Genomic DNA, 144,179 nt, shown 5'->3' with positions numbered 1-144,179 from the left:
CTTACACATGGCCGTGTAAGTATTTATGTGTATTTGAGTAATCCACCACTGCATGTAATCAATCAAGACTTCTAACAACTTTTAAAAAGTGATTTTACATGCTTTTCTAATCCCTTGCTCCCCCATTGCCTGTTTGTTTTCACGTCTCTTTAAGGGCTCTGGATTAACCCCTTTATTTGGGGTGGAAGCAGAAGGGATTCTGTTGCTGGCTCAGAGAATTAGTGAGCCACAGTTGGTTTGACGGCTCTATTGTAAGCCTATCAGTGTTTGATAACTCAAGGTAAGCGCCTGGTCTTTTTCACACTATATACCAATATCCCACATATGGAGGGCATCAAAGCTATTCAAGAACACTATTATAATTTTTCAGAACATGATGGTGGTCCCCCAACAGAGTTGATACTTCTTCTAATAGAAGTTATTCTATATAAGAACTTTTTCAGGTTCGAGAGAGGATTCTATCTGCAAATGATGGGGACAGCCATGGGCTCTAACATGGCACTCTCCAATGTCAACCTCTTTATGGACAGTTATGAACAGGTGCATCTACTAACTGATGCTCCATTTGTGGAACATATCCTTCATTACACACGTTACATGGACGATATGTTCCTGATTTGGGGAGGATAAGAGGAAGAGCTCTTACAGTATATCTCATACCTTAACCTCATTCCGTCTACAATACGGTTTACGGCAAATTACAGCATAACTAGTATCACATTTCTCGACATGTTGATCTATAAGAACTACGGGAAAATTGCAACAAGAATTTTCCAAAAAACAACAGACAAGAACACTCTACTGTACGCAACAATCCATCACCCTGTCTCACTAAAACATGGTCTCCCGTACTCGCAGGTGCTAAGAGTTAAAAGAATTACCAGTAACCCAATGGAAGTGGAGGACTCGCTACGAACAATGGCCCAACGGTTCTATGACAGGGGATAAAAAAAAAAAAAAGAAATGACTGATGGCCTGGCCAAAGCTCGCGCAGTGGACAGAAAAACTCTACTTACACCACGTGAGATCAATACTGCGGACAAACGGGTCAACATAATCAGTACCTATACTACATCATCCATGTTCATTAAACGCAGCATTCACAAGAACTGGAATATCTTATCCAACGATGTGAGAATTGGGGATCTTTGCAAAACCCCACCTCGGCTATGCTATCGTCGAGGCCGCAATCTGGGGGACATCCTTACACAGTCAGACCCGGTTAGGAAATATGAACCAACTACCACATGGCTTAAAAAAAACACGTGGCTTTTAAGTGCTATGGCTGCATCAACTGCCAGTTCATGCAGACTGGCCAGTCATTTGCCCATCCCCATAATGGGAATCAGATTCAAATCAAAAACTATCTTAACTGTGAAACACGGTTCGTTGTATATTTTATTAGGTGTCCTTGCGGTCTATACTATATAGGCAAAACCAGCAAGATGCTAAAGGAGAGAATGGCTATTCACAGGTCCACTATCAGAACGCCCTTCAGGACTAGAGTGTAGGGAAGTGGGGAGCACGTCCCTTGGGGCGTGCTCCCTCCTTACCTGCTCGTGGTACCGCAGCTGCTGCTTCCTCCGCTGCCCCCGCTATCCATATGCGCAACCCCGCTCTCCTTACAGAGCGCGCGCGTGCACGCTCCACAGAGCTCAAATCTGCCACCCCGGCGCGTCACGCATTCTGCAAGCGCAGCCCTCACACATGACATCGCGCCACGATCACGAGCCGCGCGGCAAGTACTAATGACCTTCTTGTCTCCTGCTCCTTTTTCCGGTCCTCGCAGGGACCTCGCCTCCATTCCGCCACCTCTCCTATTGGTTCCTGGTCCCTAAAATATCCGTTCCAACTCACAGCCAGTGCTCAGCATAATTCCTCGTAGCCTAATGCTGTCCAGTGTCTTGTGCCTTGCTCTTGTCTTTCAGTTTCTACCTTGTTATTGACCCAGCCTGCCTGCGAACCACCTTTGGAATTGGACTTTGGCATACCCTCGACCTTGTGTACCTGTCTAACCCTGAACTCGGCTCCACAGATACGGACTACGCTACTCTCTCTAACCCTGAACTCGGCTCCACAGATATAGACTACGCTGCTCTCTCTAACCCCAGACCTTGGCTTACGGACTTCAATGATTCTGCTATTTCCTTCCCAGGACCAGGCAAGTATACCAAATAACCCTCTATCTACAGCCCTGACCCGGCAATGCTAACTACCACCCTTCGGGCACGCCTCCACTGCTGTGGGTGTGTGGTATTCTTCCTTCACACCTCAGTACCGGAGTCTTGTCTGGTTTGTGGGCAGCACGAGCGTTACAGTATGCTGAGCTCAACAAACCCAGACCCCCTTGAGGTGGGCCAAGCCCTGTCTTCTATCTCTGAGCACTTTCAATTTCTGGATAATCAAATTGCTTCCCTGGTTCAAAAGGTCACTACACTTTCTCTCCAACAACCCCAATCTAGAATTATCAGGCCTGCTACTATGTCTTCTGCCACCTCAGAGGGTACAGCACCACTGGAACCACGCTTCCCTAAACCAAACCGATATGCAGGTGATCCACATGGTTGTAGGGGTTTTCTAAATCGTTGCGTCATACTGTTCGAGCTAACACCCACCCGTTTCACGTCTGACAGAGCTAAGGTATCTTATATTATTGCATAGCATTCCCATCTGGGAATTAAGAGTTCAGGACGATTGCTGCGGAGACACGATGAGTCCTTATCCGCCGCCTTCTGCCAAGGACTCTCTGAATCCTTGAAGAATGAGTTAACCTCCCAAGAGAGGCCTTCCGCCCTTGAAGATCTTATAGCATTAAGTATTAAAATAGAGCAACCTATCCAGGAAAGACGAGTCGAACGCCAACAATCTCATCCTCTCACCTCTTTGTCTCTTGCTCACAGAGATCCTCCTACTTCACTACCCGGCCTTAGAGGCCCCAGAACCCATGCAGTTGGGGAGTCATTAACTCTCTTCCTTTGAGAGACTACGCCAGAGAAACAAGGGCCTATGTTTCTACTGCGGGTCCTATGGACATCACTTGCATCGCTGTCCTTCGAAACCGGGAAACTCCAGCGCCCAATGAGGTATGAGGGGTTCTCATTGGGTACTATTTCTTCTCTCTCCTCTACTAAAGAAAACCAGCCAAAAAGGGTTATGCTCCCAATCTACTTTGAAGGTCCCAACTTCCGCATTCCTGCCTCTGCATTCGTCGACTCCGGGTCTGGGGGACACTTTGTGGATCAGGATTTTGCTACCAAACATAACATCCCCCTGGTAGAGAAGTCGGTACCTGTTGGTCTCGAGGCCATAGATGGACGTCCCCTCCAACCAGCCTTCATCTCTTTGGAGACACCACTCTTGCTCCTCTCCATTAAGGATGGACACTCGGAGGAAATTTCCCTGGATGTAATAAATTCTCCTTCAGTGCAGGTAATCCTGGGGTTACCTTGGTTACAGCGTAATAATCCCCTTATAGATTGGACGGCTAAGGAAACCATACAATGGGATTTCTCTCTTAAAGAGACTACGGTCACCCCAGTAAAGATTCTAGCTGGTCTAGATACCACCAAACCTGGTAAACCTTCTCTCCGAGGTTTATTCCAAATTTTTGGATGTTTTCGACAAAGTCCGTTCAGAAACTCTTCCCCCCCATCGTCCTTTCGATTGCCCCATAGTTCTTTTGCCCGGTGCCATCCTTCCCAAGGCAAGGTCCTACCCTTTGTCCCTTCCTGAAACTAAAGCCATGTCCGAATATATTCAGGAGAACCTCAAGAAAGGCTTTATTAGAAATTCTACCTCCCCTGCGGGAGCTGGTTTCTTTTTCTTAAAGAAGAAGGATTGTTCACTTCGCCCATGCATAGGTCTTAACAAGATTACACTGAAAAAATGCTATCCTTTGTCGCTCATCTCGGAACTCTTTGACCGCCCCCAGGGTGCCACCATCTTTTCTAAACTCGATCTCCACGGAGCCTACAACCTTATTCGCATACGTGGAGGAGATGAGTGGAAGACGGCCCTTAATACACGCGACGGCCTTTACGAATATCTGGTGATGCCTTTTGGGTTATGTAATGCAGCGGCGGTTTTCCAGGAATTCGTGAACAAAATTTTCCGTGATGTCCTCAATATCTTTGTTATCGTGTATCTGGATGAAATTCTCATTTTTTCAAAGTCTCTAGACCAGCACATCCAACACACCAAGCTTGTTCTCTCTCGCCTGCACAAGAATCAACTCTACGCTAAGATGAAAAAATGTACACTGGCGACACATTTAATTGCACTGCGGCCAGATCCGCAAGCCGGTAGATTTCCCGGCTTGCTAGTGGCCGCCCCTCGGCGTGCCGCGCGTCATAGACGCGCGGTCACGCGTCTTCGGGAGCGTGCGCCCCCTGCACGCACGTCCAGGGGCTCCCCGAGGGAGCCCTGGTGTCCCGCGATCGCGGGACAGCGGCAGGGGGTTCCGGGGGACCCGGCGGACCCGGCAGCGGGAGGGAGAGCGCCCCGATCGGAGGGCGCTCTTCCGCTGCTTCGGCGCGCGCCCGTCACACTCGGGCGCGCGCCAGGCTACTGCTGCGGCACAGAACGGGCAAATGCTCGAATAAACTGTGCCGCAGCAGTATGTTTCACCAGTCCTCCACCTCTTTTTTAGGTTAAGAACAAATTGTACGCAAAAGTGCTCCACAGATTACCATAAAATAATATTTAATACAATACAACAATTACATATAAATCACTGCATACAGAAAAAGAATCAATTAATAAAAAAGGATTACAAAATAATAATAATAAAAATAAAGATAAAAAGTCCCATACTACTGGGAACCAACCCCCGTGAGTGGAAAAAACCCCCAGAGAGTTCTATATAAGAACCATACTATATAGGGTAAACAGATACCAAAAAAGTGCGTCAGACAATAGTGGCAAGCACCCTGGTATAAAAACCACGCCAAGGGGAAGGGGTACTAACAGTGAGAGGCAGCGGATGGCAGGCACGACCACCAACGGTCTGGACACTGTGATCACTCCGTAGAAAATCCCTTCCGCTCGCACTCACAGACAGTCTCCCTCCAGCTGGCGTGCACATGCGCAGAACAGCCTCCCGTGACCTCTACGCGTTTCGCACCACGTGCTTATTCAGGAGGTCATGTCGGAGGCTGTCCATGCGCATAATAACAGAACATACAGCCAATAGGGCTGCTCTCACACTAGCAGGCGTCAAAAGGCACACAGATATAGGCCAGGAGACAAGGTTTGGTTATCTTCAAGGAACATAAGGTTGAAGACTCCCACTCTGAAGTTGGCCCCAAGAACCTTTCACGATTATCGAACAGGTAAATCCTGTGGCTTACCGCCTTCAATTACCTCCTTCAATGAGAATCCCAGCGGTCTTTCATGTATCGCTATTAAAGCCGTTCATCCGGAGTTCTCAATTCCCTGACCATTCTCAAAGACCACCTCGTCACGGTTCAGGGTCAACAAGAATTTGAGAAACAGTCTATCATCGACTCCAGATTCTCCAGAGGTAAGGTTCAATTCTTAGTCCACTGGAGAGGTTTCGGGCCAGAGGAGCGTTCTTGGGTTCCACAGCATCAGATCCACACTTCAACCCTACTCGGACGTTTCACCAGAAATCTCCACTCACTTTATCCTCACAATTCCCTTAGACCCGTGGCTGTTCCTCCTGAACAGACCAACACCGGGTCTGGGCAAAACAGGCAATAAACTAGTTGCACATTTTGCAACAGCAATGCGGTGCGAGATCGCAGCATTATGGAAACAACCAGAAATTCCATCAATTCCCAAGATCAGGAACAGAATTTGGTTTGTGTGCCAGATGGAAAAATTAACGAGTGTAGTTAATAACACTGGCAAATTTTTTCTAAAAACCAGGACGCCATGGCTGGCCCAGACGGACATCCCGGGGGTTGTGAGGGATACCATATGGCTTTGATAGTAATAGATGTGTTCTCCTTTGATGGAAGCCTAAGGCGGGCACCGGAGGCTGTACCTAAGACGTTGGGAAGTCCTTGAGAGTAGACAGTGTCGGAGACCGGATCATTCACCCCGAAGGGATGAGTAAACAATGCCAGCTCCTTTGAGCTGGTAGGAGTTAGAGCTTATAGACAAAATCGGACCCGGGTCGGGGGTCAGACCCGCACCGCACCACCTCTCCCCCACCCCCTCCCTCCTGTCTTTCCCTTCCCCCCATTTCCCTTGGATTTTATGAGATATGTGTGTAATATTGGTACAATATTATGGTATACAATTTACCAGATGCTTTTCCTGTTTCTGTGATACCTCAAAAACCAATAAAATCAAAGTTATTTAAAAAAAAAAAAAGATACCAATGATTTTATTAATAAGTTGGATACCATCTCTATCGATACAACGGATAAACTTCTGGTGACCATGGATGTCTCGAGCCTATATACCAATTCATTTGAGCCTGAGGAAGCCGATCCGTCGGCGAAACGCGTTGCTCTAAATCATCTGCTGAAACTGACCCACCGAGGCTTCCGTAGTCAGATCACTGTGCAGCATTTCCAGCCGAGCAGGAGAGTCTCCCTTCCTGATCCCGGACGCGGGACCGGCTGTGACAGCTGTTCACAACACCTGATCCTGGACCACGTAAGGAGGCCAGGGGTCTACCTGTAATCTATGTGAGTCCCGTTGTAACTATTAATAAATTTATTTTATTCATATATACAAGTGAACCGTGCCTCACTCGTTTTCCCCTCCCATATAACTTATACATTACAACACCGGGGGGGAGAGCCCACCTGACAACAAGAGAGTACTGTACCAATTTGGAACCTGAAGACAGCTCTTATTGTGCTGACCACCAGATACGGACGGGTTAATGCTAACCTAAAAAGATACCAAATCCCTGCAATTGCTCACACTGGGCCGTGTGAGTACAGTGTTGTACACTTTTTTATACCCATTCACCATACAAATTATCTATCACTGCTGGAAGAAGAGAGATTTTGCCCTATGAAAGTTACCATACATTGTGTTTGCTTACACATGGCCGTGTAAGTATTTATGTGTATTTGAGTAATCCACCACTGCATGTAATCAATCAAGACTTCTAACAACTTTTAAAAAGTGATTTTACATGCTTTTCTAATCCCTTGCTCCCCCATTGCCTGTTTGTTTTCACGTCTCTTTAAGGGCTCTGGATTAACCCCTTTTTTTGGGGTGGAAGCAGAAGGGATTCTGTTGCTGGCTCAGAGAATTAGTGAGCCACAGTTGGTTTGACGGCTCTATTGTAAGCCTATCAGTGTTTGATAACTCAAGGTAAGCGCCTGGTCTTTTTCACACTATATACCAATATCCCACATATGGAGGGCATCAAAGCTATTCAAGAACACTATTATAATTTTTCAGAACATGATGGTGGTCCCCCAACAGAGTTGATACTTCTTCTAATAGAAGTTATTCTATATAAGAACTTTTTCAGGTTCGAGAGAGGATTCTATCTGCAAATGATGGGGACAGCCATGGGCTCTAACATGGCACTCTCCAATGTCAACCTCTTTATGGACAGTTATGAACAGGTGCATCTACTAACTGATGCTCCATTTGTGGAACATATCCTTCATTACACACGTTACATGGACGATATGTTCCTGATTTGGGGAGGATAAGAGGAAGAGCTCTTACAGTATATCTCATACCTTAACCTCATTCCGTCTACAATACGGTTTACGGCAAATTACAGCATAACTAGTATCACATTTCTCGACATGTTGATCTATAAGAACTACGGGAAACTTGCAACAAGAATTTTCCAAAAAACAACAGACAAGAACACTCTACTGTACGCAACAATCCATCACCCTGTCTCACTAAAACATGGTCTCCCGTACTCGCAGGTGCTAAGAGTTAAAAGAATTACCAGTAACCCAATGGAAGTGGAGGACTCGCTACGAACAATGGCCCAACGGTTCTATGACAGGGGATAAAAAAAAAAAAAAAGAAATGACTGATGGCCTGGCCAAAGCTCGCGCAGTGGACAGAAAAACTCTACTTACACCACGTGAGATCAATACTGCGGACAAACGGGTCAACATAATCAGTACCTATACTACATCATCCATGTTCATTAAACGCAGCATTCACAAGAACTGGAATATCTTATCCAACGATGTGAGAATTGGGGATCTTTGCAAAACCCCACCTCGGCTATGCTATCGTCGAGGCCGCAATCTGGGGGACATCCTTACACAGTCAGACCCGGTTAGGAAATATGAACCAACTACCACATGGCTTAAAAAAAACACGTGGCTTTTAAGTGCTATGGCTGCATCAACTGCCAGTTCATGCAGACTGGCCAGTCATTTGCCCATCCCCATAATGGGAATCAGATTCAAATCAAAAACTATCTTAACTGTGAAACACGGTTCGTTGTATATTTTATTAGGTGTCCTTGCGGTCTATACTATATAGGCAAAACCAGCAAGATGCTAAAGGAGAGAATGGCTATTCACAGGTCCACTATCAGAACGCCCTTCAGGACTAGAGTGTAGGGAAGTGGGGAGCACGTCCCTTGGGGCGTGCTCCCTCCTTACCTGCTCGTGGTACCGCAGCTGCTGCTTCCTCCGCTGCCCCCGCTATCCATATGCGCAACCCCACTCTCCTTACAGAGCGCGCGCGTGCACGCTCCACAGAGCTCAAATCCGCCACCCCGGCGCGTCACGCATTCTGCAAGCGCAGCCCTCACACATGACATCGCGCCACGATCACGAGCCGCGCGGCAAGTACTAATGACCTTCTTGTCTCCTGCTCCTTTTTCCGGTCCTCGCAGGGACCTCGCCTCCATTCCCCCACCTCTCCTATTGGTTCCTGGTCCCTAAAATATCCGTTCCAACTCACAGCCAGTGCTCAGCATAATTCCTCGTAGCCTAATGCTGTCCAGTGTCTTGTGCCTTGCTCTTGTCTTTCAGTTTCTACCTTGTTATTGACCCAGCCTGCCTGCGAACCACCTTTGGAATTGGACTTTGGCATACCCTCGACCTTGTGTACCTGTCTAACCCTGAACTCGGCTCCACAGATACGGACTACGCTACTCTCTCTAACCCTGAACTCGGCTCCACAGATATAGACTACGCTGCTCTCTCTAACCCCAGACCTTGGCTTCCGGACTTCAATGATTCTGCTATTTCCTTCCCAGGACCAGGCAAGTATACCAAATAACCCTCTATCTACAGCCCTGACCCGGCAATGCTAACTACCACCCTTCGGGCACGCCTCCACTGCTGTGGGTGTGTGGTATTCTTCCTTCACACCTCAGTACCGGAGTCTTGTCTGGTTTGTGGGCAGCACGAGCGTTACAGTATGCTGAGCTCAACAAACCCAGACCCCCTTGAGGTGGGCCAAGCCCTGTCTTCTATCTCTGAGCACTTTCAATTTCTGGATAATCAAATTGCTTCCCTGGTTCAAAAGGTCACTACACTTTCTCTCCAACAACCCCAATCTAGAATTATCAGGCCTGCTACTATGTCTTCTGCCACCTCAGAGGGTACAGCACCACTGGAACCACGCTTCCCTAAACCAAACCGATATGCAGGTGATCCACATGGTTGTAGGGGTTTTCTAAATCGTTGCGTCATACTGTTCGAGCTAACACCCACCCGTTTCACGTCTGACAGAGCTAAGGTATCTTATATTATTGCATAGCATTCCCATCTGGGAATTAAGAGTTCAGGACGATTGCTGCGGAGACACGATGAGTCCTTATCCGCCGCCTTCTGCCAAGGACTCTCTGAATCCTTGAAGAATGAGTTAACCGCCCAAGAGAGGCCTTCCGCCCTTGAAGATCTTATAGCATTAAGTATTAAAATAGAGCAACCTATCCAGGAAAGACGAGTCGAACGCCAACAATCTCATCCTCTCACCTCTTTGTCTCTTGCTCACAGAGATCCTCCTACTTCACTACCCGGCCTTAGAGGCCCCAGAACCCATGCAGTTGGGGAGTCATTAACTCTCTTCCTTTGAGAGACTACGCCAGAGAAACAAGGGCCTATGTTTCTACTGCGGGTCCTGTGGACATCACTTGCATCGCTGTCCTTCGAAACCGGGAAACTCCAGCGCCCAATGAGGTATGAGGGGTTCTCATTGGGTACTATTTTTTCTCTCTCCTCTACTAAAGAAAACCAGCCAAAAAGGGTTATGCTCCCAATCTACTTTGAAGGTCCCAACTTCCGCATTCCTGCCTCTGCATTCGTCGACTCCGGGTCTGGGGGACACTTTGTGGATCAGGATTTTGCTACCAAACATAACATCCCCCTGGTAGAGAAGTCGGTACCTGTTGGTCTCGAGGCCATAGATGGACGTCCCCTCCAACCAGCCTTCATCTCTTTGGAGACACCACTCTTGCTCCTCTCCATTAAGGATGGACACTCGGAGGAAATTTCCCTGGATGTAATAAATTCTCCTTCAGTGCAGGTAATCCTGGGGTTACCTTGGTTACAGCGTAATAATCCCCTTATAGATTGGACGGCTAAGGAAACCATACAATGGGATTTCTCTCTTAAAGAGACTACGATCACCCCAGTAAAGATTCTAGCTGGTCTAGATACCACCAAACCTGGTAAACCTTCTCTCCGAGGTTTATTCCAAATTTTTGGATGTTTTCGACAAAGTCCGTTCAGAAACTCTTCCCCCCCATCGTCCTTTCGATTGCCCCATAGTTCTTTTGCCCGGTGCCATCCTTCCCAAGGCCAGGTCCTACCCTTTGTCCCTTCCTGAAACTAAAGCCATGTCCGAATATATTCAGGAGAACCTCAAGAAAGGCTTTATTAGAAATTCTACCTCCCCTGCGGGAGCTGGTTTCTTTTTCTTAAAGAAGAAGGATTGTTCACTTCGCCCATGCATAGGTCTTAACAAGATTACACTGAAAAAATGCTATCCTTTGTCGCTCATCTCGGAACTCTTTGACCGCCCCCAGGGTGCCACCATCTTTTCTAAACTCGATCTCCATGGAGCCTACAACCTTATTCGCATACGTGGAGGAGATGAGTGGAAGACGGCCCTTAATACACGCGACGGCCTTTACGAATATCTGGTGATGCCTTTTGGGTTATGTAATGCAGCGGCGGTTTTCCAGGAATTCGTGAACAAAATTTTCCGTGATGTCCTCAATATCTTTGTTATCGTGTATCTGGATGAAATTCTCATTTTTTCAAAGTCTCTAGACCAGCACATCCAACACACCAAGCTTGTTCTCTCTCGCCTGCACAAGAATCAACTCTACGCTAAGATGAAAAAATGTATGTTTCACCAGTCCTCCACCTCTTTTTTAGGTTAAGAACAAATTGTACGCAAAAGCGCTCCACAGATTACCATAAAATAATATTTAATACAATACAACAATTACATATAAATCACTGCATACAGAAAAAGAATCAATTAATAAAAAAGGATAACAAAATAATAATAATAAAAATAAAGATAAAAAGTCCCATACTACTGGGAACCAACCCCCGTGAGTGGAAAAACCCCCCAGAGAGTTCTATATAAGAACCATACTATATAGGGTAAACAGATACCAAAAAAGTGTGTCAGACAATAGTGGCAAGCACCCTGGTATAAAAACCACGCCAAGGGGAAGGGGTACTAACAGTGAGAGGCAGCGGATGGCAGGCACGACCACCAACGGTCTGGACACTGTGATCACTCCGCAGAAAATCCCTTCCGCTCGCACTCACAGACAGTCTCCCTCCAGCTGGCGTGCACATGCGCAGAACAGCCTCCCGTGACCTCTACGCGTTTCGCACCACGTGCTTATTCAGGAGGTCATGTCGGAGGCTGTCCATGCGCATAATAACAGAACATACAGCCAATAGGGCTGCTCTCACAGTAGCAGGCGTCAAAAGGCACACAGATATAGGCCAGGAGACAAGGTTTGGTTATCTTCAAGGAACATAAGGTTGAAGACTCCCACTCTGAAGTTGGCCCCAAGAACCTTTCACGATTATCGAACAGGTAAATCCTGTGGCTTACCGCTTTCAATTACCTCCTTCAATGAGAATCCCAGCGGTCTTTCATGTATCGCTATTAAAGCCGTTCATCCGGAGTTCTCAATTCCCTGACCATTCTCAAAGACCACCTCGTCACGGTTCAGGGTCAACAAGAATTTGAGAAACAGTCTATCATCGACTCCAGATTCTCCAGAGGTAAGGTTCAATTCTTAGTCCACTGGAGAGGTTTCGGGCCAGAGGAGCGTTCTTGGGTTCCACAGCATCAGATCCACACTTCAACCCTACTCGGACGTTTCACCAGAAATCTCCACTCACGCCTTAGGAAGTTCGTCCAAAGTCCGATCCTCAAGGGGGGGGGGTACTGTAAGGAATCGGGGAGCACGTCCCTTGGGGCTCGTGGTACCACAGCTGCTGCTGCCTCCGCTGCCCATACGCGCAACCCCGCTCTCCTTAGAGCGCACGCGTACCCGCTCCTCTTGTGCACGCTCAACAGAGCTCAACTGGACCCCCGCCGGCGCGTCACGCATTCTGCGAGCGCGGCCCGCACGTGTTATGTCGCGCCATGATCACGAGCCGTGCGGCAAGTACTAATGACCTCCTTGTCTCCTGCGCCTCTGTTCCGCCCCCTCTCCTATTGGTTCCTGGTCCCTTAAATATCCGGTTACAACTCACAGTCAGTGCTCAGCATAATTCCTCGTAGCCTAGTGCTGTCCAGTGTCTTGTGCCTTGCTCTTGTCTTTCAGGTTCTACCTTGTTATTGACCCGGCCTGCCTACGAACCCTCTTTGGAATTGGACTTTGGCATACCCTCGACCTCGTGTACCTCTCTAACCCTGAACTCAGCTCCACGGATATGGACTACGCTGTTCTCTCTAACCCCAGACCTTGGCTTACAGACTTCAACAATTCTGCTATCTCCTGCCCAGGACTGTAACGCCTGTATGCCCGCAGACCTGGCCAGTCCTCAGAACTGAGGTGGGAGGGTTTTACCATGCACCCACAGCAGTAAGGGCGTGCCCGGAGTGTGGTATGGCATTGCCGGGCCTGTAGGAAGATGGTTGTTATACTTGCAACGCCTTTGGGGTTCAGAGTAAGAGTAGTGATGTCCATGTGCCAGAGTCCAGGGATATAGAGAGCAGGATCGTAATGTTCGTAAGCCAGAGTCCAGGGATCACAGAAGTCAGCAAAGTCGTGTCCGTAAGCAGGGTTCAGGGGCTGTAGAGAGCAGGGTAATCCAGTACAAGCAGAGGTCAAGCCAGGGAAATCCAGGGGTAAGCAGGAGCAGGAACAGAAGCTGGAAAACACAGGAGAGCCAAGCATAGGATTGCACACACAGAGGTTACAAAGAACTATGCAGAGTAATGAGAGAGAGGACAGACAGGGGTTACAAAGGAGGGAATACCAATGGGAGAGAGAGGAGGAGCAGAGGGTGAAGTGGGAGACAGCAGGGATAGGTGACGAGGAGGAGACAGGTGAGCCAGTGAGGGAGATAGCCTGTAGAGCATGAGAGGAGGAGCCAGGGGTCTGGGAAAGCCTACAAGAGGAGCGTGTGCACGCGCCCTCTGTAAGGTTAGAGTGCACGCGCACAGGCTGCGTCACGAGGCGCGGGGGCACCTGCCGAGGGTGGAGGAAGGACAGAAGGAGAGACTGCAGGAGGTAAGGGGACCGGAACTGGAGCCGAGGGGGGGCGTGAGCGGGGAGCACCGCAACGGGGAGCGGGAGACCGAGAAGGCACGCGTGTCTTGCAGGGAGCGCGCGCAGAAGCCGGGAGAGCGTCAGTGGCTGCCGCAGAGGGACAGATGCGGGAGGAGGAAGGGGGAATAGCAGGGGGAGGCAAGGAAGGGACAGGAGAGGTAGGAAGGAGCGGAGTGCCAGGGACACATGGAGGGGAAGGAATCTCCTGAACCGTCACAAGGACCCAGCGAGTATACCAACGAACCCTCTATCTACAGCCCAGATCCGGCAACGCTAACTACCACCCTCTGGGCATGCCTCCGCTGCTGTGGGTGTGTGGTATTCTTCCTTCCCACCTCAGTATTGTTGTCTTGTCTGGTTTGAGGGCAGCACGAGCATTACAGAGCACAGATGAGGATCTCAACTACCTGACAGTAGCCAGACACTTCAGAAAATATAGGCACAGTCTGGCAGCAATTAAGTGTATGCCAATTCTTCAAGCAAATACTCCTACGCGGGGTGAAGATAGAAATAAACTGCTTCTACAGTTGGAGGTCAGGATGATTTTCGAATTGAAGACAATGGCTCCTCATGGCTTAAATGAGGATTTCAAGTTGGGTTGTTTCATATAAATTATACCAGCCCCTCTGAGACTCATGTTCTCTCAGGGATGGTCTATGAGGCGTTACATCAGATATTAATGTGATGGATCGGTGCTTACCATGGGACATGATAGAGATCACAAGGATTTATATATGACATCCCATGTTGTTTTGATCCCAAGGATATAAAGCGTGCTTCCACTTCAAAGACCAGTAATCAGCAGCAAGGATTTATATTTATATCCCTTCAAAGACAAGGATTAATGTGACTGTGACTTTTGTCATTAGATGTCTTTTCATAGCTTACACAATTCTAACCCTCCCTCCCCTCCCCCTCACTTGCACTTTACTTTCGTTTTTCCCTTTGTGTTAAAGCAATATAACCCCTGCAGCTGCTTTATAGGCTGTGAGACAAGCGCTAAGCATGCACACTCGGTTGGTGATCACCATGGCTTCCGCAGACGCTAGGGCAGCCGGTGAGCCAGGGATCAAATGTGTCTCTCTCACAAAACTCCTGCATTGACGTGATGTCATTAACAATTAAGGCTGTTATTCTAGCAGCTACACAGGCTTCATCATCATGGCTACCAGAGACGCTTCAGCTACTGCAAGCAGGAGATCAGCTGCTGTCCCCTCACCACCAACTCCTGCAACAGGTGATGCCACTTGCAATCAAGCCCTCATTAATGAGCCACAACAGCTGCACCGTTTTGCGGGCTTTATCCATAATTGATGTGTTTTACTTGGGATTATGGGTATATAGGTGTGTCTTTGTCACTTTATCTGAGCACTCCCTTGAGAAAGATCATGTTTGTAGGACCGAAACGTCGGTGTGTGTGCCATTTACCTGCAATACATCTTGAAATTGGATTAAATTGTGTGCTGTCTCTTTCTTTCTGGAAAGTCTACTGAGAAGGATCTGCCCAGAAAGGATACTTTATTTATCTTATAATTACGGGACAAGCAACAACAAAACTATGATACAAGTGAGTGCCATCTGTCAACATTGACATATATATATATATATATATATATATATATATATATATACCGTATATATATATATATATACAGTATACGGTATATATATAATATATATATAATATATATATATATAATATATATATATATAATATATATATATATATAATATATATATATATATATATATATATATATATATATATATACATATATATATATATATATATATATATATATACATATATATACATACACACACATATATATACCCAGTGAAACTCATACACGGTACAGTGCCTAAATATATATGTATAAATATCTATTAAATAAAATGGTCTTTTAGTTTAACATTTTTGGCCAAAATTGTTGTAAGCCCCTGAGCCACTGCACGGCAGACCACATTTCCAGGGGTCCCTAACACTAATATAAATTCTTAATAACCTGTGCAATACCAGGAATAATGATTTATAATAAATCTGTCAATATTAGTTGCAAAGTTCTAAGTCTGATTGAAGCTTTTAATAACCTGTACATTACCAGGAAAAGCACTCTGTATTAGATTTGTCACAACCATACTGCAAGCAAGCAAGTTCCCCTGAGTGGGAGATGCTATGGAGTTATGTTCTGTCTCTGGTTTTAAATATATATATATATATATTGCCATGCTCAGTAGCACTCCTCTGTGACACTCATATGCTTATATATATGTTGTAGTTATTTTGGGGGTTCAATAGGAGCTTGTTAGGTGTCCAGTATGTTATACATATATATACATACATATATGTGTGTGTGTGTGTGTGTGTGTGTGTGTGTGTGTGTGTGTGTGTGTGTGCATATATATACACAGTGGTTGACAAATCACTGGATACAGTCCAGTGTACAGCCCTGTCGATGTCAAAGATGCCCTTGACCGTGTGATCCTAACAGACAACGTAGATCGTGCAAACATCAATTTGGGAGAGCAAACTAACAAAACAAGATTCAATGTTATTAGCACATTCAGCACTGCATCCCCATGCACACAACGCAGCATTAGAGATAATTGTTAAAACATGCCAAACGATGACAAGATAGGCAAACACTTTCGTGAACCCCCCTTGTTTTGTTTCCGCCGTGGTCCGTCCATTGGGGATATGATCACGCAAGCAGATCCAACTGACAAATATAGCAAGGACAAAACATGGCTAGTTCAAAAACCTGGGGCTTACAGGTGTAAGGGGTGCACAAACTGCCAGTACATGCAGGTGGGGCCTTTCTATTGCCATCCACATAGTGGGACTAAAATCAAAATTCACCAACATCTGAATTGTGAATCAAAATTTGTCATATATTTGATTAAATGTCCATGTGGTTTACTCTATATTGGGAAAACAGTGCGGATGCTCAAAGAGTGCATAGCCATTCATCGATCTACAATTCGAAAAGCATTGTCTACAGACGCCAAGGATTTGGAGTTTAAATGTCTCCCTGTTGCCAAACATTTCAGGGACTTCAAACATTCTTTGGCAACGTTTAGGTGCATGCCCATTATGCAGATTCAAGCGCCCGCAAGAGGGGGCGATAGAAACAGACTTTTACTGCAAAGTGAAGCGAGGCATATCTTTCAGCTAAAGACAGTGGCACCTTTTGGCCTAAACGAAGATTTTTCGTTGGGTTGTTTCTTGTAATGGAATCTTGATCTTGACATTTTGAGTTTGATGAAAAACTGTTTTCTGTATAGTTGTTTTGAGTTTTTTTCTTTTCTCCTTTATGTGTTATATCTTTATGTGCCCTTGTTATGTTATCCTCACAAAGTCACTCCCGGGTTATGGTGTGTGCATCGAGCTCGTTTATATTGTCCCACTTCGAGAATTCTGATACATCATGATGCATTTGATATTGTAAAATGTCTAATATGTTGTTTCAGCATGTTAGTGATATGCTGTTCCAGGACAGAGATAGTTAGTGGAGTGCGACGTTTATCATTGCTCCAGTTGGACGTACTCTTGTCTTTTTGATTATGTCATGTTAGACCATATGCCTAATGGTCCCTCTATTTAGGAATGGATTGGTTTGACCATACATGGTATCATTTTTGTCGATTTTAGACTGTATTGGTCAATGTAATTATAGTATTTATTATAGTGGTTCAGTTAAAACATTACACCATATTGTGATGCACATATTTTTATACATGTTAGTTTTTTATTTATTAATTTTTTCTTGTGGGCTATGTAGTCATGTGTTGGAGCATGTCCTCTTGGATATGATGCTAACTTTTGAAATGCCATTAGTACATCGCATAATAGGGTTTTATATCTTATTTGCAGTTATGGAATGTAGCCCATTCTGTGGCTGCACCAAATATCCCCAGTCCTACTCATTGTGCCAGCGTCACGCTGACCATTAGAAGTGTAGGTCACAGCGTTGCGCATGTACACTTATGCTTGAAATAGGAACGCAGTCAGACATACATGGAGACACAGGCATTATGCATTAGTACATCATGGGACACTGTGGGACTCGCGCATGCGCGAACCGCTATTACAAGGACACAGTGATCTCTAGGTTGCAGGCCAGTACAGCATTAGCGAGACACGGTGGAACTCGCGCATGCGCGGAGTGTGTCTAGGTTTGCTGTGTGTGTTATATGTGCTACACCAGCCACCGTAGTTGATTTCGGACAGTCTGTTTAGCATATCCAAGATGGCGATGCGTTCCAACACATCCCTGCGGGTCACAGCAGCGCGGTTTTGCGGGTAAGTTTGTCTTTACACGGGTGATTTCACTTTATTGTTTAATTAGCATGGGTACATAAGGGGGATCTGTAGCATTCACTTATTGCACGTCCCTGAGGAAGGTCACGCTTGGGTGATCGAAACGTTGGAGGTGGTGCCATGTTACTCTGAATACAGCTTCATTGGAACTACTGGACTGTGTGCTGTCTCGTTTTTTCCGGACTCCAATCTGGTAAAATCTATTTTTTACATGTGCATATGGGACAAGCATCAGCATTTTTCATTTGTTTACAGTGTGCCAACTGAGTGTGATTTTTTTCATATATATATATATATATATATATATATACACACACTGTCGCGGCTGAGTTTATTCTAACACTTACCCGGTCTCGGCCGCGACAGATACCGGGCGCGCGCCGAGGTGTCCCGTGCGCGCGCCGGAGCCTCGGAGGATCGGTCCTTCGATCGGGGCTTCCCCCTCCCCTCTCCGGGTCCGTCGGAGTCCCCCACCGTCATCCCCCACATTACAGCAACCCAGGGCTCCTGATAAAGCGTGACCGCGCGACGCCGAGGGAAAAAACCGAGCAAGCCGGGAAACCTCCTGGCTTGCGGCTCGAGCCGAGTTAGAATAAAGTGTGCCGCCTCTGTATATATACGTACATACATATATACATAGATACATATATATATACACACATACATACAGTCATGTGAAAAAGAAAGTACACCCTCTTGGAATTCTATGGTTTTACATATCAGGACATAATAACAATCATCTGTTCCTTAGCAGGTCTAAAAATTAGGCAAATACAACCTCAGATGAACAACAACACATGACATATTACACTTTGTCATGATTTATTTAACAATAATAAAGCCAAAACCGAGAAGCATGTGTGCAAAACTAAGTACACCCTTAGTGCTTCCATAGGAATTAAGATGCTAAGTAGCAGACAGGTACTGCTAATCAAATGCCCTTGATTAATTGATCATGAGCAAGTGTGACCACCTCCTATAAAAGCTGAAGTTTTAGCAGTTTGCTGGTCTGGAGCATTCAGGTGTGTGTTAACACAATGCCAAGGAGGAAAGACATCAGCAATGATCTTAGAGAACCAATTGTTGCTGCCTATCAATCTGGGAAGGGTTATAAGGCCATTTCCAAACAATTTAAAGTCCATCATTCTACAGTGAGAAAGATTATTCAATCTGCGATGGGAACCAAAGCATATGTATACCGTGGAAATCACACAGCAGGACACGTGAAATTTGCTGCGAGATCCATAGGAATGTATATTTGGTAGAGTCTGGTTTGCAGCTCAGCACGCAGCCCACTTAACCATACATGTTTCGTTTCAAAAGAAACTTCATCAGGGGTATTGGTGGCAAATGGTGAACTCTGGGGTGTATCGTATTTACAAAAAAACAACAAAAAATGCCTTTAGATTACGAAAACAAACATCAAAGGAATGTGTGGTTTTGTGGATCACCTTTTGGTGTTCCCTTTTCATAATTTCCCCTGATGAACTTTCTTCAGAAACAAGAGAAAAAGAGCACCGATACCCTAGTGCATTAACATAACACACAGTTTAATTGGGGGGAGAGGGAGACAAAAGCCCACTTACAAAAAGTTAGATTAAAAGAAGCATTGAAATATATCCCAATACCGGCAACCGGCTAGATCATCTGCTATCAGCTGGAGTGAAAAGTGCTCAATGGGAAAAGCAGGAGTCCTATGAACCTGTATCCCTATATACCAACTCCACAAACGGAATAGTCAAGTCCTCCAGCTGATTCTGGATGTCCTCGTGCACGGCTACACGTCGCGATCAAGGCTGCGTGATGACGCAGAGAACCCTGACCATCAGGGGATTGGGGTTTGAGCTTGTTGGGATTGTGTGTTTATTAATTTTAATTTTCAACTGGTATAAGTTGTTTAGAGGTTAGTGGCCCCTTCTCCCAGGGTTTATATAAGGCCTGTCCCATCTCATTTGATCCCAAGAAACCATCGGAGCAACATCTCCAGGCCGCTTTGGATTACAAAGAAGAGAAGAAAGAAAAGACGACTTTACCGGACACGTCTCTTCAATCAAGAGAAAATCATGGATTTCTGTGCATCATGGGCATGAGGAGCATTGCATCTTGGGTCAAGAGTTGGTGCCGCAGTAAGATAATAAGGGTGAATCTCGGCAAAGGTAAGAAATAGATTGATTGTATTTTATTTTAGGTTGCCCATTGACTGGCAATATGCTTATCTATGTCCCTTTCTGGGTACAGATAAGCACAGTGACAAGTAAGGCCTGGGACCCGCTGCGCTCGTTGGCGCGGGCGGCAATGTAGCGAGTTCCCCACCAGCAGGGGAATCCTCGCGAGCCGGTCCCGGTCCCCCCTGGCGGCACAGCTGACTACACGCTGTGGCGCGTCAGCCGCTAGGAGACACAAGAGAATGGTGTTTCCTAGCTTCGACGCGTTACGTGGTGTGGCTGTGAGCCAATGGGGAGGGGAGGCTGCGGGAGGAGGAGAGGCTTCGGGGAGCGGGGAGGAGTGTGGAGTGAAAGCAGCGTGAGTGCCTGTCTGTGTGTGTGTCTGAGTGCGTGCGTGCCTGCCTCTGTCTGTGTGTGTGTGTATGAGTGCGTGAGTGCCTGCCTGCCTGTGTGTGTGTGTATGTGTGTGCCTGAGTGCGTGCGTGCCTGTCTCTGTCTGTGTGTGTGTGTGTGTGTGTGTGTATGTGTGTGTATGAGTGCGTGAGTGCCTGTCTGTGTGTGTGTGTGTGTATGTATGTATGAGTGCCTGCGTGTGTGTGTTTTTTTTACTTACCTGCAGCCCGTGGCAGCTCGTGGAGGGAGGGGGGGGAAGAGTAGCGGGTCCCTCCGCTCAAGCCACGCCCCCCCTCCCTGTCAATCCTCCCACTCCCGCCCACCTCCCGCTCCGGCCCCCCACGTCATGGCCACGCCCCCTCACGTCATGGCCGCGCCCCCTCACGTCATGGCCGCACCCCCCCCGACCCGTTTGGCCACGCCCCCCCGCTACTACTGAAGTTTCCTGTAGACCGCAGATCGCGGTACAGCGAGTTGCACGCGCCGCCGGCAAGCAAGCCAGCCGTGCGGACGCGTGCAACGGGACCCTTAGCCTACTGCATTTTTTGGCAAATGTCTGTTTTTATTTAATTGTAATGTATTTTATTTTTTATTATATATATTTTTTAAGTTGACCATTTATTGCCATTGTGGCAATTCATGCCCATATTGTGGGCATGGTTTACCACTTTGACAATCAATAGGTAAAGGGGGTGGGGTAATTTCCCTGGAGAGGGTGGTTAGGCCTCCCAGGTGGGTAGCAGGGGAGGAGGATTAATCCATTAATTACCATAGTGGTTAGTGGTAGGAAGTTCGTATTTTCAATTTAATGTTGCTGCCCACAGAAGCCGCAGAGGATGCAGTGGAAAAGGAGGATGGCCTTCATTCTGGCAGGGTAAGTAGACCTTTAATTTACTTTATGCTGACTGGCTAATGTTTTATTTTTAATAGGCAAATGAGCTATTATTCAGATCTGGATAATAGGAATTTTGCCCATTATTGTACTGCATTTATTTGGTGGTGGTGACGGGTCGAGGGGGTGGGCAGTAGGGTTGTGTATTTTAATTTCTATTGGAGGTAGAGGTGGTGGGTGAAGGGGGTAGTTGGCTCAGGGTGGGTGGTTAGGCCTACCATAATGAAGGGGTTAACTTGTCCCGCAACCTTCCTGGTAGGCCTATCCAAGAACCACCTTCACCCACCCACTCTACCCCAATAAACAAGGTACTCTGGCTTAACCCCTTCATTGCCTTAGCCGCTAAGGAAATTAAGCTGTTTTAAGGTTTTAAATATTTAATACTGCGATTTAAGTCCAGCAGAATTGAAGAGCTGCACGGAGAGAGCTGCATCTCCCGGCACAGCTCTTACAGACGATCGCGCAATTGTAATGTTAATTTTAATAACAGAGTATTGAAGCATTTATTTCAGCCTCGGGGCCCCCCTGCTTCCTAAGTTACAGGCCCCGGTATAGGGTGCCGGTATCTCCTGTGCTTTTAAAGGTCCTGGTCATGTGACATGGTACAATTTAAACATGGTGGGCTCCCAATAGGAGGGCCTGTAACTCGGGAAGCAGGAGGTCCCAGAGGCTGAAATTAATGCTGTTAAGCTCAGGAGACCAGTGAGTGAGACAGGTGAAAATAATGCTATCAAAAAAGGCGCAAAATAAACCAAGTGAAAATGTCTTAAATAAGAAAATCAGTGAAGTGAATCATTCAATTAGTGTAATATATAAGCCAATGGCTTCGTGATTTAGATGAAAAAAATAAAATAAAAAATAAACGTAATCGTAAATAGCAGCTCAAACCCTTGTAGCGATTGCTTTTTTAAATCCAGTAGTCATTGTAACAAGTCATGAGGAGCGCAAATACACACACACATATATATATATATATATATATATATATATATATATATATATAAAAAAGATAGAAAACATAAAAATAGTGCAATTTGTCCATCAAATGTGTAAATCAAATTCTGAGAATCGTATAGAGTGTGTACTCACATACTCCTAGTTCTTTTAAGCATATCCAATACAGTGGCAAAGTAGTATCTCTAGATGTCTTGGTGTGTGGAAACCTTCATAGGAAAATTAAAACCACATAGCATAGACTGATAAAAAACTTTTATCTATAGACTAGCTGATATACCCGGCGTTGCCCGGGTTTTAATTTTCCTGCTCCCCCTCTGTCTCTGCTCCCCTCCCCTGTGCACAGCTCCATTCCCCCCCCCCAGTTCACAGCTGCGCCCCCTCCGTTCACATCTCCGATTCCCCCCCCCCATTCACAGATCCGTTCACCCCCCCATTCACAGCTCCATTCCCCCACCCCCCCTTCACAGCTCCGTTCCCCCCCATTCACAGCTGCGGTCCCCCGCCGATCACATCTCCGTTCCCCCTCTTCAGAGCTCCCCCCCCGTTAAGCTCCGTTCAACCTCCTTCACAGCTCTGCACATCTCTCCCCCCTGCACCTCAAATCACTCAATCCCCTGCACATCACATCATCGTCCCTGCACCTCAAACACGCCCCCTCCCTTAGTAGCCACGCCCCCGCCTCTGCTGTAACATTATTGCTGGACAGCAGAGGGAAACTTAGAATGTCCATAATTTGGTAGGTGAATCACATTGGAATCTCAAAATAGTTGCGTTGACCTACAAATCCGCAGCAGAATGTACAGTGAAAGTTTCGTGTTGCTACGAGGTGCCGTTTCTGAGATTTCGATGCTTCTGACATAAAAACAGACAGAATCCAACTTAGAATTATAGTATAGATAAGTAAAAGTATTGCACTCACATGATGCTTGTTAATAACAAGCATAGAACAGATACAAGAATAAGGCTGGCATTACCTGGCTTGTTTGGTGTGCACACCGCTCCACGCCACAGCTACACTGTGTCTCCTCTAATAACTAAATATGGGATATGGTCAAACTGAGTGTAACTGATATAGATTGAAGGGCCAAAGTCAAATGTTAGAAATAACATGCTCAAATCAAATTAACACTAAGTGTATGGTAAACAGAAACACGAGAACAACTCTTATGGAAATGCACTGAAATATATGTCTATATTTAGACCGGATGGAATCAAGGAACCCAATTGGTGAATCCAAAAGGTTTTCCTTTTTATTAACTTTGTGTTTCTGTTTCCCCCCTCCAGTGCGGCAAGACAATCTCAATACCCGTATAGGTTAACCCCTTAGAGTCTGCATCAAGAACCAAGGAAAAGTGTTTTGAGACGCTATGTGTCATAAGTCTCCTCTTAATGTTTCCTATGTGTTCTAGGATTCGTGTTCTCTATGGGCGTATGGTCTTACCCACTCCATGAGTTATACCATGAATTTAGTCCAGCAATTAATGTGTTTATCAATTTTGAAACATTTGCCTGTTATATTTAACATAAAACGATCTATTACTTTGGAGCTGAAGCTGCAAGCTCTACAATTCTTGCAGCTATAGAAACCTTTAGGAAGGTCTAGCCAGGCTTTATTAGTTGGAACTTTGTTCCTTAAAGCACTTGGTGCTAATCTATTTTTAATGTTTTTCTGAGCAGAACATGAGGTCTTTCAGGAATATGACCCCCCCCAACACGGGATCATTTTTCAGAACATGCCAGTATTGGTTTAGTATTCTTTTCATTTTACTGGCTTCTCTATTGTACCGAGTGACAAAAAGGACCTCACACTTGTTTGTATTGTCTGAAGTTTTGATAGAACTTCTTTATAAAGAGCATTTTTTATATTAGATCTTTTACAGTTCCCTTCCAGGAATTTTTCAGTTAGGATCCCTGATTCTTGAAGAAATATATTATCGTCTGCACAATTCCTTTTTAACCTTCTATATTAGCCAAAAGGAATGTTCTCAATCCAGTTTTTGTGGTGCTAGCTTGACTGAAGGATAAAATTATTACGGTCCTCCTTCTTGAAATACGTTTTAGTTTTTATATCATTATTTTCGATATACATTGTTAAATCTAGAAAATTAATTTCAGACTCACCAACTGTAGATGTAAATTTGAGGTTAACTCTGTTTTCATCCAGATACCCCCAAAAACATCCAAACCCTATTTGGTACCTTTCTAGATGAAAATAATATCATCTATGTATCTTTTACATGTGACCAGGTTTGCGCCAAGTCCCGTACAAGTCCAAATATAATCCTCTTCCCACATAAACATGAAGAGATTTGCGAAACTTGTTGCGAACATGATGCCCATGGCTGTACCTCGTTGTTGAAGATAAAACACCCCATCGAACCAAAATAAATTTTGAAATTTTAAATAAATTTTTGGTCAGTATAAACTCAATACATTCTAGCAGAAAAGTAATTTGTGCCCTGAGGCATATCGCTATCTTTTTCTAAGATTCTCTTAACAGCTCCACATCCATCTCCATGGTTGATTGATGTATCTGAAGGATCAATATAGTGTAGCTGTCATGCACACATGTATATTGATCATTATACATGACCCTCTCTGAGTGTTAAGGACATGAGTAGCAGTTACTTTGCAGCAGTTGCCAACAATTATTCAATTGGCAAAGGGTATAAATATATAGCTAGTTGTTGTATCCCGTCATCCACCTGCCCCTGACGAAGCTCCGCCTGGAGAGAAACGCGTAGGGCGTGGGCGTAGTGACGCGGTGATGTCACGTCACGTGGTGCCTCTGATTCCAAGACAGCCGATGCCAATGCAGTAGAACACGATCTGTACTTTATACCGAGACTGGAGCTGTGCAAAAGCTACAAACTAGCTAAGTATAATGCTGCCATTGCACAGTGTATGTTGTTGCTAGTGATTAGCAAGTTTGTATCGATATCGCTTTCATTAGAGACAGGGACTCCCGAGTAAAACTTGACAGCGATGTTGGAGCTGTGCTGTTATTTAGCAAACAGTGTTCATATGCGAGTTTAGCTGCTTAGGGATTTCCCTGTGCTATCTGTGCAACCACACCTCTGTGTGAATTCCTATTGCACACAATTATTATTGCTTCCAAAGATCATGGTTACACCAGATGTTGTGATATTATTCTGTGCCATATAAATTGTGTACGTTGGCTATACGACTAGCATTGGCATTTAGACGTATTCTGTTGGTTATAAGACTTCATGACTATAAACTGTGGGCTTAACTGAATCAATATGTGTAATTAAGCAGGAGGATATATTATCAATAGTCACAATTTGCATATATCCTACAGTTTCTGTAGTAACAATAACCATTGTTATCATCCAAGGTAGTAGGAATCAGATAAGACAGCACCACGTGTTAGTTTTAATTAGATTTAATTATATTTTATTTTTTCACTTTTTTCACCAAGGTCTTCCACTGTATATATTCACAAAAAATTAAACCTTGTTAGTGTGGTGTGCACCACAAATGTACCTTCTGTGAATGACTTTGTGACTATGTCACAACTTTCATTCAATTGTTAAAAATATTTTATTAAATGGTTGTGTTAATTATGTGTATTTTTGGACCTCTGTATGTTTATACTTAGGATTAGTTTATTGTGCATATATTGTTGCGTTAGTATGGTAACAGATGTTACCATTTATTAATCAGGCACTTTCCCGAGTATTCCCCTACATTGGCCAATCACAGCGGTCAATGAGGGTATTTATAGACATCTTAAAAATCTGGACGTCACTTCTGAGGAAACCAGGGGGGGGGGGTGTGGTGAAACGCGTTAAGTGACTTCTGATGCTGTTTTGGAGGACGCTGACTGCGGTGCTGCTGAGTTTTCTGCTGAACCAGTGAATTATCCGGGTACTCCAAACCAGGAAGTGCAGGAGCCAGCCACAGAGGGGAGACAGGAGACACAGTGTAGCTGTGGAGAGGAGCAGGGAGCACCTCAAAAAACCCAGCCTGTTTCTTGTAATATGTCCTATGCTTGTTTTTTTACTAGCATCATGTGAGTACAATACTTTTACTTATCTACTGTATAGATACAACTATTTTATCAGTCTATGCTATGTGGTTTGAATTTTCCTATGAAGGTTTCCACACACCAAGACATCTAGAGATACTACTTTGCCACTCTATTGGATATGCTTAAAAGAACTAGGAGTATATGAGTACACACTCTATAGGATACTCAGAATCTTATTTACACATTTGAAAAACATATTGGACTTTTTGTGTTTTCTATTTTTTTTAATGTATATATATTTGCACTCCCCATGACTTGGACTACAGGTCAGGAGACCCCCTACTTCAATACTCTGTTATTAAAATTAACATTAAAATTACGTGATAGCCTTCAAGAGCTGTGCAGGGAGATGCAGCTCTCTCCATGTAGGTATTCCAGATTGCTGGAGTGAAATCGCAGTTTAAGCAAACACAAAGTAGTGCGATAAAATATTGGGGAAAAAAATAAACATACAAAGTAGTGTGATGTTGCATTTTTTACCGCACTATAAAAAACTTGCGATTTTTCTTAGTGAATTCCATTTTGACACATTTCTTATAGTGCAGTAAGAACATGCAAACACGCCCAGTAATGCACTGAAATGATCGAAGTTTAGTGAATAGGCCCCTTAATGTAAAAACATCTATTCAAGTGAATAAGACGATATGTAAAGAAAGCATGTCTTCAAGATTATGTATGGACAAGATAGGCATTACTTACATCTATTACATTATATAATACAGAAATACAGTATTCGATGGGTTCATGTTTGAGAAATAATAGTGACAAAACATTAAGATTTAGCTCTGTTGCATATTTTTCAAAATTAAATATATTATATATTTAATTTAACTATATTACACTGGCGACACACTTTATTCGAGCTCGGCTAGTCCCACGAATTCGGGTATACTCGGGTGTATTTAGGTTTGTGACTGTTTTCTGCCCGAGTGCATTGCGTTATTTTCCAGGCAGGGATTGAAGCATTTTATTCCCGCTGGCTGCAATACTGCACAGTATATATATATATATATACTGCATTACAATTCATGAATTTATGCCATCTGGTAGACACGCGAAGCATTGCAGCCTATTAAATCCTAATCGTTATCATTTAACAGATCAGCCGCCCGTCAGCCAGGCATGAACCATGGCTGGGAAGGCAAACGCAACGGGGCTTGTCTGAGGTGAGGAGCGGCGCATTCCAGGTATCTGCCAGGTACATACTGGGTATTTGCTCGAATAAAGTGTGTCGCAGCAGTTATGTTTAATAATGACTACTTTCTACATTACCAACTCCAAGCGCTATGTACATTAATGGCGCTATATAAATAAAGACATACAATAAGGCTATCAAATACTTCTATCTGCAAAACTAGGCCAAAAAAAACTGCACCCGATTTATTAAGTCAAATCATTCCCATTGAAACCAATGGGATTTTCTTGATTGATATACAGTATTGTATCTAGCAGTTTTTATGCACCAGTTTACCCTTGGTTTTGTACCTGAGAGACTTTGAATTTTTTTTATTAAATTGATTAAATTCACTGAACAAGACCACAGAAATGACAACAAGCACATATTTTATAAGAGATACAGATACAGATGCTAATCTTTATTTGTATTAACTTGTGTAAGTAAACTGTGTTTCATTTAAAGCAGTAGTCTATATTGCTTCTGTTTTTCTTACGTGAATTTGGGAGTCCCCCTGAGTATGAAACCCTCAATTTTATATACCCAAATTTACCAGCTAACACACCATGCTCCTGTCATTAAATACCCTCAATGTTAATCTATAGCCTAATTTGCTTCTTGTCCAACCCCCAGCTCAATTCAGGCACTGAAACCACAGTGGCACAAAGGAGAGAACAGACGAATGCAGGTGGTCCAGATGCCACGAAGAAGCTTGGCAATGGGCTCGAGCAACAATCCAGTGTGCCACTGGTGATGATAAACACTGGGTGAAACACCCATCATTGTCATAAGCTTGTAGACAGATCAATTTTGTGAATGCATAATATCTAGATGTTACTATTCCTGCATATATAAACTACACTATATAGTCTCTTCTGTCTGCACTTTTTTTCTACTGTTAGTCCTATCTCGCCTATAAATATATATATAGTGGCCACTATATATAAAGGCAAGATAAGATTACCCAACCTAGAATAAACAATAAACATACATAGTATTAACAACGTAGGACACACTACTATATGAACCCCTTAGTAGCCCAAGTGGCCATCTAGTCATTGTGAACCCATAACTAGCTGGCACTTTGGCTACTATGGTGTTCCTATTTGCATATAATATAATGCTTTTTTTTTTTTTTTTTTTTTTTTTTTTGTAGGGTGTTTAAGATATGTGTTAACCACTTTGTGTCTGAAATTATTCCTTTTCAATGCAATGCATTGGTGACCTCAGGCATTAAAAGGGGATAAATAATTTTCTACCATAGGGTTCTGTAATACATCCTATTACCAAACTTTTATATCATAGGGTATCATCATTGCTTGCACCGTTTAATGCAGATTTAAATTCGTTATTTAGCGCAGTTAATGCATTTTTCATACATGCAAATGAGCTAAATATGGCAACCCATTAATAAATAAATAATTCTTACTGAATATGGCGGTAATTAAAAAAAATATCATTGGGATTCAATTTTTTAATAACACCAAATTTTAACACTGCTATATTGATCTTTAGTGAATCTAGTCCTTTATTCTTACAACAAATCAGCTCTCAATAATCTGTTTCTAATCTTGTTCCACATCTCTACTCCATCTCCATGCTTACTCCAGATAGACCAAGAAGGAGGAGTAAGGCTATCTGGTGTGCTCATTCTTCTAACTTCAAAACTGCCAAAAGGATTAGAAACAAAATGTGAGAGCCGAGAACTGACCTGCTGCAGCACTGCAAAACTCCTCCAAGCTCCTGGACCTATATAAAAGCCTTAGGCCTCGTTCAGGGTGCTGGCTTCAGAGGGAGGGCGTGCTGCCGTGAGAAACAAAGTATTCAATTTGAATACTGGTTGTCAGGGTAGCAACCGCCCTGTCTCCGAGGCCAGGAGTTGAAGCTGACTACAGTTTCAATAAACGAAAATTTCATTTTTTGGAGCTGCAGCAGCGTCACTGGGACCTAGGCAGCCAATGAAATCATTCTTCAGAATGATTTCATGACTGCAACCTCGATACTTACCCTGCTGTGTGTAACCCCACCCCCTCCCCAACGCTGAAAAGTCTGCTGGGGGATAAACACAGATCGCCCAGCAAACTGCCGCACTGCCTCCCTCCCGCCCTCCCTCCGAGTCCTGCAGCTGGCACCCTGAACGAGGCCTTACTTTACCAAGGGGCCAAGATATTCCTACTGAATCCCTGTGAGTTCTGATCATCACAAATAACAATAAACACATAGGAAATCCACATTGGAACAGAGGAAAATACATTAGAAATTGCAAAAATAAAAGTCTTAACAGTGTTGATCAAAAAAGAGATTTGATCAGAAAGGTAACCCTCTATACGCAGCACTCTAAACCTATATAGTATTTCATTATGGACATAAAGGGTTGTCCAGCAAATAGTGCTGTCGGAATCACCGTAGAAGTCAAAAACAATAACATTTTATTACGTCTTAATTGACTTTAAAAACACAGATGCAGTATTAAAAATCCCCATTTAAGCGTGGCTATAGTAGATATTGATACCAAATAAGTGTTGGAAATCAAGCTATAATTTTATAAATATCAAGTCATCCAGACCTATAGGTATATAGTATGAAAACTGCTGAGAGGGCTTATGTTTGTATAAAAGACAAATGCTCCTATATACGTGATAAATTCACAAACAATGTTGTAACAGGTGTTGTCTAGGATCCCTTTTAACAAGGGTGTAGCTAGCCTTTAATTGGCCCCTGTTTTGTTTTAAAGAGAGATCCAGCAATGGGGCCTATGCAGAGAGCAGCGAATTTTCGAAATTCGCCATTTTTTGGAGAAAATCGCGCAGAAAACAGCAGAAAATGGCGAGTTCCGAAAAACGCGCCAATTTTTCTTTTCTATTTGTAAAACTCGCCTCGCGGCTGGCGAGAACCTCAATCTCGCCAGTTTTAAAAATATCCTAATGCAGAGAGCCGCGAACGGCATCTAGCGGCTGTTCGCGCCAATAAAACCCTTTTTGCCTCGCCATAAAAAATTGGCAAGAAGATGCCGCTCGCGGCCATTGCAATGGGAAAAAAAAGGCGCGAATTTGTTTTTACACGTTTCTGAAGCGCGCATCTCGCCAATTTAAACTCGCCACACGCATCCATGTTAAACATAGCAGAATTCGCACTTTTCTGCATATGGAGAATAAAACTCTCCAAAAAAGGTACTTTTTACTAAATTCGCCATTTTTAAAATTCGCTGCTCTCTGCATAGGCCCCAATGTGTCTTTATATAGGTATTTGGAACATTGTATATATTCAGAATGTTAGGTGATACAAATGTCTGCCCGTATAGTCATACACATGTAGCAGTGAAGTGGTTTTTATGTATCATAGAGCCCAAAAATCTTAATTGCTGGCTGTATATATTAACCACTAGCAGTATCTATTTCAACTGCTATTGCAAAAGACACCGCCGTGATATATTTGCTACGGAGATGAAATTCTCTATTCAGAACATCACATAGATAGTACTGTGTAGCAATACACGGATAATGTCATAAACCAACATAATAATACACTGATGTACCCAGGGTCTGCAGCAAACAGTTTGGAGTGCTGCAGATAATAGGTCGTATCTGGTGTGTATCATACACTAGTAATATATGTTCCTACTGTTATTGCAAAAAATGTATATAGCTGTGATATGCACACTATACCCCATTAACTTATTATATCATATTGATTATGCAGTTTTGTAATAACCAGGTAATGACATGAGCCACACAACATAAGCCACAGATATACTCAGAGTCTGCAACGGTAGGTATGAGGTTGCAGATAGTAGAAAAAGCCGCTGCACAATACAAGCCTGCTCATCTGCTAGTGTCCGGATGCTGCCACTGAATGTGACGTCACCGCCGTCATTACCTGGTTATTACAAAACTGCATAATCAATATGATATAATAAGTTAATGGGGGGGGCGGTTAAAGAGAGGGAAGGGTCAAGAAGAGGGGAGGGGGAATATAGAGAGGGGATAGAGGTAGAGGAAAAGGTAGGGCCCTCCCAGGTGACAATAGGTAGGCAGTAGGGAGAGAGCAGGAGGTTAGAGTTGAGAGGGCTTGTAAAAGCAGAACAATTTAGGAGTTTTAGGGGAGCAGGGGTAGAGGAGAGGTGTAGGTGAAGAGCTAGTATAGGGAGAATTAGGTTAAGGTTCTAGGGTATAGTCGGGAGTATAGTTTTCTAGGTCGCAATAGAGACCCCACGAAAAGGAAGAGGGAGGGGTCGTGGTTAATACGTGGTTATTTGTTGCAAGTTTGTTTGAAGGGGGAGGGGGGTTGGGTCCATTCCTACTTTTGGTATGGGTCTCCGGGCACCAGAGGGCCCACGCCTCGGTGGCTCATGCAAGTCCTCACTGGACCAGCGGACGGTGTTGTCAGCAGTTGGAAGAAGAGCATCCAGGACTGCAACCAAGCTGGACGTCCAGGAGGGTCAAATAAAGTGGCAGTTTAGCCCCTGGTCTGTCACTGGTTGTTCTTTATCTGTGTTTACTCGTTTTTTGTTTGTGTTTAAATGTTTCCCTCTTGTGTGCCCCATTGTTTCTTTCCCAGGCAGCCAGAGAGCACAGATTTGGTGTGGATCAGCTTGGATAAAGGGTCTTCTCACAGGGTCGTTCCACAGGAACACGTAGCCCAAAGAAAAGCACAATTCTTAATCTTCACAAATGGGTAAGGACTTTGTAATATTATCCCACAATGTGAAGGGTTTTAATAGTCCCCAGAAGAGGCGGGTGGCCCTGACAGACTATCAGAGATATGACCCAGACATTATTCTTGTACAAGAGACGCATTTCTCCAAATCCAGTTCCCAAAAGTACATAGACAGTAGATACAAAAATTGGTTCTCAGCCTCAGCAAGTAAAAAAAAAGAGAGGAGTGGCAATCCTTGTCCATAACCGAGTACCGCTGAATATTAATCTAATAAAGAAAGATAAAAATGGTCGGTTCTTAATTGTGGTAGGGGACATCAGGGGTCAAAGCATTACTCTGGCAAATGTCTATCCTCCAAGCGAGCAAGCGAGCAAGCGAGCAAGCGAAAGCATTTCTTGTCAAATTCTTCTCAACTTTAGACAAGCTGGCTCAGGGCTGTGTGATTGTGGGAGGAGATTTCAACCAGACATTAGACCCGACGTTTGACAGGTGTACACCAGGGGTTAATCTCCGTCCGAAAGCTCGGTTAGCATGGTCCAGAGGGCTGCAGGCCAGCAATCTAGTAGACATTTGGCGGCAACAACACCAAGGGGAGAGAGGGTACACCTTTTACTCACATCCACACGACAGGTACAGCAGGATAGACTACCTCTTTGTCTCTAATAGAATGGTTTCTCAGATCTCCCACACGGGAATCCATATTTCATGGTCGGATCACGCACCTATTGAGCTGCGGTGCTCTGATTTCAGGCTGGACAGACCTGGAGCGAATTGGAAACTCAATGAGTTATTGATAAAAGATTGAACAAAAGTGGGGGATAAAATCAGGGAGTACTTCCAGGAGAACGTAGGCAGTGTGACCTCACAGTCCACCCTATGGGAGGCCCATAAGGCGACACTGAGAGGAGAGTTCATAGGGATGGCGAGCAGACGTAAAAGGGAGAGGGACACCAAGATTAAAAAGCTTCAATAAGAGTTGGCCGCCCTATCTGCCCTTCATAAAAAAAAACAAGCAAGCATCGACTCTGAAGGTGTTGCTTGATACTAAAACAAAACTAAATTTACTACTGGCATCCCGGGCTGAGAAGAAGCTCTCATGGTTCAAGCGGAAATTTTTCGAAAAAGCGAATAAGCCAGATACCCTACTTGCCAATAAACTAAAGGAAAAAACACAAAAGGGCTTATGCAGAGAGGAACGTTAAAAAAGTGTAAAATGACTATAAAATAGCCACAGATTTGCCGTTAGTGAAGGTGTTATGCAGAGAACGTCGTTACCTCTGCTTACACATTTCGCCGAAAAACTGCTACTTGCCAACTTTTCCTGGAGACTTGAAACTCGCCATACTAATGCACATATTGGCGCGTTTGCGCGCTTCGGATCTTCTGGAATAGCACGATATATTAGCATGGCGAGTTTCAGGTTCTCGCCAGGTGTTTGGCGACTTTTACTATTCTGAAAACTTTTATGGCGCTTTTTAAAAATCGCGCCATTTTCTCACGAGTTACAGGTTTTTTTGAGTTTTTTTCGCCAGAAGATGGCGCAATTTCACTATCTATCCTCTCTGCATAAGCCCCAAAATGTTCATATTCAGGCAATTCGGACAAGGAAAGGTGACCTCACTTCTGATCCCAAACAGATTGTTGAGGAATTCAAAGCCTATTACGAGACCCTTTATGACGGGGCGAAGGTCTCTCAGAGCGAGACCACTCGTAAAGAACTAAAAACATTCTTAAAGGGGGCAAGTTTGCCCAAATTAAGCAAAGAGGAAAGGGATGCGCTACAGGAAGACTTCACACTAGAGGAGTTGCTGGAGGTAATGAAGTCACTGAAGCCATCTAAAGCCCCTGGCCCATATGGCTTCTCCAATCTGTATTATAAAACATTTCGGAAAATATTAGCTCCTCATTTACTACTATTCAATTCCTTCTTAGCGGGTGCCCCCATCCCGGGCCCAATGCTCCAGGTGTCTATCTCAGTGATACATAAACAAGGGAAGGACCCAGAGGACTACAAAAAAGTTATAGACCTATCATTAATTAATTCAGACACCAACATTTTCTCCAAATTATTGGCCAACCGTCTTAACCAGGTGATGCCAAAGTTGGTCCACCCTGATCAAGTGGGGTTCATATGCGGAAGGCAGGTGGCAGACAATACCAGACGGATAATAGATTTAATCGATTTGGCCAAGAGGAAAAGTATTCCGTCAATGGCATTAAGTCTGGACGCCAAGAAAGCGTTTGATCGGATTGATTGGCCCTACCTGAGAGAGACGCTGGGGGAGTTTGGTCTGGGAGGGAGAATGTTGGGAGCAATTCTGGCTCTATATCGGGGTCCGACGGCGAAGGTTAGGCACCAGGGCTTCCCGTCGGAAGAATTCCAGATAAAGAGCGGCACCAGACGGGGATGTCGCCTGTCCCCTCTACTCTTTGCATTATGTATTGAACCCTTGGCGGCACACATCCACCTTAGCCCAGACATAACAGGGATACAAATTCAGGAGCAGTCACATAAGGTGGCCCTGTATGCCGATGATGTTATTTTAACATTATCAAAGCCCCTTACCTCTCTGCCGAATGTTTTTAGCCTGTTGGGGGAATTTAATAAGATCTCTGGTTTCAAAATTAATCAGTCAAAGTCAGAAGCCCTAAATATAAACCTGCCAAAGGTCACAGAAAAACTAATTGATGTAAATTTCAATTTCAAATGTCAAGCCTCCTACATTAAATACCTAGGGGTTAACATAACCAAGGATTATAGCACCCAATACAAAGCAAATTACCCTAGACTAATAAGGACTCTGATGAGGATCTCAGAAGATGGTCAGGTTATGGTATTTCCTGGATCGGCACGATCCAGAGCATAAAAATGAATCTTCTCCCCAGAATTTTGTATTTATTCCAGACCCTTCCGGTACAAGTTGCCAGAGAGGACATCCTCCGGCTGCAGTCCTCTATGGTGAAATTTGTCTCGGGTAACAAAAGCCACGCATTAAAACCTAGCACGCTAATTAGACCAACTATAAGAGGAGGGCTAGCGGTACCTTGCTTGTTGTCGTATTTCAGAGTGGCCCAATTATCTCAAATTATCCAGTGGCACTTGCACCCAAGCCTTAGACGTTGGGTCGAGCTGGAAAAAGAGTGCTGTACTCCCGTAGAGTTACAGGACCTAATTTGGCTTCCAAAACAGGTATTTAAGTCCGCCGGTGAACCGCTCACCGCGATGGGCAGCTCCTTGGCAGTTTGGGAGAGTACAAAGTATAAGTGTGCCCTCACGAGGAGGCACTCCTTAATGACCCCGTTTGTGGGCAACCCTCCACTCTGGGCCTGCTTAGTCACGACCATCTGGAGGCTAGGAAATCAATAAAATCCTTTGAACAAATTAAATCCGAAAGAGATGCCAAACTCTGAAATTTTTAGATTCCTACAGATAAGCGCGTTCTACACTAAAATCCCAAAATGCCCAGGGCGAACGAATTTTGAGCAGCTATGTTCAAGAGGGACAGACACCAAGGGACTTACTTCTAGGATATATAGAGAGGTGGTCTGTCCTGCAAAGGACGGCAACAGTAAATTTAGTTATAGGAGTAAATGGGAAGCGGACTTTGGGGAGACTTTAGAGGACTTTAGAGGACAATTTGTGAAATTGTCCACATTGAGGCTTGGGACCTAGCCACTTGATGTGAGTAGGTTTTCAATTTTTACCCACGGCGGAGGAGGGTTTGACACCAGTCACCAAGATTATTACCCATCGTTGTCATTTGCTGTGAACACGTTGCATGTGCTCACGTGTATTTTTACTCATTTTAATATTACCATTAAATCCTTTGCCTTTGTATACCTTGCTTATCAGTTTATATCCCAGGATAATACACTATAGTAGCGTGTATGTTATTTTTGTCTCCTTCTCCTGAGGTACGTCATTTCAAAGATCCAAGCTTTTCACCATCATATCCCCATCGTGCCTGTCTATTTCTCAGCGCCAGAGAGGTCTGTTTATGTTTTGCATTCTATACTGGACATCAGACACCCAGTGGACTTTTTAGGCTGCTTTTGGACAAGTATCACAGGACTATACCATTGGACTTTATTCACTTTTGTTTTATATTTTTCAATTATTCATTTATTATTCTTAGTATATAATTTGGTGGTAGTAACGCTCTTTGTACACTAATTATTCTATTTAATGTGGGGAACAGGCAGACTTGCTGCATATGCTGTGGAGTTGCGCCAAAGTGGCCCTGATCTGGGAGTCCATCAGGAATTGGCTACAGAGAATTCTCGGTCTCGCGGTCCCTTTGGACCCCTGGTTGTTCCCGCTAGGCAGGCGCACCCAGGGGCTGAATAGATCTGAGCACAAATTAGTTGCACATTTTGCAACAGCCCTGAGGTGCGAAATAGCAGCATTGTGGAAGCAACCCTAGTTACCCATGATCCCAAAAATTAGGAATAGTATTTGGTACGTCTGCCGGATGGAGCAGTTGACGAGTCTGGTTAACGACACTGGCGCAAACTTTCTAAAAGTCTGGTCGCCGTGGCTGGCCCAGTCGGATATCCCAGGGGTGGAGGCCACCAATATATTGCTCTGATAGATGGTAATGCATTCTCCTCTGATGGGATGGTACAGACTATAGGCAGTTGGGGGACAGGTAGGGTCGACCGGATCCAGCAGCTACATGACAAAGGATCAAGGGCCATTCGCAGGGGGCTCTACCGTGAGGACAAAGACCATTGAGAGGATAGAGAGTTTGGTGCTCCCTAGGCTGTATCTCTCCCAACCCCCCCCCCCTTCCCTTTTTGTTTTGTGTTACTGTCTATGGTCTTGTTAGACGGTTGGTCTCCCCAGTGAGTCTGGTTAGTCTATTCTGGTGTAACAGGAGGTGCAGTGTTTAGAGATTTGTAAGACAATGTGTTGTTAGATTCTTATATGCCTGTACCATTCACCCAATAAAAACCTTTGTTGAAAAAAGAAATACTGAATACAATACTTGATACCTGTGTAACGGTTATTCCCTGTGAATACAGACGCTACTACTGCTGTGTATACCTGTGTGGCTCTCAGGAGCCTAAGCCTCCGCTCGGGGAGCCTGAGGTACATACATATAACAATCTCGTGGTGCAACGCCTCCACCTGGGAGGGATCCCAACGGAGTGGGAGGAGGCCCTCACAGGAAACAATCACGGTAACCACACAGTTGTAAAACAGGACAGGCTTTACTGCATATATGCGCATAACTTATACTCTACTATACATAACATTCAACGTTGCATTTGGGTAAGGTATAACATACACCCCGCTCCCACCACCGTGTATCCCCACACCGTGTCCAATCGCACTATACAAGGCCCTTGGCCACTCTCCACTCAAGTGTCCCCAAATGATACCCCCACCCTTAGGTGTGCTTCTTGCGTTGCTGTATAGTGTTGGTACACTTGAAGAACGATACCTGCCCGGGGCTCCCACCCCGGGGTCCACAGACGTTTGACAGGGATTCCGCCTGATCCGACGTCGTCCTCTGCACCGCGTTGGGTGATTTCCGGCGTGGATAATATCACCTTAGTCTCAGTGTCTTTGGTGGCGTTCTGAGCCCAGAACCCACCTCGCAGGGCTGCACGGCTTCAGCGCTGTGTCCCTGACTATGCCAATAGTTAATGGGGCAGTGTCCCTATCTAGGGCCTGTCCCTATAGCTCCACAAGCTGGGGGTTCAGGACCTATCTGGGGCCTAGGGGATTGCTGGCTTAATGCAGTGGGTCACTGACTCCTGCACTCACCTCCTTCCCCTAGCTCTTCCTGGTCCAGACTAACGTGATGCTCAAAACCCCGTGAAATGTATCTAAAATCACTTCGGTAGGGAGATGCTACAGCCCTATTGGCTTCCTGGCGTCACGTGGGGTCCCCTAAGGCTCATGGGACTTGTAGTCCTTATCTATTGGTGGTGTCCCGCGCACTCTCATTGCGCATGCGCAAGCTAACAGGGGCCTCCCGTCGCACTATCCTCACTGCGCATGCGCGAGGCAGAGAAACATGGCGGCGCCCTGCAACGGGAGCGCCGGGAGTCCTCCCAACGCGACCTTAGCAACCGGCCGCGGCGTCCCCGGCAGCCCCCACACAGACTCCTATGCGCCCTCACTCCTGCGACCTGCTGACGGGTCCGCCACTGTGCTCGGCGGCACCCGCGATCACCCGCAAGGTGAGGGGGCGACAGGCAGGGGGGACCTGGCTACACCTGGATATAAGGGATGGTATACAAAGACATGCCACAAATAGTTAAGGAATCAATAGCATTGCCCTTTACAGGCATCAAATTTTTTTCCCCTTTATATATATGAATATATATCAAATATGACCATTTACTTGTAAATGGGGGGGGGGGGTGTTGTCAATCACGTGATTTTGTAAGCTTTAACCCTCTTTGTCCTTATCAGAGAGGATAAGGGGAGGGGGAGATTGGGGGACACTGGCTGTGCAAACTCTTGTTACTGTAAATATGCAGTGACATCAGACATAGCCAGAAGAAATAAAACCCACTCCAAAGTTTAAGTTCACCATCTGTACAAACTAACTTTAAAAAAGAATGGTCAATTAAAGAAAAATACTAAAATGCACCATTGTCACGGTAGACCAGACTTTAAATAGAGAACGCAAACACCAGGCAGAATGAGATGATTAAATAAACAAAGGTTTATTCTGAGACAGAGCCAACCGGGAGCAACACAGTACAAATCATGGCAAACTCCCTACAAACTCTGAGTACAGGGGACTCCTAGCTCACTAGGTGTAAGGTGTTGCCGAAGCTAGCTTATCCATGATGCTGCCTTGATCCGTCCGTCAATTGCAGCAAAAAAGGATGCTCGCCTCTGGTTCACAGTTCACTCTACATTTGGTCTCTTGACACAGAGATTAACCAAGAATAACTGAGGAGCCCTGATCAGCATTGGCTTGTGTAGGACCTCGGCATCCATTTGAAATCATGGAGGGCAGCGTGCTGGCCAATCACCAGAAACCTTTCATTCACTGAGCCTATCAGGAGCCGGGGGCTCGACCAGACGGACCAATCAGGATGTGATGAAAGTGCCACAGGACAGCCACTAGGGGCGGGACTTTTAGAGCATGGGAAATTAGAATTTACCAATGGGAATCAAGCCGACGGGGCTATGACACAGGCCTCGGTTCCCAATTACAGCTCCATATTTCCCGCATGGGCAGACGCCTGGCTGCTGGAGAGAGAACAATGCTTTTCTTTTGGAGCGTGTTCCTTCCCAGAAGGAGAGACTGCCCTTCCCACCTCACTATTATCCAGAGAAACTGCACCTGGCCCAACACAAAGGCTAGTCCCTGACTCATTGTATGCCAGCCAGTCAACCTTTGATAGTGGCCCAAACATACAGAGTCACACAAAAACACATAGAAACATAATGTCATTAGAACCTGATAACCTTACAACCCAGCTACAGATCCCTAACCTCAGGTTACATATTATAGCAGGGCTGGCAACCATTTTGTAGCCTAGAGATGGCCATTCTGACCCTGTACCTGAGTCACCATCTTGACTGGTAAGCGCACAGGGCAGGCTTGGCCTTTAATATACTGTGCGCCGCTGTCCCTACTGTCACAATCATATTTTTTTAAAAAGACATCACAACAACTTAAAAACTTCAACACGTCACTGCCATAAGTATACTTTGGTCCTAGGAAGCATTGCCCCTTTCAGATCGAGTTGGAATTAAAGTGTTTTAAAAAGTAAAACAGATACTGAAATAAAAAAAATATATTTCATCTGATTCTTAAAAAAATCAAGCGAATATTATCTCATATTTCTCCACTTATAGCTGTTTTTCAATATCCCATTGTGACGGTGAGGGGGTACCCAGGCCATTAATAAAGGTATTTGGCCCGGCTGGATGCCCCTGAGCCATATTGGGGAATTGTGAGTTTCAGCTATTCAACCCAATCATGGCATGTAACTGCATTTGTAACAAAGATGTATGTGTATTTTTACTGTTCCAGGAGTGCCAACCAGCGGAGATGTGCAGGGCGTGAGTGTCAGGGGTGATTTTACGGTAAAATGTTGTCAGGGTGTGTTTGGGTAGAAGGAGGCCAGTGTTGCAGGTTACCCCGAAACATGTACTCAGGAATCCCCCCAGATTCCAGAACACAGACCCCCGGATAAAATCCTCCCTAGAAACCAGTTTGCAGCTCACTGACAAATCTCCCTGCTTCAGCGCAGACCAGAATAATAATACCGGGCAGGGGAATGAATCACATTCACAGTACCCCCGTATATTCCCACAAACCCCAGAACTCAGGTTGGGGTTCAGTGTGTCTCCCACCAGGTATAAGGTGGTGATAATAATATCATGGTTTAAATGTACGAGTTATTGTACCCATGTTTTCCTGTAACCCACTCAAAGGAAAAATAGTTTTAAAAAGCAGCAGCTTACAGCACAGCACATAGCGTTTAGCTAACTTTGGCTAGGAAGGTCCTAGAGCGCTGAGTTTGGCTGTAAGTGCTGCTGGAGTAAAATCAGTAAAAAGGTTATGCCGCAATTTTTATAAACTTATATGAAAATTGACGAATGAAAGTCCCCCTATTAATTGTGCCAACATTATAGGAGTGAGGAGATTTTCATTCAGGCAGCCAGGACAGCAGAAACACTTAATTATAAGTACCATACTGTAGAAATGTATAGCAGGACATTCCTGTGAGTGAGACATGCTTAATTTAGCCCTGGACTTGTAAGACATCCTGCTGCCATGGTTCCAGGATGTCTGGAAAAGTCTGGAGTTAAAAAGGTTCAGACATCTTAAGATGTTAAGCGGGGAGGGGTAAATACAAGTACCCTCATCCCAGCAGATGTCCGCGCGAAGTAGACAATAGTTCGCCAGGAAAGGGGGCTTGGTTTGGTATGCTAAGCGGCAAAGGTGCAAGGTTCGCGCATGCCCTTAGCATACTAAGAAGCCCTCTGCCCGGTGCTGTGAGGTACTGGCAACCTGGGGATAGGTGGGATATTTAGTTCCCATGCAGCAATTGGCTGCAGAGTTTAAAGATAGGGATTTTGAATGTTTAAAAATCCCTGCAGCCGATCGGGAGATAGATTCATCATGTGGTAACAGAGATTCAACTGAACTGGATTCAAAACTTTATACCAACGTAACCCAAGTCAAGAGTTTGTAAGAACTAAGGAATCCCGAACCAATTCTACAGCGGTAGAACGAAGCAAGCAGTCTCGGCGGAGAAAAAGTGGTTGCGAGCGGCGCCACTAGCCAAAGACTGTTTTGCGGCTCTGCTTATGCACAACTCCGGCTCCTGGGAAATTGTGCTTAGAGACTATTTCTAAAGATTTCGTTCTGGAAGTAAAGGATTTCGTTTTGCCCCATCCCAGTAAGTGTATTTTCGTAATATTTTGTAAACTAAGCTGTGTGTGTTCATTGTGTAAATAAATTACAATTTATTTTAGCTCTTGCTTTGATCAATCAAATGATCCGGGTATTAAGGTGTTAAAAGTGCTGGTCTCCCATGACACACATCACCAAAGGTGAATCCTATTTGCTATAAAAATACACTGCATTCTGAGAATTGTGTTCCAGTACATCCAAGTCTTTTCACCAAAAGATAAATGGTATCCTTTTGTTCTTTAAAATGCAGCAGTACATGCTTTGTCAACCTATTATCTTAAATAAATATTTGTGTTAATGAGTAATCAAATAAATAAATACACAATAGCATGGTGACTTTTTTCTAAATCTATTGGATGCATTATTGGATGCATTCCCATGTCTGTAACACAAAAGGATAAATATAGTCCCTTTAATGGATTTTTGTTAGATTTTGTGCAAACAGTGCCCATTTTTGCTCAACTACATTTATATACAAAGGTTTAAGACATTTTAAGTAAGGAGCCTATGCATTCTTTACAGGGTATGTCAGAATATCAGGGATGTTAAATTCCCCAAAACAAGCACAAATCCACAGCTATATATTTATATTTTTTGAACTTCATATCTCTAAGTACCTGCCACTTCTGCAAAGAAATTGCATCCTGTTCTGATTTAGATCCAAAAACAATTTATTTATTACTTATAAAGATTAAGATTACAATGTTATATTTTTCTTAGAAACTACAAAAACACAACAAACAACATTTTAGTTTTTATACACTTATTGTTATAGTATTGACATACTTGAAAACGAGAGGTAACTCTCAATGTATTAATTCCTGGTAAACCATTTTTATAAATTATAAATATACCAACAATATGGTTAAACACATTTTTTTCCAAAATTCTCACACTTTTAAGGCTAGTCCAAAACAACACACTATTTTAAAGCTTTAAAAATGTAAACAATTTTAACGCTATTTTCACCTGAAAACACAAAACAATTGAGAGCTAGCAAAGTAGAGCCTAAGTACAGTACTTGTTATGAGGGCCACATACGTTGTGGCTATTATTTCCAAAAGTAGTTATGGCTATCTTTGTCATTACATCTACAATGGGGACTATTTATTTATTTCTAAAATGTTTTACCAGGAAGTAATACATGTACAGTTACCTCTCGTTTTCAAATATGTCAATACTATAACAATTTGCAAGTTTTTACTATCACAATGGTAGTAGGGAGTGGAACTTCAGATGTAACAGGGAGGTTCTTTATTTAGTTCTGGACTGGACAGCAACAACTTACTTCCAGCATATCATGACAATTACTTCCAATAGGATAAATTAATAAAATAATATAAAGTCCAAAACATGGGCACAGGGTATTTTGTACACAGATAACAACATGGACTACTCCTACAGATGTGGCGCATAGCATTCTCCCCCCTCCCCTCCTCCAAGGTAACACAACTTTTCCAGTTATGAATCAAAATATCACAAAGTTGCCATGGGTTTAAATTGGTGCAAAAGATTACAACATATCTCACCGTAATGTACCAGTTGGGACAAGAAAACCATCTCCATTTTTACATTAACTGGAAAACCCTAAATTAAATTATTAATAACTCCAGGGGCTCCATGATAGTGGCTACGTTTTTTTTTTTAGCTTTGATCATGTCCTACGTTCCCATAGAGCATTGGGAAATGGAAGACTCTTCATTTCAGGGTAAAGTGACCATACTGTGCCAGAGTGGCTTGTCCCTTGGCACTGTGTGGTCTTCGTCTCCTTTCTTGTGGATGAGGATAACTATGGCACTACTCCATTGCGCTGGAATATTCCTATTCAAGAAAAATGTAAAGAGTTTTGCAAGGATTTTTTCTACTTTTTCCCAGGCTTCTTTCAAGATTTCAGTTGTAATTCAATGTTCCCCGGGGAGCCTTCCCATTCTTCATGTGTTGTATTGCTTTGACACTTCTTCTGGAAAGACGCATAGCCCATAATTGGTGGTTTGTTCTAGCTTGTCCTCTGCTAGATTATGCCCTGTGTTATCTGTGATTGTGTCAAATTTCATGCAGAAGTCATCAACTCTCTTTATAATAAGTGCACAGTCTTTTATTGATGATCCATTTTCTTGTTTGCTTCTTCTCAACTGTAAATCATTGTTTTGTCTTCTTTAAGCTTTTGTTAACTTCAATAGTCTTCGTTACCATATCAGTTACATTTTCTTACATTTTTATAAGTTTCCATGCGGTCTTGCACCGCTCTGCATATGTAATTCTTATTCTTATGTAGCACCCTGCTATATTTCTCTGGCCTAGCATTGCAAGTCCTGATAATAGCAGGCAGTGCTAGATTTAAATCCTTAGCACATGGCCCTGCACGTGAGTTAGTTCCTCAGTAGAGATACTTTGTTTCAGCTTTCAGGCACATGCCTGAAAGCAGTTGGAGTCACATGCCAGGGAGTGGCTTTGCTACAGTAAAGTCTGCTCAGTTACTGGGGCAGAGAAGCTGTTCACTCCCCAGGTATAAAAGTGTAATCCATGCACATTAAGTTCTGTTGTAGCAGTCCCTTGGATGGGAGCTGGTGCTGCCCTGACTCTTGTTGAGTCAAGGGCAGAGTCAAGGGCAAATGTGAATCCTCCTGAGCCCTGTCCTACCTAGGGGGTGGATGAGACCCCTGGGTGAGGATACTACAGACCGAGGCTATTCAGTTTCTGCTGAGGCCTGCCTGCCCAAGAGAATGGTTATGATCAATTATCTTAGGTATCAGTTCCTGCTGAACCTTGCATCTGTCCAAGAAGGGGTGGATGTTATAGTGCCAAGAGAAGGGTAAGATACCCCGGCAAGGATAGTTTCCTGAAGCAAGCTGCAAGGTATTATCTTACTGGGTTATGTAGGGACTAGTGAAGGTGGATATTTCTCTTGCCAGAAGGAAGCTGTATGTGATGTACTACCTGCTGTTGATGATTACAATTCAATAAACCTGTCCAGTTATAAAGTTCCTGGCACTCTGAAGTGATTCCATAACTACAAGTTCCTGTGAGGGGTCAATCCCTGCCTCTGGCTGGGCCCTTGCAGGTGGAGGCACTGCGCACCATACCCCAAGCTACCACATTGCAGAGGTTCAAGCTCCAGATTTACCAAAAGGTGAGCACCAATAACATCTCCTAACATATATATACTGCCCAAGGGTATAGGGGTGTTACATTTGGAGGCGCTGCTGAGATACAAATTGGAGTACAGTTATAGCATCAGCCACATTACATTTGGAACTGAGATCGAATTGGGCAATTGGGAGTGAAGAAATTGTGGGAAAGAGTGCCATTATATTTGGAGCTTTTGAGAAACCACTACGGAGAAAATTGGATGCCACAATTGCCGGTTGTGATATCAGGACTGTGCTGAGTGAATTGAGGTCTGGGAAAAGGACTGTACAAATGGATATCTCCATGTATGAGGATATACTGGACCTCCATAGGTTCGATTCCTGCGATGATGATTGGGATTCTGATGATGAGGATTTCGACCTAAGGTGAAATTGCGAACAATTTTTTGGGGTGAAGATGATGATGGTCTTTATCTATCAAATAAGGAATTGCCCTTATTCCGTATGGATGATGATGAGGATTTTGGTCTATCCAATGTGAAGTTGCCTCTATTTTTTTAATTTTTTTACTAGCACCCAGACCACTATCATCCATAGAATAGCAAATGAACAGCAGGACAGCCGCTCCGAAAAAAGCCGAACTCACCAGCAAAAAGGTAAGGTTAAAAATGCTTTATTAAACTACACGTAAAAGATACTGCATCAACAAACAAAAAAAGAACCTCCTCCCATGCGTTTCACGCAACAACTGCGCATTCTCAAGGAGTTTTTTTTTCCACTATCACCCATAGCTTCAGTAAACCCCAAATGTATGGAAAAGCATATGTCTGCCAATGCTATGCCTTAATCTGATGGAAAGGTGTTTGTGCTTAATTGTTGGGATCCTATCTACAGTGGTTAGTTTCCGCATATGGACCAGACAAGGTTGATTCTTGTGCGCGGAAACAGGGTGGTGTAAGGATCAGGGAGTCACACCACCCTCGACGCGCTTCCCACTCACCTCCGCCCGCTACCGGAGCTCCCGCCTTCCCCGCTTGTAGGGATACCTCTCCTTCGGGTCCAACCCGCAAACAGCCCGCGCACCCCACTCCAGGCTTAATGCCTCTCTCGACAGTCCCGCCGTTGGGCTCTGCCCATGCGGTATCGTCAGGACGCAGCACGCAGGCACGACACACGATCGGAGCGTGCAGAACATGCGTAGCATATCAGCACCTGGATATGCGTAGCATATCTCCTGAAGAAACCTACAAGGTGAAACGCGTAGAGTGATGCCCTAAGACGAAACCGGAGCCTCTGGAAGCGGATGACGTCACTTCCGGTCCGCGGTGAGACGCATCCGTGACACGCATACCAGAACAGAGAAACAGTCGAGACACCACTCTTCCGGTTTGCAGAGATCCACACTGTGATCTATACGCCTGTTTATTTCCATTACCATGTGAGTTGATTGGATTTTGCTTGCTTTTATAAATATGCTATGTACAGTCTGCACTATGTCCGGTTCAATTTATTCTTAAAGGGCCCCTGGTTAAAGTGTACCTGATCGCTACAGTGTACCTGATCATCAGCGCGGTTCCTATCCTAACACCTGGCTTCATCCCATGGGTTAAAGATACCTTTATATGCCTACTTACCTCTCACGTTTGTGAGTATTCTGAACACTTAACCGTGCCATTTACCACACTGAATTCACACAATACTGCACCATAAGTTTGTTGTCTTCTTTTATTTTCCACATGATTTGCGCTTCTTGATGATTTCTACCCTTCACTTGTCCACGAGGATTGAAAGAGCAGTCCTGCATCAGGTCACAGCGGCATATATCACACGTGGTTGTATAAGTATCACTATTAATTACCTTATTTTATGTATTACACTGTGGGTTTATTTGATGTTTATTTAAACCATATACACTGAGCGACATCAATTGATAAGTTTTTTGTACACATAAGTCTAGCAGAGTCAACAGAGTAATATTACAGAAATTTGGGAAATCACATGGCTTTGATTTTCCTTATATTCCAGAACCTTTAAATGAGGGAGGTGGAAGAGAAAAGGGAAGAATGGGTCAGGGATGTTATCCTGGATTATTATTAGGCAAATAAATATGGGAAATGTGATGTTGAATATTACATTTGGGGTATGCTGCTACATAGAAATATAGTGTATTAATCAGGTTCTTCAATTAGGAAGGGACTTCTTGTGTTATTGTGTGCATTTGTATTTTTGTATTTCTGAAAATTTTATTTTTCATTATATAAATCATGTTGTTTGATGTTATACAAAATGCTACCTCATTTGGGAGCGATGCGGATTTTCACCAAGGGGAGAATGTAGCACCTGCTATATTTCTCTGGCCTACAGTAGCATTGCAAGTCCTGGTAATAGCAGGCAGTGTTTGAGTTAAATCCTTAGCACATGGCCCTGCATTGTGTGAGTTCCTCAGTAGAAATGCCTGAAAGCAGTTGGAGTCACAGCTGTATGTGGAAGTGCATGCACACCGCTAAATGGAGCTGGAGGGGGGTACTTATCTGCCGGTGCACTGTATCCAGGGAGGTCCAGACATCCCAAAGGAGATCAGCAAAGAAAATGGAAGCAGGCACACGGTCTACTGAAGATTCAATTTAATGTGCCACCAAAGGGTCCAATGTTTCGGCAAAAATTGCCTTTATCAAGGAGAGGGCTACAGGATACACAGGCGAGTTCCAGTACTAATATTATACAAACTCTGGACACTTTAAAGATCAAATTGGAGAAAATAAAAAGTGACCTGATCCATTTCAAAAAATTGAAATTCAAGAAGGTGGTGCAGGATTACAAGGACGGGAGAGTCTACCAGTGGCTCAAACAGGACCGCAAACAACGCAAACCCCAGAAGGGACGGGCCCCCCTCGACGAACCCAGACGCCAACACCAGCGATTCTGAAGCCCACTTCTCAACTGAATGACAGAGGGAAGCGCCACGGACTCCTTTTTTAGGACAGGCTGCGGAAAAGGGGGCAAAAAAAACCAGACGGGGGACGAAAAGAAAAATCCCCTCACCTTCGATCACAAACGGGCCAATGAGTATGGATACCTTGGTCATTAATCTCTCCCAGCATACACTAAGTGCAGAAGAGATATCTGTACGGGCACGTGGCCCCTCTTATGTACCCACCTCGAACTTTGATGACTTTGGACTAGAGGTTGACTTATTTAAATTTGAACGTTCACTTAACCTGAACTCCTTTTTTCCCCACAGGACAACAGAAACGGTGCCACCTACACGCCTACCAGGGACAGATAATTCGGTACAGCCTAACGAACCGTCAGGGACAGTTAATTCAGCCCATCAAAAAGGTACCAAAGTATGTAAATTAAAATCTACATTCATACCACCTTTCAAAAATCAGTCAGTAAGTACGTATATGCGATTGGTTAAAGCAGATATTGCCAAATATGTTAATACTAGGCATAAAATTACACACAACGTGACGCTTAGGGAAAAGAACGCTCTTAAAAAACTGTCCAATAATAGTGATATTATTAAAAGGGCAGATAAGGGTGGCGCCCGCGTCATACAAGATTACTCTGCATACAAAACAGAAGTAACAAGACAGCTGAGTTCAATTGACTGTTACATCAAAATTGGATAGAGATCCTACTCTGAATTACGCTAGGGAGATAAAGGAGATTATTCAGCTTGGTCTCAACAACCGCTGGATATCTGAGACTGAAGCAGAATTTCTCACAATAGAACATCCTAAATGCCCATTGTTTTATACCCTCCCAAAAATACACAAAAGTTTATAATTGCCTCCAGGACGACCAATTATAGCAGCTATACATTCACTTAACCAGCCATTAGCTATATATGTGGACACATTTCTCAATCCTATAGCGCAGAAAGCACGCTCATACATGAAGGATACCTTTGACTTTCTAACCAAACTCAGATATCCCACGGAATGGTACTGACCATATTATTTATTTATTTATAAAATATTTTACCAGGAAGTAATACATTGAGAGTTACCTCTCGTTTTCAAGTATGTCCTGGGCACAGAGTAAAACAAAATAATACATGGTTACAAATACAGTTACATAAATGAACAAGGTATACATTATATACAAGACATTGCATGCACAGTTAAAGAAAATATATATTATGAGCGTATGAAACAGTTACAGACCAGATTAAAGTGTGAGACAGCCTTAGATTTGAAAGAACTTAAGCTGGTGGTGGATATGAGAGTCTCTGGTAGGTTGTTCCAGTTTTGGGGTGCACGGAAGGAGGAGGAACGTCCGGATACTTTGTTGAGTCTTGGGACCATGAATAGTCTTTTGGAGTCTGATCTCAGGTGATAGGTACTGCATGTGGTAGGGGTGAGGAGCTTGTTCAGGTAGCTGGGTAGCTGGCCCAGAAAGTATTTGAGGGTGAGACAGGAAAGGTGAACTTTGCGCCTAGACTCTAGTGATGACCAATCTAGTTCTTTGAGCATTTCGCAGTGGTGTGTGTTGTAGTTGCATTGGAGAACAAAACGACAAATTGAATTGTAGAGGGATGTCAAGTTTGCTAAGGTGGGTTTGAGGAGCCGAGCCATATACTATGTCTCCATAGTCAATAATTGGCATTAGCATCTGCTGTCTAATACGCTTTCTGACCAGGACTTAGGGAGGATTTGTTCCTGTAAAGTACCCCTAGTTTGGCATAGGTCTTGGTTGTCAGGGTATCAATGTGCATCCCGAATGTTAAGTGGGAGTCAAACCATAAGCCCAGGTATTTAAAACTAGTGACAGGTGTTAGGGTGGTGGTAGCGTTGGTTCTAATCAGGAGCTCAGTCACTGGAAGCTTTACAAATTTAGTCTTGGTCCCAAATACCATTGTTACAGTCTTGTCAGTGTTTAAAAACAGTTTGTTTTGGGAAATCCAGTTTTCGAGTCTCAAAAAGTCAGACTGAAGTATGTGTTGAAGGTCAGAGAGGCTATGGCTGTGTGCATAGAGGATTGTGTCATCTGCATGCATGTGTATTGAGGCTTCCTTACAAGCTGTGGGAAGATCATTAATGAACACTGAGAAGAGTAGGGGCCCCAGAATAGAGCCTTGCGGTACACCACAGGTGATATCCAGGGGGTTGGAGTTAGAGCCTGAGATGGACACATGTTGGGATCTTCCTGATAGGTAGGACTGAAACCAGTTTAAAGCATGTTTCCCTATTCCAGAGCTCTGGAGTTTGTTAAGCAGGATAACATGATCAACTGTGTCAAAAGCCTTTGCAAAATCTAGGAATACTGCACCAGTGAGTTGTCCCCGTTCCATTCCACACTGGATTTCATTGCAAACTTTTAGCAGGGTAGTTACGGTGGAGTGTTTGGGGCGAAAGCCAGACTGGAATTGGCTAGGGAAATTTGTTTTGGTGTAGAAATCGCTTAATTGGGAGTGGACACATTTTTCCATAACTTTGGATAGAATTGGGAGAAGTGAGATTGGCCTGTAGTTTGGGACAGTGTTTTTGTCCCCACTTTTGAAGATTGGGACAACTCTGGCAGTTTTCCAGGTCTTAGGGATATGGCCTGCAGACAGGATAGAGTTGACTATGGACGCAATTGGTTTGGCAATGGCTGGGGCACCAAGTCGTAGGAACCTAGATTGTAGTAAGTCGGGTCCACATTGGCTGCTTAGTTTTAGTTTGAGGAGCGCTTGTGTAATCTCCTCTTCAGATACTGGGCTAAATTGGAAATTGTGGGCAGTGTTGGGAGGGGGTGGTTAGTATGGACGTCTCCAGCCTATATACAATTATACCTCATGAGGAAGGCTTGGATATAGTGAAAACTGCTTTATCCGCCCACTACCAGGTCACAGTCCCCACGGAATATATTATGCTCCTTTTACATTTCATCCTCTATAAAAACTATTTCAAATTTGAAAAGGAGCATTTTCTGCAAATTAAGGGAACTGTGATGGGAAGTAACATGGCTCCCGCCAATCTGTATATGGTAGATTTTGAGGAGAAGTATATATACACATCAATATACTTTAAGTACATGGTTGGGTATTATAGATATATTGACGATCTGTTCTTTGTATGGACAGGCACTGAGGATCAGCTACTGTCATTCTTTGATTACTTGCACAATCTTCCTTCTCCTGTACAGCTTACTAATATCTGGAGCACTAAGCAATTATCCTTTCTAGATGTCCTGATTTCCCAAGAAAATGGTGAGTTTCACACAGACCTCTACAGGAAAGACACTGATAGAAATGCCCTGTTACGTACTGATAGTCACCATCCACCATCTCTCATACACAGATAGAAAATCAGCAATACACTCACAAACATCCGGTCAGTTTAGGCAGTATGTGGTAATCCACAGATGCGTGCTGGAGTTGTGCAAGGTTGTCTTTGCGTGGGGATACTATGCCAGCTGCTACAGCGCGTCCGCTGCCTGCTTCCGCCCTCCCAGTGGCTGGAGTGCCCTTCCGTGTCACGTGACGGCTTCAGACTGCGTCACCACGTGACCTCCTCACACTCCCCCTCCGTAGGACGTCGCAACAGCGCGGCACTTCAGGGATGATCTCACCACAGCCCGGTCTAACAGAGTCAGCCCGCTCCCTGTCTTCTCCCTCACAAAGTTCAACTGCAGTACGCTCACAGTCACGATCCTCCTTGTACCATACAAGTCACCCTACGCGTTTCGAGGCCTCTTCATCAGGGGTGTGGCTTGTTATAGTGACGTGCTCCTTTATATACTGTGTATCTCTAAGGTTCATCTTAAGGTTTGCTGCCTCCCCCTACTGGCGAAAAACACTGCATAATGCTAACTGATAATTGCATACAATCAATACACTGAGGACTGAAGGAAACCTCAATGTACAATAAATAACATAGCCAATGCCAGAACCCTAAATAATAACATATTCCTATACATATAAGTATATTGGCTCAATAAATTAGGGACATGCATATCCATATGTTCAAACTCCTAATTAACACTGAGAGATATCAGTGTACTATAACTCACAACCAAAACTTATTAGACAATAAAATACTATAAAACATCATTAAAAATCATATACATATCAACATTATACAGAACCTAAAATACATATGATTGAATGAACAACCTCTTACGTAATATAAATAAATACATTAAGATAAAACTGGAATTAAAACCTCCTAACATAAAAAAGATATTAAATCTACCTCTTCATTAAGACCATCTGGTGAGAGCGTACCTAGTTCATGGATCCAGAAGGTTTCACTTTGTCTTAACCTAAGGAATTGGCCACCCCCTGGGTGCACACCCCTGATGAAGAGGCCACGCCTCGAAACGCGTATAAAGGGGATGACCAATTCCTTAGATTAAGACAAAGGGAAACCTTCTGGATCCATGAACTAGGTATGCTCTCACCAGATGGTCTTAATGAAGAGGTAGATTTAATATCTTTTTTATGTTAGGAGGTTTTAATTCCAGTTTTATCTTAATGTATTTATTTATATTACGTAAGAGGTTGTTCATTCAATCATACTGTATGTATTTTAGGTTCTGTATAATGTTGATATGTATATGATTTTTAATGATGTTTTATAGTATTTTATTGTCTAATAAGTTTTGGTTGTGAGTTATAGTACACTGATATCTCTCAGTGTTAATTAGGAGTTTGCATGTCCCTAATTTATTGAGCCAATATACTTATATGTATAGGAATATGTTATTATTTAGGGTTCTGGTATTGGCTATGTTATTTATTGTACATGGAGGTTTCCTTCAGTCCTCAGTGTATTGATTGTATGCAATTATGTACTAGTTAGCATTATGCAGTGTTTTTCGCCAGTAGGGGGAGGCAGCAAACCTTAAGATGAACCTTAGAGATACACAGTATATAAAGGAGCATGTCACCATAACAAGCCACACCCCTGATGATGAGGCCACGCCTCAAAACGCGTAGGGTGACTTGTATGGTGCAAGGAGGATCGTGACTGTGAGAGTACTGCAGTTGAACTTCGTGAGGGAGAAGACAGGGAGCGGGCTGACTCTGTTAGACCGGGCTGTGGTGAGATCATCCCTGAAGTGCCGCACTGATGCGACGTCCTACGGAGGAGGGGGAGTGTGAGGAGGTCACGTGGTGACGCAGTCTGAAGCCGTCACGTGACACGGAAGGGCACTCCAGCCACTGGGAGGGCGGAAGCAGGCAGCGGACGCGCTGTAGCAGCTGGCATAGTAACCCCACTCAAAGACAACCTTGCACAACTCCAGCACGCATCTGTGGATTACCACATACTGCCTAAACTGACCGGATGTTTGTGAGTGTATTGCTGATTTTCTATCTGTGTTTTTAACCTAGTAAAACTTTATTTGCACCAGGAAGTGTGCGCTTTCTTTTCTTCTCATCCTTTGCAGCTATCACTGAAGTACTGGGTTAGTACTTCCATCTGAGAAAGCAGCACCCTCCTGGACTTTTGCAGCAGCCTGGACTGTTTTTGGACTAAAATTTCACATGATTGGACTCTAAGGTTGTATCTGAACTACTTTGGGGTCAATCAGGGAACATATTTACACTCTTTTTGTTTGTCATTGAGCGCCTGTAGCTGAACCTTATATAGTGTATGCATTTAGGCATTGATAATTGTGATTGTGGAACTGATCAGCAAGTCTTTCCTTTAATAAAGCTGTGAATCCTAATAGGGCAATTAAGGATGAGAAGCATATGAATAGCACTGTGGCTAATCCTGGACACATGATACATAAAGCTTGGCCCCCTGCAGATGCACTTACTAGAATTCCCTCCTACTGTCTCTGCACGTTCTCCCTACCTACCAATTAGATTGTAAGCTCCTCGGAGCAGGGACTCCTCTTCATTAATGTTACTCTTATGTCTGAAGCACTTATTCCCATGACCTGTTATTTATATTATTTGTTATTTATATGATTACAACATGTATTACTACTGTGAAGCGCTATGTATATTTATGGCGCTATATAAATAAAGACATACAATACAATACAATGAGAAACGTATTGTATTCACCACCACATATAATAGGGCAAGTAAATTCGTCAGGTCTATAATCAGAAAACATTGGCACCTGCTGCAGAATGATGAGGTGTTAGCAGATTGTTGTCGGACACCCCCTTTGGTCGCCAATAGGAGAGGGAGGAATCTGTCAGACAACTTGATACATGCTGACAACAGAGACCATTACCATACGCCCCACTTCTTAGAAGGTGGCAAACCGGGTAACTTCAGGTGTATGAATTGTTCAGTGTGCAACAGTCTCGTTACCGGGGACGTGTTTTGTCATCTTCATAGTGGTAGAAAGATCACAATAAAAAATCGCATCACATGTAGATCTACATTTGTGATATACATAATTAGGTGCCCATGTGGTCTTATCTATGTAGGTAAGACTACACACATGCTAAAGGTGAGATTTATTGAACACAAAAATGTGATACGCAAGGGCACCAACCCTACTGTACTGGTACAGCACTGTGTAGAACACAAACACAATGTAGCATCTCTTAGATGGGGATTGAAGAAATAGCACCAAGACAAGGATACCCCGACAGAGACACCTTTTTACTAAGGCGTGAGGCTTATTGGATCCACACACTGCAGACAAGTAATGGCAGGGGCCTGAATGAACAACAACATTTCAAAAGCTTTCTTAACAGGAGGTAGCCGATGGACTCTGTAGATCTCTGTGCATCTCGTCATGGACCCCTGCGACTCACTATTGAACAATACGCTCCTCTGTGGATTTCTATATATATGCATTATTTATATTATGTATCCTTTCATGTTTTTCATGTCTACACGAATAGCTGCTAGCATAGATACAGTTCAATACCTCTTTTAAACACTTTATTAAGTGACATTATGTTTAATTGGTTATAATGTACACGTTTTTGCCTTATTCACTTTAATGTACTAAGGTCTCACTGCACTTGTCTGTTTATGTAAGGGCTATCACCCCTACATGATTATGCATGTCCCCTTAGGCATCGGGCTGCATTTTTTACACTCTGCTGCCTGGGGCTCGCCCCCCCTCCCCCCTGGACGTCTGACGTCATCGCGTCACGTCGTGAGGGCACGCTGACGTCACCAGGGGAGCCTCGGCTGCCAGTAGAAGGGCTGCTCTCTGTATGTCCCACATGTTGCAGGATCACCATCTTTGCCTGTTACAGGCATCAGGGAGGCTGTCTTCACAGGCACCCATGCTCCCCCCCTGGTGGCGCATGACACCATCACGCCACGTTGGGCAGGCGTCCTGACGTCACGACGTGGGCGTCGACATCCAGGAGAATGGCAGCAGTAATCGTGGAGGGGTGAGTACCTATCAGTGTATATATAGTGGTGTTTTATGTGTATCCTGTAGCCCTCTCCTTGATGAAGGCAATTTTTGCCGAAACGTTGGACCCTTTGGTGGCACATTAAATTGCATCTTCAGAAGATCCTGTGTCTGCTTCCATTTTCTTTGCGAACCTTACATCTGCCCAGGAAGGGGTGGATGTTATATTGCCAAGAGAAGGGTAAGAAACCCAGGCAAGGATCGTTTCATGGAGCAAGCTGCAAGGTATTATCTTACTGGGTTATGTAGGAATCAGTGAAAGTGGAAATTTCTCTTGCCAGAAGGAAGCTATATGTGATGTACTACCTGCTGATGATTACAACTCAATAAACCTGTTCAGTTATAAAGTTTTTACATTCTGCAAATTCAACCAATCGGTCTCCACATTCATTTCTGTTACCGTAACCATACTTGGCAACTAATGCTTAGTCCTTCTGATGGGCACCAACCTTTGAATTAAAATCTTCCAGAGGTGACAATTTCCTTTGTTGTTAAGTTTGTTGATTTCATGGTATAAGTCTTTCATTGTCTGTGTGACTTGATGCTGGAGCATTTACTTGAATTATTTGAAGCCTGTATCGCTTTATCAACTGAATGATGATTTCGACTGCTCTTTCTAATGCGCTTTCATATACCACTATGTTGTAACTAACATAATATAAATATATATATATAAATATATATATATATATATATATATATATATATATATATATATACATATATATATATACATATATATACATATATATATACACACACACACATACACCATAATACTGAGTTAAGTTATGGTGAGTAAAAAAAGTGACAAAAACCCTCCACAGGAAAGCAAATATGCAAATACAACTGTATGCTCATCTGCATGTCTTAGGCAGGTCTGCAACCCCGCCTTTCCCCATTATCACCCAGCATACAGCACTTCCACTGCAGCAAGGAATTCTGGGAAATGACATGCAAATGAGCACACAGTGTTACTTTTTGCCTCAAAAACCATTTTTAACATGGTTCCCTATACACTGGCGACACACTTTATTCGAGCTCGGCTAGTCCCACGAATTCGGGTATACCCGGGTGTATTGAGGTTTGTGACTGTTTTCTGCCCGAGTGCATTGAGGTATTTTCCAGGCAGGGATTGAAGCATTTTATTCCCGCTGGCTGCAATACTGCACAGTATATATATATATATACTGCATTACAATTCATGAATTTATGCCATCTGGTAGACACTCGAAGCATTGCAGCCTATTAAATCCTAATCATTATCATTTAACAGATCAGCCGCCCGTCAGCCAGGCATGAACCCAGGCTGGGAAGGCAAACGAAACGGGGCTTGTCAGAGGTGAGGAGCGGCGCATTCCATGTATCTGCCAGGTACATACTGGGTATTTGGTCGAATAAAGTGTGTCGGTGCAGTAGGCTTAAGCTTGCTGCATGGTCACAGCTTGGAGCACAGCCAGGGTTAAGGTGCATACCCAGAAAACCACCCACAGACAGCTGTTTCGACCCACAAATGGGGCAGTTTGTGGTGCATGTCCTATACCAATAGTAAGAGAAAAGTAATCCACTCCAGCAGGAGCAGACACAAGACAGCACTCAAAGGTAAGTAAGAAAACTTGTATTAAAAAATAGACATAGCACAAACATGACCAACGTTTCGGTCCTCGTGGGACCTTCAGCACCACCCTGAGGAGGGTTCCACGAGGACCGAAACATTGGTCATGTTTGTGCTATGGTTATTTTTGAATACAGTACAAGTTTTCTTACTTACCTTTGAGTGCTGTCTTGTGTCTGCTGGAGTGGATTCTCTCTCTCGCTCCACACAAGTGTGTGTGTGTGTGTGTGTGTGTGTGTGTGTATATATATATACACACACACACACACACACACACACACACACACACACGTGTATATATACACATATATATATATATATATATACACATATATACACACACACACACATTTTTTTTCTTCTATGAGGTCCATGTACATAACGAATCTCAGTACATCTGCTTCCCCTAATGTTTAGGGCTAGGTATTGTGTTGTCATACATGTCAGTAGCCTGGCAACCAGTTTGCTAAACATACATTGTATATATTTGTTTTTAAATATCTCTGTGTTCCTATACAGTTGCAGGCATGTACAGCTTAGGCTGCAGCCAGGCAGGGAGAGAGCGCGCTGGCGCTCGTGCGTGGTTACGTCACGCTCTCTGCTGGGTGATTTATGGCCAGCTAGTTGCGCGGGGGGGCATCGGGGGACGCGGCCATGACATCAGAGTGCTGGTCCGCCATCATTAGACGAACCGCTCACGTGACGCGCCATAATCAAATTTGCTTGCCTCTGCAAGTAGCCAAGCGCCATGTACGCAGGCGCTCACTCACGTTGGCCACACACATTGCAGCAATGTGTTTCATCACGGCCAGCGCAAGCGCAGGCGCCCGCTCAGCATCACCCTGGACGAGGCCTTAGTGTGAGATCGATCTGCTGTGTTTACTCTTTGCTGCACTGTGATTGGCTTCAGTTCTACACATGACCGCTTACGTCACCCCTGGCTGACTATTGAAAAACCTACCGCCGCTACAGAGAATCGCTCCCGGAAGAAGCCCGCATTGGCGAAACGGCGTTGGGGCGTTTATTTTTGCCGGGACCTGTTCCTCCGCTTCATCACTTCACCTCCCCCTGCTAAGCGCTGCACAAGCAGCTGTGTCTCAGATGACTACATCACACAGAGCCCTGTGGATGCCTGAGAGTTCTCTTTATAGCTGGCTGCTGTCTGACTCCATGGATTCCCAATTTTGATGAAAGTGCAAGTACAAGTGCTCTCAAAAGAATATAAGTGCATACTAGCACTCTGAGTATGAGGATCAATGTTTTGGTTCACACAAGAACCTTTATCTTAATAAAGGTTCTTGTATGAACAGAAACGTTGATCCCTGTTCATTAAATATTTTTTACTTGCAGACCAATAGAGTGCCGCTATTTTCTTTTCTGTTTTAAGGCCAATTATATTGGATCCTTTACTCACTGAGCCATTACTTTGTATAACAAAACATCTATTGTTAAGCGTAATGATTGGCCTAATTAAGTATGAAAAATGTTTATAATTCAAGGTTACCTAAAAACAAAGGCAACACATTGTTTCCATAATACAGAATAACAAATGTGAGTAGATACTAACATTTTGTCCAGTGCTCGCTGAAAGGGGTGTACTGTATATCCTTGGCAGTCCGTTCAAGTTAATGCAGGAATCAATGCTTTTATATTTAGGGTATGCCTGCTGGAAGCACCTAACTCCAGGTAGTATAAAAAGATTTAGCCTTGCCCACGGTTCTGAAGAGGGCCACTTGCTTTAGCAATAGAAGCCAAAGTGAATACCCTGGACGGGACTCAACAATTTAGCCATGACCAGTATTGCATGCTTTAGTGGCCACTAAGGTTACCAAGGAGTTAATACATATAGCCTAACTACCCATTGTATATCATAGTGGTACCACCGCTATGGCATATAAGGGGTTAACCCACCTGTAATCCCCCTTGAGCACTCTAATCTCCCTTTCGGGGAACCTACACCATAACCAACAATCCAAGCTCGATGGAAAAGTAAAAAAAGTAAAAAAACAACAAATCCATTTTCATCCTGGCTGTAGGACGTTGGTTGAAGAATTTTATCCAAAAGCACTGGATCCTCTGTTGAGAGAAGAGCAGTTGAGTCTTCCTTCTCTTTTCAGGCAAGATGTTGCCTCTTCTGAGATGTCCCAAACATACATACATACATACATACATACTGTAAAACAAAAGAAGACAGTGCAGCCAGGTGGTGTACCGGATGAACATTTGTCATCACCCAGACGAATCCTGTTGTATATACAATTCTATGCGCAAGTTCTGTCCATGTTTGTGAGTTGCCTGTTTTTATTTTTTGAATCTTATTAAATGGTAATACCGAGTTACGCTATGGAGGCTGCACTGTCTTTTGTTTTGCAGTGAATCATGGGAGGGGGTTGATCCTGCTGACAGATGCACGGCATATTTCCTATTTTGGATGTTTTTTGCTGTTCCTATATCCTCTTGTTTCTGTGATCCATTCTCTTTTCACTTATCCTTGTTATCTATGATTGTTTGTCTGTTTGTTTCATGTTAAGCCAGACCATGGTCATAATCACTTAGCCATGTGTCACGGCTGACCAGAACTTATCAACACTTTTTATATTTCGGGATTCTAGATTGAACACGACAAGGAGGCAAACTAAATTACCATTTATTTCCTTACTAGACAAACACACGACAGCTTCAGAATACACTTAATACAACACTTACTGGGATGGGGAAATGAAATAAAATGTCCTTTGCAAGAAAGCACAAGAAATGCAGTCTCTGAAGTCCAGTTGGCTAGATCGCAAGTTGACGATCTTATAACTTTGCCAAATAAAGGAATTTCGTGGAAGTTCATAGGAATTCGTTCAGTAGTCACCAGGGCTAACGAATTCCGGAGTTTGGGGAAAATCCTTGATTGCGATGTTATTAACCCCTTGCGTCCTGGAACCGCTACCGCTGTACTTGAACGAAATCCTGCGTAGACACAACATGAATCACATCTGGATCACACTGGGGATAGTCCGGTGGGCACAGTTATAGGGTTCACTAGCTTATCCTTAACATGTATGCCCAATCCCCTCTGTGGGAACAGTTAACCCACCAATCCCTGACTTGCCCGTAGTTTGTAAAACTGGCAAAAAAGGCTTTCCGGTCTGTAAAGCGCACGTGCTCACTTGACACCCATGCGGTTTAGCATACCTGGAATACACCACTTTCCTTGCGACCCTGGGTCTGAGGTTTGGCTCCAAGGTGCGAATGTCTCATGCTGGGTGCCAGTATCTAGCACTCCGCAACATCCTGGCCATTTTCCCACCTTGCGTCTCTGAGGCTTTTTATATCTACATTTCCCCTAGACTTAGAGGCTCCCACTTAGCAGGACCTCTTTGAAATGCAGGAAGGAAAATACCTTCAGCTCATGCACCCTTAGCATATTTACATGCCAAAGGAATTCTTCCCGGGCTTACAGAAAACAGTTCCTGCCTGTACATTTTAAATTCACAGTATTACACACTTTATTAAAACATCATGTTCTGGGTGTACTACAACTGTAATTTTTAGATGTACGTGATTGTTTTATTTATTTACACTTGCACACCAAACATCAGGGTGCTGGCTGCCTCCGTTCGCGAGTTAGCCCGCTTCATTGAAAAGCTTCAAGTTCACCCAGTTCCCACATCAATTGACCTACTTCTCATGGCCATTGACTTTCTGCTTTTCAAGTTCTGCGAGCTAACAAGGTACGGATACATTGTATCGGTAAAACACTTCAAGTCTAACCGCAAGCCACTTATTCAATTGACTTGCGGTTACAGAGTCAAGAGCTTGAAATGGATACCCATACTATACAGCAGAGCTCCCATACTCAGCACTGGCTTTGACGCTCACCACGTCATCTTGTGCCTGAAAATTAGATAGCACAGTTCACGTGTATTTCTATTACAGCAGGGAATAAAGAGAAAGAAATACAGTGCACAACTATTAAAACCTATATAACTATTAAAAAAACGTGAAATTATTTCGAAATAAACCTTAGTGACACCCTTAACCTTAAGATGTATACTAAAACATACAATATCTGTGATAGCAATTGGCGGCTGTAGTAAGTCAGGGTGGCTCAACACTCCAACAGCACTAAACAAACAGGATACAAAAAAACATAGCGCAAAACCGCATAGTGAAGTATATCAAAATATAATTATATATAAAAAAGGTGAGTATTCAGCATACATTGAGTAGAAGAAACAAGCGCATTGAGTGCATAAAGCACAACAGGTTACCACACTGTAGCAGATGTTGTAGTTCACTGGTAAGCTCAGTTGGAAAGATTTGTGATGTCAGCCTCACGTTCTCGGTAGAAGATGTAACAGGAACTCTGTCTATCCTGTGGTCTCAGCCCCATCAAAGGAAGGTTCCTCTCGGGGGTATCGGCGTGTGGATGCTCTCACAACAGGATCTCGTCGCCACTGAGACTTATCCTTCTTTTACTACGATTTTATAGCCCTACTTCCAGTGTTCCTAATTGCTTAGTGGCAGATTTAGTCATCAGTTTCGTGACTATTAGTAGCTGTTACTATCACTGCTACGGTGAGACTAAGACTCTGTTCCGCCTTGGACTGATTCCCGCACTACATATGCGGAAGAGACCATCATCCATGTCGCTGTGATGTCACTCAGTGGCGACGAGATCCTGTTGTGCGAGCATCCACACGCCAATACCCCCGAGTGGAACCTTCCCTTGATGGGGCTGAGACAACAGGATAGACGGAGTTCCTGTTACATCTTCTACCGAGAACGTGAGGTTGACATCACAAATCTTTCCAACTGAGATTACCAGTAAACTACAACATCTGCTACAGTGTGGTAACCTGTTGTGCTTTATGCACTCAATGTACGCTGAATATTCACCTTTTTTATATATAATTATATTTTGATATACTTCACTATGCGGTTTTGCGCTGTTTTTTTGTTTCCTGTTTGTTTACAGCAGGGAATAGCCTGCAAATTGGGGTTAAAAAGGCTGGGACAGGGCAAACACAGCAGTGCAGTGCAAATACTTTTAACCCCTTCCTTCCCAATGCGAGTTGGGGTTAATCAGCTGGTTTTAATACCTTTATTTAGGCCTGATTAACCCTCTCATCGCCACACCATTGCTTACGCTCTCATTAGTGTTACCCTCCCTATATATTGGCACTGCAAATTTCTTTCTATCTATATCGCAAATAAAAAGATCACTTGTGAGCACATTCACATGTCTTAGGCAGGTCTGCAACCCTGCCTTTAATCATTATCCCCAGCATACAGTGCTTCCACTGCAGCAAGGGTTTCTGGGAAATGACATGCAAATGAGCACACAATGTGTCACCTTTTGTCTGAAAAACCATTGTTACATGGAGCCCATATAAGCTAATGATTGCTGTTAACACAGCTTTAAAAGCACAGCATGGGAATCAGATGCAAAGCCAGAGAAACCATTCACAGACATTTTTCAACCTTAATGGGTATCATCAGTGTGAAGTTGGTTGTACTGCTGGCGTTGCATTTTCAAGACTGTAGGGTTTACCATCACGTTTTAAGTTATGGTGGATGAAAAATCTATAGATATATCTATATCTATCTATATATAGCAAATGGAAATATTACTGTATGCTCATTTGCATGTCTTAGGCAGGTCTGCATCCCCACCTTTCAACATTATCACCCAGCACACAGCACACCCACTGCAGCAAGGGATTCTGGGAAATGACATGCAAATGAGCACAGTGCCACCTTTTGCTTCAAAACCATTAACATGGTTCCCAATAGGCTTAAGCTTGTTGCATGGTCACAACTTTGAGCACAGCCAGGGTTAAGATGCATAGCCAGTAAACCCACCCACAGACAGCCGTTTCAACCTTAATGGGTCTCATCAGTGAGGTGTTGGTTATACTGGCTATGCAAAAATGTAGCAAGGATAGGTTTTACCATACTTAGTTAAGTTATGGTGGGTAAAAAAAAGTGACAAAAATCCTCCACAGCAAAGCATATAGCAAATGGAAAAATTACTGTATGCTCATTTGCATGTCTCAGACAGGTCTGCAACCCCGCCTTTCACCATTATCACCCAGCACACAGCACTTCCACTGCAGCAAGGGATGCTTGCTGCAGTGGAAGTGCTGTGTGCTGGGTGATAATGGTGAAAGGCGGGGTTGCAGACCTGTCTGAGACATGCAAATGAGCATACAGTAATATTTCCATTTGCTATATGCTTTGCTGTGGAGGGATTTTGTCACCTTTTTTTATTTATCCACCATAACATATACATACATACATACATACATACATATATTTTTTTTAAGTTTTGGTGGGTGAAAAAGGCGACAGAAAACCTCCACCGTTAGCATATAGCCAATAAAGAATATCACTTGTGAGCACATTCACAGGTCTTAGACAGGTCTGCAACCCTGCCTTTCAACCATTATCACCTTGCATACAGTGCTCCCACTGCAGCAAGGGATTCTGGGAAATTACATGCAAATGAGCACACGTGTCACCTTTTGCCTGGAATATCCATTCCCATGGAGCCATTTAAGCTGATGTATCGCCGTTCACACAGCTTTTAAACACAGCATGGGATTAGCAAAGCAAGTACAGACCACCCACAGACATGTTTCATATATACACACACAATATATACATATAGCATTGGTCTGATTATATATATATATATATATATATATATATATATATATATATATATATATATATATATATATATATATATATATACATACACACACACACACACCTGTGACGTCCCACAGAAGGCCAGTCACATGGTACACAACCAATCATATTAGTTGATGTATCATTTGGACCACTCACTTTTACCTGAGAATGATTTCTCAGGCAAAGTGAGGGAATCACATGGTACATAAAGCATCCTGATCGATCATGCTCAGGCAAAAGTGAAGGAACCACACAACACATAAACCAATATGATGTGTACCATGTAATAGGCTTTCTGTGACATCACAGGTCTTATACAATACCTGGGACGTCTCAGAAGACCGGAAGAAGAGGAAGAGACAACATCTGAAGAAAGAAGAGGAAGAGACAACATCTGAAGAAAGAAGAGGAAGAGACAACATCTGAAGAAAGACGGGGAGAAAGAAAACGGCTTTAAAGAAAAGAAGAAGAAAAGAAGAAATACTCACCAGAGACTGATCTTTTATCAACAGAGGATCCAGGTCTCCGGGTCAAATTCTTCATCCAACGTCCAACAGTCATGATGGAAATGGATTTGAAATAGGCCATTGGGCTTGGTTTTGTGGTTGTGTGTTTTTGTTTATGCCATCAGCTTTTGGATTATTTATGTTTTTTTTTTTTTTTTTAATTTTGCCATCAGTTTTTGGATTATTTAACAAAAAAAGGTTTTGTTTCACTTGCCACTGGGCTTGGGTTCCATCTTGACAGGGGTAAGTAATATATTTATGCAGGGTAAACATTGATTGCCAATGTGGCTATCTAGGCCACCATTGGGGGTCTAGGTAGTCACAGTAACAATCAATGGATTAAATTTATAATTTTTATATAATGTGATTGTGCTTTATCATATATTTATTTTTAATGGGTGTGGTGTAATACTTTTCAAAGGGCAAAAGTCCTATTAGCCACATTTGGCTATTAGGATTATTGCCCATTACTGTAGGGTGGTTGTTTTGTTGGTGGGGGTAGGATATGGGATTAGGTGCCTCAAGTAGGAAGGTTAGACTACCAAATGGGGGTTAACTCCATGTATACCTGTTATAAAACATACAATGGGTAGTTATGGTCTTTGTATTAACCCCTTGGTTACCTTAGTGGCCATGAAGGCATGCATAATGCATGCCTTCATGGCAACTATGGCTTCCAAGGGGATAAATAATGTATTTTTGGGAAGGAAGATGTCTGGAAAATGTTGCAATGCAATATATATCAGACGTTAGCCGAATAACGTCACGTTAGCCATATGCAAATGAGCTGCTTAGCAGCTGTTCATTTCACATATAATTAGCTTTGAGGATACCCATTAAATCCAGGGAAAGTAACGGACACATTAGTAGCCCAGATTTAACAGAGCTTTGAGTACCTACCCTTAAGCTTTATGTTGGTTACACTTGTAGGGGTACGAGACATCAGGTAAGACAGTATATTAGAAAAACTTACTAGCTAATAGATTTATTTAAAGTGATGAGACAATTTTGTAATCATGTCTTGCTGGATATATATCACTGGCATTAAATCATTCAACAGAATTAGATGTTTTGTACTGAAAAGATGATGGACCAAGTACAGGACGGTTTAAAAAACTGACATGTTTTCTATGAGGGTGATAAACAAAAATAAATGTTTTTGTTGACTTTTATTAAATAATATGCTGTTTTCGGTCTTGAAATAAATGTTTTTCTGACCATACATTATATTTTTGTAAGTATAATTATTCATACTTATTTTTTGCTTTATTTGTATTTAGCCTGAAGAGCTAATTGATATAACCAACTATTTAATGGTCTGTATTTCCATTTTGCTGAAGAGGCAATAGGAAATGTATGTGTGTGTTGGCACACTTAACCACCGTTTTTAATTTACTGTACTAAATACCTCAAATCACTTTAATCATAGTATGCACATATACTCTGCCAAGTCAATCAATTGCTTTAATTCTATGGCATAACAATTTTACAAATGTCTTACCTGTATTTTTAGGTGCATCCATATACATTGGTGCAGGAGGTTGATTATTTTGCCAGCCATATTGAGGATAACCCTGATAGCCCGGTTGTCCTGGTGGTCCAGGGGGTCCAGGTTGGTATCCTGCAGGCCCTGGAGGATAACCAGGATAAGGATTCGGACCTGGGCCACCTGGCTGCTGAGCATATGGTGGGTATGGAGCAGAAGGGCCTGGGCCAGCATATGGCGGAGGGTTTTCGTAATTCATGGGGAAGATTCTTCTGTTTAAAAAAAGAGAAAACGAAAACATGGTTTTACACATGAACTCGGTTTAATTCAAAATACAATTTTTCATCTCAAAAGCTTCTCTTACCCTAAGCTCCGCTTACTGTCATCTTATCTTAATTTTCAGTGCCCAGTCCTCACCCAGCTCTCAACATTAAACTAGCACTACTACCAATCCGTGATTCCTCTACTATATATAATTGTGCTGACCTCATTTCTTTCCAAGCTACACTTTTCTTTCTACAATCCTCATTATTCCTCTAAATCCATTCATATACTGTATCTCCATCTCTCCTTTCTTCTCCACTTCTCCATTAACATGAACTACTTTCCCATTTGTGTCCTTTGACAGTATTCAGCAATACACCCTACACTAAAACACAACTCTAGAAATCCTCCTCTCACAGTATCTTTCTATCCATGCTTCTCTCCTCTCTGCTTCTGGGGATATTTCTCCCGATTCAGGTCCCTGTCTAATTCTACATGCTCTCATTCTTGCCTTCCACATCCAACTTGGCCTCCTCGTGGTGAAAATCCTCAAACCTCATTCTCATCCCCTGTCAACATCCCTCCCCTCTCCATTTCTCCTGTTCCCTTTGGACTGGCAACTCCTTTTCAAACAAGTTCCGGCCTGTACATGACTTATTTTTCTCTCTCTGCTGCTGCTTTTTACAATAAGCAAGACTTGGCTCACTCAGTCCGACTCTGCAGTGGACTCTGATGGTGGCCTTTCTTTCTCCCACACTCACCGCAGGTGTGGAGGTTTGGGATCCTCTCCTCAAGCTGCTTTCTTTTTTTTCTTTAAGACTCATAATGTTCATCTTTTTTTCCCCTCTCCCTTGCCAGGTGGCGGTCATCTATCACCCACCTACCTCTACTCGTCCCCCTTCTGTCTCTCTCTGACTTTGAAACCGAGTTCTCCTTCCATTTCCCTTCTGTAAGTACGCATATAGGATAAAATATCTGACGTATAAATGTAACATAGGTTGAACTTGATGGATGAATGTATTTTTTCAACCACCTCTACTACAGTATGTAACTAGGTAATAGTCGAGATGGGAGAGAATGCGCGCCCGTGTTCTAGCAGTAAAGCGAGAGAGGAAAGGACGTATCTTTGCAATCTTATGAAGAAAAAAATCTACATGTTTTAGCTACATTGTTAATGTGAAAGGAGAACGTGAGGGAGTCAAATGTGTCACCTATACAGCGTGCTTGATATACTGAGTGTATGACTGCTGCTAACAGTAATGGAGAAGGGTACAGTAGGGCCAGGCTTGGGATGAAATTTGAATCAACAGAGGGCCATCCAGAATGATATGGTGAGGTCTGGGTTTAAGAACGGCAAAGAAATAAATAGGCATGTTGATCAAGAGAAGAGGATAGAGGAAAGTTGTAGTTCATGATCAGGTTGTCATAGTTCTTTAGTGGAGCAGAGAGAACAGATGGATGAGCGCAAAGTGGAATTAAGAGCCAGTAGATTAATGTAACAGAGGCCTCTGCAACCACCCGCGTGCCCCCCAGCCCCCTCACCGCTGGGTTAGAGATTGAAATTAGGAAGCACATTGGAGAGATGGGTCATCAATATGGCAGTGGAAGTCCCCAAGGAGAAGAATGATGTGGTATGCTTCGGATCATGAGCCGTTCCAAGCCTTTTCCATACTTTTTTCTTCCCATCATTTTGGTACAGGTTGATCTTAGTTTCATTTGTCCAAAGAATGCTGTTCCAGAACTGGGCTGGCTTTTTTAGATATTGTTTAGTAAAGTCTAATCTGGCCTTTCTATTCTTGAGGCTTATGAATTGTTTGCACCTTGTGCTTAACCCTCTGTATTTGCTCTCGTGAAGTCTTCTCTTTATGGTAAACGAAGAAAAAATGGTAAACAGCGGTCACAGCAACTCCAAACAGCCAACAAATTGAAAAAATAAAAAAACTTTATTGAATACAAACAGTGGACATCAGCAGCAGTTCACTCTGACGCCGTTTCGTCCAATGATGGACTTTATCAAAGAGTGATTACCCATGCATCCTAGCAATCCTTATATAGAGGATGACGTGGTCAAAATAATTATATTATCACAGGGATGGACCTCCCCCTTCACCTGCGAGCTATTAACCAATTTTAACCTATTCCATGTCACCGCATGCACACAAGGACCGATATATGCACCAAACAATACACAATACATATATATTAAAAGAAAAAAAGAAAAACATAAAGGTTAAAAACAAAATAGACTGAATGTTCACATAATTAATATGCTAAATAAGTGATGTAGTAAATGTGGATAGATTACACAAAATGTATTTTATATGTAGTCAAAAATTAGTTAATTAATTAATTGCCTATGGAGTCATGAACCATCTGAATGAAAAATATAGCATAATCGTAAATATTATTGATGGCCACATAAATAACAAATATAAAAATTCAATGCATATGAAAAATTCACTACACCCAATATACAATGATCATAACATATGAACAATACTAGCACCATATCCATCAGACAATACACACCCCGAACACTCCCCATGCACAAGGTCAACCAACCAAGAAGTGTTTAAGTTCCCACTCCTGGTTGATGCCAAATGGATGGAGAGTGTTCAGAGTGTATATCCAGTACATTTCTTGTCTATTCAATGTACCTTCTCTATCACCACCCCTTACATGGCGGGGAATGTGCTCAATAGCCGAGTATGAAAAGTTTTCTATTCCACCTCTAGAACACATAGAAAAGTGTCTAGCCACAGGATGTGATAAATCCTTTCTTTTTATCAGATGAACATGCTCTGCAATTCGCATTTTTAATGGTCTAATAGTTCGTCCGACATATTTTTTGTCACATCCACAATTTAAAAGATATATTATAAAGGTGGTATTGCAATTCAAGAATTTCTTAATATAATATTTTGTCTTATTCTGATCAAAAGTTATGACTTTAGTGGTATGAATATATTTACACATGGAACAATTTCCACAGGCAAAAAAGCCTTTGGGTATCCCTCGTATATTAGGATATTCTAAACGAGACTCAAAGAGACTTGGTGACAAGTGTGAAGCAAGCGTTTTTGCCTTACGGTAAGTAAACTTTGGCCCATTTTTAACAAATTCGGAAATGTCCTTATCCAAGGACAATGTTTGCCAATGTTTATGAATAATATCACATATTAGTTTTGATTGACGATTATATGTTGTGATAAACAATGGACTTGCATCATTGTACTTGGAGAGGGATCTAACATTATCTTTACGGTTCAATGGTATCCTCTTTTTCAAAAGTGTTACTCGATCCATAGATTTAGCAGATTCAAAAGCTGATTGAATATCAGTATAAGAATAGCCTCTGGCTAGAAATCTCTCAGAAAGTTCCCTAGATTGTACAAGGAAACTATCATTATCAGAGCAAAGTCCATCATTGGACAAAATGCGTCAGAGTGAACTGCTGCTGATGTCCACTGTTTGTATTCAATAAAGTTTTTTTATTTTTTCAATGCGTTGGCTGTTTGGAGTTGCTGTGACCGCTATTTACCATTTTTTCTTCGTTTGACGTCACTTCCGGCTGGAGCACGCCGACACCACGAGCAGCCAGGACAGGAGCTGCTCACACTTCAGCATCATAGGCAGACCAAAAGTGCTTCACACTTGTCACCAAGTCTCTTTGAGTCTCGTTTAGAATATCCTAATATACGAGGGATACCCAAAGGCTTTTTTGCCTGTGGAAATTGTTCCATGTGCAAATATGTTCATACCACTAAAGTCATAACTTTTGATCAGAATAAGACAAAATATTATATTAAGAAATTCTTGAATTGCAATACCACCTTTATAATATATCTTTTAAATTGTGGATGTGACAAAAAATATGTCGGACGAACTATTAGACCATTAAAAATGCAAATTGCAGAGCATGTTCGTCTGATAAAAAGAAAGGATTCATCACATCCTGTGGCTAGACACTTTTCTACGTGTTCTAGAGGTGGAATAGAAAACTTTTCATACTCAGCTATTGAGCACATTCCCCGCCATGTAAGGGGTGGTGATAGAGAAGGTACATTGAATAGACAAGAAATGTACGGGATATACACTCTGAACACTCTCCATCCATTTGGCATCAACCAGGAGTGGGAACTTAAACACTTCTTGGTTGGTTGACCTTGTGCGTGGGGAGTGTTCGGGGTGTGTATTGTCTGATGGATATGGTGCTAGTATTGTTCATATGTTATGATCATTGTATATTGGGTGTAGTGAATTTTTCATATGCATTGAATTTTTATATTTGTTATTTATGTGGCCATCAATAATATTTACGATTATGCTATATTTTTCATTCAGATGGTTCATGACTCCATAGGCAATTAATTAATTAACTAATTTTTGACTACATATAAAATACATTTTGTGTAATCTATCCACATTTACTACATCACTTATTTAGCATATTAATTATGTGAACATTCAGTCTATTTTGTTTTTAACCTTTATGTTTTTCTTTTTCTTTTAATATATATGTATTGTGTATTGTTTGGTTCATATATCGGTCCTTGTGTACATGCGGTGACGTGGAATAGGTTAAAATTGGTTAATAGCTCGCAGGTGAAGGGGGAGGTCCATCCCTGTGATAATATAATTATTTTGACCACGTCATCCTCTATATAAAGATTGATAGGATGCATGGGTAATCACTCTTTGATAAAGTCCATCATTGGACGAAACGCGTCAGAGTGAACTGCTGCTGATGTCCACTGTTTGTATTCAATAAAGTTTTTTTATTTTTTCAATGCGTTGGCTGTTTGGAGTTGCTGTGACCGCTGTTTACCATTTTTTCTTCATTTGACGTCACTTCCGGCTGGAGCACGCCGACACCACGAGCATTTAGGAGCTGCTCACACTTCAGCATCATAGGCAGACAGAAACGGAATCCGTGAGTACTGACCAGCTGAATTGCAACATCGTGGGACACAGGGTGGAGGTGAGGCTGACGGACACCGGACACAGTGACTTACCTTGAGGCACCTCCCGGGAGGTGCTTTTCTGTACTTCTACCGGACAATTTCTTCTAGCCCACCACCCTGTTGTTAGTCCGGATGGGCTTATATGGCCTTATATTATTATTTTTTTCATGAGTGGTGTCTTTCTCCATGACCAATGGACAAGTATATATTATAGCCTGGGTAGTAGCCTCGGTATACCTAGGGGGTTATCCCCCGTATCTTCCCAGTTCTCTTTATGGTAGACTTGGATAATGATATGCCTACCTCCTGGAGAGTGTTCTTCACTTAGCTGGATGTTGTGAAGGGGTTTTCCTTTACCATGGAAAGGATCCTACGATCATCCAACACTGTTGTCGTCTGTGGACATCCAGGCCTTTTGGTGTTGCAGAGCTCACCAGTGCATTCTTTTTTTCTCAGAATGTACCAAACTGTTGATTTGGCCACTCCTAATGTTCCTGCTATCTCTCTGATTGATTTTCTTTTTTTTGGCAGCCTAAGGATGCCCTGTTTCACTTGCATTGAGAGCTCATTTGACTACATGTTGTGGGTTCACAGCAACAGCTTCCAAATGTGAATGCCACACCTGGAATCAACTCCAGACATAAAGGAATAGCCCACACCTATCCATGAAACAGCTTGAGTCAATTGTCCAATTACTTTTCGTCCCTTGAAAAAGAGGGGGCTACATATTAAAGAGATGTAATTCCTAAACCCTTCCTCCAATTTGGATGTGAATACCCTCAAATTAAAGCTGATAGACTCCACTTTAAGCCCATATTCATTATTTAACTGTAACTTGAATTTATTTTGGTACACAGCCGAAATAGGAAAACTTGTATCAGTGTCCAATTATTTCCGGACCTAACTATACCTACTACAATACATTCAGAAGCTGATTATATCTGTCTGTGTAACTAGATGCTGGCATGGTTACACGCTGGTGGTCTACAGACATCAGACACTGCGTTGAGCTTTTGGTATGTAGGAATAGAGACTGTTGCTACTTGCCTTGGGTATCTACTGTGTTACAATTTAACCACTGATAATTAATATTCGGATACATCTGAGTATACTTAGGCATTGGTGGATACTTATGTGTTACTTCCTTCTGTGTCCTGAATGGGATACTTTGTATGCAAACTTACCTTGCTTGCTTGGCATTCTCTTGCAAGCAGATCGCTGTCTCAGTAAATAGACAATACTAGCACTACTAGTACAATCCAGCACCATTACATTTGGGTTACCTATTGTATGTAGACCTATTCTACATGGTATGATTAATATCATTTTCTAGGGATATTTGTGCCATTGATATAGGCTGGCCAGTATAGGCTTTGCCCAGTATAGGCTTAGGTGGAGCCATATACCTCAATGTACAGCATTTCCACCACCTAGATTGTAATCCACTTGTATATATACCCTTCACGTTACATTGTTACTACAGTATAACTATGACTAATAACATTTTATTATTTTCGTTACTTGGCTTATTTTAGGTTGTTATTATGACCTTGGACCATTGTCCTACCTATTTTGCCACCATTGAGTGCAATAATTCGGATTCTTTTCCGTCCAACACTTTGGTTTTGACCGTTTTTTCTTTAACTGTATACCCTATTCCCATATGCACCATAGGAATTTACCTTTATTTCTACCTGTGATTGGAGAGCGATATGCATTTTCTGTGTATCCATGGGATCTTAACCTAGTTTTAATTGATTTATGTCAAATACACTTGGAGACTTCAACAGGCACAGATAAGTGACTATCGCTGAAAACTGCTTTTCAGGTAGCCATTACTTCTGCTTAAAAGGGTAGCAATATCCACTCTCTTATCTAAGCAACCGTATATTATTTTTAACCAGGCAAAGAGGTGCTAGAGTTTAGATCAAAATTGACATCCTATTTTCATCTCAACCAAGATATAATTCTGTCTTCATTTTCCCAAATCCAAATCATAATAAGGAAGTAGAATTCCACTCTTTAGATTTACTTAGCTGTTTAAAAAATGATTGAGAGAAACCCGCATCATGGATAAAGTCTGACAGGCTTTTAATCCTATTTTTTGGGGGCCAACAGAGGCCAAGCAGCATTAAGATTCCATTGCAAGATGAATAAAGGTTACTATCCTAGAAAGCTACAAGCAGGGAGTGAAGGCATCACAAGGGCAATACCTACACCTTGGGCAATAGTTTCCCTGGCACACATACTGTACAGTATGCAGAACAGCAATATGGTAAGATATCCACACATTGTTGAAACACTACAAATTGGATGTTTTTTCATCAGCGGATGTAGCCATTGAGAGAAAGGTTCTGAAAGCTGTTATTTAATTGATCCAATCTTTTTCTTATTGATGTCGGATGTCCCACAGGTGTGTGCTGCCCAGGGACACATAAGAAGCAGATAATTAGAACTTACCATTCTTTTCCTTTCTTCTAGTCTGGTCACGGCAGCACACACATTTTCCCATTCATTGGGTGGTTTATTTTAAGTGGCGTTATCCTTTATTGTCTGTTTATTATATATTGCTCGGATAACAACACAAACCAGGGTAAAAAGGATCGTTATATACTGTAGGCACTCCTACAAAGTCAGCATTCTGTCCTACCCTTCTGGCAAAAGGGAGCGCAGAATCAATGGGGGGGGGAAGAGAAAGAAAAAACATACAGACAATTTTTTTTAGTAGGTGATACTAGGAATTCCAGTGATGCCAAAACTCACATTGTAAAGAATGAAAACAGGCATAGGTGTAAAGACTCAGGATATGCTCACGGCAGGTGAATTTCCTCAGGCTGGATCGGAACCATCCATCTCTTCCCCAAGAACCAGATAGGACACAGGAAAAGTAACGGATGGTTAAAATAACAATTTTATGATAGTAGATAAGTGTAACATCAACACTTAAATGTAACAAAAGGGTAAAACCTGTAACTTTGCTGACTGCAGAACAGGATATGGACCAGCAGGGCAGAGGTAGGGAATAGGTACACCGACCTTGGCCTGGGAACTGAAGCCTGGGATGCAGGGGAAGACAGATCCGGTTCCGGGGAAAGTGCAGGCACAGGCATGCGGAAGACTCACGACTCATAGAGGAACTGGACTGGAACAAGGCAGGAGGTAATCCGGTCCAAGCAGGGGTCAAGACAAACAGGGTCAAAGGCAGAGCAAGGCATAGAGTACTGAACTACTTTGCACGAGCAAACATAAGTTGCAACTGCCTGCTATTTAAAGGCCAGAGGCAGCTGCTGGAAATGAGAGCCAGAGAGAGGCTTACTTCCTGTCAGGGGGGTAAGGGCAGGATTTGCCAGGAAGTAAGATGGCCATTCTAGCTTCAGTGGGATTGAAGTCACTTCCTGTTGGGAACGGAGGGCAGGATTTGCCAGGAAGCGAGATGGTCCTGATTGCTTCAGTGAGAATGATGTAACTTTATGGCAGCAGCCATCTTAGGTATCGAACAGATCCCTTATAAAACCAGCGCAGAGTTAGAAAGGCCTCCTGCCCTCAATGCCACCGCTTCCCCGAAGGTGATGTCCGATGTGTTGTGCCACCTCTCACTCAGCTGTATGCATGTAACTTCCAGGTAAGGCGTCAGGCGCCCGGTTGGTCTAGACTGAGACTAGGAAGAATCACCGCTCACCGGATTTCACTTTATGCTTCGTAAGGGGCTGTGAGAAAGGGGAAGATGAGATTTTTGTAGATCTCTCCCCCGTATACCAATAATGCTCAATCTCCCTATTTATTAAATGCAAATCCATTAGGCTTTTGTCTTTAATGTGTTTATAATATTTAGCTCAGATCAAACTTCCTATACCTCATAAATCACAGTAACAGGTTATCTTGTTAGCAATTTCCCATCATGGCCTTGATTGTCCATTCCAGGAACTCCCTAGCACTGACAAACTTGAAGGAGAAAAATCTCCCGAGCTATGCAGACCAGTACAGCCTGCCCAGGGAGATCACCCAGTTCAATATACTGTATATACAAATATATTGTAAAACACTCTTTCATTTGCAATATATAATTGTTCTAATATACTACGATAATTAATACTTTGCATATTGCACTAATGTTTAGTAATACAACTTTAAAATACTGCTTATAATAAAATTCTGTAAACAGAGCAACATCTTTGTAGAAGATTGTTATAATGGTTTTTAAATAACTGAGGAAAATGATACTATTGTTATATTTCCACTAAAGGAAGCAGAGGAAAGATTTCAAAATTTGTGTGTGTATACTGCAATTACAAGTACTCTCTGTATAAGCTAGACCAGCGGTGTGCAAACTCCCTGCGCCTGTGCCCCCCTAACCTGCTGCCTCCTCGGTCGCACCCACCCTCGCCACTAATGATGCGTCAAATGACGCTGCGGGGCCATGTGACGTCATTGTGGCGGTGAAGGGGTTAACCAGGCCAATAATAAAGGTCTTATACCTGGCTGGTATCCCCTAAACCTTGTTGGGGATGAAGGGGTTAATTGTTGGTCACCACAATGCCATGTTTCCCCTATACATCATCTGTAATGTCCCTGTTTTGCAGCTCAGAAACTAGCTGCAGTCCTATGAATGTATGTGGAATGTGCAAACTGTATTCGCAACACAAGGGGGAGCTTCTAGCGCTGTGCCAAGCGTTAATTGAATAAGTGCGTCTGTGGTAAGCGGCTCCATTGAAGCTCTGTATCACTTCCTAAACCACAAAACCCTCCGGGGAAGTCTTAACCACAAACTCAAGCGGATAAGTGGTTTGCGGTCTAGTTGAAGTGGCAGAATGCAACAATGTATCCTGCGGTCTCGTTAACCAATTAAGGTCAAGTGGTGGAGTGCTTCTGCAGTTACCGATTCCGGCAAGCAGTGATAAATTGTATGCCATAGCTCAAACTGCAAACCACATCACAGAGCCTATTCAATTAAGTAGCTAACTTTTGTTAGGAAGGAGCTAGCACTCTAATGTTTGGAATACAGAGTCGAGAATGTAACATTAACATACATGTTGTTTTTATATCACCCACACATACAGAAAGTACATATAAAAATAAAATGTGTTTCAGGTATGTTTTAAAATGTAAAGGCAGGAACCCTTTCCTGCCAGTCCGGCAATGAATCCATTAGCATGTCAATGTGTTAAGGGTGGATGAGCTGAGGAATTTTTCATCTCCATACTTCAATGGGCACCCTGCTGAGTTGGTGCCCCAATGTCTAGAGAAGTCCGGAGTTGAAAAGCCTCAGAGACCCTAGGTGTCAGGGCGGCCGGATTATTGTAAATTACCAGATATCAGTGCGAAGTATGTGCTATCAACACCTGGTAGCCAAACCCGAGACTTACTGTCGCCAGGTAAGGGGTTGGGCCCGGTATGCTAAGCAGTTTAGGTGTCAAGTTAGCACATGTTCTGAGCAAACCGGGAAGCAACTTCTGCCATTTTTGTGAGCTACTGGCAAGTCTGGGATAGGTGGGAAAAGTTGTTCCCACGGGAGGATTGGCTGGGTATGTTAGAGATAGGACCCTTAACCCTATAAAAATGCCTGCAGCCCAGTCCTAGTTAGATTCATCTGAGATTTCACCAAGACTCGTCCAAGTTACAGCGTCAACGGTTCCGGAGTGTGAGGGGTTAACAACATCGTAATCAAGGATCGTGCCCCTCTTCCAGAATTTGTTTGAGTTTAGGATTCCCAAACGGAGACGCGTGGACAAGAAGCCGGTAATATTTACTGAAGATAAGAACATAAATATGTATCAGTATTGGACACGTGGATTAAATTATCATTAAGTGATACTCCCTAGATCCAGAGTCAGTGTGTAGGGCATATATTAGGGGTTCATGTTAATATATGCCCGACACACCGACTCTGGATCTAGGGAGTATCACTTACCTGATACAATTACAGTACAGTAATTACTTAGCCAGACTCCATAGTTCATGTTCTTAATTTGAACAGTGGATAATTTAATTCACGTGTCCAATACTGATAAATATGTATCTATGTTCTTATCTTAAGTAAATATTTAGATCCAGAACATCTATTTTAATGTTCATATTTTTAGATCACCTAGCGTTTAATTATCGTTTTTAATACCCGTTATTTTAGTTTGGATATTTAATAAAATTTATATTTTAATATAACCCACTTATCATCCAGCTGGTGACTGAGTGCCCATACTAGGTTACTCTCTCTTTCTCTGTCACCCTGGTTTGGCCTGATAGGGTCAGGCCAGAGCACCTTCTACCCGGGGAGGGGATGAGGGTGACGCTGGTGGACTGGTGCAGCAAATCCCTCCAGATGGCCTACATTTTCCTCGACTCGGACATGGGCTGGCCTACATTTTCCTCGACTGGGACGTGGGCGAAGGCATCCGTGATGTTGGCATTTGTCTGGCTTAGATGCTGCAGTGTTGTTGGGTAATGACCTGGATCAACTCCGATACAGCTATGAGGAGGACGATTATGTAGCTGTAGCCAACGTGACTTGAAGCCAGAGTCGCCAGGATCCGACCAGCATCAGGTTTCGTTCAGACTCCCATCCCTGAACCCAGCACTCCATGGACCTTGGAGCCTACTGCCGTGGATGTTCTGGAGGTTGACCAGGTAAGACGAGCGTAGCCCAATGTGACAGTGACTGACTAGGGCCAGCGGGCAGGAACAGAGTCAGGCATTCCGGGAGGCTGTGCCAACAGATCCAAACATGGAGATAATAAGGCAGCATGCTGCTGAACTGTCCTCTGAGCCCGGATCCAAGAGGATCCTGTGGTGCCAAGCATTCTTATACCGGGAACAACCCATGGCAGCTCTGGACATACCATAGACAGCCAAATGTCAGTTGCTGATAGCCAGTATGTATCGGGCACAGTTGGAGCTATTAGTGAATGAGATCCGACTAGCAGGGAACCAGGGGGTTACCCATACGAGAGCCAGGCTGACCCAGAATTTTAACTTGTCGGGGGTATCACAGGAGGCATTGGTGTTCTGCCATACCTGTGATACCTACCAGCAGGTAGGATGGCAGTGGCTCTTCCGTCAATTGACACCCGAAGGTGGATAAGGCGCTGATAATTATTTTTACTAGATTAGGTTTCCCTAATGAGAAACTGACTGACCAGGGAGCACAGTTCATGAGTGAGCTGCTCCAAAGTCTCTGGGCTGGGTGACCCCTCTCCGCACGGCCCCCAATGGACTGTGTAAGAGGTTCAATAGCACCCTGAAACAAATGCTGCAGGCATTTGTGGAGGCTGAAGCGGGAGACTAGTAAGCGCATACAGAGAGGTGCTGTAGGAGTTTGCTGGCTTCTCCCCCTTCGAGCTTCTATACAGGTGCCGGGTCCGTGGACCGCTCAACATGTCTGGGAGCAATGGGAGAGGGAGACCACCAAAACAGGTGTGAGTGTGCTCCAGTATGTGGTGGAGCTCAGGGATCAGTTGGCTGACCTGATGGGGATAGCACATGTTAACCTCAAGGAAGCTCAGACCAGGCAAAAGCACTGGTGTGATAGAAATGCTCGTAGTAGAGAGTTCATCCCGGGGCAGCAGGTGCTTGTTCTAAAACTGACTCACCAGAAAAAGTTCCTGGCTGCCTGGTCCAGCCTGTACCCGGAAATCCGTCGGGTAAACGAGTCAAATGACATGGTAGTTCTGGATCAGGCGTTAGGTAAGTACCGGAGCTACCACAAAAATATGCTGAAGGAGTACCATGCAAGTGGGCTGGTGGTGATGGCAGTGTGTATCCCCCCATCGGGAGACACGGTGAGCAGAGCTCTGCATGATATTCTAGCAGAGGCTAGGCAGGGAGGCTCTGTAAAGGACGTGGGGATCGGGTCCCAGCTCACGGCTCCCCAATTGGAGCAGGCACCAGAGTTGTTAGTTAGGTATAGGGATTCACCTCACTGATCATTAGTCGGTAGTCTTTGTTCACAAAAAGGACGAAACCAACCGGTTCTGCATGGACTACCGGCAGTTCATTGCCCCAACTGTGTCATATGCCTAGCACATGCCTCGGATGGATGAGTTGTTAAACAAGTTCACCGGGGCAAGGTATCTGACAATCATGGATCGGAGGCAGGAGTAATGGCAAATCCGATTTATCCAGGAGGTGCAGTATAAGATGGCTTTCATCACCCCGAGTGGCTTGTACAACGTTTTGGCCATGCCATTCGGGATGAAGAATACGCTGGCTACCTTCCAGTGCTTTGGTCAATAACCTGCTGGAGGGATGCAGGGCTATGCTCGAGCGTACTTGGATTACCTGGCAGTCTTTATTAACAATTGGGCTGACCACCTTACCCATGTTGTGCTGCTCTTAGCCCGGATCGAGGAGGCCAGACTTCTGCTAAAGCCAGGCAAGTGTCAAATGTTGATGGCGGAGGTCGAATACCTCAGGCACATGACAGGTGGGGGGAGAGGGGGGGTTATCTCAAGCCTGAGCCTGCCAAGGTGGAAGCCTTTGTGGGGTGGCCAGTTCCCAAGACCAAGAAACGGTTACTAGCATTTCTGGGGACCGCCGCATGTCACTGCAAATTTGTACCCAACTATAGTGCCCTGGGCAAACACCTGAGACACTTCACTAAAAAGTGGTTCCCTTGCACAGTAATCTGGTCACCGGAGTGTGAGAGTGCCTTCTCTGCTCTCAAGGCTGACCTGGCAAGCGTTGCGATCTTGGCAGCTCCTGACTATGACAAGCGGTTCCTGATTCAGACCGATGCCTCTAAATTTGGCTTTGGTGCAGTGCTGAGTCAGGTGGGTACTGATGGTGTCGAACACCCCATCATGTACCCGAGTCAGAAATTGCTAGATTGGGAGGCGGCCTATTCTACGATTGAGGAGTTCTTGGCCATAGAGTGGGCTCTTCAGAAACTCTAGCCATGTGTGTACGGCAGCATTTTCATGGTCATTACAAACTACAATCCCCTGAAATTATTGCAGTGGATCTCAGGGGACAATGCCAAGCTGTTGTGGTGGAGTTTGGCCTTACAGGCGTATGACTTCACAGTACAAGAAGGGGAGCGAGTACAGCAATGTTGATGGATTTTCCCAGCAGGATGATCCAGAGCCAGCTAAGCGCTGACTTTTGAGCGTCAATCTCGGGGACCAACCTGCTGGGTTTGCTACCCCAGAGCGCTCCACTTAAGGGGGGAGGTGTGACAGTAGGGGTAGATTTTACTGCTTTTAAATAAAGGTTAAGCCCACCATTACCCCTAGCTATCAATGATATGATGTAGTAATTTATGTATGTACAATTTATTGTAGTAGTCCTATATATGTTCCTCTTAAAGTTTGTAAAACGGTGATGTACAGCTCAATTCAAGAGAGGGGATGTCAAGGGAGACCAGAACTTTTGACACTTATTTATAATCATTCACTTGGCAAAACAAGGAAGTAAAAACAAAATGAAGTTTATTTCGGTAAACCAACATACAAGAAGAAGAATGACACAATATACAGCGAAATGCACACTTACTGGGGGTCTGGGGGAGAAATCTAGGTTCTGCTAGGTGCAGGACTCATGCTTCAGTAGGCTTACCTTGACCCGGGATATTCACCCGGCTCTTCTGGTCCTCTTTTCGGATTGAAATTCTAGCCGCGACCGCTATGTTCGATTTGTAAAATTTGGCCACAAAAGACGGGACTGTTATGGTGTGCTCACCACAAACTAGACGAGACCCCGGTACTGAGATGGGAATAGGAAAACACCAGCCACAGGGCTCACGTCCGGAATGTAGAGTGGTCTTGGTAGCCGGGTCGGGGTTGGAAAGAACAGGGTCATCGTTAATCTTGCCAAGGTCAGTGCAGGAGAGGTGCGGATCATAGATGGAGCTATAGCCGAGGTCAGGTTTGGAGAGAGCAGGATGGTCAAGGTACAGAGCCATGGTCGAGTATAAAAAAAGAAAGGAAAATCGGTGCCTTACAAGTCCAATTGGGTGAAATTCTGGAAGTCTAATGAGTGATGAAAAAAGTGTCCAAATATATATATAGACCCTTCTGATCCTTTGGTACCAGATGGTCAGATTTGGCTTCCGCCGTGCAGTCCGTGATATGTGAAGAAAACACAAAGAGAAATATAGTGCAATATTGCAAGCAGATAATGACACTAAATGGACAAAGACTAACACTACATATCAAACAATACAAAACAAGACACTACACAACAAATATGACAAACAATAGCAAGGCTGAACTAATAAAAGCTAATTTAATATATAGATAAAACAACATAAAATAGTTAATATGCGGATGACTGAGAGACCGCCGGTCCGGAGAGTCTAAAACCGGGACCCTACTCACAGAAATAAGGAAGTAAGCAGGCAATGAATATCAGCCGTGGGAAAGTAACAATCTCCCTCCAGTCACACTGGAGCGTTTCTTAGATGTACTCCTGCGATTCCCCGCGTCCCTAGGGCGGATACTCCGTCACTTGGGGGGCGGACCTTGAAGTTGAAGACTCTTTCCGTTTCCGACACACGTCTGCCACGCTGCTCACGTCACTCCGTCAGATGAGCTCTGAACTTTACCCTACGCGTTTCGTGCGCTTTCTAGAGATGGGTGAATTCTTTGGGCAAGTTAGGATCCGCAGCGGATCGGCTGGTTCCTTTGGTCCACGTATTTCAGTGGATCAATCTTATTTCCAGGAAGGACACCTTTTTTTTGTTTTGTTTTTTTTGGATGGTCGAGGATAGCTGAGATCAGTAGTCCAGAGAGCGGCAGTCCAAAGAGTCGGTACACAGGTAAATCACAAAGCGAAGCAAGGCAGGAGATCTAAGGTACAGGAGAGGAAAGCATGCTCAGCCAAAGTGCCAGTGGCACAGCAGAGCATATATAGACAGGACTGACAAATCCAAAAGAGGGGAGGATCAGATGAGTGGCCCCAGGTAGACTGTGATAGGGCAAGGATGAAAGGCAAGTGAAAGAGATGGAGCTGATGAGTTCAGTTGACACGTAGCTCGGGCGAGTCGCGCGATGCGATCTAGTGTCCATTCCCGTAATACGGGGTACGGGCATACGCGTCGCGATAGTAGAGGGCGCCGCTCAAGCGGGGGAAGCCCTGCGCATTCACGAAGCAGGGCGCGGGACCGCAGGAAGCCGGCGACGGGTGCCGGAGTGGACAGCGGGTGAGTGCGAGCACGGCGGACCTGCGCGGGGAGGCGCGTGAGTCCGTGCGGTTCCTCACAGTACCCCCCCCCCCCTTCAAGAGAGACCTCCGGGCGATTCCTCCAGGGATTTAGGGGGTATTTCTGGTGGAACGTCCTGATAAGCTCGGGTGCGTGAACTTGGTGGTGTGGGATCCAAGAACGTTCCACTGGGTCGTATCCTTTCCAGTGGATAAGGTACTGAGTGGTTCTCTTGGATATCCAAGAGTCGATGATTGTCTGGACCTCGTACTTCTGCTGCCCCTGTACGAATTGAGGAGCTGGGGGTGCGGGAGAGGGATCCGGAAAGCAGGGGCTGCAGAAGGCAGGTTTCAACAAGGAAATGTGGAATACCGATGAAATTTTCATAGAGGAAGGGAGTAGTAGACGGTATGCCCCGGGTTGATTTTTTCCAAGATTTGGAATGGGCCCAAAAATCTTGTGGCCAGTTTGAGCGTGGGGACCTACAAATGTATGTTTTTAGAGGACAGCCATAGTTTGTCTCCTGGCCTCAGCTCTGGGATTTCACGGCTGTGGCGGTTCGCTTGTATCTTCTGTCTGAAGGAAGCTCCCCTCAAATTCTCCTGGATCTTGGTCCATGAGTCTTGCAAGGCTTGGATCCGATTGTCTGCTGCAGGAACCCCTGAAGAGGAGGAAGTGATGGGTAGCCGTGCAGGATGAAATCTATAGTTCACGAAAAAGGGAGAGGCCTGTGTGGACTCATTCCGTAAGGAATTATGGGCGTATTCCGCCCAGGGGGGAAGGTCTGTCCAGTCGTCTTGAGTATCCGTTACGAAGCAGCGCAGATACTGCTCTAAAGTCTGGTTGGTCCTCTCTGTTTGACAGTTAGTCTGAGGATCGTAACCAGATGAGAAGTGCAAAAATATGCCCAATTTTTTAGAAAAAGCCCGCCAAAATTTGGAAACAAACTGGGAACCCCTTTCAGAAACGATGGTCGAGGGGATTCCGTGAAGGCGAAAGATCTCTCTACAAAAAATATCTGCCAGTGTGGGCGAATCCGGAAGCCCATTGAGCGGGACAAAATGTGCCTGTTTGGAGAAGTGGTCGATGACCACGAGGATAGTGTTCATGCCCCTGGAAATAGGCAGTTCTACAATGAAATCCATTGACAAATGATTCCAGGAGCGATCTGGATAGGAAGGGGTTGCAAGAGTCCATGGGGTTTACTGCGAGGGGCCTTGTTCCGAGCACATGTGGTGCAGGCCTTGAATTTCTTAACGTCCGCTTGAATGTTTGGCCACCAGAATGTCTGTGTGATGAGGTCAGAAGTTCTCTTAGAACCAGGGTGACCGGCAGTCTTGGAAGGGTGCCCCCACTACAAAATCCTCTTGCGAAAGGGTGGTGCGGCAAAGAGACAACCGTCCAGAACCTCCAGACCTTCAGGAATGTTGGTCTGATCTTGAAGAATGTCGGCTAGTACGTCGAACGAGTTGGCAGATATGATGAGTTTAGAGGGGAGAATGGTTTCAGATCTGGCTTCGATTTTGTCCTCGACTAGAAATTGGCGGGAAAGGGCATCTGCTTTAAGATTCTTGGAACCGTGTATGAGAGAAATGATATAGTTAAAGCGTGAAAAAAAAAAAAGGGGACCAGCGGGCCTGTCGGGCACCCAGACGTTGTGCGCTCTCCAGATACATGAGATTCTTATGATCCGTCAAAATGGTAATTGGACACTACGTACCCTCTAATAGATGCCTCCATTCCTCCAAGGCGAGTTTCATAGCTAGTAGCTCTCTGTTTCCCACATCATACAGGTAGTTCTGTTGTGCAGCAGAATTTTTTTTTTAAATGCACCAGGGTGCAGTTTGGCTTAAGGAGACTTTCTTTGAGATAGGATGGCGCCAGCTCCGATGTCTGAAGCATCCACCTCTAGTGTAAAAGGAAGTTTAGGATTGGGGTGAATCAAAACAGGAGCGGAACTAAAGGCTTTTTTCAGGTTGCTGAAGTCCATGATTGCTGCAGGGGGCCAAGACACGTCGTCTGCTCCTTTCTTGGTGAGAGCCGTGATAGGAGCAACAATAGAAGAAAATGTGTAAATACATCTTATATAATAATTGGCAAAGCCCAGAAAACTCTGAATGCCCTTGAGAGAAGTAGGAAGAGGCCAATCCATGACAGCTTTCAGTTTGGAGGGGACCATGGAAAAGCCGGAATCGGAGATAATGTATATTAAGAAAGTAGTAGAAGTTTGGTGGAAGTGGCATTTCTCCAGTTTGGCGTAAAGGTGGTTCTGGCAGAGACGTAGTATTTTCTGCTTGACTTGTTCGATGTGTTCCGGAAGAGACTTGGGAAAAATCAAAATGTCGTCAAGGTAAACAATAAGGAAGTTATTGAGAAGGTCTCTGAATATTTCAATTACAAAGTCCTGAAAGACAGCGGGATCATTGCACAGGCCAAATGGAATAACTAGGTATTAGTAGTGTCCGTCCCTTGTGTTGAGGCGGTCTTCCACTCGTTGCCCCGACGAATGCACACCAAATTATATGCTCCACGTAGGTCCAATTTGGTGAAGATGGTAGATCCTTGAAGACGGTCGAACAATTCAGATATTAGCTGTAAGGGGTAACGGTTCTTTATGGTAATTTTGTTTAGCCCCGGATAGTCGATACATAGACATAGTGTACCATCCTTTTTTACAAAAAAGAACCCTGCCCCTGCCAGTGAAGAGGATTTTCTGATGAAGCCCTTTAGAAGATTCTCCTGAATGTAGTCGGACATGGCCTTGCTCTCAGGGAGCGAGAGAGGATACGAGCGTCCCCTGGGAATAACGGAACCCGGCAAGAGGTCTATGGGGCAGTCGAAGGGCCGGTGAGGAGGAAGTGTCTCTTATCTGGCTTTATCAAAGACATCCCTGAATTCTGAATAGTTGTCTGGTAAAGTGCTCTGTACCTGTACGGGCGTCTTCATGCTGCAGATCTTCTGAGGTGGTATAGCACAGGTCGTGGAGCATTTAGTATTCCATGAGATAGGCTTTAGCTTAGCCCTATCGATGTGTGGGTTGTGACGTTGCAGCCAAGGAAGACCCAGAATGATCTCCGGACGGGGAGTGGATGACGACCAGGGAAATCTCCTCCCTGTGGATTTGTTCACACACAGGGGAAAGTTCAACGGTTTGTAGGATGATGAAGGCCGGTTGCAGCGGACGTCCATCTATGGTCTCTAATCCCACCAGGGTTTTCTTTCTTCTAAGTGGAATGTTGTTCTTTGTGGCAATGTCTTGATCCATGAAGTTACCCCCCGAACCAGAGTCGATGAAGGCTGAAGTGGTAACCGCAAAACCCGGGCCCTGCAGGGATACTGGGATCAGGATTCTGTTGGGTAAAGATTCTTTGGTAATAGAGGAGCTAGAGTGTGTTCCCACGAGGCTCCTCTGGACCTTAGTGGGAGTCTACGTTTCCCGTCTTGAGAGGGCAGCGAAGAGCTAGATGACCTGGATTGCCGCAATAGAGGCAAAGACCGGACACATGGCAACGTTGTTTCTCCGAGACAGACAGCTTGTTGCCTCCTAACTGCATAGGTTCCGGAACATCGGCAGCGGGAACCTCTGAGAAAGAGGAATGAACAAAGGAAGATTTGCTGGGTACCCGACTATGACGGGAACGCTCAACTCTCCTTTCCTGCAGGCGCTGGTCCACCCGAATGCAGACAGCGATGAGCTACTCCAGGTCAGCTGGGCCCTCCTGCGAAGCGAGTTCGTCCTTTAGTTGTTCCGAGAGTCTCTGCCAAAATTCAGCCTCGTTCCACCCTGTCCCAGAAGCGATTGTTCGAAATTTCAATGCATACCTGGCCACGGAACGATTCCCCCAAGTTATACAGTATGAAAAAAGGAGGAAGCGGCAGTAATTTTGCAACCCGGGGTGTCAAAGACACGTCTGAACTCCTTAGTGAATTGTCCAATGTCTTGTGTGATGTCCCTTTTCTGTTCCCAGATGGGGGAGGCCCACGCCAATGTGTCGCCAGTAAGTAATGAAATAATATAGGCTACCTTGGACCTAGGCGTAAGGAATCTGGAGGGCGTTATCTCAAACTGGATAAAGCATTGGGTGAGGAACCCACGACATTCTATGGGATCTCCGGAGTACTGGTTGGGAGTGGGAAGTCGTGGTTCGGAAGCCATAGGGTTAGCCTGCGGAAGAGACAGGAGTGGAGAGAAGACTGGTAGGTTAGCCTGTTGCACCTGAGCTGAGAGGTCCTTCTGTAGGGAGTCCATACGACAGTCAGACTGCTCTAGTTACTTCTCTAGTTTGGAGAACATAGCGGCACGAGATGCCACCTCAGCAGGGTCTAAGTTTGTGGCACTGAGCATACCGTTACGCTGTGCTCACCACAAACTAGACAAGACCCCGGTACTGAAATGGGAATAGGTAAACACCAGCCAAAGAAATGGGGGTCACGTCCGGAATGTAGAGTGGTCTTGGTAGTCGGGTCGGAGTTGGAAAGAACAGGGTCGTCGTTATACTTGCCGAGGTCAGTGCAGGAGAGGTCAGGATCGTAGATGGAGCTATAGCAGAGGTCAGGTTGGGAGAGAGCATGATGGTCAAGGTACAGAGCCGTGGTCGGGGTAGGAGAGTAGCGGATGGTCGAGGATAGCCGAGATCAGTAGTCCAGAGAACGGGAGTCCAAAGGCAGGCCGGGTCGGTACACAGGTAATCACAAAGCGAGGCAAGGCAGGAGATCTAACGTACAGGAGAGGTAAGCACAGGGAACACGAATCTATGCTCAGCCAAAGTGCCAGTGGCACAGCTGAGCATATATAGGCAGGACTGACAAATCCCAAATTGTGTTGGATCAGAGGAGCGGCCCCAGGTAGGATGTGATACGGCAAGGATGAAAGGCAGGTGGAAGAGATGGAGTTGATGAGCTCAGTTGACACGCAGCTCGGGCGTGTCACGAGCGACGCGATCTAGTGTCCATTCTCGTGATGAGTGGTACGCGCATGCGCGTCACGCTAGTAGAGGGCGCCGCTCCAGTGGGGAAGCCGTGCGCGAGGGGGCACCGGACCGCGGGAAGCCCGCAACGGGTGCCGGAGTAGACTGCGGGTGAATGCGAGCACGGCGGACCTGCGCGGGGACGTACATCTTGCGATTCCTCACAGGGACTTAGTCTCTGCGAGGCAGACTTTCCTAGCTTCAGAACTAAGCCGGTAGCTCTGCTATTTGCAATAGAGCAACTTTGAAAAGCCCGCCTTAGCGTCATCGACTCAAGTCACTGGATGGTCTGGTTCTCTTCCTTGGCCATCTCCTTACATACACTCCGCTTAGCTATCCTTAGCACTCCACTGAGTCTGGCAAACCAGAGGGTCCTCCCCATAGGGTGTCTCTGTTCTCCAGACTCGGTACTCCACTCTGCCCCGGCTACTTAGCACCCTGACACCTCTCAACATTCCATCTCCTCTTTGAACTACGGACTCTATGCAGACATGCTGGCGCCTAAGTAGCTGTCCGGGCTGACTGCATAGAGACTTATAAGAAATATATCAAACACAATAAAACCTATTTTAATAAATGGGGGGCCTTGGGGAGACTCATAGCTGTAAGGGAAATAGAACTGAGATATCTGGTCTCAAAAACCAGGAGTCTGGGGGACACTGGGAAGCCCCGGTGTAATTCATCCCGCATATCGGCAAATCATGCCTGCTCTCCCGGGGAGAATTAGGGGACTACTGGTAGGTCCGGCCCCCAAACTCCTGCAAGCAAGAGGATTGCATTTCTACCCAAATATCCCACCTAAAACTTACACACAGAAAGTTTCCTGAGCCTGAGGCAAAGGGAACATGGAAAGTGGGAAAGCAGGAGTCACTTTAACTTTTATATTTAAAGATACCTGGCCCATGGTTCTAGGTAACTGCCAGGGATCCATGGGGCCCAAGGGCAACCAGATGGGCTAAACCTTTATTGTATAGCCTGGTTACCCTTGCCCGTCACCCCCCCCCCACCCTATGACAAAGGCTGTGGGGCAGTCACCTCATCTGGTGGTTCCGCAAGCACTGGAGGTACATTGGTGTAACGCGTAGCTCACCACAAACGAGGCGCAACCGCGGGCTGAGGTAGGGAATTGTATAGAACGCCTACCGTGAGGGCACGTCTAGAGTGTAGGATAGTCGTGCAGGCTGGATCAGGATAACAGAAGACAGCGTAAATGAGGTACTTGCCGGGTCTTGGAGTATAGAGCAGCGGATCGTTGGAGTATGTAGCCAGGGTAAGGGTTGGAGAGCGTAGAGTAGTCGTGGAGCCAAGCCAGGGTCAGTGCAGGAGAGAGCAGCGTGGCCATGGTTCCAAAGCCAGGGTCAGTGCAGGAGAGAGTAGAGTAGTCGTATCCTAAGCCAGGGTCAGTGCAGGAGAGAGTAGAGTAGTCGTACCCTAAGCCAGTGTCAGTGCAGGAGAGAGTAGTCGTATCCTAAGCCAGAGTCAGTGCAGGAGAGAGTAGAGTAGTCATATCCTAAGCCAAGGTCAGTACAGGAGAGAATCACAGAGTAGTATCAAGGCAGGGTCAGGCAGCAGAGTTCAGGCAGACAGGAACTATGTGATGAGTGCAGCATCACACAAAGAGAGGTTATGCTCGGCAATGACTGGGAGCTCTGAGAACATATTTATAGGACCTCCCACCAATTGGAGGCAACCAGGAAGCAGGAGTACGGTACAGGATAAGCTGCTGGATCATGCAGATGTGTCCTATTACACAGCCAATAGCTACCGCATCAGAATGTGCACGAGCGCCACGCGCAACCCGCGCAAGACGTAGGCGACCCGATCGTGCACAGTCATCGCGCACCACAACACCTGCGTCAACACGAGGGCGGAGACCAGAGGTGGTACCCGCAGAGAGAGGCAGAGAGAGGAGCACAACCGTGCCGCATAACAGCGACGTCAGGACGAGGGCAGAGACCAGAGACGGGACCCGTGGAGGCAGAGGCGGAGCGAGGGGTGTAACCGCGCTCTGTAGCTGTGACATCAGGACATGGGGGGACCGAGAGGCGGAGACCGCAGACCACCGGGGAGACCGTGTACCGCGTGTCCAGACAGGAGAGGCGAGAACGCACCCCATGCCCAGAGACCGAAGGGGACCGCGCAGAACCCATGCGCCACTCGTAAGTACCACCACCAGGTTGCCACTCTTGAGTGCCATGGTAGTCCAAAGGGCGAGTGAGGGTTAAAGGGGCAGGAGCAGCAGAACGGCGATTTTTCACAATTGGTCACTGGGGATGTACTGTAGGGAGAGTCCATCAGCATTGCCGTGCTCACTGCCCTTTATGTGCTGAATTGTAAAATCAAACTCCTGTAGGGCAAGGCTTCAGCGAAGCAACTTTCCATTCTCCCACGACACCATCTGTAACCAACTAAGGGGATTGTGATCCGTGATTACAGTAAAATCTCTACCAAACAGGTAGGGCTGGAGTTTGTTTCTTCAGCGAGGCACTCCTTTTAAATGGTGGCATAAGCCATCTCCCAAGACAGCAGCTTGCGACTCAGGTAGACGATCGGGTTTTCTCCCCCATCCTCGCCTACCTGGCTCAGTACAGCACCCACACTATAGTCCGAGGCATCGGTGAGTACCAAGAAAAGCTTGCTGTAATCAGGTACTGTGGTAAAAGAAATAAAAGAAACCCTACTGAATGCACTCACTGTGATTTGATTAATTAAATACAAATCAAAAGCCTTTTATTGACTTGTTAAAAATAGTATAAGGGACCAGGTATCAATGATCCATGGCCTGTCCCTGCAAAACCACTAGCTGTCCAAAGAAAGCTCCCATTCAGATAATGATCGCATTAGCAGGAGGAAAGCCAGTTGTATCACATATACAGTTACTCTTTATTTTTATAAGAGCTACTGCGCATATAGCTCAGTCAGTATTGGTCTAATATAGCTCATACAAATAGTTATTGCCAAATTGTAGCGACCAACTATATATGCTTATTTTCTAAAACATATATGGTATGGTGGAACTTAGTAATGCCACCTACCATAATACTGCACTAAATGCACATGCGTATGAGCTGAGTTGTGGCAGTGAATACAACTTGGCTACAGTATGGTCGAACAATAAAATAATCTCCCTCTTTTAGGGACATATAACTCCGCTATGCATGTGGTAGTGACGTACAGAATGCGTATAAGGAATAAAGTAAATCCTCATTGCAACACCTCTAGTGCGAATGACATTGTACTCAAGTTGTACTATTTGCACAGATGTCAAAAAAGTGAGGATAATCAAAGTTATCAGATGTTGCAACCTAGCGTGCTATATCACTCCAACAGTATATATGTCAGCTTGTTGTTGGCTGACACTGTTGAGATGAATAAAGGGATGCAGGTAATGGTGCCCCTTGAAGATAGTATTAGAACACAATGTGTAGAGAGAGTAAAATAAACCAAACTATACCCTTTAACTCTGTGGGGATCTCCCCTACATCACAGGTGTGCTTAGTTGGTTAATGACAAAAGTCTGGAATGTTTGCCGCCCATAAGTCAGTCATGGTGTCAAGTGACATATATTTACTTAGTCACAGTACTCAATTCACCAAAGTCTTTGACTGTCTCAGGGTTGACCTATAATACAGATATTACGTCTCGTCAGTCTCACAGAGAATACACTTAATATCCTTGCTCTTCCTAAGGTAAAAAGGGCTTCTGTATACAGTGTAGATATTAAAACTCTCTCATAGTAACATTTATCATGTGTGATACTTTGTGTTCTGAGGCACATTCTAATAATGTATTTAAAGCCTTGAGGCACGGTTCAAATGTCTGCATCCAGTTATAGCCTCGCTTAGTTGCAGCAACCATGTAGTGTAGATGGTTAACCCCTCACCGCTCATTCATCTATTTTAATACAGATGTTTACACATTTAGAGACAAATAGTTCCCTTCAATGTCTGAGGCATATTCTAGCAATTTATTAAAGCCTCGAGGCACAGTTCTACTGACTGCATCCAGTTATAGTCTCTGAGATGGAACCAGCAATGTGATGCAGATTGAGATTTTAATCATGTGTAATTCAATAACATTCATACATCTACATATGCTGGTGGGTTTAAAGTGGGGTTATTCCCATAGACCCATATACATGGTAAATATAGTAGCATATCAATTGCAGTGTAGTATGAGGGCTCGTGGTGATTCCAATCAAAATCTTTGAAAGATATTTTGATTCACAACACAAGTCCACATCATGATCTAATGTCTGTTAGTGTGGCTAGTGTTATTGAATTACACTATACAATTATACTATTTTTAACAAGTCAATAAAAGGCTTTTAATTTGTATTTAATTACTCAAATCACAGTGAGTGCATGCAGTAGGGTTTCTTTTCTTTCTTTTATCATATTTCACGTGCCCTACATTGCACCGCAGTATATTTTCATTCACATATTATACCATAGGCGGATGCGGACTTCCTTCCCTTTCCCTATTTATATACTGTAATCAGGTACTGCCAGGTGGGAGTATTAGGCAGGGCAGATTTTGGAGCCTGGAATGCCTCCTCGCAAGTGAGAGATCAGGCAAACAGAACCGAGAGTTTCTTCTGGGTAAAGTCAGTCAGGGGTTTTGGCCAGGGCACTGTAATGGGGACAAACTTTCTATAGTAGCCAGTGGTGCCTAAGAGATCCATAACTTGCTTCTTAGTTCGGGGCACTGGCTACACAAGAACTGACTCTACCTTAGCCGGCTCAGGCTTGAGATGCCCCCCGCCTACTCTATGCCTGAGGTACAGTACATCTGCCATCCTGACCGGACACTTAGATGGTTTGAGTGTCAGCCCTGCTTCCCTTATCCTTTTCAGCACCGCAGCTACATGTAGTAGATGTGATTCCCAGGAATTGCTAAACACAGCTATGTCATCCAGGTATGCCCTTGCAAAACTTTGCATCCTTTCCAGTAACCTATTGACCATGCGTTGGAAGGTAGCCGAGGCATTCTTCATCTCAAATGGCATAACTAAAAATTAATATAAGCCACTCAGAGTGATGAAAGCTGACTTCTCCTGCGCCTCCTGGATCAGAGGGATTTGCCGGTACCCCCTTGACAAATCCATCGTAGTCAGATACCATGCCCCCGTGAGCTCATCTAACAGCTCGTCCATGCGGCACATGGGATAGGCATCCAACGCCGTTTGAGCGTTGAGCAGCCGGCAGTCCACACAGAACCGAGTGGTCTCGTCCTTCTTAGGTACTAGGACTACCGGTGAAGCCGAAGAACTCTGTGATGGTACATATACCCCTAGGGCCAGAATCTCTTCCACCTCCTCCTCTATGCTGCTCTTCACCTCCGCTGATAGTCGAATAGGCATTCTTAAGCAGAGGTCTCTGATCCCCGGTGTGGACTGGGTGATCAGTAATATGGGTCCTGCCCGGCTTATCCGTGAACAGGACTTTGTACTGGTCTAACATAGCTTGTGCAGCACAGGAAATAAGCGCAAACCCAAATCACCTAGTGATAATTTATAAAAACAAATATAATTTATATCCCCAATAGGGAGAGGCAGCTGATATGAGGGTGTTTCTCAACACCCTTAGATAAGGCAACAAGAACACTCCAAAGCGCAAAACTCCAATGAGGCATGAAAAAAAAGGAAAAACAACATAGTGCAAATGTGTATCAAACAACTTGATTAATATCACACTTATGAATGCCCACTCACATGGTATTACCAAAAATACCAGGAAAGAACTGAGAAACTTATCTCACTGGAAAAAACAACACAAAAACAACACAAAAACAACCCATCTAAAAAACTTCTCAAGCAATTATATAAAACAAAGACGGAACTTAAACAGATCCAGTTAGATGAAGTAGAGAGAGCACTAAGATGGACAAACCAACACTATTATGATAAGTGCAATAAGGCAGACCGGTTATTGGCTAATAAACGTAGAGGTCTAAAACTCAAATCCCAAATTCCAATGATTCAAACCAAATCAGGACTATCATACAATGAGAAAGAGATTGCTCAAGAAATCTCACATTTTTACACAAAATTATATAACAAATTCAGCAAAGGGTCTCCTTACAGGCAATTTCGGAATATCTTAAAAAGTGTAACCTTCCGATGCTAATCGAAGAACAATCAAAAGTATTAAATAAGAAAATAACGAAGGAAGAACTATTAGACGCTATAAAACCATTAAAACTGAACAAAACTCCAGGCCCGGATGGATTTACCAATCTGTACTATAATAAATTTAAGGAGGTATTGTTCCCGTTTATCCTAGAAACTTTTAACTCATTCTTGGAAGGATCAGATATACTACCCTCAATGTCCTAAGCTAATTTAGCTATCATCCTAAAAGAGGGAAAGGACCCTCAACAATGTGTAGACCTATATCCCTATTAAATTCGAACCTCAAAATTTAAAGTAAAATTTTAGCGAATAGACTAAACCTGATTCTTCCAGGGTTGATACATATAGATCAAGTAGGATTTGTCCAGGGCAGACAAGCCTCAGACAACACCCGAAAGTTTATAGATATCATAGATCACGTGAACCTCATCGGAACAAAAGCTTTAATCCTGAGTTTAGACACACAAGTTTTTTTTTATAGAATAAAGTGGGAATTCTTAGATCAAACCATGTTACAATTTGGATTTTCAGGTCCATTCTTGGCTGGGGTTAGAGCCTTATACAGGACACCCTCAGCTCTAATAAAACTTCCTGGGGGTTCTTTGACACCCAAAAAAATCAATACTAGTACCAGACAGGGATGTCCCCTATCCCCGCTACTCTTCGCATTAAAAATTGAGCCTCTGGCAGCTAAAATTACAGAAGAAATCAATATACAAGGTATACAGATAGGGGGAACAAATGATAAAATGTCTTTATTCGCAGATATAATTTTAACTCTGTTCAACCCGTTGATATCCCTCTCTAACTTACAAGCCCAACTAGACCAATTTGGCAAAGTCTCAGATTTAGAGCTTCCGATTTGTCATCGTTAATTTTATAACCTGACACTTCCAGACCCAGAACTGAAGCCTATACAAGCAAATTTTAATTATAAATGGAGCTTAACACATATTAAATATTTCGAAATTCAAATAGCAAACACATATCAATCTTTATACCAAATAAATGTTCCATTACTATTTAAAAAAGTTAAAAAAGACCTGCAGACCTGGAACAAACACCAAATATCTTGGTTTGGAAGAGTGGCATCAGTCAAAATGAATATTCTTCCAAGACTTCTGTATCTCTTCCAGACCCTCCCGATAATGGTTCCCCTATATCTGAGCTAAAAAAATATACAAAATCGAATCATCCAATTTATATGGAAAGACAGCCGGCCAAGAGTGGCAAGATCGGTTATGTTAGCCTCGAGAGTTAGCGGGGGCATTGGAGTTCCAGACATTGTTAAATACTTTCATGCAGCCCAACTGAAACAAATAGTGATGTGGAATAGCGACACTGCTACTTGTTGCTGGTTGAAGATAAAATCCTCCTATGTAAACCCTCTCTCCCTCTCGACAGCTCTATGGTCCCAGCGAGGCGGAGAGATGATGGAGGGAGGATTGTTCCTGGGGCCGATGAGGTACACGTGGAAGATATCGATCAAAAACAAGAAAAAATACAAATTTATCTAAACACCCTTCCCGATTAACCCCTATATTTGACTACCCGGACTTTTCACTGAATTGCTCCCAAAATGTGGTGCAAAACTTAAGAGAGATAAATATCAAAACAGCGGATGATCTGATAAAGGAAGAAAAGATCCTGTCATACCAAGAGCTCATCTATACCGTGGGAAAGGAGTGGGAGGGGTAGGAAAGGTAAAGAAACCTCTGCTCAATCTGAATTGTAGTATAGGGTAGATAAGGTGCTGGACTGGGAATGTATTGATTAATGAACCAGAAGAGAAAGAACTCAGTTTTAAGTAGCACTCTATTATCTGTAGTGGGAAGTGTATAGTTGATTTAAAAATATATCTTTATTGAAATAAATGTTAAAATATTGGTGCATGGAGTGGAATAAAAAGATCAATGGACACTCTGTCTTATGATTCAGAGTGTTTCACATATAGTGATGACAACTTGTGTCTAATCGCTGGAATAGTGCCAGCTGTAGCAGGTCGCTACCATTGATTAGACCGCTGTTAGCAGTCTAGACTGCTAACAGCGGTCTAATCAATGGTAGCGACCTGCTACAGCTGGCACTATTCCAGCGATTAGACACAAGTTGTCATCACTATATGTGAAACACTCTGAATCATAAGACAGAGTGTCCATTGATCTTTTTATTCCACTCCATGCACCAATATTTTAACATTTATTTCAATAAAGATATATTTTTAAATCAACTATACACTTCCCACTACAGATAATAGAGTGCTACTTAATACCAAGAGCTCAAAAAGAAATACCAAATGCTAGATCTGCAACCTTTTTGTTACCAGCAGATTAGACATTTCCCATCCATATTCTCTCAGAAAGTAGGATTTTTCCAATTTAACTAAATTTGAAAAGATTTGTAAACAAGGCACCTATCAGAGAGGATTGATTTCGGGGATATACACCGGAATAGCATCGTCAACAACGACCCAAGGGCATAATTACATGTTGAAATGGGCAGCAGACTTCAATACAGAAATAGATAAAGATGACTGGGAGGAGATTTGGGAATCGGCAGCTAAAACATCAATTTGTACAACAATAAAGGACAACATTTACAAAATTCTATTTCATTGGTACTTAACCCCAGGTAGGCCTAGCCATATCGTCCCAGGTACTCCGGACCTATGTTGGAAAGGGTGTGACCTGAGAGGAGATACGGTTCATATATGGTGGACTTGTCCACAGATCCAGAAATTCTGGATTATGGTTCAGGATATGATCCAAGAGATCACAGAATTGAGAGTACCGCTGGATCCAATTAACTTCTTGCTGGCTAAACCAATACATATCTTTCAGACTCACACGAGAAAACTAATCTCCTTTATCTTAATTGCAACATGTTGCTCCATAGCCGCATCTTGGAAAAAAATAAATGCCCCATCCAAGTGTACAGTAATCAAAAGGGTAAACGAAATTTGGTTAAAGGAAAAACTATCAGCTCAACTAAACCACAAAATGGATCAATTCTATAAAATATGGGAGTCATGGCCACATAACCAAGAAAAAACAAGAACAGAGATGTATTGAATATTTAGAAATGTCATTACAAAATAGAAACAATATACCACTGGTGCCACAGAGGGGTGGGACTACCTCTCATCTGCTTCCGGAAACCCTTTCCCACCCATTACAACCAGCCACATCCCACCTCCATACTTCATACTCCTCTTCCCCCCCCCCCCATATTCACTTACTCTTTCCAACTTCCTCCCCCTTCTCCCCTTCTTTTCCTCTATCTCTTCTCTCAACCTATCCTCTTCTACCTATAAAAAAATTTAAAAAGGGGGTTGTATTAACCGAGTGTTATGTATTAAAGATTATACATTCACTACTATTTGAAACGATATAAATATACCATATAAAGTGACATTTTTTCTGTTATATATATTTTGCACAATAATTTCTGGTTGTATATAGATTGACAATATATAGACCGATATACTAGAAATCTGTATGTTTATAAAACCCTATAAAATAAAATGATGGAAAAAAAAAAAACACATACATGAGCGGTGAGTCCATTCAACTCACATGCTCCCACAAGAACAAAGGCAACTTGACCACTCTGGGTCCAGTAGATGTCTTAGTCGTGCCTCTCTGCAGTGGCTGTAGCTGGAGCGTCCGTGTAATCCTCCTCCGGAGCGGACAGCGGTTGACGTCACAACCAATGGAATCCTCTGTCTTTGGCTGCTTCGGTCTCAAGGCAGCGAAAAGAGTGGAGATGAGCGCATGTGAAGAGCATAGATGAATGAATAAATAGATGAACAATAGGTGGGGGATGATAATACTATATATACTCACACGGGCATATGTGAGCAGGATCCCTCAGCGTTGTCTTTGTTGTTCTTGATCGCGAAGTGGAGTCATCTACTGAAGTGTTTGCTGTCTTGCGTTGATCGCTTGTTGATAGTCTCTAATGACCGTATGTTCTGGCTCATATGAGCCGTGGTTAACACACAAGAGACACACACAGAAGGGATCAAAAGGTGAGTGAACACATGTGATTCCAACACACTGGGGTGTCAGAGAGGATGATAATAAATATATATACACTCACATGGGCTTGTGCGAGTGATGACAGTTAGGGCAACTCTTTGCAGCGTGTGGTCCACTGTGGGTGGTGCCTTTTGTCTGTAGTCTGGGTGTCCTGCAGTAGACCACAGGGAGCGGACACACACATATAGAAATCCAAAATGAATGGAGGGATGGAGATTGTGGCTACACTTTGAAGTGTAAATGAATAATAAAATAGACTCACACGGGCTAGTGTGAGCTGAGGTGATGAGGGCAGGGGTTAACAGCGTAAGATCCGCTTTTAATTGCTGTTTCTGCAGTCACTGTGGTAATCAAGAGGATACAAGAAAAGGTCCTGAACCTGACGAAGGAAATTGACTTTCCGAAACGCATCGTTCGAGGCATAGCGTGGAGCCCTCCTGTACTTTCACCACTCACGTAGCCGCTTCCAGCCTCTGGGAAACAGCCCCGCACCGGACGCGGTTGAAGGGACTCACTGCCACCAGAACTGGTTCCAGCCACGGAGACTGCATTATTTGTGTAAGTATTTGAGCTTTTAACTATTTGTTCAATAAAATCATTTTCTTTTATCCTCTTGATTGCCTGATTACCACAGTGACTGCAGAAACAGCAATTACAGCGGATCTTACGCTGTTAACCCCTGCCCTCATCACCTCAGCTCACACAAGCCCGTGTGAGTCTATTTTATTATTCATTTACGCTTCAAAGTGTAGCCTGTATCTTTCTTCAATTCACGCCACCTTAGGGGGCTCTAATAAGATTCATTTGAGGGAGCGCCACTGTCTTTTCCTTTTTTTTCCAGTCTCAAGGCAGTATCGCCAAGTAGCAGGCGAGACAGGAAGCACAGTGCTCTCGAACATGAAAGGGACCACCATATGCATTTCAATCGGCACTCCGATCTTCATTAGGGGTGCAGTAATACATCTGAGTACACAGTCCCATACAAATAGTCCCAAATAATGACGTCACAGCGTGGATTGATTGGTAGAACAGGGAAAGGGGGCGGGGAAGGGCGACAAAGCAATTCACATAATGAATACAGACAGCAACAAAAGGAATATATATTATAATATATAAGGTAAAGTTTTGGTACATATATATATATATATATATATATATATATATATATATATATCTATATGGAGAGAGCCCACATAGATTAGAGCAAAGAAAAGATACATTACATACATTTATTAAGATTCAGCACAAGATGCTGACAAATAAAGTAAAATAGTAAAATACATAGAATATAAAAAGGCCACAACAGAGAGTCAAATTAGATGAATATGAAGAAAGCAGAAAACGCACAAGTTTAAATCAAAAAGGAATTTAGGTCTATAACTACATTTAGACCCAGGGGTTTCAAAGTACAAAACTTATGTATCCAAAACATTTCTTATTAAGAAACGTCCTGTATGCGATTGCCCCCTTTTCAGTGAGATTTAACAAAATCAATGCCTTGATAAAGTAAGTCTGCAGGATTAGATTGGTGAACTCTCTTAAAATGTAGCGAGACATTGTGACTCTCCAATTCAATAGTGATATTTCTAATGTGCTCTAATTTTCTTACACGTAAAGGTAGTCCACAAGAACAACCTATTAGATAGATCACTGATGTACTTTTACAATTAATACAATATTTTATTTTAAATGTCTCCTTAGTTGCATTTGATGTAAAGCAATCTGATATTTCTCTCTCATATTTGCAGGCCTTACAATTCAGGCATTTGAAGAACCCCTTGGATTTCTCTCCTAACCAAGAATTATTAGTTATAGTGGCAGGTAAAAGGCTAGGTACCCATTTATCCCTGAGGTTCTTAGCTTTAGTGTGTACACAACTTGTGTCCTATCTGGCAAATCTTTTAAAATCTGGTCATTTTTTAAAACATCCCAATGTTGATTCAAAATGTTTTTAATTTTAGAGTGATCTCTATTAAACTGAGTGACAAACAGAAGAGTTATCTACTGGTTTCTTAGGACTCGTTTTTAGAATGAGACTTCTTTCTAGTTCTCTTGCTTTTTTCTTAGCTTCTACTACCTCTAGTGATTGATTATTTCTATTGATAAACCTTTGTTCCAGTATAGATGCCTGTGACTCAAATCTCTAGATCCGAACAATTTTTACAAACTCTTCTGAATTGTCCAAAAGGTATATTGGACGTCCAATTTGGATGATGGCTGCTCACAAAATTAGAAAAAAAAGCTCTAATGATGATAGAGAAACACATGAGATGCCTAAAAATCCTATAACACAGAATATTTTTCCTCTTATGATCGTTCTAGATCACAACATTTCTCGAAACGAGATGATCATAGACAAGAAAGAACATACCATCAGAAATTACTCCAAAAATAAAAAGGAAGAATTAATGTTCCCCTGGAGGAAAGCATTACAAGAGTGGGAACACAAAAACAGATTTTGGACCAGTTGTTACACAAGGGCAAGAATTTAGGAATTTAGTGATAATTTTTATTTCATTACAATAAATTTCCCAAGATTCCAATTTTTTATTTCCAACCCAAATTACACAAAAATATAAATAGACCACTCGGTCGACCAATAAATTCGGGAATCAATTCCTCTACCTCTAATTTGCACAATATATTGACACATTTCTTAAATATTTTGTAGGTGAGCTACCATCTTATCTAAGAGACTCTATTTGGGTCATAAATATGTTAGAAAATATGGTATGGAAGGAAAATTACATCTGGTGTACAGGAGATGTGACATTTCTGTACACAGTAATTTACCATTCCCAAGGCTGCAATGCTGTAAAAAGGACTTTAGAGAGTTCAGACAAATTTCTGCAAGAACAGGTTGATTTTATTTTGGAAAGTATAAAACACATTCTAGAGCATAATTTTTTCTCCTTTGTGGGTCAATTTTACCTACAGACTAGGGGTATGGCCATGGGACCAGGTTCGCGCCAATCTACGTGATTTTGTTTATGGGTATTTGGGAGGAGGACCATATCCACCACTCCAACCCGTTTGGCGCGAACCTGGTGACATGGAAGAGATACATTTATGATATCCTCTTCATTTGGGAGGGTACTCTAGATACGTTAGGAGAATTTATTGTGTATCTCAACACCGACTACTTAAATCTACTCACAATTCCAGTAGTGATGCCATTGAGTTTCTAGATCTAGTACTGTATGCAGAACAGAACAAAATAAAAACAAAGACATTCTTTAAGCAGGTTGACTGCAGTAATTACGTTCTCAAGAACAGCAGCCATCATCCAAATTGGACGTCCAATATACCTTTTGGACAATTCAGAAGCGTTTGTAAAAATTGTTCGGATCTAGAGATTTATGAGTCACAGTCATCTACGAGTATCCGAACACTGCTTTGAAAAATCTGGGGCAATCTCCCAGTAATGCTGCAACATTTCTCTGACATTTCTGCAGAAAGACTAATGGCCCATCGAATTAACACAGCAGGGATCCCTGGTCAGTTTGAATGGGACTGTTAATCCGATGGGCCATAAGTCTGTCTGCAGAAATGTCGCAGCATTACTAGGAGATTGCCCCAGATTCTCTAAGGCAGAGTCCATAGAAGGACAGGCCGCGCTGAACCGTGCGGACGCTCCGCGCTGAGCCCCTGCATCCTCAATGAGGATGCCTTGAGAGGGGGCTCACGCGAGCGTCCGCAGGCGTGCTGAGGCGCTGGAGTTTTCAGCCGACAGCCAAGCTGTTTTTCAGCGCGCTGTCGGCTGAAAACATCCAATCAGCGCGGAGCTGCGTCAACGTCACGGCGCCGGTGCGTCGCGGGCGATTGGCCCAGCGACGTCACTGCCCCGCCTCCCTCAGTCTCCCCCCGCCTCCGATCGCGCCCGCTGGCTCGCCTGCATGGGCATGAAATCGTGCAGATTTAAGCAGGCGAGCCTCAGCGTCAGCGCGGCTCGGCTCAACCCTCTATGGCCTCAGCCTAAGGCAAGTGTTTGGATACTCGTGGCTGCACCTGTATACTGGAACAAAGGTTTAGAAATGAACAATAACTGGAGGTAGTAGAAGCTAAGAAAAAAGCAAGAGTACTAGAAAGAAGTCTCATTTTAAAAACAAATACTAAGAAACCAGTAGATAACTCTTCTGTTTGTCACTCAGTTTAATAGAGATCACTCTAAAATTAAAAACATTTTGAATCAACATTGGCATGTTTAAAAAAAATGACCAAATTGTAAAAGATTTTTTGCCAGATAGGACACAAGTTATGTACACTAAAGCCAAGAACCTCAGGGATAAATTGGTACCTAGACTTTTACCTGCCACTATACCTAATAATTCTTGGTTAGGAGAGAAACCCAAGGGGTTCGTCAAATGCCAGAATTGTAAAGCCTGCAAATATGGGAAAGAAAAATCAGATTGCTTTACATCAAATGCAACTAAGGAGACATTTAAAATATTGTATTAATTGTAAAAGTGCATCAGTGATCTAATATGTTGTCCTTGTGGACTACAATATTTTTGACGCACGATAAGACCTTTACGTGTAAGAATATTAGAGCACATTAGAAAGATCATTATAGGATTGGAGTCACAATGTATCACATTTTAAGAGAGTTTGCCAATCTAATCCTGCAGACTTACGTTATCTAGGCATTGATTTTGTTAAATCTAACTGGAGAGGGCAATCTCAATAAGAAACGTTTTGGATGCATAAATTGCGTACTTTGCGTACTTTGAAACTCCTGGGTCTAAATGTAGTTATAGACCTAAATTCCTTTTTGATTTAAACGTTTGCGTTTCTGCTTTCTTCCCATTGATCTAATTTGACTATGTGTTGTGGCCTTTTTATATTCTATGAATTTTACTTTGTCAGCATCTCGTGCTGAATCTTAATTAATAAATGTATTAATGTACCTTTACTTTGTTCTAATCTATGTGTACTCTCTCCTTAGTTTATATATACACTCAAAACTTTACCTTATATATTATATTATGTATGCCTTTTGTTGCTGTTTCTATGTTATGTTGCTGTCTGTATTCATTATGTGAATGTTTTGCATCGCCCCTCCCCGCCCCCTTTCCCTATTTTACCAATCAATTCACGCCGTGAAGTCACTATTTGGGACTATACACTCAGATGTATTACTCACAGTCAAATTGCCTGTGTTCTTGTGGGAGCATGTGTGTTGAATGGGCTCACCGCTCATGTATGTGTTTTTTAATTAAACTGTTACACTATATACTTTTTTTATGGTCCAGGAGAGTTCCTGCCTTATAACTACTCCAGATCAGAAATATGGAAACATCTGATTTAATCCTTTACCCGTGAGTGCCATTCATAAGTGTGATATTAATCAAGTTGTTTGATACACATTTGCACTATGTTGTTTTTCCTTTTTTTACATGCCTGATAGGAGTTTTGTGCTTCAGAGTGTTCTTTTTGCCCAAAATAGCTTGTGCCTGCACCCGCTGAGGTGCTTCAAGCTGGGGACCTATCTCTACCTGCTCTACTGTGCCCCCCTTCCTAGCCTCCCCTAGAAGATCGGGCAGAGCTTGGCTACAGATAGCCAGCACGGATGGCTCACTCAGAAAATACGCTTTTAACATGTTTATGTGGTATGTTCTATGTCTCTTTGTCACGGTAACTTGTGATAGGATATAATATACACCAAATAACTGGGTTGAACTGAACACTACTTAGATATAATAAAGAGAATGTATTCCTTAAAGAAGGTGAACACACAGGATAGTACAAATAACAGACAAGAAATACACTTACTTAGGGATTGGAAAGAAGAAATAATCAGGAAAACAGGATTAGCAAATCAACAGCAATCAGGCATCAAGTAGTTGGTAAAATGAAGACAAAGGGTATAGGGCTGACACCAGTTTATATTCAATTCCAGTCCTATACCTATCATTGAGTGCAGGCCATTGGAGAACAATTACCTGCACCCAATCTCTAACGTGGGAACATTGATAACCCATGCCCCCCAGCTAGTTGGCACATGCGTACTTCTGGCCCTGGGGGTCTCATTTCTTTAGCCCCACACAAAAGTCAGGGTGCCGACATGTCTACCAGACCTGGATCTGGTCAGGAAACTCTTTGTCTGTAGGTGTGAATTATAGCACTTACAGACCACTCAAGCCCTGCATTTCTCCGCCCTAATGTATACAGCTAGGGTGGCTGAGCCTTTGATCAGGGGGTCTGTGGTAGACAATAGGTCGCCCCCCTGAGCATTTACATTCCACAGATTCAGAAATCTTTGCGGGCTTTTATCCCCGCTTCGAAATACAGTTTTTAATATCAAGACATATTAAAATAATCCGTTCTGTTGGGCCGAGTGGGCTGAAACTTGCCAGTCCTTCATGCCGGAGGTGACTCTCCATGGTGACCAAGTTTCAGCTCGCTGCGACCTTCCAGACCGGAGATACACAAATACAGTTTAAAACTCTTATTACTTTAATATAGGATTCTCCGCTCTAAAAATGAATCTCTGCTTTTCACTCTTTCCCATTGAAATCAACGGGCTCCGCCGCTATACGCTTCCAATGGAGCAACTCCGCCGTTGAATTCAATGGGCTCCGCCGCTATAGTCTTTCAATGGAGTAACGCCGCCATTGAAGTCTATGGGGAAAATCACACTTCTTTACAGTTGCCCAAAGAAGTTGGTCGGAGAGGGCTGGAAATGGCCATGCAGTCATGCCGGAACAGTGACTACATGCAACCCAAATCCCAGCCCTCTGGTCCTCCCAGAACCGGAGATATGGGCTTACACATTTGACTCTTTCGGACTTAGCCGTTTTCTCACGCTGCTCTTCCCTCCGCCATTGGAGTCAATGGCGCGACCCTCTTGGCGAGCGCGACCCTTTACGGGGGTCCTTAATCTTCGGACCCGCTGGTGGTCGAGTGTGGGAGTTCCTAGGATCTAGGGGCAAAAATAATTTTATTTCTGGGTGCCCTAGAACCTAGGGTTCCCACGCCAATTGTAGTTGACCTTCAACTAATGTGATAAAAGCTCTTTTTCAGACATTGTATCCGCTTCTGCGGTTTGGATGTTCCTGGAGGTCGGCGTTGAGGAATCCCCATTGAAGTCAATGGCTCCATTGACTTACAATGGGAAACCGCCGCTCCTCCTCTCGGACGCCACCTGCTGGTCTTCGATGGAAACGGGCCCAAACCGCCGGATTTGCCATAGGTTTCAATGGAGCTGCAATGGCGACCTATGGGAAACTGCAAAATGGAGCCTGAAAAGGCGGGAACATGGAACAAAGGGCTATAATCATTTCCTAACTATTAACCATTCTCCTCCTGAACGGATCCCAGTGTGTGTGTGGTGCAGATAGTGAAATGGTGACAATACATTATAACAGGGGAATACACATTTGGATGTTGCAGCAAGGTGAAAACCACATTCCTGGACCGCAGTCCATTTAACCCCTCGCCTCCCTGGTGAGGTCAGGGGGTGGCCATATGGGGTGCAACCCCTTTAATGCCGGGCCAATCCCCCTCTCCCTCTACACTCTTCATCTAACTGTCCAACATAGTTGCACTTGTTCATCCACCGGAGTACCGTAAACGGGCCAGCCCAGGCAGCCATGCTTTTGTTCTGCTGAGTGGGCTTCAGAACAATCACTTGCTTCCCAGGGATGAACTCTCTGCTACGAGCATCATCATACCAACGCTTCTGCTTGGTCTGAGCATCATTCAGGTTAGCCTGTGCTAACCCCATGAGCATCTCTAACCAGTCCCTGAGCTCTACTACATACTATAGCACAGAAGCATCAGTATCAGTAGTCTCCCCTTCCCATCCCTCACGGAATAGGTCAAGCGGTCCCCGGACCCTGTGACCATATATAAGCTCAAAAAGGGGAGAACCCGGTGAACTCTTGCGGTACCTCTCGGTATGCAAACAGCAAACGCTGTAAATGAGCTTCCCAGCCTCAATGTTCAGTTTCTACAATAGCTCACAGCATCTGCTTCAGGGTACCATTGAACCGCTGACACAGTCCATTTGTCTGGGGGTGGGTAAGGAGTAGTATGGAGGGCTGTCAGCTCGCACGTGCCCCAGAGACACAGGGTAATTCAGACATGAATTGCGCCCCTTGATCGGTTAGAATCTCACTAGGGAATCCTACTCTGGTAAAAATCTCTATCAGAGTTTCTGCTACTTTTCTAGTCTCAATGGATGAAAGTGCAACAGCCTCAGGGTACCTGGTTGCAAAATCAACCACCGTGAGGATGTAGCACTCTGGAAAGGTTCACTGATCACCGGTAGTGGATTAAGGGGGACCTTCATATGGTCGTCCGACTTGCCTACTACCTGGCAGGCATCACAGGAGCGGCAGAAATCTGCCACTGCCGTGGATGACCCCGGCCAGTATTAATGCTGCAGTAGCCGGGTTAGAGTGCGGGTGTGTGGCGGTGAAGGGGTTAACCAGGCCAATAATAAAGGTCTTATACCCGGCTGATTACCCCTAAACCTTGTTGGGGATGAAAGGGTTAATTGTTGGTCACCACAATGCCATGTTTCCTCTATGCATCAACTGTAATGTCCCCGTTTTTGCAGCTCAGAAACTAGCTGCAGTCCTATGAATGTGTGTAGAATGTGCAAACTGTATTTGCAGCACAAGGGGGAGCTCCTAGCACCGTGCCAAGCGTTAATTGAATAAGTGCGTCTGTGGTAAGCGGCTCCATTGAAGCTCTGTACCACTTCCTAAACCACAAAACCCTCCGGGGAAGTCTAAACCATAAACTCAAGTGGATAAGTGGTTTGCGGTCTAGTTGTAGTGGCAGAATGCAACAATGTATCCTGCGGTCTCGTTAACCAATTAAGGTCAAGTGGTGGAGTGCTTCTGCGGTTACCGATTATGGCAAGCAGTGATAAATTGTATGCCATAGCTCAAACTGCAAACCACATCCCAGAGCCTATTCAATTAAGTAGCTAAGTTTTGTTAGGAAGGAGCTAGCACTCTAATTTTTGGAATACAGAGTCGAGAATGTAACATTAACATACCTGTTGTTTTTATATCACCCACACATACATAAAGTACATATAAAAATAAAATGGGTTTCAGGTATGTTTTAAAATGTAAAGGCAGGAACCCTTTCCTACCAGTCCGGCAATGAATCCATTAGCATGTCAATGTGTTATTGGTGGATAAGCTGAGGGATTTTTCATCTCCATACTTCAATGGGCACCCTGCTGAGTTGGTGCCCCAGTCTCTAGAGAAGTCCGGAGTTGAAAAGCCTCAGAGACCCTAGGTGTTAGGCCAGTCGGATTATTCCCAAGTACCAGATATCGGAGCGAAGTATGGGCTATCAACATTTGGTAGCCAAACCCCAGACTTACTGTCGCCAGGTAAGGGGTTGGGCCCGGTATGCTAAGCAGCTTAGGTGTCAAGTTAGCACATGCTCGTAGCAAACCGGGAAGCAACTTCTGCCCTTTATTGTGAGCTACTGGGAAGTCTGGGATAGGTGGGAAAAGTTGTTCCCACGGGTGGATTGGCAGGGTATGTTAGAGATAGGACCCGTAACCCTGCAGCCCAGTCCTAGTTAGATTCATCTGAGATTTCACCACGACTCGTCCAAGTTACAGCGTCAACGGTTCCGGAGTGTGAGGGGTTAACAACATCGTAATCAAGGATCGTGCCCCTCTTCTAGAATTTATTTGAGTTTAGGATTCCCAAACGGAGATGCGTGGACAAGAAGCCGGTAATATTTACTGAAGATAAGAACAAAAATATGTATCTATCAGTATTGGACACGTGGATTAAATTATCATTAAGTGATACTCCCTAGATCCAGAGTCAGTGTGTAGGCCATATATTAAGGGTTCATGTTAATATATGCCCGACACACCGACTCTGGATCTAGTGAGTATCACTTACCTGATACAATTACAGTACAGTAATTACTTAGCCAGACTCCATAGTTCATGTTCTTAATTTGAACAGTGGATAATTTAATCCACATGTCCAATACTGATAAATATGTCTCTATGTTCTTATCTTCAGTAAATATTTAGGGGGTTATGAGGGGTTAACAACGTCGTAACCAAGGATCGTGGCCCTCTTCCAGAATTTGTTTGAGCTTTGGTTTCCCGAACGAATCCTGTAAGGACCCAACGAAAAGATTCCTTTCGGAGGAGATACAGGGGTGGCAACTTGCACCCCTAGCCAAGGCTTGTTGCACAGCTCAAATCGCGCACCCACTTGCATGTGTGCAGGGGTGCCCAGAGACTTTGTTTCCAAGTCATTCGTTCCGTGGACATTTTATTTCGTTTCCCCATCCCAGTAAGTGTTTATTAAGTGTAATTGTGAAGAATTGTGTGTTTGTCTGAAAAGGAAATAAATGACAATTTATTTCGCCCTCCTTGTTGTGCTTAATCCAGAATCCCGGTATTAATGTGATGATACGACTTGGTCTCCCGTGACAGGGTGAGCCCCTGATGTCCCCCTTGTGGGATGGAGTGGGCTACCTGCAACAACTGCTGCCTATACTCCCTGAGTACCACTAGCGGTCTCCTACTCATCCATACTCTGTCTGGAGCATCAGGAGCATGCGCTCTGTACAGGAGCCCATGGTGCCAGAAATACCAATCTGACCCACTCTCAAAGGCAGATTCGGATGCCCAAAGTCTCATGCCCTCCAAGCTGTGATTGGACCGCACTGCTTCTCTGAACCATGCACCTAGCTCCAGCCACTCATCCTTAGTCACTAAGTCAGGGAATGGGGAAACAGGTAGTTTGGAAGGGAGGTCAGGACACAGTATAGCCTCAGTCTGGCTTAATTGACCGGTCTCCGCAGGGACTTCAGGATTCGTTTGTCCCAAATGCAGGGGGATTGTGATTTCCTCAGTGGGCAGGGGTACCAAAGACTTCCCTGCCTGGACAAGCACCCAACTTTGGCTCCTGGTGAGTGCAGCCACAGGAGCATCTTCCTCCGCAAAAGAACAGATGGTGTCCAAGGTCATTACCGAGTAGCACCTTGGTACCGGCACCCCAGTCGAGGAACACACAGGTGACCTGGATTGACCTAGGTCCCCCGTCTGGCATAGTGACCTGCATCCCGGTTTCTTGGAGCAGATCCTCTGGGCTGACCATATCAGGTTGCACCAGAGTAATGGTGGCACCGGAGTCGATCAGGCCGGCTGCCTGGCTATCTCCGATGGTCACAGGCTGCAAATGCTTTCGCCGACATCATTCACCTGCAGCCCGACTACTGCAACTTGATCCAAAGAGATGAGGCGGTGTAACTTCCACGCCGAAAGGATTCAGACCAGGAACAAAATCACTCAAGTGCAAAGGCTTTATTGACACCCGACAGCCAACAGAGCCACTCTGACGCGTTTCTCTTTGACAAAGCACGGTGCTCCGTGCAAAACGCATCAGCGTAGCTCTGTTGGCTGTCGGGTGTCAATAAAGCCTTTGCACTTGAGTGATTTTGTTCCTGGTCAGACTCCTTTCCGCGTGAAAGTTGCACCGCCTCGTCTCTTTGGATCTTCCATCACTCACTCCGGTAGGAGCACGCCGATGCCATCAGTGTCCCATTGCCTAAGAGTGAGTAACATCCATTCATCCGGTCCCACCCATATAACACTTTCCTCACGCCAGAGGCTATTGGGAGGATCGTAGCACTGTGGTATTCTTTGGCTACGTGGGATGCATTAATTTCATTGGTCACGCTGATGGCTGTTTGCGGTTAAGGAATATTACATTGACATTATCAGTACTTTGGCCTGCACTGAGAAGCGCCACTAGGGGGTGTGAAACCCCCATTTCTTCTACTGTGTATACTGCAACTTGATGCCCATCTGTCTCCCCCGCAGTGCCGGTTGTAGATGGTGTAGGGACCGCCGCCTGGGTCCTCAACTGTACCTGGTGGACGGCTGCTTGCTGCAAGCAAAACAATGGGGAAAAGCAGGCACTAGAAACTCAGGAAACAAAAGCAAGCCCCACCCCACCCACTTGGGTACATTACCCCAGAGGGGGGGTGACTGGAACGGTGCAGTTCGGGACAATAGGGTTTTAGATGCCCAGTTCAGTGACAGTGGTAGCACCGCAGCTCATGTACAAAGTGTGGACTTGACTGCACTTTCCCGGCAGGAGGTTTGGGTCTCCAGGTTGGTGTGGGGTGATAAATAAGAAAACAGGGGGGAGCAAGGGTTAAAAGGAGAAAATTCAGTCTTCAAATATAACGCATATATCAAACCTCATAAGGTTAGATAAGCCAGGGAGGAAGGGGGCTAAGATAAATATAGATCCACAATACTTACACGGCCCAGTGTAAGTACAAATATAAGAGGAGGTATCTGTGATGATCCAATTCTCCTACCCCGGTCCGTGCAGCAGGGGGGCTGGGTCACTGGCAGGTGATGGTATGATGAGGGAACCCTCACTCTGTCACTCTATCCCAACGTCTCCCACGTGGAGTGATCAAACAGATGGTGAGGCAAATGTATTAATAACAAACCGACAGATTTAAAATCGGTAGGTGGTAATGTTTATACAAAGCACTCACATAAAAAAAAGTCCTCAGCGCCTTGGCTGGCGCAGACAGATATCCCCGGGGTTGAGAGGAACACAATCTGGCTGTGATAGATGCAGGTGCGTTCTCCTTTAGGAGTGGAAACTCAGCTCACGACGACTACACAGACAAATAGACAGAAAGCCTACAGAGGTGATAAACTGGAGCGGACGCAACCCTTAAAGAGCCTGACTAGGAAAAGTTGAGAGACCTAGCACAAGTGGATGCACCTCTCTCGGTTGCATCGCCCATCACTCCCTCCCTACCCTCCCCATCCCCTCCTACCCTCCCCATCCCCTCCCCATCTACCCTCCCCATCCCCTCCCCCTCCTAATCCCCTCCTACCCTCCCCATCCTTTTTTTTTTTAATATATTTATTTTGTATTTATTTTGTTTTGGTGTTTGTCAATTTGATTTAATTGTAGTATGTAAATTATGTTATTATCTTTATTGCTAGTTAACCCAAAACAACCCGGTTGAGTAGGGCCCGAAAAAACGGGATGTGTCTCACAAGCTGACATACGGTACTGTCTATAGCGGAGATTTACACTAAAAATGAATGTAATGTATAATGTATTCTGTATCACCTGTTTGGAAAAACTGCAATAAAATTTAAGTTACAAAAAAAAAAAAAAAGTCCTCAGTCAGCACTCGTAGTACAGGCACACGCCCTGCAGCTGCAGTCCCTGCTACCGTGTCCAGAAGGCAGGGAAGTGTGATGGTGACGTCATGCAGCTTGCAACTGCGACCGCTACGAAGGCTCTCCTGGGACAAGAACAGATGGCCGGTTGGGAGCTACGCGTTTCGCCGAGTCTTCGGCTTCATCAGGCTCAGAGAAAAAAAAACCTGGGTCTGGGCAACCCCTGTAGGAGTGGGTGCCCACTTCGCAAATTGTGGGCGAGTTGCAACAAACTCGTCCGCCATCCTGGCAGCCTCGATGAAGGTCTTGGGTTTGTTGTTAAATCAACCACTCCCTCACTTCATGAAGACCGTTCTGCAAGAATTGCTCCCGGAATATAAAAGGTCCAGCAATCTGTTATATCTGGTGGCGTTGCATCAGTCGATCCACCTGTTGCCGTCCTGGGCTAGCCGGGACGCGAATTCCAGGTGTAATTCCCGGGAAGGTCTCTCCCCGGATCAGAACAGTCCCCAGTAAGTCTCTGGATTGAGGGCGTACCGCTCAAGCATGACCGCCTTTACATGCTTGAAGTCGTGGCTGTCCACAGTCGGGATTCCCTCAAAAGCCTTCACGGCTCTGCCGGTTAACAGTGGGGACAAATGTAGAACCTAGTCTTTGGGTGGGAGACGAAATCATCCACCCTGGTCCTCGAAGACTTTAAAAAAAAACGTCGATATTGACGGTATCATCCACAAACTTCGCAAAGCTGTGGTAAGACACCATCGGGGGTCAGGGCTGGTCGGGGTCCCGACGGGGACGGGGCATCTGAACACCCTGGGCAGTCGCCATCAGCTGCAACTTATGTTCAAAAGTAACCCCGACAGCCATGGCTGTAACAATAGCCATGATATCCGCAGCAGGGATGCCAGTAGCCAACAGGGGTACTACAAGTGGGGCCACAGGCTCACCCTTGCCCTCTGTTTCCTCTGCAATCTCCTTGATGGCAAGGGTTATGTCCTGGGCTTGATCAGCCATGGTTGCCCCCATTTCCAGGGGAGAAGCCATGCCAGCTTCATGGTGCTCCAGATCCTCCACAAGCTGAGCTTTAGCCGACCATCTGTCGGTAGCCCATACCCCTCACACCGGGTCACGACTCTCTGGCAATCCCAGGACCGATATCGTCCTGAATGCCGAGATATCTTCACCTTTGGGCAGTAAACTTCAGTGACAAAAGAACAGTGTGCTTCCCTGCATTGTGTAATCGTGCGTACGCGTACTACTTGTTGCGAGATCTCAAAATCTATGAGCTCTTCTTTGTGCTATAAATCCCAGATGGAACTTATAGCCCAAAGCCCAATGATCCCCCCTCAAACACCAGGAAAAAAGCCAGTCACGGGAGACCAGGACTTTTGAGGGATAAAATCCCACGAATAAATAATAAGTGTGTCTCCTCCAATGTCACAGCAATAGATGTGTACTCCAACCGATGTAAAAAAGATAAGAAGGACTGCATAGCACAGATCAACTATATTAAAGGAAATCTTTATAGTAAAATATAGAAAACGCACTTACAATAGTGCCAATCAAAACAGGCATGTATCACTTTACAAGTGAATCACAGTACAGATCGTACACATGTGACCCCACACATTGCAGGAGGCGGTGAGAGACTCAGCGATCTGTAATGTGGTTCACTTGTTAAGTGATACATGCCTGTTTTTATTGGCACTATTGTAAGTGCGTTTTCTATATTTTACAAGACACCTTGAAAAAGTCCTGAGGGATGAAACGCGTTGGTGCGTGCTCCTATACTATTGCCAAGCTGATCATTAAAGGTTAATATATATTTTTTCCCATGTTTGGAGTTGCCCTTATTTCGCATTTTTGGATGCTGTGAGCTGTGCTCCTCTTCTCTTCTACCTATCTGGATTCTTCCTTTGGAGGACTGTACGCCGGGGAATCCATTTATCTGGAATTACTAGTCCGGTAAAGGGCATTAGCCCCTCGTCTGTTACCTTTCTATTTTCTGGACTGTCTTATGTTATACCCCAGTGGTAATTTAATGTTTATTGGAGACTGTAACAGGGGAGTTATCCCTGTTCAAGTAATGTGCCTCTAATCCAGCAGTGTGGTGCTTAACTGCTGGTAGTCAATTAACAAACACCACCTGCCTGATTAAGATTGCTTAGAAAAACCTGTCCTTTTGGGACAGGAAGTGAGCTGAACTTTGGAGCTGAGCAGAGCTTCTTGAGTCTCCCAGGAGAGACTGACCAAGAGAACACACATCTCTGGAGCTGACAAATAAGACTTCTAAACCTGGATGCTGACATTTTCTGTGCACACATGGGTGCGGTTCCAGGAGAGCAGAGAAGCTTCCCCTACAGCAGCCAGCTAACAGATAAGACTTTTATTAACAAGACTTTTTAGATCTGTTCATTTCATGCTATGTGTTTGGGGCTGGGAGACATGCTTAACTAAGGGAGTTGTGAATTGCACAGTATTTCCCTAGAACCACTCCCAAGTGAATAGAAGCTTTGTTTCCCCCTTGTTTGGATGGTTTCCTGATGTTAAGGAAAAGGCACAATAAAGCCTCGTTATAATTTCACCTTATAAAAGTCTCCATTGTGTACCTCTGTGAGCGTCCGCCTACAGAGACGATGTATTGGGGTAGCTGTGTGGGCACCACCAGGTCTCTATTTTTCACCCTGGGATGTTCATTCCTGTCATCGCATTATTGTTCCTGGATTCTGGATTCTCTTAATGAGATTTATGTTGTGGCGAGCTTACTGTGGTGATGCACCAATATACCACATTATCTATGGAAATGATTTTGGCATGCATCTCAAAAAGCGGGACTTCGAAACTTTTCAGACTCAAAATCTCTGAAGCTGGCTCGCGTCTATTCCGCACAGAGCATCTTTGAATTTGCCACTGATGGTTTGGCGCTTGGAATCTGCGCTCGTGATTGGCTGCAAGGTTTCTTATGGGTTTCAGTTTCCCATTCACACAACTCTATCAGAGTGTGGGAATTCTACTGCCAGCCAATCACCGATTTACTGGTATTCTAAAGCCGGGTGGGCACCTATTCTCATTCTGCTAAGGGGCATGCGCCAATCTAGCACCTCTGCCTCTTGACATACTGAGCCCATCTACTGTCCAGGCTCCACAGAGTCTGGGGTTGGGCAAATGGTGGCCCGGATAGCCCTGTGTTAGCCCAGGATGGATGTACTCAGTTATAACTGCAGTATCCCGCATGTTCTAACACCTTGGCATCCCTGAGGCTTTCAAGTCTGGACTCCGCACAGACCCATAGGCACCAAGCTTGGTAGTCATCTGGTCCCAAGGAATCCAGAACTCGGAAATCCCACAGTTCATTGACAGGTTATCAGTACATATACCTATTAAACATAACGCTTTAATAAAATATACTAGGTCCTGTATCTTGTGTGATAAAAATTTGTAAGTCCCGTTCTGGTGTCCGGGATGGAGTAAGAGAATATAGTGCCTACACTCAATAGACTCATCCTTGCCACACTCTAGAAATGACTTTTAAACTTTTTAAACACAAAAAACACTCACAGCTTTATCATATAGCTGGAGCATCCCCTGAACCCCTATACTAGGTTCAGGGTACCTGGGCATCCCTCCATATACTAGGGACCCCTGTATGTTGCAGGTATAGAAGAGAGTAGTGGGACCATCACCAGCCCCTGAATCCAGTGCTCAATAAAACTTCACACATTGATGAATTAGAAACAAGCTGTATAGTATTTAGCAAATAAACAATGTTTTGTCCTTCTTTCCGTCTGTGAGTGTATCACAGTTAGATAATAGAAGTAGAAAAATGGATTGGAAACAAACTGCAGCGTCCAAAAAGCACTATCAGCTCACCAGGAGTGAAAAATTAAAATACTTTAATAGGACTACATAAAAATGAAAAAGGACAAACAAAATACAAAAAACACACAACCTCCTACGCGTTTCAGGCTCTAAGAGCCCTTTCTCAAGGGGGATAGTTGGGACTGTGAGTTAAGCTCATTAATATAGCCCCTCCTGTGCACATGAAACGCAGCTGTAATGGATAATCACAGATTGGAAAAACATACATTGTAATTACAACGTCACATACACTTCAATAAGAGTTTTACAAATATTTAAAGATCTTAGAAAATATACAACAAGACACATGTATATAATTCATATGAAGTGTGAAAATAGATACATAGTTTAGATTCTATAATTAATAATTTCAGCTGTAAAAATCTATGAAAAGGATATTCAAATCCTATCTGGTGGAAAAGAAATACACAAATGTATCTTAGATGGGGTAAATACCCTAATGAAGTGTAAAATGAGCTAAAAATAAATGCAAAAGGGAACTAAGAACACTAGGGGATAAAAGGTCAAAGGAGGTCTCATAATTATTTTGTATATATGTGTGCATGAAGCACAACTCAATTACACAATAATAAATATCCAACAGACACTAATATCAGATGGTAGATCAGGAAAGGTAACATAAACCCATTGAACTGTACATGCAATGCTTCAAATAATAACAAGGATCAAGAAATATATATTTATAAGTTTATACTTTGAACAGAATTTTGCTTGTACCTCGACCCTGCTCCTGTGCTGCCTGCCTTGACCCCAGCCTGAATAACGTTAACGCTGCTTTCTCCAACCCCGATCCGGCTATTTCTGACCACGTAATCCGCACTCCGGACCCAACTCTGTGGCCTAAGGTCGGTACATATACTTCCCCAGCTCAGCCCCGCGGTCTGGTCCCAGTTTGTGGCAAGTATGATCGTTACAATACACATCTTTTGGGGTATCCCATAACTTTGGAACCCCGCTACATAGCCAAATTCTGTAAAGACTTTCCCCGGCAAACCCACCCTGAAACTTACAGCCTAGAAATCTCCTGGTCCCAGCAACCCGAGAAAGCCAAAATAAACAAAAATCTTTAATGTCGCATAATTTGTACACCATCACAGCAATGCATTTCCGACATCTAGGTCCAAGAGCTGACACTCTAGGACCTCAACGCACGGATCAGGGGTACCCAAGTAGGCTTAACCTTTATTAGTGAGCCTGGTTACCCCTTCACCATCACACAGGGCGCCTGCTTCAGTAGGCTTATATCACCAGGGTAGGGGAAAGGGGGGGAAAAGAGGTAGAGGGAGCCCTCGCTATTGCCAATGACACAGGTGCTGCAATCAGGGGAAATATTGAACAACACCACAGACGAAGAACCCCTATGGTGAGAGCACTCAGCGGCTAATGATACTGATGATAATTATGGACCTGATGGAGACAGTAGGTCAATGATGGATGTGTGATGTGAAATGGGTTAAAAACAATTTTAATTTGAGAAATCCTCAAATAAGATAAATGGTACTCAATGTGAGATAATCTTAAATGATTAGCGAATTAAAATAAAATGGAGGTAAGGGGTAAAGGATATGAAGTCCTATTAGATAATAGGCTCTCTCTATACACTTCAACAATGTAGGTAAGTATATACACAATTCAGTTATCAGGTAAGCTGGTATCCTTAAATGGTGAGACATAATGTGTAACAAACACATACAGCAATAGGATGTACAGGTAGCTCAAAATGTGAACCGTTTGTTCAGCTCAAACATAATCCATATATACACTAGCTGTTTTATTCTGTATACAGTATATCCAGAGCTGCGAGTCCGACAGATTGGCAGGTAAATATTATCTGCCAAGGTGTGTTTTGACAACGACTTGTGCCCGGAGCCCTCACTAATATAGCTGAAGGACTATGGTCACTGATATCACCCACTAAAGGAGCCTCTGTTGATGACATCTAGAGTGGAGGATAACTTTAATCAGCCCAGTACCTGCTGAGACGGCCGTGGAGCGGATGCTGTTGCTGTGAATATTTTGTCTGGCCCTATGACCCAGTGTGGTCTGAATGCTCACAAACAAAGGCACTTATGTAAGTGGAATACTTTGTGTTTTTAACATTAAAAACAGTACTATACTATTTTTGCTTTTCCCCTCTTTTGTATATGGAATTCCCCCCCCCCTCCCCCCCTCTATGTGGATCTGGAGTACCTGTCTGGAGACATAAGTTGGTACCTTTGAATAACCACAACGCTTTCATTTCACATTAAACACGTGAGTGCAAATTTTATAGAACTTCCAGCATTGAAGCCAATTTGCTGAAGTAGACAATATTGCACTATTTTGTGTTCTTATTCTCTTTTACATGTCCTGATGTGATTTGCGCACCTGTTTCTCCTTCGTTTGCTGATTGAATTTGGTTTGAATTCTACGTCAGGATCTGCACTCATTAAGGATAGTATATCATCTGTGTTACCTTTGATCTGTTGTGATATTATTTGCGCTTGATTTTTTCTTTTCACATGTAAATGAGCATACAGTAATATTTCCATTTGCTATATGCTTTGCTGTGAAGGGTTTTTGTCACTTTTTTTACCCACCATAACTTAACTAAGTATGGTAAAACCCATACTCATTACTTAATTTTTGCATAGCCAGTATACCCAACCCCACACTGATAAGACCCATTAAGGTCGAAACGGCTGTCTGTGGGTGGGTTTACTGGCTATGCATCTTAACCCTGGCTGTGCTCAAAGATGTGACCATGCAGCAAGCTTAAGCCTATAGGGAACCATGTTAAAAATGGTTTTGCAGCAAAAGGTGGCACTGTGTGCTCATTTGCATGTCATTTCCCAGAATCCCTTGCTGCAGTGAAAGTGCTGTGTGCTAATGGTGAAAGGCGGGGTTGCAGACCTATCTAAGACATGCAAATGAGCATACAGTAATATTTCCATTTGATAGAGATCTATATATATATATATATATATCTATATATATATATAGATATATATATATATATATATAGATATATATATCACACACACATACATACATACATATATACAGGCATACCCCGCTTTAAGGACACTCACTTTAAGTACACTCGCGAGTAAGTACACATCGCTCAATAGGCAAATGGCAGCTCACGCATGCGCCTGTCAGCACGTCCTGAACAGCAATACCCTGTACCGAAGCTGTACGCAAGTGGGGAGACTATAGAGCCTGTTACACATGTCTTATTTACATCAGTTATGCACGTATATGACGATTGCAGTACAGTACATGCATTGATAAGTGGGGAAAAGGTAGTGCTTCACTTTAAGTACATTTTCGCTTTACATACATGCTCCGGTCCCATTGCGTACGTTAATGCGGGATATATATATATATATATATATATATATATATATATATATATATATATATATATATATATATATATATATATATATATATATATATATACATACACACACACACACATACAATAATTCTAAGTTGGATTCCGTCTGTTTGTTTGTATGTCCGAAGCATCGAAATCTCAGAAACGGCACCACGGAGAACAACGAAACTTTCACTGGACATTCTGCTGCGCATTTGGCAGCGAGGGGACATGCCACAGCAGCACGGGGAGATGTGCTGCCAGCAGGGGGGGGGGGAGGGGCCAGGGACATGTTCCAGCAGCGGGGGGAGACACACTCGCACACACAGAGACAAATCTCACCCCGCACTACATCCAGTAGAAGGGGGGGGAGAGGGGGGGTGGCGCGGAGATGTGTCGCCAGCAGGGGGGAGGGGTGAGGCGGGAACATGTATTCAATATTACATTCCCCGGGCGAAGCCGGGTACAAAAGTTAGTAGAGTGTAAGGTTTATGTGTGCCAGTAAAGGCCTTTCTATTTTACTGCGTGTGTATTTATTGTTGTGTCCTGTAAGGGGCTCCTCCCACTACGTTGGGATCCCTCTCAGGTAGAGACACTGCACCAAAGTTATAGGTATATCGCCCCAGGCTCCCCGTGGCAGAGGCTTAGGCAAGCCAACAGGTTAAAGGGCAGCACTAGTAGCCATCTTGTTTAAGGGGAAACAGGGCTACACTAGTATTCTTCACCTATTAGCGGACCTAATAGGAGTGCACGCTTTCAAAGGATTTCTCGCTCTCCCTCTCCATATTGCTCTTGTTTAGCTTCCGGGGAAGCTTAAATCCTAGCACCCTATCAGTTTGAGCGCGTTTCAGTACATATAGCACTTTATTTAAGCAAAGAAAAAAATGCAATTCGTAAAAACATCAAGAAATATTAGTAGACATCAAGAAAAAAATTTAAAAAAGTAAGGGCCTTGGCTGATTTTTTTTTTATTAGCCACAGAGGAACAATGTTTTGGCAGTCTCAGCAGCCTTACTCAAGGATACGCCAGCCAAAATGTTGATTCTTTGTGGGTAATAAAAATATTTTTTTCATGAAATCTGACAATTGCCCTTCCTCAAATTTTTCTCAACAGAACGAGGAGCACCATTGGTTTTTAATTTACACTTTAACCAGGGTACCACTACTTTATTGAGAAACAGTTACACTATATTTATTTTTTTGCTTTTTATTTATTTTAGAAATAGTCCAATGACATACATTTTATTAACTGCGCATCCTGTGATGCCCAATTTGTTATTGTGCATTTCATAGACCGGCTTCCAGACCTAACAATGCACACTATTTAAACACGTCTTGCATGTATTTAACAATTGTTACAAGCAGCATTCCTCGGTTTTGTGTTTTATTTTTTAACCTGAACAAAAAGACCAGTAAGATATTAAAAAAAAAAATCTGTAATCTCCAGACAGGGAACCCCAAGACTTCTCAGCTCAGACACATGGCAGAATATGTGCCTGCAGACAAAAAAATGGCAGATCGGATTTGGACTTAACCCAGTGGCCAATAGAAAAGACACATCAGATTATTTTGGGACTTTCTATTGGAGACTTTGCCACTATGTTTGTAGTCCGGTGGCTGTATTTGTAGGAGGGGGGGTGTTGTGTGTGAAAACCTGAGAAACATTGGGGAAGCTTGTGTGTGGGGGGGTGGGGGTTGAATTGTGTGCGGGGTGGAGGTGTGTGTGTGTGTGTGTGTGTGTGTGTGTGTGTGTGTGTGTGTGTGTGTGTGTGTGGCCAGTGGGGCATTGAGTGATAGAGAGGTGTGAGAGGAGGGTGGAAGAGTGTGTGAGCGAGAGAAAGTGAGGGCGAAACAGAGAAGGTGGGAGGAAAAGGGGGAGAGTGCAAGACAAGGAGCGGGGGTTGGGGGACTGAGTAGGGGGGCAAGAAATAGAGAGGAGGAGATAGCAAGGAGGTGAGAGAGGGTGGGGGGGGACACTATAAAGACAGCCAACAGGTATACTCCATTGGAAACTCTAGTTCTGGGCCTCAGGAAAGCTGTTCGCAGCACAGATCACTGGACATAATCCTTCACCTAGTTATGTACCACATGTACTGTCACGGCCCCTTTTATTCTCCAACATCTCCGATTTGTTTGGGTATTTTTTTCCGAATGCCACGCACTTCACCACGTTCATGCCGCATTCATGCCGCATTCATGCCGAGACAGCGCTAATAGTAGTTATCAGTGAAAGTTTGTATATATCAGCACGCCGCCCATAATGTTGCACTTAGTATAGTGAGTTAGTTGTTCCCACTCTAGCTTGCTTGTGTACCTCTAATACAGACCTCGCACCTCACATAACTGTGAGACTGTAATTTTGAAAACAATTAAATAAGCACAGCGCTAATACAATGCACGCGGCCGCGACTTTAAATACCAGAACATGCCGCATCAAACACTGCATCTGCCCGCGGTTTTAAAAGTCGCGCTGAAACGGCCGCACGAGTCTAAAGGCGGCTGCCACTGTATCTGCCAAGAAAGGGTCAATCAGGAAACAGGAACTGGAGGATTGGTAAAATACTTGATAGAGCAAATAAAAGTGTGGATGCAAAGCAAACATGAAGCAAGAGACAATTATAAAATAAAGGTGATAAGGAATGAATAAAAATGAAGGACAATCTATAGTAAAAATAAAGAACACGAGGGAAGAAATATAAAGAAAGATTTAGAACACAATAAAAACATCTGATCAAAAGGGGGGCAGAGCAAAGGAGGTTGGTAGAAAATAATTCAATTTAAGTACGCAATATATTCCATAGTAGTATTATTATGTTTTTATGGTAATCCCTCTATGAAAGTTCTATGGGGTATAAAAGTAAATATTTTATTTTTGGATAAAAAAAATGTTTAAACTCAAAGACAGATACCTAAACACAGGACCTGCAGCTTTTCAACTTCCTTCAAATTAGACATTTCTTCCCAACAATATCCAATAACGCAAGGTTTCCAAAGTTATCAAAATTTGAAATGTACTACAAAAAAGGTACCTACCAGAGAGGACGGATTTCGGGAATATATGTGGGAATCGAATCCTCAATACCTACCCAAACACATAATTATATGTTAAAATAGGCAGATGATCTCAAAGTTCAAATAGATAGGTAGGACTGGGAGGATATCTGGGAATCGGCAGCTAAAATCTCAATTTGTACGATAACAAAGGAAAATATTTACAAAATTCTATTTCAATGGTACCTAACTCCTAGTAAACAGAGCCACATCTTCCCAGGAACGCCTGATCTATGCTGGAGAGGGTGTGGCCTAAGAAGAGATATGGCTCACATGTGGTGGACGTGTCCATGGATCCAGAACTTCTAGACTGTGATCCAAAAAATAATACAAGTAGTAACAGAACTGAGGGTTCCGTTAGACCCGCTGACCTTTCTGCTAGCCAAACCAATAGAGAACCTCACGGGCTCCATGGGGCGGCTAGTCTCACACATTCTAACAGATGCACGATGCTCTATATCTGCGGCCTGGAAGAAAATCAATGCTCCCTTCAGAAGAACTGTCATCAAAAGAATAAATTAGGTTATGACCATGGAAAAGCTAACAGCCCAACTGAAACAAAAACACAGAACAATTTTATAAAATTTGGGAACCATGGCTCCAAACTTAGAAAAAACATCTTTAAAAACCAAGTAAAAATCCCATCCCAATAATCAACACAATTTGCCTTGGTGTACGAGCTAAAAATCGAGCGGGCGGTGGGGCTGGGCGGGGAGGGGGGATGGATTTACTTGTCTCCATCCCTCTTACTCTACTATCTCGAAAGGATTATCCCCCCCCCTCCCCTTCTCCCCCTTTATACCCAACTCCAATACCCTCCTTTCTCTTCTCTCTTTCCTATCCTTTTTTGTCTGCTCTAAGCTTTGAACAAGGAACCAAAAATTTGTACAAGGCATATGAAACCGAGGGTTCAAGTGAAAAATAAACACATACAGAATTTCAAACCACTCAATCTACTTAGAATCTAAACAGAGAAGAAAAATGTTGATTATCAGTTTGTGATGTGAACACTACTAACGGTAATTTGTGGCAAACCGCCGGTGAGGAATGAAATGTAAAAATGTGTACATCCTTGTAAACGCAATAAAAAAAAGATTGAAAAAAAATTATTTTTTTTACAGTAACTGCTAATATATTACTAGTGTTACCTAATGATGGTGAAGAACTTGTTGTCCGAGATGCATACTTGCTTATTAATAATTATTAATAAATTGCTTCCTTGAATGCTGACACATCCAGTCCACTAGAGCAGCGGTGCGCAAACTGGGGGGCGCGAGACTGCCGACGGGGGGGCGCGGGGTTTACAGAGGCCCCGCGCGCTTCCCGAAGGCACTTAAATTAAGTGCCGGGGGAGCTGCAGGGCCTCTGTAAACCTAACTTACCGTGGCTCCGGCGGCTTCCTCCCTGCGTCGCCATGGCAACGCGGTGTCAAAATGACGCTGCGAGGTCATGTGACATCACGTTGCTATGGCAACGTGACGTCATTACGCCGGTACGCGGGTAAGTTGGGGTTGGGGGGGGGCGCGGGAGTGAGGGGACAGCCGGCAGGGGGGCGCAGGGAAAAAAGTTTGCGCCCCCCTGCACTAGAGCAGGGGTCTGCAACCTTTCAAGGAAGAAGAACCATTTATAACAAAATGTAATTGTCCAAAATATTCAGAGCCGCAACACATGCATGAATATTACACCCACATAAACACATACATATACTGTACACTATTAGGTATATTGTATACACAAGCATACAACAAACTTACTTCTATCAGAATTAGGGAAAAGAAAAAATATGTGGGGGAATAAAATGCATCTCAAGAATAAGTTCCTTTACTTTGTTTATTTTTTTCATTGTTTTTCTGTGCAAAACAGTTTTGTCATTTTCAAATACACAATTCATACATACACATTCACTACCCCCCCCCCCCAATACACACACAACCCCCCAGTACACACACTACCTCCCTACAAATACATGCGCACACACTCCCCCAACACACACACACCACACACTATACTACCCCCCAAATACTCACACACACACCCCTCCCCAATACACACACAACCCCCCAGTACACACACTACCTCCCTACAAATACATGCGCACACACACATACACACACACTATACTACCCCCCAAATACTCACACACACTACACCCCAATACACCCACACACTACCCCCCAATACACACATTATATTACCCCCCCAAATACACACACAACCTCCCTGCCCCCCCAATACACAATATACTCCTGCACCAGGGATAATCGAGACTGTCTAATGCAGTATAAGTAAAGACTTGGCGATTAATGACCAAGGTAGGATTTGTAGCATTATAGAACTTTATTTCTTTACAAAAACCACAGAGATGCCAGAAAGATGTCAACTTCTCTTCTTCTAAGTTGAGAGCTTCATTCCTGTACTCAAAGCACAGGGTTAACAGCATGATGGCCAGCTGTTACCTGTTCTCTCTTTCAAAAATATAATATATACTGTACATGGTATACCGACTGATCACTACTTCTAATCAATACCAAGACTTCCAGCTATTACTTGTATTTCTGGTATTCTCTCTTTACTGCATTCCTTTCCTATCAGTACCAAGGCTTTCATCTGTTACTTTGTGTTTATGTTATTGTCTGTGTACTGTTTTCTTTTCTTTGAACCACACTTATTTCATCTTATCTTTCATCTGTTAACTTGTATTTATGGTAACAACCCTTATGTAACGTCCTCTGTTTTCTCATCACATTGTTTTAATAGTACATTTGGAGTTAAAAAGCACAGCAATATATCTATATCTCTAACTGAAAAAATGTTTGTATGTCTGTTTGCACCCACACCACATTGGCCTACGGGGTGGCCTGACATCACGGCAATGCCTACGCAGGGCGTGACTTTGACACCACCCTCACACCGCGTGCGCCTCTTGAACTCACTCTCCATTTGATGACTCACTCTCCTCGAGAGCCACACGCCGTTTCTGAGCCTCCAGGTACCATCCACCCCCGCCACCGCCGCCCTCCACTCCACACCTCAACCCGCCCTGCCGCCTGCCACACTCCACCCAACCCGCCGCCTCACACACTCCCCGCGCATTGTGGTGCCGCACTGCTCCACCGGGGGCGAGCAGGGCAGTAGCGGGCGTGGCTGACTGTCCCCTGGGGCAGGCGGTGGGGGGAAGACGGGGAGCCTCCTGCTACGATTGCCGCCTTTCCTCCTCCAAACCCCTCCTCTCCCCACCGGCACTCATCTCCAAACTTGAGCCTCATACTCGTGTGTGTGTGTGTGTGTGTGTGTGTCAGTCTGTGTGGTGGGGGCCGCGGTGTGATGCAAGGGGGGGGGCAGTAATGTGAGGTGCAAGGGAGGGTACAGTGATGTGAGGTGCAAGGGGGGGGGAGAGTCATCTGAGGTGCAAGGGGGGGGAGTGATGTGAGGTGCAGGGGGGGAAGAGTCATGTGACGTGCAGGGGGGGGAAGAGTCATGTGACGTGCAGGGGGGAGAGTCATGTAACGTGCAGGGGGGGGGAGAGTCATGTAACGTGCAGGGGGGGGGACAGTGATGTGGGGGCCAGGGGGATGCAGACTGATGTGGGGGGTAGGGAGCGGAGACCGCAGCTGTGAAGGAGGGGGGGGGGGGAGACGGAGCTGTGAAGGGGAACGGAGTTGTGAACATGGGGGCCAGCCAGCTGTGAAGGGGGGTAAATCACGGGCAACGCCAGGTATATCAGCTAGTAGATTATAAAATACATCATACAATGCTTAGCACGCCTATTGAACTCTCTCCAATCCACATGTGGCAGCAGAGAAGAGTGTTGTATAGGAGGAGCTTCAATGTACACATGTGCAAAAGGAAATTGTGTTAGGTGGATAGCACATTATTCTGGCAAAATACAGTCACTCAACATTGATGGGTGTTTTCTTGTATTTATTTTTTAATCAAAAGGCACAACCCCAAAAAAATACAAAATGGGTTGACAATACAAAAAAGGGAAAAAATGACAAAAAAAAAGTTTGAAAAAAAGTACTTTACCGTATGTATTTCCTGAATGCAGACGAAGGGCAGTCTGTATTAAGGAACTGCATACAGGCATACCCTGCATTAACGTACGCAATGGGTCCAGAACATGTATGTAAAGCGAAAATGTACATAAAGCGAAGCACAACCTTTTTTCCACTTATCGATGCATGTACTATACTGTAATCGTCATATACGTGCATAACTGATGTAAATAAGGCATTTGTAACAGGCTCTATAGTCTCCCCGCCTGCGCACAGCTTCAGTACAGGTAGGGAGCCGGTATTGCTATTCAGGATGTGCTGACAGGCGCATGCGTGAACTGCTGTTTGCCTATTGGGCGATATGTCCTTACTCGCGAGTGTACTTAAAGTGAGTGCCCTTAAACCGGGGTATGCGTGTACTGTACTTTGTTTGTGTAGTCTATACCTTATAACTGTATTTGTTGTTTGCCTCGTTTTATTGACTCTGCAACATGAGCAATAAAAATATTGCTTTAAGTGATTTTTTTTGGGGTGTGCATTTACCAACTTTTGTAATGTCTTGTATTTATTTAGAAAAATACTCCTATATAGTTTGTAACACCATTAGCTAATTTGGTTATGAAATGATGACATACCATTATACTGTGTATGCATTTTTAATTCATATATAGACTCCGATACATCTTTTTTAACTGAAGAAACAGACTTCAAGAAACAGAACTGAATTAAGGAAATGTAACATTGCAGAAATGTAATACAATGTTGGAATACAGCATACATAATTTAACCTTTACATGTCCCCTCTGACAACTAGTAAAAGCCCACATTGCTCAACCACTCCAGATTTGCCTTCTGGGAATTTACATGCATACATTATTTATACAATGTCTTAGCACTGAACCTTCTATACAGTTAAGAACATGTATACAGTTGAGTAATATTTAAGTATACTTCTTTTTAGTTGATGACTTAATCAAAACAAACAGTTTAGAAACTGCATAATTACAACATTTTACCGCTCAGAAGAACCAACAAAACATCACAGGCTGTGTAGCAAAGCTGGAGTTTTCAAAAATTTCTCTCTCACACTATCCACTTACCATATTGTGCTCCATTTTCTAACCAAGTAAGAAATTACATTATATTTATTAAAGAGAACTGGAATTAAAGGGGTATTTAATTAAAATGGGTTAGTGCCAGGGGCAATGGGCACTATCGCATGGAAACTCCCATTGTAATCAGCTCCTTGAATGCCTTGTTTCATGAATAACCCCCATGTGATAAAGTGTTTTTCAATAGCTCTGATAAAGAACCAGTACCGACCTACTGAGTACAGGGTGTGGCAGATAGCAGATCGCAAATAGCGTTTACAGAATAAAGAATGCTCGTTGGTTTTACTTATTTACTAGTTAATTATTAAAGAAACTGGGATGAATCAGGATGAAAGATCAATTGCCCCAGTGTTTTCAGATTACTGTATTTTCCTTTTAAAGGCACTTGCACAAGGAAGGCGAAAAAGTAATGTACCTCTGTAGTACCAATTCCAAATACAGTATGTTATATTCCACATACTTTGTGAGGTATTTGTCATCCACTTAATTTTACTTTAGGAAGAAATAGAAACCATGTTTACAACTGAAATCTGACTTGGGTTTTAATAGGAAATTTCTATTTAAAAGGATTGGGGGGAAAAAAAACACGTATAAAACCCCACTCATAGCAAGTGCACGGCCACACCTGTTTGTGTTAACATACGTATCGCGAAGAAATAAAAAAAAACATATCCCTGGCTATGTCCTGAAAATTCAACGGGAAATGTATTATACTATTGGGAATATGCCCAGCCCCAGCTCCATTCCCTCCACTGCTGGAGCTGTCACTGGGAGAGACGGTAGGGAAAGACAGGCAGTTCAGTGGGAGGACAGTCAGTGTTTCTGCAGCATATTAGTTCTGGTAAAAATAAACCCGAACGATCAATATGGAGCTGCACACTCCCATGTAAAGTCACCTCACTTTCACCGTCGCTTTCCCGATTCGATACGTCACTGTTTTTCATTATTGTTGTGCGTGGTTTTCAATGTCTGCCCGTTCAAAGCCTTTACCATTCATAACAAAATTGTATTGCGACAACCGCAGCTGAATAAAGATGTCGGTGCACATAGCATTCGCCAGCCCCGAGCACAAATTTGTTTCATGCGTAAACTGCCATCATTCACACCGCGCTGATTTCTGCACCAACGATACGGTCAATAACTATTTTAAAGCAGCACAAATAACGCTTGAATTCGCTCACCAAAACTGCTGCGACTCTTATGTTGTTTTTTCCAAGATCACACACCGCGCTCCTGTCGCTACCCCAGTATCGAATGGCAAAATTCAGCGGCAGTATCAGCCGGTCAGTACAACGCAGGTCACCGACGTCACATAGTCTCGAGATATTACAGTCACCTGATTTTCAGTTGCTAAGATGGTTGCGTCATGGTTTGAGCACTTGTACCTCTGAAACTAAACAGCGCTGTGTTTTGGGGATGTTTGATAGGGAGAAAAGAAACGATTATCTAACAGAGCCGTATTTAAACCCAGTGCAGGATGGTACTGCTGCAGACTTTTAATTTGGGTGTGCTGCGCCTCCCCTGACCTGCACTGGATTCATTGTGGGCTGCCTTGCCCTCCCTCCTTTCCCACTTGCAGCTTCAACAGCGGATAGGAGGGGGGAGCTGAGATCCTAGCACAATCAATCAATCATGGTCTAGGACCCGGTGCCAGCAACAACTGAAGTGCTGAGCTGACAGCCTCTGTCTTTGGCTGCTGCTTGTACAGAATGCAGAGGCAAGAGAGATGTCTGCTTTCAGATCAGTCCCTGGACCAAGGAAACATATAAGCTTTGAAAGGGTGGAGATAACGTGGGGCAGAGGTACATTTGGATTGGGGAAATTAGTGAATGGAACATGGTAATTTGAACAAGATTTAAAGATTTAGACCACACTTTAAATAAATTAGTGTGGGTAAAAAAAAGTACAATGAAGTTAAGGGGCCCAGCTCAAACTTATTATTATAGAGAAAACTATGTGCTGCCTGGGAGAATTAACAATGTGGAGAGTAAGAGCAACTAGGCACTTGAGAGAACGCTCCCTCTGTGGCGCACCAGAGTAAATATCCAAAGAAGTATATGTAAGTAATTAAAACTTAACTTTATTATAAATACATTCTAAAATAAGTGTAGCCCTCTTTCCCCTTTACTAAAGAGACTACCAGTACACCAGTACTGCCGTTACCTGTTGGCTCACAGAAGGCCGGAGCCTCCACCACTGGGAGCCTGGGTTGATTTGATATCCACCTCGGTGCAGCACCTCCACCTGAAAGGGATCCTGATGCAGCAGGATAAGCCCCTCCCAAGAACAATACCAGTAATACACACACACACGTCTATACATAATAACAACCTTTACTATACACCATCAACAGTACCCTGTACCACACAGTATAACAACCCCCAACTCAGTACCACCAATGAGTGTCCCCAAAGTACAATATGGTGCTAGGCACCAATACCTTAATATCTCTTTACCCAATGACCGGGCCCACCCAAAAGAGTAGGGAGTAGCGATACCCCATGAGTTGTTAGTGCACTTTGTGACGTACCTGCCGAGTACTCCTGTACTCGGTGCGGCCGACTTAGCAATGGGAATCCAGCGACGTCACCGTCCGCCTCTACGTTGGGCGGTCTCCGGTAGGAGGGTCCCACCCTTAAGGGACTCTATGTAGGTGGTCTGGGCCCAGACCACAGGCCGCGAATCACAGCACGGCTTATTTACTGTGTAACTGACACTAAACAGTAATGGGGAAGCGTCCCTACCTAAGGGGCCTTCCCTAAAGCAACCACAAGCTAAGTGGAAGGGGCCTATCTAGGACCTGAGTGGGAATCTGGCCTAGTCTGAGTGCCACAGACACTCAGACCCAACCTTCCCCTTCTTTGTCCTGGCTCCAATTGACTGCCGTGGCTGCAAGCGCGCAAAAGTATCTTTTCCTCACAGCCGGGATTGCTGCAGCTCTATTGGCTGTGCTGCATCGCGTAACCTCTCCCCTGGTGCATGCTGGGTGGGGAATGTAGTTTCCCTGCAGAGCAAATGTCTAATGGCCGCCGCTTGCGCTATGCAGTGCGCATGCGCAAGGTATTCAAAGATGGCCGCCGGACCTGGGAACACTGCGCATGCATGGGGAGTCCCAAGATGACCACCACCTGCAATGATGAGCTCCGGCGACCGGATCACCCCTTCTACCACCCGTCGCACAACTCCCGACACACTGCAGCCCCCCACTGGATGTGTCCCGACCTGATAGCCGTCCCCCTCCCGCAGCCCGGAGGTAAGTGGGGGACATGGCTACATTAGGTAGACAAACAGAATCAAACATGTATTAAACAAAGTATAATATATAAATGTAAAAAATCAGATCTGGCTATGAATATAAATGTAAAAAATCAGATCTAATTTAACCACAAGCAACCCTAACTGTGATTTTGTTTTCAGATGGGTTTATTGATTTCATACCCGGATCTGATTTTTTACATCTATATATTATACTTCATTTAATACATGTTTGATTCTGTTTGCCTACCTTATTTTAGAATGTATTTATAATGAAGTTAAGTTTTAATTGCATATACTTCTTTGGATATTTACTCTGGTGTGCCGCAGAGGGAGCGTTCTCTCAAGTGCTAAGTTGCACTTACTCACCACATGGGTAAAAAAAAAGTGACACAACTCTCCACCGTATAGCATACTGCACAGCAAATGAAAAAATCACCTGTGAGCATATTCACATGTCGCGACAGCTCTGCAAACCTACTTTTCACCGTTATCTCCTAGCATACAGTGCTTCCACTGCAGCAAAAGATTCTGGGAAATTACATGCAAATGAGCACACAGCTTTTGCTTCAAATCCATTTTGACATGGACCCCCTATAAGCTTATGCTTGCTGCATTAGGCTGAATCCCCAGTGGCCGCGGCTACGCGTGCTACGGCATGCGCGGCTCAAACAAGATACAGCCCTCTATTGGGCCGGGGCCAGGCCCAGTAGCTACCTGCACGCGCCTGTAGAAAGTGCAATGCGCGTCCGCATTTTGAAAATACAAGGATTTTGTCTTTTCTTGTGGTGACGGCGTCACGTGATTTCCTGTAAACCAATGATAGCGCAGATGTTTTAAAGCCAATCACAGTGAGTTACATTTCAACCAATGGAAGAGGATGTTACATAATGGCCGCGCCCCCTCGTTGTGCTTCCCATCGCAGAAAGTCAGTGAGTGGTGAGTCCACTTATCACAACTTTTACATGTGCACGTGCCGCCAGACGCTCCGCCTCTCGCATGCACACGCGCTCACTGGGGCCGTAGTCTTACCTTTTCTGCACAGTCTGGGTTTAAATGCATAGGCAGTAAACCTACGCACAGCTATTTTGACCTTTTGGGTCTCATCTGTTTGAGGCTGGTTATACTGGCAAGATTTAACAAATGGATGATTTTGGGACATTATTTTGTGAGTTGAGGGGTTAGAACATGGCTTAACATCAGTACTTCCCACGCTGTCCAAATGTTAATATACAAAATAGCCAGAGATGGTCTCCAAATTTTAGAGAACAGCCAAAGGGGCAAATTTGTCATGCATTGGTATGGGTTAGTGCAGGGGTGCGCAAACTGGGGGGTGCAGGATTTTGTTGGGGGGAGGGTGCGGTGGTTGCAGAGGCCCCGCACTCTTCCCCCGAGGCATTAAAATTAAATGCCGGGGATCCGCACGAGGCTTCTGCAACCTGAATTTACTGGGATTCAGTAGTCTTCTGGACGCGTCACATTTGACGCCGCGGGATCATGTGACGCACGCATCGCCATGGTAACACGCGTCAAAGCACGCTGCGGGTCACGTGACGTCACATGACCCGTGGCGTAATTTGATGCCGGGTGACAGAAAAAGGGGGCGCACTGAAGCATATAAAATATATCAATTTATTAAGCAATATCTAAGACAAGTCAATTAAAACAGCCTGAGGAAATCCATGAATCTCAGTGATGCCTACAAACCTCTGTCTAATAAGATATGATCTGTTTAGATGTAATTAAACTCAAGCAGAAATAAATGATCCCAGCAGGAAAAAGAAAGCAGAGCACAGCCGTGCAAAAAACGGGTAATCCGGGGCTACAGCGTAATCTGGTTGAAAAAAATCTTTAATATATACTCAACAACATGGTTCAGACAGGTAAAAAGTTCCTCTTACGTGTTTCACGCTGTAAACAGCGCTTCGTCAGAGAGTATACAGTTCTACTGTGAGAGTCCATTCTTGTAGTTAGATGAAAAAAAGATCACGTCTAGATCTGTAAAAGATCTACAATCAAATCTGAGCATACTGCAAGACCTAGATGTGATGACAAATTATGTAAACATATCAAAACGATGGTAGAAAGGGGGGGGGGTGATAGACAGCACTCTGACACAATGACTCAGCAAGGTTGCAGGGTGCACGGAACAGGAAGGGACCCTAATTCCCTTCAGAAGTACTAACAAACCAAAAGATAGTACCAGCACTCTCTGTCTCACAGCTATAGATATAGGCGAATACCAGTGTAGGGAATATGAATAATTTAATGACACTAATAATAAACTGAAAATTTAGCAACAATAGCACCAATGCAAGAATAAATATCACCATAGAGAAAATCAAAAATTAAAGGGGGTAGAGGGGAAAGAAGGAGAAGGGGAAAAAAACATGAAAGAAAAGGAAAAAATCACAAAAATGGAAAAAGGAAAGCAAACTAGGGGGGCGACGTTTCGAGGGGTGACCTCTTCATCTGGCCCAAGCACTCGACAGGGCACCAGGAGCTGTTGATAGAGGGTTTGCTTATACTTGTTCACTGATTGACATCTGATATCTGCATATGTTCTGTGTCTTTTACAATTTTCTTGTATTTACATTTATTGTTTGATATTTGATATCTGCTTATGTGATTTGCCCTCTTTAGACTTTAGATTTATATCATTAGCTGAGTGTGGGATTATTTGACAGTGGGGAGGGAAGGCTTAGGGAAGTACCTCTGGGACCCTTTGGGACCAGGGGGAATATGAGACAGAGAGTGCTGGTACAATCTTTTGGTTTATATCAAAACGATGGAACAGAATCTAATGATCCAAAAACAAAAAAAGTTTGAAAGAGACAAGTCTGATTACACCCATAATCAAATATATATCTGGCAAAAAAACAGTTCAAAATAGGACTTCCTATAATAAAAATAAGACACAGAAGAGAAACCCATCAAGAGATAGAGAATACCCCAAAAAATCAACACCGAATAAATCTATATTCAAAAATAAATTCTCTAAGGTGTCTAGTATGTCTGACACATCAGACAATAAAAATCATCCATTATCAGTTTCTTTCTCTAGCGAACAAGATAGACGTTCAGATGATCATGATAATCAGGACAGAAGATCAACAACATCTTTACCACGCCGGTATGAATCCTCTACTTCCTATGAATGAAAAGATCCAAAAAACTATTCAAGAGAACCAGGCGCTCGCTCAAAAGAAAAAAGTAAAAAAAAAAGAAAGATGGACTCATAAAACTGGACACTAATAATGTCATTAATATATCAGGGGTGGACCTCAAAACTGAGAAAATACAGCTATTAAATAAAGGCTTGAATTTCGCGCCTAATAATAACTTTAACCTTTTCTCCACAGTGATTGATTTACAAAAGTTTATTAGAAAACTTTCGCTAAAGAAATTGTTTATGACAAAATCCACAGTACCACTCTGTGCGTCTCCGTTGGTAGACCCGGACATTTCCAGTCCGGACCTCCCATCTGACACCACAGGTGAGTGCATGTTAGACTTTAGAGAGTACAGCACCATTCAAGATCTCAATGACCTTCTAGCTGAACATGACGATATTCAGTCAGAATATTCTGTATCCACGGACATTACATCTTTCCTCACACACACTAAACCCTTAGGGCTTAAAAATAAGTCTATATTCTGTCCAACCTACAATAAAGGGCCTCATCTTGAAACATTCGAGAAGTTGGTAGAACGTGATCTCCAGTCCCTGGCAAGGGGTTATACTTTCTCGAATACGAGATCTGATAATTTGACAATACCAGAATGTAATACTCTTTATTAATTGAAAAACAATGATATGCTAATAATAAAGAGTGCAGACAAAGGCGGCGCAGTTGTTGTCATGCATAAAGAACATTATTATAAGGAAGCTATGCGGCAACTTAATGACCATATGTGTAGCCCTGCTTCCTATCACTAGCAAGCTGCTACTATGTGCTGTATTACCTGCCGGCTCACAGGGCCTAAGTCTCTGCCACGGAGAGCCTGGGGTGCGCGCAATACTTATAACGGGTGCAGCGCCTCCACCTGCGACAGCTCCCGCCAAAAGGGGAGTGGGTCTTCGCAGGACGTATATGCAAGAATTACACTTACACAACCAAGTTCTAAAACCAATCTCTTTTACTGGCAAACCAAACTCACAGTACATTACATGCCATAACATTCCTATGCATACCTATACGATATATATATATAGCGCGCCACGGCGGACGCCAACAATACCTAGCGCCACGGCGGACGCCAACAATACTTTCCACACCCGCCACCGGGTGATCCCACCCCGTGTCCGATCCTTACGGATTAGTCCTCCCGCTCACAGCAGGCCTTATGTGTGTGTATGGGTGACTGCGCAGCCACTGTGTCTCGAGTGAATGAATGGTACCGTTGGTGCACTTGATGAAATACCTGCTGAGCACTCCGGTGCTCGTGACTGCCACGATCTTCACAAAGGGTCTCGATACGTCGACACCGATCTGTCTCTCTCTCTATCTCTATGGTCCGGGACGCTCTCACCCGAACTCCGGCAACACCAGTGGGAGTCTGAGCCCAGACTTCCCTCTCTACAGTATAGTCCCGGTAAGGCTCACAGATACTAGGGGAAGCAGGAACCTCACTAAGGCGATCCCTAGCTCAGCTTGTCTCTAAGGTGACTCAGGGCTAACTGGGCCAGGGGCACCTGGCCTGCGCCGGGGCGGTTCAACCTCCCCTCACAGACTCTCCGTCTCCTCTCCTCTCCAATCAGCTCTGGCTCCACGTGCGCGCAACCACTGCCTATATCTCTGGCACCTCCTCCACCCATTGGCCAGACTCTCTCACCTGACCCTCCCCGCAGGGCTGCTGGGTCAAGGAACTGCTATCTCCCGCCAAATGCACTCTCCTCCTTCGCGGGCTTTTGCAACCACTATTTGCAAACGCAACCTCCCGCTCATTGGGGTGAATCAGGGGTCACGGCTACATCCTCCCCCCTGTGGATTCCAACATCCCCGCTTGGACCATGATAACACATAACCAGTTATATTATGAAAAACACTAATACATTGGTTTCTCTATCAACTTGTACATTTCACTGTACATGATAATCACTGATTGAACCCGGCTGCGAGCCCACTGCTGAGCCTCATAATGGGGTGCCCCGAACTGATCATAAGCCAACCTCGTGGGAGGTTGGCCAGCTCTTTGGCTTCTGCGAATTGGCTCTTCCGCTACCTCTTTGGGAGAGTAGCAATTCTCATCAGGTATTTCCAACTCAGCCCTTGAGGGGCTGGGTAGATCTGTAAAGTCTCTTTGTGGCACAAAGCACGGGCTCTGGGGATCTAGCGTCGGACTCACTGGAGTCAGTGTCTCTGTCATGGGGCCAAGGGGCTCTTTGCCCGTAGCTCCTCCGGGAGATGCCCCCGCGGCCGGAAGGCCCCTTTGAGAGGTTCCTTCCTTTGGATCTTCCAGACTTTCCTGTCCTGATGACAGTTCCCCACTCAGGGGAGATGTAGGCCACTATAAGTCTCCTTCTATTTGGGGAATAGGGAGCAGATGATTGCGATGCCACGTCTTTATCCGACCCTCCGAGTCTTTGATCCAGTAGACTGGAAGGCCAGGCATTTGAGAAATTACTTCGTACACCCCTTCCCGCCAACGGTCAGCCAACTTATGTTTTCCCGGTACTCCCAGGTTGCGGAGCAGTACGGCATCACCAGGTTTAATGTCTCTATATTTTACTTTGTGATCATAGCGCCTTTTGTTCCCGGCATTCAGTTTTTCGGTGGATCTCTCGGCTTGCCCATAGGCCTTCTGTAGATTCTCTTGCAATCTTTGTACGTAGCGAAAATGGGTGGTATTGTGCACCCCATCGGTGGAGACTCTTAACTGGATATCCACTGGTAGCCGAGCTTCACGGCCGAACATAAGAAAGTAGGGCGAGAACCCGGTAGATTCGTGTCGGGTGCAATTATAGGCATGGACTGGAGTTTCCACATGGCGACTCCACTTAGTCTTCTCTACACCCGTTAGCGTGCCCAGCATGTCCAGCAGAGTGCGATTGAAACGTTCGGGTAAAGCATCCCCTTCTGGGTGGTAAGGGGTAGTACGGGACTTTTTAATGTGCAGGAGGTTCAGTAATTCTTTTATTAGCTTACTTTCAAAATCCCGTCCCTGGTCGGAGTGCAGACGTTGAGGAAGCCCATAATGCATGAAATACTTCTCCCAGAGCACCTTAGCCACCGTAATGGCTTTTTGATCTTTGGTCGGAAAGGCCTGGGCGTAGCGGGTGTAATGATCAGTGATGACTAGCACGTTCCCTATACCATGGGTGTCGGGTTCGATGCACAAGAAGTCCATGCAGACTAAATCCATAGGTCCCGTACTTTTTAGATGGCCCATGGGGGCAGCTCTAGTGGGTAGAGTCTTGCGTTGGATACACCGCACACACCTACAACAGTGATGCTCCACGGATTCTCTCATTTTTGGCCAAAAAAATCTATCTCTCACAAGTCCAAAAGTCTTCTCTACCCCTAGATGTCCGTGTTCATCATGGAGAGCCTTCAACACTAAGTATTGGAGTCGTTTTGGTAACACTAGTTGTTGCCGACCCGGATGGTCATGATACTTCACCACTCGGTATAACAGCCGATCTTGGATTTCAAATTTGTCCGCCTCCCGCATCAATATACCTCCGACATCCCCCGGAGCCTGGCGAAGCAGGCCCGCCGCTTTTGTCGAATGGCATCACGGATAGTCCCTGCGACCGGATCTTGTTCTTGGTAACATACTATATCCTCCCAGGCAATTACTTGGTCAGGAGTAACATGCATCCCACTCGGGTCACGATAGGCTTCAGGTATAGCGGTAGAAGCACACCCTAGGGAGTCCGCCACCCGCAATTCCGAAAAGGCTACTTGCTCATCACATGATGGCTGCCGTGCCACAGAGTGCTCTTATCCCGGGGCCAGGAATCTCTTCCCACTGATCTTCGTCGGTGGTAGGGATCAACCCCAGTCGCCTCGACAGGGCGTCAGCTCCAATGTTCAAAGGCCCAGGTTTGTATTTCAAGGTGAAGTTGTAATTGAAGAGCGCGGCCAACCAGCGATGTCCAGCCGCATCAAGTTTGGCGGAGGTCATGATGTAGGTGAGAGGATTATTGTCGGTGCGTTCCTCGAATGACACCCCGTACAGATAGTCCCGAAGTTTGTCCACTATGGCCCACTTAAGGGCCAAGAACTCGAGCTTATGTACCAGATAGTTCTGTTCACTGACCGTGAGACTTCGGCTGATATATGCTACGGGTCGTAACCCCTCCGGATATTGTTGATGTAACACGGCTCCCGGCGATTCCGGCGCCGGACACGATGTGTCCTACATATGTTACTGAGGTCCGGCAGAACCGACATTTGTCCAGAGAGAGTTTGAGGCCTTCTTGGGACAATCTATCCAGTACCTTTAAGAGACGGGCCTCGTGTTCTTCCAGGGTTTTCCCGAAGACTATGATGTCATCTAGGTACACCAGGCATTCTCGGGGGTTGAGGTCACCCAACGTCTTCTCCATTAACCGCTGGAAGGTGGCGGGTGCCTTGGGGCATGCGGGTGAACTGATAAAACCCCAAGGGGCAGACGAAGGCTGTCTTTTCTTGATTCTCTGGACTCAGAGGGGCTTGATAGTACCCAGACCGTAGATCCAGTACGCTGAACCACTGGCTCCCGTGTAAGGTATCGAGGATCTCTTCTATGCGAGGGAGGTTATACTGATCCGGTACCGTCCGATTGTTCAGCGTCCGATAATCCACACATAGTCTCACGGTTCCATTTTTCTTTCTCACCACCACTATATCAGAGGCGTAGGGACTTCGGGATTCTGTGACAATCCCGATGGCTTCCATGTCATTGATAGCTGCCCTCACATCCTCCACATCCCGGGGAGCGAGTCGGTGAGAATGCTCTCTGAGGGGCTTCTCATCCATCATGCGAATGGTGTGCTGGGCGTTGCGACTACACCCCACATCCATTTCCCCGGTAGAGAACACGGATCGTCTCTGTTCCAGTTGCACCCGTAACCGTTCCTTCCAGGCTCCAGGAAACTCGGATGAGACAAAATCGAAGTCCAGGGCCGTCCCTGTTTCTTCTACTCGGGTCGTGTTTACTTGCACGGCTTCTTCCACTGAACTAACAAGATAGATTCTTCCTATCCGCTCGCCCACATCGATGACCAGGGGGAAGGGCGATGGTGCAGAATCTTTCACATCAATGCGTCTAGGAATGGCGCCCCACCAATGGCGGAATTCGGGTATGAGCCGATACCCTCGCCGTACATCCTCCGCGGGGGTACTCTAGTGAGAATTGCTGGTCTTCGGCTAAGGGCTCCACATAAGCACACCAAGCGGGAATTCTTTGCGTTTCTCCGGGGAAAAGCTTCGTCCAGCCCTTTCGTCTACCGAACAACAGCCCGTAGTCATCTGGAGGAGGGGACGGCTGGGCTGGATCGTCTTGAACCAATTGCAGCTGTAGGCTGGACATGGGGAGCTCTTTAGTCTCGTGTAGATAGGCCCAGATGACGGCTTGTACAATATCAGCATTGGTGCCGAGTATAATAGGGTATTTGGGGGGGGTCTCGGGGTTCCGGAAACACCAAGGCGTCCACCTTCATGGGGTGAGATTTTCCCGTGTTGAGCTGTTGTATTTCCAGATCTACGGTCACTAACCCATCGATGGGGTAGTCGTCATTGCTTAGCCCGCGTACCTTGATGTGGTCAGCCGGTCGCAGCGGACGCTTTTGAAGATGACGATCATAGAACCCTCTGTATATGATGGTGACTTGGGATCCGGTATCTAGTAGTGCAGAGGAGTAGATCCCATCCACTAAAACCCGGATCAGCACTACCGGTCCCACCTGACTACCATCTTCTACCGGCTCGGCCCCTCCGGGAGGGGTCCCGTCTTGGTCGGCATCCGTCGCGTACACCCCGAAGATCATAGCCTGGGACAGGAACTTCTGGGGTCGAGAAGTGCCCAAGCGGCAATCGTAGGATAGATGGCCCCACTTCCCGCTCTTGTAGCATGACATATCTCTGGGGGTAGTCCGGCGATCAGGCGGAGGGGACGACCGTCCCGCGAAAGGCGGCTCCTCGGAGCCAGGCTGGTCCAGTGGTTCCTCCTTCTTTTCCATTCTTCCTCTGGGTTTTGTGCTGCCGCTAGCGTTCAGCCTCTGAGGGGAGTGTAGCATTAGATGCGTCTCGTGTTCCTTCACCTGTTGGATGAACGACGGGGGGGGCCCCGGGTGAGGTGATCACGAATCATGCTGGCTATTGGGTGAGAAGGACTGGATCCGCGGAGGTACTGCTTACGGAGATACTCATTCATCTGGGAGGGTAGCACATATTTATAATGCAGCAGCGGCCCGAGAGATATTTGCACACGGTGTATATAGGCGGACAGCTCTTCCCCCTCTTTCTGGTTTACGGCATAGTACTTGGCCCACAACGCCCCATCATCCTCTTTAGCGCTATAGGCTTCGGCCAGGAACTCTATCATCAAGCGAGCGGTTAGATTGGGGTACTGTTCATGGTGTACTGATCAGAGTGGCCATGAGTCTCTGTCTTTTTACTACATCGGTGCATGACCACTCTTCCATTACCCCCCGCGTGTGCTCTTTCCACGTTTCTACCCCATCTTCCCCGGTAGGCACAGGGAGGGTCCCCGAGAAGGCTTTTAGCTTCCGGTAGTTCTGGGCGTGGGTGGCTAAGGTAAGCGCTTCGACTAGCGACGGCAAACTGGGAGGACTAGATAACTGGTCTATCTTGTCAGTCAGTTTCTGCAGCATATTACTACTCACTCCAGCCTCCACGAAGGCGCTGGAGCCTGGATCACTGGACACGGACCGGAAGCTACCGCCGTCACTCGCGGCATAGTGAATCAAAGGGAGGGTGGGGTCGTCCTCATCCAATGGACATACGAGAGGATCCCGGAGGTGGTAGACAAAAGGACTACCACCGGGCGGTGCATCAGGCAAGGCCAGCGCTTGAGGAATGGCAGGTTCGAGCGCTAACAGGTTACGCCAACAGTCCACCAACAGGGTATTCCACTTGGAGTCGTGATCTACCATTACATCTACCAGGCGAGCTTTGGCAAAACCCGGGAGTTGTCGCAAGGCGTCTGTAAAGTCTCTAAGGGTAAGGCCATGGGCACTCGGGCCAGCGCTATGGCGCGACGGGTAGGCATGCATACTTGACGGGCCCAGTCTCGTATCTCGTGACGGGTGGGCAAAGCCATGGTGATAACAATTTAGGTTCAAGGGGCACCCCAGGTCTGAAATCTCAGCAGCGCCTCCAAATGTAGCCCTGCTTCCTATCACTAGCAAGCTGCTACTATGTGCTGTATTACCTGCCGGCTCACAGGGCCTAAGTCTCTGCCACGGAGAGCCTGGGGTGCGCGCAATACTTATAACGGGTGCAGCGCCTCCACCTGCGACAGCTCCCGTCAAAGGGGGAGTGGGTCTTCGCAGGACGTATATGCAAGAATTACACTTACACAACCAAGTTCTAAAACCAATCTCTTTTACTGGCAAACTAAACTCACAGTACATTACATGCCATAACATTCCTATGCATACCTATACGATATATATATATATAGCGCGCCACGGCGGACGCCAACAATACCTAGCGCCACGGTGGATGCCCCACAACATGCGCCACGGCGGACGCCAACAATACTTCCCACACCCGCCACCGGGTGATCCCACCCCGTGTCCGATCCTTACGGATTAGTCCTCCCGCTCACAGCAGGCCTTATGTGTGTGTATGGGTGACTGCGCAGCCACTGTGTCTCGAGTGAATGAATGGTACCGTTGGTGCACTTGATGAAATACCTGCCGAGCACTCCGGTGCTCGGGACTGCCACGATCTTCACAAAGGGTCTCGATACGTCGACACCGATCTGTCTCTCTATCTCTATGGTCCGGGACGCTCTCACCCGAACTCCGGCAACACCAGTGGGGGTCTGAGCCCAGACCTCCCTCTCTACAGTATAGTCCCGGTAAGGCTCACAGATACTAGGGGAAACAGGAACCTCACTAAGGCGATCCCTAGCTCAGCTTGTCTCTAAGGTGACTCAGGGCTAACTGGGCCAGGGGCAACTGGCCTGCGCCGGGGCGGTTCAACCTCCCCTCACAGACTCTCCATCTCCTCTCCTCTCCAATCAGCTCTGGCTCCACGTGCGCGCAACCACTGCCTATATCTCTGGCACCTCCTCCGCCCATTGGCCAGACTCTCTCACCTGACCCTCCCCGCAGGGCTGCTGGGTCAAGAAACTGCTATCTCCCGCCAAATGCACTCTCCTCCGCGGGCTTTTGCAACCACTATTTGCAAGCGCAACCTCCCGCTCATTGGGGTGAATCAGGGGTCACGGCTACATATGTCTTATTGCAGATTGGACGGAGATCCTTCTACATTATACCTCACTGAACTACTGTACATGCTTTGGTTGACCTCGGCAGGGAATTGCGGGTACTATCTTATCAGGAGTCAAGGTATCTCTATAATCGTTATCCCACTGTGCCTATTTTTCCCCATCTCCCAAATAAGTCTCTGGACTGCCCTCCTGGCAGACCAATTATATTGAGCATTGGATCTTTGGGGATGGTTGTCACGCCTGTATGCCCGCAGACCTGGCAGGACCCCAATACTGAGGTGGGAACCAACAGCAGTGGGAGCAAGCCCGGAGTGTCGTATAGCGTTGCTGGGCCTGTTGGAAAAGTGGTTAGAATACTTGCAATGTCTTGTAAGGTTAAACGTAAGAATGGTCGTGTCCGTGACCCAATGTCCAGGGGTACAGAGAGCAGAGTAGTCGAAGTTCAAAGCCAGGTCCAAGGATTCCAGAGGTCAGCAAAGTAGAGTTCGTAGCAAGGTTCAAGGGTTACAGAGAGCAGGGTAGTCCAGGACAAGCAGGGGTCAAAGCCAGGGAAATCCAAAGTAACACAGGAGCAGGGACAAGCAGGAACACAGAGGAAGCACAGCATAGGTCAGCACACACAGGGAAACAGGAACTATGCAGAGCTATGATAGAGAGGAAAGACGGATTATAAAGGAATATACATCAATGGGAGAGAGGGGAGGAGCAGAGAGAGAAGTGGGAGACAACAAGGATAGGTCAGGGAGAGAAGAGGAGGAGACAGAGGGATAAGACAGAGAGATAGCTTGCAGGGAATGAGAGGAGGAGTCAGGAGAGTGACAGGCCTTAGAAGAGGAGCGTGTGCGCGTGCCCTCTGTAAGCTGAGAGTGTGCGCGCATAGGCTGCGTCACAAGACGCGCGGAGCGCCGCGCCGCGTGCACCCCAGCAGAGGGAAGCAGAGGACCGGATGGGATCTCTACCGGAGGTGAGGGACTGGCAGCGGGCATTGAGAGTGTCTGGGAGCGGGGAGCATTGCCGCAGGGGCTCGAGGACCACGCGGGTGCGCGAGGCTTCCGGGGCATGTGCTGAGGCAATGGGGCAGTAAAAGATGTAGACGGAGTGGGACAGGAGTGGGTAAGCGCAGGGAGATTAGCAAGGGAAGGGACAAAGGGAGAAAAAGAAGGGGAAGGAATCCCCTGAACCGTCACAGTATCCCCCCCTTAAGGATCGATCTCAGAGCGATCCAACCAAGGCTTAAGTGGAAATTTTTGGTGGAATTGTTGGAGTAATCTTGGGGCATGGATATGACGTGCTGGTACCCACGAACGTTCTTCCGGACCATAGCCCTTCCAGTGGACCAGGAACTGGAGTTTGTTTTTAGACCAGCGGGAATCAATGAGGGATTGGACCTCGTACTCCTGTTGTCCTAGGGTGGAGACTAGGTTGGGTTTCTGAGAGGGAACAGGAAAATGAGAACTTTGCACAAAAGGTTTCAGGAGGGAAGCGTGAAACATGGAAGGAATCCTCATGGTGGGAGGCAGGTCAAGACGGAAAGCTACTGGATTAATCTTCTCTAAGATTTTGAATGGGCCCAGGAATCTCGGAGATAATTTAGGTGATGGTGTTTTAAGCCTGATATTCTTTGAGGATAACCACACGCTGTCAACAGGTTTGAAAGAAGGCCCAGATTGACGATGGCGATCCGCCTTGGTCTTTTGTTTGGCAACCGCAGATTGTAGAGTTTTGAGGATTTTTTTCCAAGATTCCTGTAGATTAGCAACATGAGAGTCGGCCGCAGCAACACCCGAAGGAGAAGGCGAGAGAGGAAGGCGACTGGGGTGGAAACCGAAGTTAATAAAAAAGGGAGACTCTTGAGTAGACTCGTTTTTGAGAGAATTGATAGCAAATTCAGCCCATGGCAAAAGGTCCACCCAGTTGTCCTGTGAGTCAGATATGAAGCATCTTAGATATTGTTCTAGAGTTTGATTCTTCCTTTCGGTTTGACCATTGGTTTGAGGATGGTATCCTGAGGAAAACAAGAGAGAGATTCCGAGTCTCTGGGAAAATGCCCGCCAGAATTTAGAGATGAATTGAGATCCACGGTCAGAGACAATAGAAATGGGAACGCCATGTAACCTGAAAATTTCTTTGGAAAAGACATCAGCCAAAGTGGCAGAATTAGGGAGACCCTTGAGGGGAATAAAGTGTGCTTGTTTAGAGAACCTGTCCACTACGACCAGAATGGTGTTCATTCCTTTGGAATTGGGCAATTCGACAATGAAATCCATCGATATATGCTTCCGGGGTTGTTCCGGAATGAGTTGAGGTAAGAGAAGTCCCGAAGGTTTGTGATGGAGTGTTTTACTCTGGGCACATACAGGACAGGCAGTAGTAAAGTCGAGAATATCTTTGTTCATCTTTGGCCACCAAAATGTCCGTTTAATGAGATCTGCTGTCCTTTTGAAGCCTGGATGACCGACTGCTCTAGAAGAATGACCCCAAAGTAAAATTTTATGGCGAAAGCGTGGGGCTGCGTATTGGCGTCCTTCTGGTACCCTGAACCTGCTGGGAATGTGAGCTTGAGCTTTGTTGATTTCGTCCAACACATCGAAGTTGTTAGCGGAAATTATACATTTGGCAGGAAGAATAGGCTCCGTGGTTTCATTAGCAGCAAGGATGTAGAGGAGCACAGCAGCGTTTCTTGGCAGCATACCAGCTAGTGGATCGCCAAAATGAGGGTAACTCCAAGCAGGGATGGGTATTAAAAGAGTACTTTAATGGTCAGTGCAAAAAAACACAATGGTAGGAACGCACCTACGCGTTTCGTCCGTAAAGGACTTTCTCAAGGTGTAAAGAGAGGTTCATAGATGCATCCTTATATCCATAAGCATTTTCGCGCCAAAATTGCGGCATTTGTGACGTCATCTCCATGCGACCGGTAGTCTCGTCGCTGCTATGACGCGCGCTAAACTCCTTGCTTGCGCCCATAATGGAGAAAATGCACAAAGCGCCGTGATTGGCTGAAAAAGCCATAATATTGAATGTGAAAACTTTAATCAAAAAAAATGTCAAACACATGTATTACATATAGAAAACTGATATAGACAAAACCAATGGATATAGGATTAAGCCTACCTACAGTATATGCTAATATATATATCTCATATGTGTAACACCTGTTGGTATTTGATATTTAGATATAACCAGTATTCTTGAAAGAGAATGTGATCTCCATAATTATCAAGAAGTTTAAAAAGAGCAAACAATTGAACCCTTGATGATGCATAATTAAACTTTGGCACAAGCATATATAATATAAAGACATCATGCCATAAATGTATAGTCAATAGAAAAGAACAGAAACGTAAACATCTATAAAGGAAACATCATCCTATGGTTATTATGTATATGAGTCTGAAGTGCTTATGATCATTCTGGTCAATCTATCTTTAATATTTGTGGATTAGGATATTCATATCTTCCTTTTCCAATGATTATCTATAACCATAGGATGATGTTTCCTTTATAGATGTTTACGTTTCTGTTCTTTTCTATTGACTATACATTTATGGCATGATGTCTTTACATTATATATGCTTATGCCAAAGTTTAATCATGCATCATCAAGGGTTCAATTGTTTGCTCTTTTTAAACTTCTTGATAATTATGGAGATCACATTCTCTTTCAAGAATACTGGTTATATCTAAATATCAAATACCAACAGGTGTTACACATATGAGATATATATATTAGCATATACTGTAGGTACTCATATCCGGTATTTCCCTTTTTCCTTACTTTCTTTCTCCTTAATTATTCTTTTTGATTAATTCTTACAACATGTTCTGTCTTATAGTTCCTTTTTAAAAATAGTTTTATTTTTTTCTTTTGTGTCAACAATCTCCTTAATCACTTGTGTTATAACTCAACATGAGCATTTCTGTGCACCTTTTTTTATTGATTGCTGGATTCAATATAAAGAAATAATTACATGTTATTAGTAACATACCAAAATAGAGGTTACATCCATTTTATCCACACTGCCTTTAGTGTATGACTCCAGCT

The 144,179-nt window shown here is 44.3% G+C and overlaps 1 protein-coding gene across 3 annotated transcripts; it reads right to left on the bottom strand.

Moving 5' to 3' along the window:
• Window positions 1-29,138: 29,138 nt before the first annotated feature.
• CYSTM1 (cysteine rich transmembrane module containing 1) lies at window positions 29,139-127,001 on the bottom strand. Of its 3 annotated transcripts, none has more exons than XM_075601616.1 (6): window positions 126,649-127,000; window positions 96,713-97,058; window positions 96,443-96,601; window positions 65,424-65,680; window positions 59,433-59,684; window positions 29,139-29,301 (listed from the first exon to the last, which is right to left on the bottom strand). In XM_075601616.1, exons 2-6 carry the CDS (start codon window positions 96,718-96,720, stop codon window positions 29,282-29,284), a joined length of 696 nt encoding a protein of 231 aa, XP_075457731.1. In that variant the 5' UTR covers window positions 96,721-97,058; window positions 126,649-127,000; the 3' UTR covers window positions 29,139-29,281. The 3 variants fall into 3 exon arrangements, with proteins under 3 accessions (XP_075457731.1, XP_075457729.1, XP_075457730.1); XM_075601614.1 differs by lacking the exon at window positions 29,139-29,301 and having other exon boundaries at window positions 59,359-59,684; window positions 96,713-96,840; window positions 96,969-97,058; window positions 126,649-127,001; XM_075601615.1 differs by lacking the exon at window positions 29,139-29,301 and having other exon boundaries at window positions 59,359-59,684; window positions 96,713-96,824; window positions 96,969-97,058; window positions 126,649-127,001.
• Between the last annotated feature and the right edge of the window lie 17,178 nt (window positions 127,002-144,179).

Source organism: Ascaphus truei, chromosome 5, assembly GCF_040206685.1.
Source record: "Ascaphus truei isolate aAscTru1 chromosome 5, aAscTru1.hap1, whole genome shotgun sequence".
Taxonomy (NCBI): domain Eukaryota; kingdom Metazoa; phylum Chordata; class Amphibia; order Anura; family Ascaphidae; genus Ascaphus; species Ascaphus truei.
The sequence above is the reverse complement of the archived record's forward strand: the minus strand, read 5'-3'. Positions and strand labels throughout refer to the sequence as shown.

Excerpts from the sequence above, each read along its gene's own strand:
- CYSTM1 (XM_075601614.1), bottom strand. Across the intron at positions 65,681-96,442 it reads CTTTGTTCTTGTGGGAGCAT|AAGAATCTTCCCCATGAATT; the intron begins GTGAGTTGAATG and ends TTTTTTAAACAG. Across the intron at positions 59,685-65,423 it reads GGATGCACCTAAAAATACAG|GATTTCGTTCAAGTACAGCG; the intron begins GTAAGACATTTG and ends GTGTCTACGCAG.